The 127,861-nt window shown below is 33.1% G+C and overlaps 3 protein-coding genes, 1 long non-coding RNA gene and 18 other non-coding genes across 22 annotated transcripts; 12 read left to right on the top strand and 10 right to left on the bottom strand.

The window, feature by feature from the left end:
- Nucleotides 1–18,630: 18,630 nt before the first annotated feature.
- On the bottom strand, nucleotides 18,631–19,445 carry LOC123669056. Its single transcript, XR_006745678.1, has 2 exons — nucleotides 19,213–19,445; nucleotides 18,631–18,899 (listed from the first exon to the last, which is right to left on the bottom strand). It is a non-coding gene; the product is annotated as an uncharacterized LOC123669056 (long non-coding RNA).
- A 12,256-nt stretch (nucleotides 19,446–31,701) lies between these two features.
- LOC123669796 lies at nucleotides 31,702–31,820 on the top strand. Its single transcript, XR_006745793.1, has one exon. It is a non-coding gene; the product is annotated as a 5S ribosomal RNA (ribosomal RNA).
- Nucleotides 31,821–32,379: 559 nt separating this feature from the next.
- LOC123669802 lies at nucleotides 32,380–32,496 on the bottom strand. The gene has a single exon (XR_006745796.1). It is a non-coding gene; the product is annotated as a U5 spliceosomal RNA (small nuclear RNA).
- Nucleotides 32,497–34,656: 2,160 nt separating this feature from the next.
- On the top strand, nucleotides 34,657–34,773 carry LOC123669805. Its single transcript, XR_006745799.1, has one exon. It is a non-coding gene; the product is annotated as a U5 spliceosomal RNA (small nuclear RNA).
- Nucleotides 34,774–40,963: 6,190 nt separating this feature from the next.
- On the bottom strand, nucleotides 40,964–49,722 carry LOC123669045 (HEAT repeat-containing protein 1). The gene is made up of 4 exons (XM_045602712.1): nucleotides 48,548–49,722; nucleotides 42,782–47,302; nucleotides 42,279–42,698; nucleotides 40,964–41,204 (listed from the first exon to the last, which is right to left on the bottom strand). Exons 1-4 carry the CDS (start codon nucleotides 49,720–49,722, stop codon nucleotides 41,012–41,014), a joined length of 6,309 nt encoding a protein of 2,102 aa, XP_045458668.1. The 3' UTR covers nucleotides 40,964–41,011.
- Nucleotides 49,723–51,446: 1,724 nt separating this feature from the next.
- LOC123669032 (lysosomal thioesterase PPT2 homolog) lies at nucleotides 51,447–57,272 on the top strand. The gene is made up of 6 exons (XM_045602702.1): nucleotides 51,447–51,667; nucleotides 52,275–52,416; nucleotides 52,781–52,888; nucleotides 53,593–53,764; nucleotides 55,316–55,417; nucleotides 56,977–57,272. The coding sequence occupies exons 1-6, from the start codon at nucleotides 51,527–51,529 to the stop codon at nucleotides 57,173–57,175; spliced, it is 864 nt and encodes a 287-aa protein (XP_045458658.1). The 5' UTR covers nucleotides 51,447–51,526; the 3' UTR covers nucleotides 57,176–57,272.
- Trnaq-cug lies at nucleotides 54,732–54,803 on the top strand. Its single transcript has one exon. It is a non-coding gene; the product is annotated as a tRNA-Gln (tRNA).
- Nucleotides 57,273–71,485: 14,213 nt separating the features above from the next.
- On the top strand, nucleotides 71,486–72,272 carry LOC123669020. The gene has a single exon (XM_045602694.1). It carries the CDS (start codon nucleotides 71,590–71,592, stop codon nucleotides 71,959–71,961), a length of 372 nt encoding a protein of 123 aa, XP_045458650.1. The 5' UTR covers nucleotides 71,486–71,589; the 3' UTR covers nucleotides 71,962–72,272.
- A 2,777-nt stretch (nucleotides 72,273–75,049) lies between these two features.
- LOC123669793 lies at nucleotides 75,050–75,168 on the top strand. Its single transcript, XR_006745791.1, has one exon. It is a non-coding gene; the product is annotated as a 5S ribosomal RNA (ribosomal RNA).
- A 551-nt stretch (nucleotides 75,169–75,719) lies between these two features.
- Nucleotides 75,720–75,836, bottom strand: LOC123669803. The gene has a single exon (XR_006745797.1). It is a non-coding gene; the product is annotated as a U5 spliceosomal RNA (small nuclear RNA).
- Nucleotides 75,837–77,045: 1,209 nt separating this feature from the next.
- LOC123669804 lies at nucleotides 77,046–77,162 on the top strand. Its single transcript, XR_006745798.1, has one exon. It is a non-coding gene; the product is annotated as a U5 spliceosomal RNA (small nuclear RNA).
- Nucleotides 77,163–78,483: 1,321 nt separating this feature from the next.
- LOC123669814 lies at nucleotides 78,484–78,602 on the bottom strand. The gene has a single exon (XR_006745807.1). It is a non-coding gene; the product is annotated as a 5S ribosomal RNA (ribosomal RNA).
- A 4,237-nt stretch (nucleotides 78,603–82,839) lies between these two features.
- LOC123669813 lies at nucleotides 82,840–82,958 on the top strand. Its single transcript, XR_006745806.1, has one exon. It is a non-coding gene; the product is annotated as a 5S ribosomal RNA (ribosomal RNA).
- Nucleotides 82,959–91,307: 8,349 nt separating this feature from the next.
- On the top strand, nucleotides 91,308–91,426 carry LOC123669812. Its single transcript, XR_006745805.1, has one exon. It is a non-coding gene; the product is annotated as a 5S ribosomal RNA (ribosomal RNA).
- Nucleotides 91,427–96,408: 4,982 nt separating this feature from the next.
- Trnaq-uug lies at nucleotides 96,409–96,480 on the top strand. Its single transcript has one exon. It is a non-coding gene; the product is annotated as a tRNA-Gln (tRNA).
- Nucleotides 96,481–96,751: 271 nt separating this feature from the next.
- On the top strand, nucleotides 96,752–96,870 carry LOC123669800. The gene has a single exon (XR_006745794.1). It is a non-coding gene; the product is annotated as a 5S ribosomal RNA (ribosomal RNA).
- A 927-nt stretch (nucleotides 96,871–97,797) lies between these two features.
- Trnas-aga lies at nucleotides 97,798–97,879 on the bottom strand. The gene has a single exon. It is a non-coding gene; the product is annotated as a tRNA-Ser (tRNA).
- A 3,244-nt stretch (nucleotides 97,880–101,123) lies between these two features.
- Trnaq-uug lies at nucleotides 101,124–101,195 on the bottom strand. Its single transcript has one exon. It is a non-coding gene; the product is annotated as a tRNA-Gln (tRNA).
- A 5,348-nt stretch (nucleotides 101,196–106,543) lies between these two features.
- Nucleotides 106,544–106,615, bottom strand: Trnaq-uug. Its single transcript has one exon. It is a non-coding gene; the product is annotated as a tRNA-Gln (tRNA).
- Nucleotides 106,616–109,469: 2,854 nt separating this feature from the next.
- On the top strand, nucleotides 109,470–109,541 carry Trnaq-cug. The gene has a single exon. It is a non-coding gene; the product is annotated as a tRNA-Gln (tRNA).
- Nucleotides 109,542–109,988: 447 nt separating this feature from the next.
- On the bottom strand, nucleotides 109,989–110,060 carry Trnaq-uug. Its single transcript has one exon. It is a non-coding gene; the product is annotated as a tRNA-Gln (tRNA).
- A 13,818-nt stretch (nucleotides 110,061–123,878) lies between these two features.
- Nucleotides 123,879–123,950, bottom strand: Trnaq-cug. Its single transcript has one exon. It is a non-coding gene; the product is annotated as a tRNA-Gln (tRNA).
- Nucleotides 123,951–127,861: the final 3,911 nt, after the last annotated feature.

Raw genomic sequence — 127,861 nt, 5'->3', positions numbered from 1 at the left:
TATCACATAAACTTTCCAAAAAAAATAGATAACGTACGATGTGAATGATATCCATAGTTCAATTAACTTAATAATATTTCCTGCAATAAATCAAATTACCAATAACCCTATTACTTAGTAGTTATTAGTATTATAGTATAACACTATCCGCCAACCCGCAGTCGAGCAGCGGGTGGATTAAGCTTCGATCTTTCTCTTACATGGAGCAGGAGGCCTATGCCCAGCAGTAGGAAGTTTGTTTATATTTTCTAAAAAATGTATTTTAAGGCTCAAAAATAACTAAACACCACATATCTGAATTTTATATATATATATATTTCATAAATATAACATGCAGAAAACATAAAGTATCACAATTACACAGCTAAACAACATCTAAAAACTATTAAAATAAATAGGTAGAAAGAAATTTAATTACTTCATCGTTTAGGTCTAAATATTTAATTAATTTTTTAAAATAAAAATTCCGAGTTTTCTCTACCTTTGAAAAGAATCTTCGATTATACCCTTTTATTGAAGATATAATGGCAGTGTCGACTAGGGACAAAGGACGATTAATCAAAACGCCATCAACGCCGACAAGCTGGCAGGTACTTAATGAAACAACGCCTCTATTTACCCCTAAAGAATTCACGTGAAAACTGACTATTAGAAATGTCTAAAATTGTTGTGGATAAAAACATTTGGTAAAACACATTCGAGGAAATAACTAAATGAGTTTAATTTGAGCTAAAATAGCATCAAATCAAATAATTACGAAACAATAAAAAAATCTTCTACGGTTTTTACTATTATTTATTCGTAAAAAAAGAGAGTAATTTTCAGACAGTCAACAATATTTAAAAAAAACATTATACCATATCATGTCAACAAAAAGTTTATTTTACTCTGAGTTACTAAAACATCGAGACATTATAAAACAGTTTATGTAAAATAATTATTATTTTTGTAATAATAACGACGTAGGAGGAAGAGATTTGACGGAATTTTCCATTGAAACGATTTTCTGTAATTCAGCAAAAAGTTAATCAGCTCCCCTGTCACCAGGCAATGAGACGAGAAGGAATAAAGACTCATTATTTTCATCTTATTCTTTCAGTAATAGAACAAGATTGAGGAAATATTAAAACTTAACAATTTCCTCTTTGTAGTTACGAGAACGTCTTAACGATTTTATTTTTCTTGATTAAAGCTAATTATAATGTAGTGGTTTTTACGTACGTTCACATGCGCTCTACGGGTCAGAATTAGGCACTAACAACGCTAATCTCAATATTATATAAAGCTTATAGAAAGGGCGAGAATTAGAAAACGAACTTGCAACTGTACTTTTCTGTCATATCTCTAGAAAATTTTAGTTAATTAAAAATCAATACAAGTCCTACAAAAACTCGTATGTAGCGTTACTTTTAAAATCTTGATATATACTAACTAATCTGTAGTAAGTAGATATATTTACTATTTAATGCAATACTTTTAAATGGTCTTCGTCCGAGTGGAATTTAACAAAAAAGGTATTGTTCGGTTTGCAAAGTTATAAAATCAATAATTTCTAAAACAAAAGTACCCTAAGTTACTCCTTATTACATCAGCTATCTGCCAGTGGAAGTCCCGTCAAAATCGGAACCGGAACAAACAGACAGACAGACAGCCAGACAAAAATTGTAAAAAATGTTATTTTGTATATGTACCGTGTATACATTAGTGTTGCCCAAATTCAGTCTTGGTCTTGCAGTCTTGGTCTTGTTCTTGCGTTTTTGCAAGACCAAGACCAAGAACAAGACCGCGTATTTTTAGCAAGACCAAGACCAAGACTGACCGTGCAAGACTTGAGCAAGAACAAGACATAGCCTGCAAGACTCTTGCGTCTTGCAGCTAGGACTTAGCGCTATTTCACTGAGTAGTTAGGTGTAACAGTTCGGTGTATAGGTAGGTACGCTTAGGAATTCTATGAGACGCAAAAAACTGTATCAAAGAATATGAAAAACTGGACCTATGCGCATTACGACTAATACCATAAACATAGCGAATAAAAAAATATCTATTAAAATCAAACTGAGTGCATGCATAGTTATGTTTTAACCATCGGCACTTTGATAATGCGGCATCAAAGGTTTTGTACTTACTTCTCAAAGAAATTTGCCGCTTTTCGGAAGTACATGGTTATGATACACGCGCCGGCGGCTTCTTTTGAAATCTAAAACAATCGTTGCCGCCACGCCGAAATCATAACATTTGACACTATTTGATTGCCGCCATAGGGCGTAGGTATACTCATGCAAAATAATTTCGAATTTTAAGAGTACCTACACGTGTTCCAAAGAATAAATAAGTTTCAGAGTGCTTAGAATGAAAATGAATACATTATACTGATCACGCAAGTAGTATTATGATTAGGATAAAATGGTAAGGATAGGTAGTAGATGTCATATTAATTCATTCTAGTAAGTATATATTATAATATTGATTACTTATATGGTTTTAACCTAATTACTTAGGTACTATTATTGTACATTTAGTCATTCTTAAGTTTTTACAAGAAAAAATAGCAAAAAGTGTTCAAATATCACCCGTTTAATAAATATTGTAGCCACTTTTAAATATACTTGAAACGTGTAAAAAAATTCTACAAAACTAATAAAATAATATAAAAAGCGTAGGTACTTACCTACTAATAAAATAAAAAGCCTGCGATAAGAGTTTTGTATTACTTACCAGCCCGAATATCTCTGAGAGAGATGATGAGAGTAAGTATTTACTAGCTGTGCCCGCGACTTCGTCCACGAGGAATAGTAACTTTGGAGGTATAGTGACGTTCAGGACTTATTTATTTATTTTTAAACTTCTGTCATCAAACATACAAACGAACTCTTCAGCTTTATAATATTAGTATAGATGTACGCCAAAACATTCACTTATATGTAAAGAATAGTGATTGGCACTAATTCTTTACATATATTTTATTCACGCGTCGCGTCTGTACAAGTAGGTAATATTTAGTGTGTGTTTGTACGCCGCACGCGGCATTGTTTGATTTGCGGCGGCATCCTTTTCATAGAGCCGGCACGTGGCGAGGCGGCGCGGTAGAAAGCAAGGAAACGTACTATAAATAAAGGAATTATTTTAATTCCAGTCATTTCCAATTGAGCTGTGCTTCGAGTCTAACTTAATAATTGTTTTTACTAATTCTCGTTGTTTTCTAAAAACGTATCACGTGTACAATTTAATATGAGTGACGAAGATTCAAATTATTCTAGTCCGAGTAACGAGAGTTTGAGTCACAGATCTAAAAGACCCAAAAGCAAATTTGAGGAGTTTTTCGAAATAATTCATGCATCCCAAACTGCCTTCTGTAAATTGTGCCAACATAAAAAGATTGAAATAAAAATGAAAAACAGAAACACTTCAGGTTTAAGGAAACATCTAATATCTTTCCACAAAAAGGAATCAGAAATATTTCTTCCTGTTAAACCAAAATTAAGTGGAGATATCACAAGCTTTTTAGTAACCGCTGGAAGAAGTGGACAGGTAAGAATATTTTTTTAACAGTTAAAAGAATTTTAACTCTGCGTAGCTATTCATGCGATACTTTCAAAAACGCCATTAACTTACGTAAGTATTTTTGAGTTAGTGGTGTTTTCATCTAGGGGTGCGACATATTAAGTATGTAATTATCGTCTTAAATATTTTTTATAAACACCCATATTTTCATTTAATCGGCCAGTAACAACTAAGTACTTTATTTTGGTAAATTACAGTACAGTGCAACCTTAATATAACAAATATCAATTTAACGATTTTCTCGATTTAACAACAACAAACCTCCTCCTTTTATACGCTCAAACCTAGTATGTTTTAAATAATAACACAAGATTTATTGTTTTGTTTCAGTCGGAAAACAGCAGTGACAACATCACGACAGCTACAGTTGATTGGGTGGTGAAAAAATATCTTCCCTTCTCATTTTTCGATGACGAAGCTACACAAGTATATTTTCGATGTATTTGCCCTAATATGGTGTTTCCTAAAAGGTCTACACTTAGAAGGAAAGTCAAAGAGCGATTTGAAGAGCTCCAATTGAATCTCAAGGAACGACTTCAACAATTATCATCTAAAATGTCTTTTACCATTGATGGGTGGACGTCAATTGCTGGTAGAAGTTACTACGGGGTTACTATTCATTATATAGACAACGAATGGAAGTATCAATCTGTAGTTCTTGATTTTATACCATCACGCGGTCGACATACTGGGGAAGATATTGCAACGATTTTCCATGAATGTTTATTGGAATATGGCATAATTGATAAAATACAAGGTATCACGGTCGACAACGCAACTGCAAATACCAAATTTATGTAGGAACTGGGCAAACAGCTGCCGCCACACTTTGATTCAGACAATCAACATTTCCGGTGCTTTTCTCACATTTTAAACCTTGGTGTACAAGATTTATTAAAGACCTTAGCATTACACTGTGAGTCTGACACTAACGCGCAAGATCAGCAGTACGAAGACTATGCAGACGAAACTGAGGATGAGGAAGATGAAGAATCTGCACCAAATATTGCTGACTCGCGTACATCTGTAACAAAGTTACGCAGTATTTCCAGTAAAATAAAAAGAAGTGAGATAGTGAAGAAGAAGTTTCAGTCTGCTTGTGAAGCAGCTGGCGTGCCATCAAATCTAAATGCCATTCTTGACTGTCCAACGAGATGGAATTCCACACATGATATGATTGGATTTGGTTTAAAAGTGAGAGCGGGCATTGACATATTGTGCAGTTCTGTCACCGAATTAAATGATTTTTAAATCACAGCTAATGAATGGCAGGTACTCGAAAAATTACATAAATTTCTAATAAACTTTAAACTTTTAAGTACAAAACTTGGTGGAGACAAATATGTTACATTACCGCTAGTCATTGTATCATTCAATCTCTTGCTAGATAAAATTGAATCCATGGTAAAACAGTTAGATGAGAAACCTAATCGATCTGAAGTGGATGAAAGGCTCATTCTAGCTTTCCAAGCAGCTCGAGACAAAATGCTTAAACATTACAAGAAGAGCAACTGGATTTATTGTACTTCTTTAATTTTAGACCCAAGGCATAAGGCTCAGACTTTTGACCTGACAATGTGGGGGAAGCAACTTAAAACAGAAAGTCTGCGCAAGTTCAATGAACTTTATGAAGAATATAAAAGTCTACACTCACTGAACAAATCTCTGGAATTACCAGAAAAAGAAAATAAAGTATGTGATGAAGATGAAGACGTAATAGACTTTGATAAACTCTATGAATGTCCCTCGACGTCATCTGGATCTTGTCTTCAAGGCTTAGTGATAGACGAGTTGGAGGAGTACCTGAGAAAACCAAGAACTGCCAGCTCGGAAGACATTTAAGATTGGTGGAGGACGCATGAGACAGAGTATCCGATTTTATCGAAAATGGCCCGTGATTTTCTCTCAATACCTGCAACTTCAGTACCTGCTGAGAGGTTATTTTCTAAAGCATCATTAGTAATTAGAAAACATAGAAATAGGTTAAGTGATGAGTCAGCCAGATGGTTACTTTGTATTAATTCTTGGTCAAAAAAATTGATATAAAGTATCATAACCTAATGATAAAGCTGTTGATTTGTGTTGTATTTTATTTTTTATTCAAATAAATGATAAATCGTAAAACTCTTTTATTAAATTTCTTATAAGTTGAGGGTTCAATCTCTTTCTAGACAGATAAGTATTGTTCTTTAAAATACAGTCAAGTTATTGTAATTAATTTGTTTTTTTACATGTTTTAGCAAATGTAAGCTTATAAATCATAAATGTTTATTAAGAAACAGTTACTTCCATGGAAAACGACATATAGGTCAGTTGATTTTTCGAATTTCTTATCAAATTTTCAGTTATTTATTAATCTGCTTGATCTTTACTATGGCTATGTTAATTCAAGCTCACAATGTTCCAATTCTAATAAGTTTTTCTAAGATTTAAAGTAAACTTTAATAAATAGTAATAGACTAATAGGTAATTGCAAGACTTGCAAGACTCTTGCTGCAAGACCAAGACCAAGACCAAGATTGGGAGCGCAAGACCAAGACCAAGACCAGGTGTATTGGCGCAAGACCAAGACCAAGACTGGCTAAGTCTCGTCTTGTTCTTGCATTTGGGCAACACTAGTATACATCCATTTGCATTTAGTAAAAAGCGGTTATTTTAATATTACAAACAGACACTCAAATTTTATTTATTTGTATTAGACTAATTCTCCGTTCGCGGCGTCGCTCTACTTAAAATATAACCTATAAAACTCTAGTGATAACGCAGCATCCTCCTTGTATTTTATTTTAATTAGTGCTTTTGTTTTCGTTTTTATCCATTAAACACACTCAACATTTTTATTTATTTTATAATTTTATTTATTTTTATAATTATTAAACATTCAAATATTTTCTCTTCATAACATTGGTAGGTAGAGATTATTTTTTTTAGTAACATGAGTACAGAACGAAAGTTTTTAAGGTGTTATTGATTTTGAATTACTTGTACTACTTTAAAATCAATTATAGATTTCAATTTCATTCTAATCAAAATTTAAAATGTGTTTTATTAAATAATACTCATACTCTAGATAGTACCCCAAAACTTTTTAATAAAAAAAAAATGGTAAATAAAATATACGAGTGTTCTTGAAATCAACATTGTTCCACCGCTTTTAATTTATCGAAAAACAACTCTTATACAGACAATTTTATTTAAAAATGATTCTTAAAACGAAGGAAATAAGACCTATATTACAAAGTTTTAAGTCCCGTGGTTAAAGCTTTATTAATTTGATGTTCGTGCTGACGCTATGGCTAGCGTCGAGGTAGAAAAACAATTTATACTTTACTAGCTTCTGCGCGCGACTTCGTCCGCGTGGAACAGAGGCGCGCGCAATACTTGATCATTATTTTGCTGCGATGTTATTTTAAAACTGCGATATCTCCTGAGTATCTCATACTCATTGAAATCGAATTATGTAAAAGGCAATTTTGTTTTAAATTAAATACTTGTGATAAATAACGTATTTATTTAGATAAGGATTAATATCATGTTTATAAAAACATCTTCGCAAATAATGCATTATTTTAGAACAAACTTGGTTAGCATAAAAAAGGTTATAGTGAGTTAACCTTAAAAGATAGATATATGCTTTTGCGGACTTTTTTTTAGAACTTTTAAAGAGAATCAATTCTGTCATACATGATTTTTGTGAAACTTTAACTGTTTTCACAGCGCACGCAGCGGAAGCTCTCAAAAGAAAAAAGAACCCCCGATTTTGAAACATTCTTCATTGGTGCTCCACTCCTTTTGGTCTTAGCGTGCTGATATATAGCCTATAACCTTCCTCGATAAATGGGCTATCTAACACTAAAAGAATTTTTCAAATCGGATAAGTAGTTTCTGAGATTAGCGCGTTCAAACAAACAAACAAACAAACTCTTCAGCCTTATAATATTAGTATAGATAAAATGTGAGTATTTTAACCATTTTAACCGATACAATGAGTTGAAATGATTAAAAAGGAACTGTTTTTATAAAATTTATTAGATCATTAAAAATATAAGCTATATATAAGTTATACCTATAAAGTTCCAAGTTTTTGTGCTTGAAGGGAGTTAATAGACTATGTAAAATACAAAACATGTTAAAAATTTAACATTTACTTATATGTATTAGCATAATTATTTTTATATTGAGAAGCACTCGCTACATATGTTGCAAAAACAGTTGCAAACTAGAAAGCCATTTTCCTTAAGTAGCAATGGTCGTAGAGAACTGTGTAGGTATATTGCTGTTAAATCCTGATTAAAACATTACAAAATTATATATAAATACCAACCACCCTCCACTTAATGAGTTCCTCGATAAGTATCACTTGGCTTAAAATTGTTTTACTTGAATTTATATTTAGATTTCATAAATCGTTAAAACTTTAGATTAATATCAACTCCGAACGCTTACGAAACTTTCCGTTCAAACCAATGAAATAATACGATACAATTAATTTCAAACAAAAGTGATTTATCACGGCCTGTTGTTACCAGGTTTGACTTGAACAAACGAATCAAGACAAAATTTGAGGAAGAATGGACGCTATTCTCAAACAATTTTAACTTCAAAAACAATGAAAAAAATTAAAATCAACCCCTTCTTAGCTCAATTTCTTCTATATAAAACAAACTAAATTGTTTGTGAAAGTATGGACATCAAATATCAAAAATTACAAGTAAAAATATGCATTTGAACCTGAAAGTATGAATAAAAAGTATTTTACTTAGGGTTGACAATTTTAACAAGACGTCCTATTATGGGACAAAAGACTTACCTATAAGCAATATAATATATATTAGAAGAGGTGAAAATAAACGTAGAGTTTGAAAAAAAAAATAGAGACAAAACTTTTAATAAATGATTGCCTATAATGTTCCTCAAACTAATTATTTTTAATATATTACAAGTAATTCAGTAAACAAAGTCATGCATAAAATACCTCGCTAAATACCAAACTCTTAGATTCACGCCTAATAGAGCTGGGAATGCTGAAACAAAGCGTAATGTAGCAGTCAATTAAGCAAATATAGACGTCAACCACAGTCTACCTCTACATACAAAATTTAATCAAACGATTTAATCCATGTTCCCATATTCAAATAACGACTCGCTTAGCTTACGAACTCATGAGAAACGAAAGTTTTCTGAATATTGGCAATCTAGTGTTTATTTTAGCCATGTAACAATATACAGTCAACTCTCGTTAATTCGAAACTCAGGGGACTCGAAAAATATGACGAATTATCGAGTGTTCGAAATATCAAATAGTTCGAAATTTTAAAAAATATATAAAACTTCCAATTATTAAGTGTCGATCAATTATTACATACAAATTTATTAACTGCTATTCTTTAACAATGACAAAAGTCACCTTTCTTCTCACCTCCCTGTACTTTTTCGATTTACTTCTTCTTTTCAGCAATCGTCAAGCATTTATACTTTTTAGGACTCATAACTAATACAAACTTTTAATCAGTATACAACGAAAGAATAACAGTAACTTAAACATAACTAAAAAAACCAATTCTTGCGGAAGTGTGTGTCAAACTAATCATAATAAAAATAAAGACTCGTGTATGATGATACATGTATGTACAAGTTTGAACTTGTCTTGAAATGGTTATGGGACATTATTTTAATAATGTACCCGATCTTGACTAACAACACGTCTCTAAGGTAAAACAGAACGCAGGAGGAAATAGGTTGTGCGTGTAGCACTTTTATTTGGTTATAAAAAAAAAACCCTTACCCAATCTTATAAATACTTACTTAATCTGAGCAAAGATAAACCAAGCGAAGCGTAAGTGCACTGCCTATCTTTTCTCGAAATGCTTTTTCGTTTTATTCTTTTTTTTATGAAACCAAATAACTTGGGTTTAGACTATATAGTTTCTTTGCTAACTTCCACTAATATCATAAAAAAATTAAAAATTAACAACCAACAAAAGATTTACGGATAAATGTGCTTACATATTAGCAATGTATACAAATGTTATCATACGTCAGCCCTACTTGATTTCCCTTCGAGTAACGAGTGCTATCGATCAAAAGGGAGCTGATCACGAGATGACACGTAATCAGGTAAAGTGCTCTATCTGATACACTCTTCTCGATACGTGGTGCTTTACGTAATAGACCGATGGCATTTACTGAGAAATTAATTTAGTTCGGTAGTTAAATTTTTTGATTACATTTGCTGTATTTGATAAATGTTAAAATGTTTGTTTTCGTTGAATGTCGAGACGAATTCTTTAATACTTTGATTTGGTTTTAGGTAAAATAATGTTGAAATTGAGTGACTGTTTTTATATAGGCGAGGAAGTAGTAGCAAGTACGAGTGGCTTTATTTTGGGTTAGTAGTTAAAAATCTTGCATCATTGCATTATTATTTGCCCCTTATTAAGCCCGCAGCTGAGCCAATGTATTGTGTTAATGTGCGAAGCTTTTTTTCTTGAATTCTTGTAGAGGCCTTTGGAGGAGTGTTTTAAAAACTCTTTCATATAGCTAAATTATTAAGAATATCTTAGAAACGAAATCAAGCTTGATAAAAAAAATAAGCAGATATCGTATTACACTTTATCTATCTATATAAATTTTTAGATTAAGAGGAAGATTAAAAATTTTCCTATAATTATTTCTTTACACCGCGCTTTTTTATTTTGCACGCTTCAAGCCTATAACATTCCACTGCTGGGTATAGACCTCTTTTCCCGAGTAGGAGAAGGGCTACGCTTATTTTACACACGGAAGTGAAAAATTCCAGTATGAACGTAAGAGGAGGCGAGCAACTTATAAAATTTTCTTGCGAAATTTTGCGCAAACTTGAATAACTTCTTTTTCCTTATACCACAATTGATATGAAAAAAAAACTTTTAATATCTGTGGCTTTCAGGTAACATATGAATTCTCACAGAAAATTAATCTGGTTATTACTTTTTCCTCCTAAATGTAAAGAGATATTTTATTTTCAAGTACTTTCCTAAGAATTAATATATATTATAAATGATGAGTCGTTCTAAATAACAAGTTTATATTATCCTTTATTTAACGTATTCAATTTTTTAGACTGACATAATTTATTAAACGCGACTGTGCAAAAATCGAATTTGACGCGAAACAAAATGAAATTACAAAATTCGACGCTTTCAACCTTGATGGATATCATTGAGTTACGATTGAAATATTTCATTCATTTTTTAATGATGAAATGTAATGGTTTTCACTAGTACATTTTAAATATAAAAATAATAGGTGCTGTTATTTACAACAATGCTAAACTCAAATTGTTACGTTTTTTCTATACTTTTAAACCTCTTTAACGCACACATGTGACGAATTAATTTTTGTTACTGGCAATATAACTATTTTATTTTTTAATAAAGTGTACATTTATTTAAATTCTTAAAGTGAATTTGAAAGTGGTGCGTGAATAATATCGTAATAAGGTAGTCAATAAATAACTTTGTAAATTAAAAAGTGTATAAGTGCGATAAATACTAATAATGTGAATTTATTATACTAAATATTTTTTTGAATTTTTGTACTTTTTTTTCATACACTTAATAGCACCTTGTGAAATACTTAATGATTGAGATTCTTATTTTGACTCGGCTGTTCTTTAGCTAAGATTACAAATAAACAAAGAATATCATTTAACTGTATGACCTTAGATAAATATGTTTCAGTCTTTCAGAACGTAATCTGAAGAAATGCTAACACAGTTTACTCTTAATGTCAAAATGGTGGATTGCGAACATTTTGTAAAAAAAAAATTGAAAGCAAAAGTTTTCAAAATTATTAGTGATATATTAAAATAAAGCTATACATACAGTTTTCTTTTAGTGTGCTGTAAAATAATACAAAATGACTTAAAGTTGTCAGACACGAGAGACACGCCCGACAGTTATGTGATTCCTTTAGGAGCTACCGGGCTGCCTGTCGACAGACAAAGGAATACAAATTCTAAATTAAAAGTCAGCTCAGATGTTTCGAACATTTTTTTTTATATTTTTTTTTTTATTTACCACTACGGTGGCAAACGCAGATACGGTGTACCTGATGATAAGCGCCTATTGTAGTTTATAGACCCCTACAACACCAGAAGCATCACAAGCGCGTTGCTAATACTCCACTAAAACTCCACTCTCTTTTGCTCTGGCTATTTTACTCACCAGAAAAACAAAACACTACTGAAAAGCAATATTGTTTGGCTGTGATTTTCCGTAAGGTTTTCGTTCTTTCTCTTTCAAACTAATCCAGATTTTGGACAGAATGTTATTTAGTATGTACTACCTCAATAAAACTAAGTCATCTCATTTTTTTATTTAATATATTAATTTAGAAATCGAAGAGATTAATGAAAATTTTATACAGCCGTAATACTCTTCGCATCAGTTTCATTTTCGCTTAATTAAAAGAAATGAAAAAGTTAAGTGGAATTTATCACGTACTGGATACTTTAATTAATTTTGTTTTGATTCCATCCGATGTTTTATTTGATATTAAGAGTATATATTTATTATTTTACAATGGAGAGAATGCTATTTGCGGAGGTTCGCTACTATTGGTACCTTTTGATATAATTAGCTCATAAATCACGTAAGAGTCCGTAAAAGTTGAGTGTGAGGCGTTAATTGAAAAAAAATTTAAATTTAAATTTTACGTGTACCTGCACCCCGTAGATATTTTACAGTATGTCATCATCATCATCATCACTTCAGCCTAATACAGTCCACTGCTGGACTTAGGCTTCCACAAGTTCGCGCCAAAAATGGCGTGAACACTTGTGTTTTACCCATAGTCGCCACGCTATATATATATATATATATATATATATATATATATATATATATATATAGCGTGGTGACTATGGGCGTATATATATATATATATATATATATATATATATAGGTTCACGGATAACTTCGTCGTTTATGAACAAACAACTTAAATTTTAGTGAATGGGCCTCTGAAGGTATTTAGCGACGGCACCGTGCCGTGGACATGGGGTCGAGCCCTAATGCTACAAATATTATGTATTTGACTGTATTTATTGTGCAAGAAATCTGTTTTGTAAATTTTGTTTGCAGCCGTCGGTTCACTCCGTCGACTCCAGTACTTTCTTTCCTTGCCTACCAAAATTGCGCTAGCACAATCACTATACTTTTACCGATCCTTGACTATGCAGACACGTGTTTTCTGGATCTCAAAGAGGAGCAACTAAATAAGCTTGAGCGCCTTCAAAATCTCTATATAAGGTTCATATTTGGTCTTCGCAAATATGACCACGATTTTCGCAGTAAACTCAAGTGGCTCCCAATTCGCCTCCGCAGGAATACCCACGTACTTAGTCTACTCTACTGTGGTCTTTTTAATCGTAATGTCAATCAAATCATCATTACCTTAAAGAACGGTTTACGTTTCTTTGCAGTTCCCATGAACGCTCCCTTAGATCTGAATCCAATTTGCTTCTGAAAATTCCTCCCCATTCTACCTCCTTCTACTCTAATTCATTTACTGTTAATGCTGTCCGTCTGTGGAACTCTCTTCCGCTTTCAATAAAACAAGCTCCAACACAAGTTTGCTTCAAGCAACGCCTTAAAAAGCATTATATGTCGCTCATTAAGTCATAACTGTCGCGATTTGTAGTTTACTTTATATGTACATATATGTATACATTTATGTGTGTGTATATATGTATATATTTTGATATGTGTATATGTATGTATATGTGTGTGTATATGTATATTATATAGTAAAATATTTACTTATTTATGTTTTTTTTTCTTTAATAATTATTTAAATCTATTATATCGTAGTTTTTATCTATTATTATTGAATTTTCCTCCTTAATTTGTGCACACTTCTAACCGCTGCTACTGTATCGTGTCCAGTACCCAAAGGTTATCTGGAAGATATCGCTATTTAGCGATAAGATCGCCTTTGTACATCTTGTATTGTATCTTTTTTTATATGTGTCTGTATTTCGGTATACATTAAGAATAAATAAATAAAAAATACATAAGAAATGATTTTAAAATTATAGAGCGTCGACTTACGTTATCGAATGTTTTAATCGGTATTTTTTTACGGTTATAACAATTACGTATATCACCACAGAAGAAATTTTCTAAAAAAAGTTCTCGGCTTACGTTAAAACCCGCCGCTGCATGAAAATCGAAAAGTACAATAACAGCACGAGATATTTTTATGGTTTTCCAGCGTTCGATGCATTCCATAAATAAGTCAATTCCACGATCCACCGGGATTACCAGATAGGAATCGAAGCTTTTCCGAATCCGGTCTCGTCGAAAATATATTTATGTCATTCAAACCGACGGATAGACGTCCGTATAAAACGTACGTTATCGTAGTAAACTAATTCCTTATCTGATTTTGTGTAAATACAGTAAGAGGTTTTGTTTTTTTACGTAGGTGCATCTTTTCGGAATGAGGTTACAATATTATTGTCTCAATTTTTATTTACTATTTTAGAGGAAAACGCCACTCTGTCACTCGAGATTTTCAAATCTTACATCATTTTTGATAAAGGGATTATAAATTAAAAAAAAAATTGCTTATCAATTTCTAACATTAAAAATTTAAGTTCAGACATTGTATTCTCCCCAAATTATCATATAAAATGAAGTTGTAAATTAAATTCATTTAATTTATTTGTATTCTTAGTTGTACGTACTACACAATAATATCACATTTTTTTTTAAATACTTATAAAATCTACTACGATATACGAGTATACATTTAATAGCGCAGATATTTAGGTTCTAAAGTATTGTCCACTCCTAAACTTACTCAATGCTTACCGACCTTCTTTCCTTAACCCTAAAATTATCTCGTCCAAACATTAATCATATGTTATTTTGTTACTCGTGAATATAATATATTATTTCTGCCATTCAATTTTCAACCTTATTCCTATATTTTTAGAAATAATGGACAAATGTAACCCATCATATATCATTCGTATTGTACACGACAATTATTATGAACATTCACCTAGGAATCGATCTTTCGTGGACAGCAATAATTCTTATATATGTTCTAAGCCTTGTAAGTGGGTTATGAAAAGGCACTCTGTTATAAGTATATTATTTTCGATTTTTTATCCATTTTTCTTTTTTCCAAACTACGTGTTTACTATTTCGATATAATTGACGTTGACCACTTACGCTTATGCGATTTTAGCAATGTAAAATACACTTGAAATTCGGATAATGGATGACACGTAATCCACTGTCATGTTTCTATGCTTTTTCTCAATTTGCATGTTTTGAAATTAGTTATTTTAATTTAACAATTAATAAAACTAAGTTTTAAAAGATTCCATCGTTCGTCTATATCATAAGACCATCTTGTAACGTCACATAACTTAATGTTTATAGTTATAATTTTACTGGATCTGTAGTATGTTTATTACAATTTTTTCGTGCAATTAAATGTTACTAATTTTAAGTTTTTCAGCTAGTAGATGGATGAAATGCAAACCTAAAATTTAATGATCTTTCATAAGTAATCGATGAATGAAAAACTTGGACGTGGTTAGGTGATTTTTAATATTTAAAAACACTAAAATTCATAGATGATTTGGTTCAGCTAACAAAATACGGTTTGTAATATTACAAACCCACAATGTTCACAATCACAATTGGTAAAAAACTTAAACGGCATCGAGTTTGAATTTGGATTTTATTTAGAAAGCAGGTTTGTTGTGTGGTTTTTGTCGATATTAATCTAATTTACTGATTGGTGCGGTGGTTCCCGCGTAGTTATTGGTTTATTTTCTCTCACGACAAATATTTGTTGAGACAATATGTATATTTTCACGTTTAAAGTGGTTTTAATTTTTATTATTTTTAAAACAAAGGTTACAGTATAATATGATAGAAATAGGAAAGAAAAGACCATGGTTTAGTTAATAGTTATCTGTGGTGATTTTATATTTTGTTATGTATCAAACAATCTGCATTTCAGTATATATCCTGTGAAACGTGGTCCACTAACAACATCCCTCTACAAGACACACGTGTTCCATTTTTCTGTTGTTTTTTCGTTTTCGAAGTAAAACTTCTTTACGTACACTTGACTTGAGGATTGAGCTGGTGAATGCGTGACGAGAGCGTTACGAAAAGTGTGATCGGGCGAGGCGAACGGAAGTTGAGAGGGAGATATAAGTTAGATGGAGCTAAAGAAGTTTTATTTCAGTCGTGTGGTCTAAAGCACACTCGTTTTTTTTAGTTTGGGCGTTTGTGTTTTGTGCACACTACACAAGTAGTGCGTGATTTATAACCCTCTACATATTATATGCCATTGGGAGCCGTGTAGTACAAGGCATTTATTTATTCATTTATTTATTTACAAAATTATAACTGAGCCGCATGATTTTTTTATTCATTTTTTATTTTTTCATTCACTTTTTTATTTATTTACGTGATTACATTCGGAATCCGTCTTTGAACAACATGGTATCATTTTCAGACTAGTTTTGTAGTATTTCTCGTTTCCGGTACCTCGTAACTTTTTAATCAAATATTTGAAATATCTAGAAGTTACCGCAAACAATCGGGCAAATTAAATTCTTCGTACGAGACCTTACTACCTTGTTCTCTTCAATCTAGTATTTCAACTAAGGTTGGCAGCTTTTCTTTGCTCCCTTTGAAATAATAAACGTATTGTCTGTAGTGATTTAGTCAGACTTTAAAAATAGCGTTTAATCTATTTAATTCAATTATAATATTAAACGTAGGTACTATTAACGTTATGTATTACGTAATGTAACATAATTTAAATTATATGTTAATTTACTGCCATAATAAATATTGTTTTGACGTTGGTTTATTGATATTGATTTTTTTTTACTTATTTAATTTCGTTTACTTTATTTAGTCACAATTGTATCCCAAAATTTCTAAAAAAAACCAGAACCATGAAAGCAAATTGTGTAAGTAAATAAAAACAGAATTTGGCAACCCTAATTTTAATACTGAGAAAAAAAATCTTTCAAAAGTTTGTATTGGTATTCGGTACTTTCGATTTTATTTTTTCTCGCGCCAATGCTAATTACTTGTTCGAATATAGAAATAACTTTCAGTTTTCTATACTTACGTACCTACAGTTAGAGGCAAAACTATAAATAATCGTAACTACTTGGAAACAGTCTTACTCCTCAAGAAAAGGTAGAAGGATAATTAAAAGAAGAAAAAATGGTTAGTATGTCCCTCACCCAAAGTACGACAGTAAATGATAACAGCCTCTTAAATTAGTACTAGGTATTTTTGAGTAATCATCAGGTATTCTTGTTAAAAATAAATTCGTTCTAGGGACGGTGAAAAATGAAATGAGAAAATAGATTTCAGAAAAGTTGCAAGACATAAAGGAACGGAAGGAAGAACAAATAGACGACACTTGATGACTCTAATAGTGAATTAATCTGATTGTGGTGTTACGAACAAAAAACGAACACTTACGTTTACGAAAATCACCGGTGACTGACTTACCCGTGTGTCTGCAACGTCAACCACGGCTAGTTTCATAATAAAATGTGTTTGCTAGAAACTGACTTCAATTAATTCGAAGTAAATACGCGTTATTAGAGATATCGCAATAAGTACCCGTCAGATCTCGATCAGATTTAAATAGGATAACATGGCAAGCACCATCTTTCTATTTAAAAAAAATCATCAAAATCAATCAACCCCGTAAAAATTTATGAGGTAACACACATAAAAAAGTCGAATTGAGAACCTCCTCTTTTTTTGTAGTCGGTTAATAAAAGTAAAAAAATCTCATATTGTAAGTGGCCGTAAAAGCACTTGATCAAGCTTTATCTTCAACTAAAAAAGGTATTTATCATATAGTTGAAATACATTTCATAAAAAATATTTCTAGTAATACTAGCTGACCCCGCAATCATTGTTTTGCCATATACGCTATTAACCCCCTTAACCCCCCCCCCCCCCCCGTTATAACTTAGAAGTATAAAAAATAGATGTTGGCCGATTCTCAAACCTACCTGATATGCCCACAAAAGTTCATAAAAATCGGTCCAGCCGTTTCGGACGAGTATGGTAACCAACATTGTGACACGAGAATTTTTTATGTAAGATATGCACTGATACACAATACATTATTATTTATTATCATAGATACAAAATCAATGTTGCCACCAAACAACCGACAAATCGTTTACTTTTTTAGCTGATATTACTGTTATAAATCTCTCGCACGCCGCTCGAGTAAATTCAGATATCTTACCAGTAAAGTAGGCGTGGAATTGAAACGACATGATCCTAAACATTTATTTCAAAGTAAATGAAGCCTTGCCAGTAGTAAAGACAACGTTACAACGAAAAACAGTCTCTTCATGCACTGATGTAACACTTTAACACTGTTTTGTTGATGCTTTCCTAAATTCCACAGAATTCTTAGTTTAAATTATGTCGATTACTTTTCAAATAATCTTAAAAGGAAATTATACAAGATTAGATGACCCGAGAACTTAATGCCACCTACACAGATTTATAAACAAAAGGCAGATGGAGCGTGTGTAACAAAAAGTATGAAGCCACTTTTTATTCATGTGTGCGTGGCGACTAGAAATGGCACTGTAGGAACACGTGCATCTATGTGTGTATAATGATACCATAAAAAGAAAAAAACTTCCTGTATTTTTTAAAATGTCCTTTTACGACAATAGGTTCTAAAGTTTTATTTGGATACATGAATTTATAACTAAATAAATACTTTAATAATAATAATAATATTAATAAAGGTTTCGTTAAAAATAACGAAAGAAATAGGTAATATGTCAAGATTTATATGACTAGCGTTCCGTCCACACTTTGCTTCGGGTATTAATTTTGTTTTTGTTTAATAAGGTTTAAATGGACTTTACAATGTTTACAACTCTAGATAATAAAACTTTAGTGTTTTTCAGTAATATATATAGTATTTATTTCATTCGACAAATTAAAAAAAAACATACATAATTTAAAATATTTATTAATAATAATAATAATCATCATCATCATCATTTATTCACACACACACATACATCGATATACAGACAACTTAAAGACTAGACCAAAAGATTAGATAGTATTACAAATAATTACATTGGAATTTTTTTTATCAACCTACGACATTTTTCGGTAAAGCATAAGCCATCCTCTTTAAAATGTAATGAACACACAACGCAAAATTTTGAAGCCTGCCAATTATTGTCTTGCCTGCTTTGGCGAATAATAGAAACCCATTCCTCGCGTAGAACAACATCTGTCGGCAATCTGCAAAAATCATTAAATAATAAAACTTGACACTGAATCACAGTAAATGGTAATAACAAATAAAAATACATCTAAATTCGGAATAACTATTTAGGCGTGATATTACGTGTGGAAATCGAATACACGTCCGTACATTTAAAAGTCAGTCTCACTAACGCCTAGACCATCAGGTAGTTTCCCCAATTGAAGGGAAAAACATTTCGCCGAACACTGGCAACACAGTTGAATTAATGTCGAGGTTTTGTGTTCCGAGATAACCATATAATTTATTGAGTGAATAAATAATAAAATCAATTAAATAATTTATAATTACCTGTAAAATGAAATTCCATCCTCTTTTTTTATTTTTGGGAACAACTTTCACAATGTTTAATAACACAAGACGGCATTTTTTGACACAAAATAATGAATCACTCGAGACGTTTAAACAATACGACGCTATCTTTAGCACTGCTGCGACTTTGTATTCGCTTTTGATTTTGTATTCGCTTTGGTGGCTTCACTCGCATGTTCGGTGCGCTCCATCTGCCTTTTGTTTATTAATCTGAGGCCACCTACATATATTTGTGATAAATATGGACAAAACATTTTCTGAACGCACCAATAAATATTTGACGATCGAGTGACATTTTTTTTGATAAAAGACACCACACCGCTAGGAACATTTTGTATTGGAAAATTAAATTGTCATTTTTATTATAGTGTTTTCAGTTGCCTATTATATATGTTTCTCACCGTTTAAAGCTTCCTCGAACTTCCACAATTATTACAAGATAAAAACCAGTCAAATAGGTCCAGCCATTCTCGAGTTTTAGCGAAACTAATGAAAAGCAATTGATTTTTTAACCGATTTCCAAAAAAGGAGGAGGTTCTCAATTCGATTGTACTTTTTTATGTATGTTACTTCAGAACTTTTGACTGGGTGGACCGATTTCGATAAAAAAATAATTTAATCGAATTGTGGTACGTGTCATTTCATCCCATTTAAATTAATATAAATATTTAAGATCTAAGAACTACTTTTTGAGTTAATGCGTTTTTACTTGACTATGTTTTGTCGACGTTGTATTATACTGCATATATTTTTACTGAGTGTACCGATTTTGATGATTTTTAATTTAATCGAAAGCTGATGTATATCATGTGGTCAGATTTAAATTTCATCGAGATTTGATTACAACTTTTTGAGCAATCTTTGATAATGCGTATTTATTTGACTATTTATTCGTCTACCGTTGTATTACTTGTCAATGTAATTGAAGTCGGTTCTTTTTTTGCGAGCAAAAACAATTCATCATCATCATCATCATTCCAGCCTATTGCTGTCCACAGCTGGACATAGGCCTCCACAAGTTCGCGCCAAAAATGCGTGAACTCATGTGTGTTGCCCACAGTCACCACGCAAAAACCATTATATATACATAAGATGATTCAGTGTTCAAAAATAATTTCAAATTAAATTGCACAAGGTGGCAAACATACAACAATATTTTTAAAACATTTTTTTTAAACAAAAGCTATGTAAAGATAATAAAACAAATTATTCGTTTCGAGAAATTGTTTGCTTTATATTTCCGAAGCACAAGTTGTTTTTATTATATTTTTGTACCAAAAACGAAACAAGAACAATGTAAACAAATTGGGGGCTTTCGTTTTAATTAACGTTTTAAATTTAATTACAAACATAGTCACAGATATTCCACGAATATCACTGATTGTAATGTTTTGTTTTTCAATTAAGAAATAAAATTTATTAAAATTAAATATTTTGATTCAGACGCCTTTAATTTAATCGTAATCTAAATCTTGATCATGAAATTAATGATATTGTTTAGAAAATATTTTTAATATTATATATTTCGAGATTTAATCCGATGTAATTACTCGTAAAACGTTTCTATGTATGTACGATTAATTTAAATGGCATGTTATATCGTCTTTAGCCTTATCGTATTATCGTCTTTAGCGTCTTTATCATCGTAGCGGTCATAGGAACTAGCTGATACGCTAGCAGTTGCGGGTTCGGTCCTCGCACATGACAAATATTTATACATACTAGTGGTCGCCTAGTGGTCGAAATTCGGCCTTAATTAATTTAAATTATAACTTTGAACATTGTTGAGGTTTTAAGTAATGAATTTACTATGGTTATGTTTGACATTCAGTATAGACAAACAATATTAATCTATAATCTATTGTCAATTTGAAATCAGACTTTAACAATAAACAAAAGAGTATAATATGCGCACGCGCGTGTGTGTGTGTGTGTGTGTGTGTGTGTGTGTGTGTCAAATACATGGTAGTGTGTGTAATGTTTTTTTTTAATAATTTCATGTATATTTTATGTATAATTAAAAAAAATATTAGCATTCTGCACTCCTCTTTTTAAACTATAAGTATACGAAATTCCATACTTCTTCGTCGGCGCAATTTCCGTAAAAAGGGGTACAAAGTTTTTGCTTCACGTATTAATATATAGGTCATGTAGATGTTTGTTATGGTCTGAGCGTATATACTTGAGTAATTTGTGTCTTTCCAGTTCCCTGACACAGGACTAACATTCTTGTAGTTTTAAGTTTACACGTAAATAAACTACGATTACCTTTTTTCCAAGTTACTGCTAATATTTGACTGATTTTTTTTTTAAACATATATAAAAATGTTACGTATGTTTAGTTTTGTTTAATATCTCTCGCTTACTCTCTCACTTATCGTTTCGTTTAACATCTAACATACATTATCCTTACTAATATAATAAATGCAAAAGTAACTCTGTCTGTCTGTCTGTCTGTCGCGCTTTCACGCCAAAGCTACTGAACCGATTTTAATGAAATTTGGTATACAGATAGAGCCTGAGAAAGGCAATGCAAAATAGGGGAGTAAGGGGTTGAAAGGCGGGTGTGAAAAGTTGTAAGGAGGTATTGTTGTGTTTTAGAGCTAGAAGCTTGAAACTTATTTTTTAGGCTGTTGACTCGATATAAATGAACATGACATTCAAAGTTCGAAAAGTTTTACACTCAAGAGTGTAAAATAACAATAAGGAATAGAGGATGAAAGTTTGTATGGAAATATGTAAGGTTTATGTGAATGTTTTATAAGTTTGCGACAGGAGACAAAATATTAGAACTATCTGATGTCCAAAATAAACCAAAAGATATATCCAAAAAATGCTGTCCAAAGTCACTATTCCACGCGGACGAAGTCACTGGCACGCTTTAGCCTGTAATATCCCACTACTGGGCATAGGCCTCTTTCTCCAAGTAGGAGAAGGATCAGAGCTTAATCCACCACGCTGCTCCAATGCGGGTTGGCGGATGTATTCCCTACTATGAGTAACTATCGCTATCAGGTGTACATGATAACAACCGGGACCGACGGCTTAACGTGCTCTCCGAGGCACGGTGGGGAGACCCATAAGGACTGCACAAACACCCAGACCACGGCAAACACCTGTATGGCCAATACAAATGTTTGTCATGTGCGGGGGGATCGAACCCGCAACCGCCACATATATAAGCATATAAGCATATGTAATAATTGTGTCAACACGAACGAATTGAAGCAATCTATTCTCTCTTGCTAATAGCAAGTAACGTAAATTAATGTACAACTAAATAGCATGATATTTATCGTAACTACAACATGTGACGGTGCCATCACTACGCTCAGTTAGCACGTCACACTAATTCCCTACGAAATAACAATATCACTTAAGAAAATGACGATAATAAAAGAAGCGTAGTATTTCTACTTCGACTCTAATATATAATGTTATTTGTTACGCCGTTATCATTACGGTAACTGCTTTAAATGTGTTTGTGTCTATAGCTATTCTTTACTTTATTTGCTATTTGAGTATATTCCAAGCAAACTTTATGACCTTTATGAACATTGAATGAAAATGATCCGTCGTATTCGTAACTCCAATTGTAAGCAATCGTATAATGAATTAAGCTCAAATAAAGAATCAGAATCAGAGAACCAATAACTTTGTACCCTTTTTTAGAAAAATAGCGCGGTCGGAAGAGTATGAAATTTGGCACACTTATAGTTTCTATAGAGTAGGAGTGCAGATTGCGAATATTTTTTTAAAATTATGCATAAAAAATACATAACGTCAATTAAAAAAACATTACACATACTACGACGTACTTGACACACACGCATATTTGTTTATTCAGTTTAGTAAGTCCGAGGTTAAATTATGGTCAAATTTGATAAATGGTAAAGTTTTTAATTATTCAATTTCCATTTAAGTCACTTTCAGTTTCAGCTACGAAATAGTTAATTTAATAATAAAATTATCAAAAAATATCTATATTATAACTCATTGGAGAATGAAATTAGCGAAAAATGTCCAAAAAAATCGGCCAAGGGCGAGTTGGACTCGCGCACGAAGGGTTCCGTACCATTGACTAAACAACATAACAATACAACAGTACTTTATTGTACACCAAAATAGAAATAATACATATCAGATAGATTTTAACCAAGTATCACAAGGTACAAAGGGCAGCCTTTTCGCTGAAAAGCGATTTGATATTTGTATAAATAAATGTTCTGTAAAATATTTAATTGTTAAATAAAGCTAAATATTCTGTGCATGTTTCAAGCGTTTATTTTTTTGCCGCTTTTTGCTCGATATTAAAATCAGCTTATAGTGCTGATTTTAATATCGGGCAAAAAGCGGCAAAAAAATCACTTTTGTTGTATGAGTCACCAACCCGCCTGCCCAGCGTGGTGACTATGGGCAAAACACATGAGTTCACGTTATTTTTGCCGTAAACTTGTGGAGGCCTATGTCCAGCAGTGGACTGTTTAGGCTGTAATGATGATGATGATAATGATGTATGAGCCCCTCCCTAAATATTTTTTTACTATAATTTTATTAATTATTATTAAAGTAAATATACAATTAAGTTTTTTGTGAATATTTCAAGTGCCTACCTGTTACCATTTATTGATATCGAGCAAAAATTGCGTTAGTCGTACGGGAGCTTCCCTTAATTTTTAATTTTATTAATTTATGTTTTTACTTACTTACTACTCCAGCCTGTTTTAAGCAACGTCTAAAGAAGTACTATATGTCCCTTAACATACAATAATATTCAGAATTTTAACATGCATATTTTATATTATCAACATATATTTTACAATTATACACGTATATTAATACTATTTTGATTATTTGTGTATATTTGTACTTGTATGTGTATGTGTATGAATTAAGGAATCTATTATACACTATTTTTTTTATTTATCCTTAAGAATATTGTACACTTCCTATCCGTCACTACTATATCATGTCCTGTGCTCAAAGGTTATCTGGAAGAAATCGCTCTTCAGCGATAAGATCGCCTTTGTACATCTTTTTTTTTTGTAATTACTACTGTTTGTTTATATTTTGGTGTACAATAAAGAATATATTATTATTATTATTATTTTTAGTTTTTGTTGTTATAGCGGCAACAGAAATACCTACATAATTTGTGAAAATTTCATTTACCTATCGCGGTTCTTGAGATACAGCCTGGTGACAGACAGATGGACGGACGGACGGAGGGACGGACGGACGGACAGACAGCGAAGTTTTAGTAATAGGGTACCGTTTTTACCCTTTGGGTACGGATCCCTACAAAGTAAGTACAGATCTCAAATCCAACGAAATACAATTGTGAGTAAAAATATGATACAGATATTACATATGAATTAAAAGACAATATATTCGACAAATATTTACAATTTAATTAAAATACCGTACCGAGAATCATCTCTTGGTAAACCAAGTTGCAAATGGTCTACATTTGCATTACAAGAGACGCAATTCGCAAGTCGCCTGCATTTAGACATGATTTGCCACTACCCCTCATTACCATGCTAAGTGTAGAACTACGAGGACTCAGTGTATAAACGTTTAGAGAAATCAATAGTTCTACGAGTATACAATATAATTAAGATTGTCGATGTGATAATTTTTTTATCACTATATCTTCAGACTTCAGATGACCGCTCTGAGTATATATTTCTGTTAATACAATATTTCCGATCCAGTTGTTACTCCTTGAAGGTTGCCGTGCGTACACCGTGCCTCGGAGAGCACGTGGAACTGTCGGTCCCGGTGATTATCATGTACACCTGATAGCGATCGTTACTCATAGTAGGAAATATATCCGCTAACACGCATTGGAGCAGCGTGGTGGATTAAACTCTGATCCTTCTCCTACACGAAAGAAGCAAGCCCAGCGGTGGAATATTATAGGCTTTTGCGACTATCTTTAAAATCAATGGAACTATAAACAATTTTGGCTATTGAAATACTTTTAGATTATTGAATAAGATAAAAATCAATAAATTGATGATTTTTTGTAAAGCCCCTTACACAAAAATATAACAACTACATAATTAAATCTATTTAATAAGCTGTAATCCTATATCAACTTCCACTCTGTCTTCGTATCTGAAACGCCAATACAAGTTATAGACCTACCATCAAAACGGCGAATGCTCCCCTTATCATCACACGTACAAGTATCAAGCATCACGATCTTGCTGAAATAAGCGTCCATCCGCTGGGAGCATTCAATGGGTTCCTCGTGTTACGGTCTGTTCTAACACCCACATAAAATCCTAATTTATTTTAGTATGTTACAGTTATTAGTAAAACTTATTTATGACTATATTCAAACACTAAAATACAATATTATAATAACCAAGAAACTTTAACTAAATTAATAATACCTCCAGTCTGAATACGAAACTAACATAACGTAACTAGGTCGAATATATAAAATTATATAAACTAACTCAAAACGCTTGTTAGCGTAAGTGAAATCCACAAAAGTAAATAACAACCCTTAACTAACTGAAATAGAGGAGTCGTCGGATTCGCCTTTGAAGACATTCATCTAAGTTCAGTACCTAAGCATTCATGCGTTAATATAAGTGTGTTACTAATTAGTTTGTTTATAGAAATCATATGATGTAGCTATTTTACCTTTTAGAAAATACATTTTAAAGTATTTATAAAAATAACTTCTGTAACTATCGAACTGCTAGCTGGTGGATCATCTTCGTAATAGAGTTTGGTCGAGCTTAATTCACCACTCTGCTACACTGCTGGTGGATTCTACTGCCAAAAATCACTTCAGCCTATCTCAGTCCACTGCTCGACATGGGAGTTTTTGGTTTTGCTTGTAAAACAATAAGGGAACTTTTTTTTTAATAATTACCAGAACGAAAAATTAGTAGAATATAATATACAATTTAGTAGAATATACCTACCATACATAATTTGCAACTGATATAGAGCACAGCAAGAAACATCCTGCTCAAAATCTGAAGCAGCCCGTCTGGGGAAGCACCTCGTCCTTACAGAAGATCACAGCTAAACAATACTAGTTTCGAGCAGTATTGTGTTCCTGTGGCGAATAAGGTGACCAGAGCTCCTGGGGGAATTAGGGATAAGGTCGACAACGTGCTTGTGATGCTGCTGGTGTTGCCGACACGTCTATAAGCTACGGTAACCGCTTACAATCAGGTGAGCCGTACGCTTGTTTGCCAACCTAGGTTTATAAAAAAAATATATAAAAATATCGTCTCAAATACTAACATAAATATAATAATTTAGTAATACTTATGTTTTAATTGCGTGTAAAAAACGAGTCTAATTATTATTTTATTAAGTAAAAAGCGGGCTTAATGCTCATAGCATTTGTAACACGAAATCCTTAGAAAGTAAGATAAAATACGTTTTTAAGTGTGAAAAGAGGGAAGTAAAGCAAATTCTCATCAAGCACAAACCCGTAAAAATTTACCGGACTTCAATTCGAGGTTCTCAATTCAACTGTATATTTTTATCTCATAACTTTTTTTACGGGATCTATCGATTTTTATGACTCTTTTTTAATCTAAAGCTGGCTCTCATGTGGTACTATTTAAATTCAATCGAAATTCGACGAGTACTTTTTGAGTTGTCACTAAAGATGCGTATTTTATTGACTATTTTTCTGACTACCTACATGGTATTATTTGTTTAATATATTTATTAATTGTACTTTCACTAATTGAATTATTGTATATTTATTAGGTAATTCGTTCTTTTTTCGTTTGCTAAAAAACACAATTATGCGTATAAAATAATTCAAATTTTTTTATCTGTGAAAAATCTACGTCGAATCGTATCCGTCGCCTATTGTAATAATAAATGACTATTACGTTTCAAAGTGACAATGTACGACAGACGCAGTGTACTGACAATTAATAAACGTTGCGATATTTGATCTGTATTTGAAGTGTTGATATGGATTTATGAATACTTGGCGCCCTTCGCGATGTTACTCGCAATATCTGATACCACATGATACATTTTTTTTCGCAGTACCCAATCATGATTAAATTTTTAAAGTGACACTTCTTTAGGCGTATGAGGGTAAAATTATTACGGATGAAACGGCAACGTTTTTGTCGATAGCACTGGAATGGAAATCTAAAGCTTTCATCATTACAGCCTATACAGTCCACTGCTGGACATAGGCCTCCACAATTCAAAACAAGACACGCCAAAAATAACGCGAACTCATGTGTTTTGCCCATAGTCACCACGCTGGGCAGACGGGTTGGTGACCCCAGGGCTGGCTTTGTCGCACCAAAGACGCTGCTACCCGTCTTCGGCCTGTGTATTTCAAAGCCAGCAGTTGGATGGTTATCCCGCCACCGGTCGGCTTTTAAGTTCCAAGGTGGTAGAGGAACTGTGTTATCCCTTAGTCGCCTTTTACGACACCAACGGGAAGAGAGGGGGTGGCTATATTCTTTAGTACCGTAGCCACACAGTACAGTAAAGCTTTAGATTTGTATAAATATAAGCGAGACTTAAAAAGTACGCACGCACTTTTTTTTAAAACCTTTACTTTCTTCAAAAACAGGCAGTAAAACACAAAAAGCGTATACCGCTTAACTTAAAACGTAATATTTTGGAAACTAACCATTATAAATTTTTAAGTAGCTACCTACCATTTATATCATTTGCATCACCTTCCGTCAACGTCCATACCACGTTTAACACACCAGAGTGCCTAGTGCGAGTTTTATTCACAGAAACATGAGAGAAACGCGTTTATACGTGAAGATTATTTTGCATGGGAATTAAAACACTGCAGCCTTGACGATAAAGAATAGTATACGATACAATCGATACGGAGTTATTTAGCGGCAAATGTGAGAACTAGGTTGAAATCCCGAATTTCCCATACATAATGAAGTTAAAATTTTATTTACGCACGTTATTGCGAGACGGATTTAACAAAACTCGCACTAAGCACTCTGTATTTGACTTGACTTAGAATACTTGACCGCCTGAGAACACCGCGTGAAATCTATATCTATAATCTATAATATATATAAACGCGAAAGGTCATTCATCACGAAATCTCCGAAACTATAACACCTACAAACTTGAAATTTGGCAGGTAGGCTCCTTATAAGACGTAGGCATCCGCTAAGAACGGATTTTACGAAACTCGACCCCTAAGGGGGTGAAATAGGGGTTGCAAGTTCGTATGAACGTCCTATGATTTTGAAGTAAGAGACTTGAAATTTAAAATGTATGCTCTATAGATGATGAGAAGGTGTTCAAATAATATATCTTTAGAAATCAACTCCCTTTTGGGGTTGAATCGGGGGATGGTAGGTTGACTCACTCATCACGAAATCTCCGAAACTATAACACCTACAAACTTGAAATTTGGCAGGAAGGCTCCTTATAGGGCGTAATCTATTGCTAAGAATGGATTTGACGAAACTCGACCCCTAAGGGGGTAAAACGGGGGTAGGAAGTTTGTATGAAAGTCCTATGTTTTTGAAGTAAGAGACTTGAAATTTAAAATGTATGCTCTATAGATGGTGAGAAGGTATCTAAATTATGTGCCTTTAGAAATCAACCTCTTCTTGGGGTTAAAACGGGGGATGGTAGGTTGACTCGCTCATCACCAAATCTTCGAAACTGTAACAGATACAAACTTGAAATTTGATAGATAGTTTCTTTATAGGGTGTAGACATCTGTAAAGAACGGATTTTACGAAATTCAACCCCTAAGGGGGTAAAACGGGGGTTGGTAGTTTGTAAGAAAGTCCTATGTTTTTCAAGTAAGATACTTGAAATTTAAAATGTATGCTCTACAGATGGTGAGAAGGTGTCTAAATAATGTATCTTTAGAAATCAACTCCCTTTTGGGGTTAAAACGGGGGATGGTAGGTTGACTCACTCATCATGAAATCTCCGCAACTAAAACAGCCACAAACTTGAAATCTGGCAGGTAGGTTCCTTATAGGGCGTAGACATCCGTTAATACCGAGTTTTATGAAACTCGGCCCCTAAGGGGGTAAAACGGGAGTTGGAAGTTTGTATGAAAGTGCTATGTTTTTGAAGTAAGAGACTTTAAATTTAAAATGCATGCTCTATAAATGGTGAGAAGGTGTCCAAATAATCTATCTTTAGAAATCCACTCCCTTTTGGGGTTAAAACGGGTGATGGTAGGTTGACTCACTCATCACGGAATCTCCGAAACTATAACAGCCACAAACTTAAAGTTTGCAGGTAGGTTCCTTATAGGGCGTAGACATCTACTAAGAACTGATTTTATGAAACTCGACCCCTAAGGGGTTAAAAGTGGGGTTGAAAGTTTGTATGAAAGTCCTATGTTTTTGAAGTAAGAGACTTGAAATTTAAAAGGTATGCTTTATAGATGGTGAGGAGGTGTCTGAATAATGTATCTTTAGAAATAACGTTCCTTTTGGGGTTAAAATGGGGAATGGTAAGTTCGGTTTAAAGAAATTTATTTCTCATAAGAACTCACAGTCCACTTATAATGAGATACAAAGTTAAAAATAATAACACAATAAAGTAAAGTTACCTCTAGAGTATTAGAAGTTACAGTGTGTACATACATATTTCTTAAGCTTATTTTTAAATGTATTCACGTTATCGCATTCTTTAATATCGGCCGGCAGTCTATTGAACAGCTGTGCTCCTTCGAACAATATGGTTTTTTTACCGTAAGTTAACTCACTCATCACGAAATCTCCGAAACTATAACACCTACAAACTTGAAATTTGGCAAGTAGGTTCCTTATAGGACGTAGATATTCGCTAAGAACTGATTTTACGAAACTCGACCCTTAAAGGGATAAAACGGGGGTTGGAAGTTTGTATCAAAATCCTATGTTTTGAAGTAAGAGACTTGATATTTAAAATGTATGCTCTATAGATGGTGAGGAGGAGTCCTAATAATGCATCGTAATCTATATATATAAAAAAGCAAGGTCACTCATCACAAGAACCGCTGGATGGTCCATCCATCCAGGATGGACAAAGATTAAATTTGAAATTAGATTATAGTTAGTAGACGTCCGCTAAGAACGGATTTTGCGATATTCCACCGCTAAGGGGCTTTGATTGGGGTTGATAGTTTGTACGAAACATATACAGCAGCTATAAGTTCGCCTGATAGGTTATTTAAAAAAATAATTTGCGTTAAAAATCTTAATAGTACATATCTTCATAACTATGCGAACGTAGTCGCGGGTAACAGTTGTAGTAACAGGTATTATAAAACAAAGTCCCCAAAAGTGTATGTGATCGATTCCCTCAAAATCTACTGAACGGATTTTTATGCGGTTTCACCAATGGAGAGAGGGCTTCAAGAGGAAGGCTTACGGAACGGCTAAGCCGATTATGATGGAAAGTTGGCCCCTGGAAGTTTGCCGGGAAAACTTTGTGTCACACTGATTTCAACGCGGGCGAAGCCGCGGGCACAGCTAGTAGTTAAAATATAATTGTGTTTGCTCGCAAACGAAAAAAACCGACTTCAATTACATCGACGAGATGTAATTGAAGTCGGTTAACAACAATACAACGTAGATCGACGAAAAAATAGTCAAGTGACTACGCGTTATTAAAGATTACTCAAAAAGTAGTTATCAGATCTCGATAAAATTTATATGCGACCACATGATAAACACCAGCTTTCGATTACATAAAAAATTATCAAAATCGGTACACCCAGTAAAAAGTTATTGCAGATTTTCAAGACTTTCCCTCGATTTCTCTGGGATCCCATGATCAGATCCTGGTTTCCTTATCATGGTACCAAACTAGGAATATCTCCTTTCCGACAAAAAAAGAATTATCAAAATCGGTACACCCAGTAGACAGTTATGCGGTATAATACAACGTAGGTCGACGAAAAAACCGTCAAGTAAAAACGCAGTATTAGATATAACTCGAAAAGTAGTTGTTAGATCTCAAATAAATTTAAATGGGACCAAATGACACACACCACCTTTCGATTAAAAGAAAATTTGTCGAAATCGCTCCACCCAGTCAAAAGTTCTGAAGTAACATACATTTAAAAAAAACAGTCGAATTGAAAACCTCCTCCTTTTTTGGAAGTCGGTTAACAAACAGTGAGCATCGGTTTATTTGTAATGTAATTTTTTTTAGAAATAATTATTACAAACATAATGGGTGATAACGCCCCCTTGTGGGCGCTGCAGTACTAAAGGTAAGAGACCTAGAAAAAAAAATGGTGGCGTTTTGTAGAGGCTTGGGGGGCGATTTATCATTGAATTTATAAGGACTTTCGACTACAACTTGTGAACATCAACTAATATTCATTAAAAGATTGCTCAAACGGGGCACTATTAAATAATTTATTCTCTTAGTGGGCAGTAGACAAAATAAGTTCGAAAGCCCCTGCATTGCAGAATATTAGATACGATAGAATTCATGTTGCTAGCAGTATTGTTTGCCAACGTCCATACCACGTTGAATACACCGGTTCTCGTCCGATCACCGAAGTTAAGCAACGTCGGGCACGGTCAGTACTTGGATGGGTGACCGCCTGGGAACACCGCTTGACGTTGGCTTTTTGTTAAAGAGTTTTATATTCAAGGGGCGTTTTTTGAACAAATAAAAATATTTTTTTTCCATAAGAACAACAACAAAATCAAAACAGTAAGGTAAGTCACTCTTAAGTTTTTATAATATTATCTAAACTTATTATAATATATTTTATATAGCCTAGAAAGATAGTAAGAGTACATACTAGTAAGTTGATTTATAAATACTGCTGTGCCCCGCGGTTTCACATGCGTCATTATGTGGAAAAATAGTCTCAGTAAGTGGGATATTTAACAAAAAAAATTTCGATTTGAACCAGTCCTGAGATTAGCGCGCTTAAACGAACATGTAAACTTTTCAAATCGTTTATTAATATTTTAGTATCATGTTAATAACTAAATGTAGGTACTTGATAAAATACAAATATGTACCTACTTTAAATCACAGACAGTCAGACATACACTTCAATTTGATTGATACTTAATATGATACAGATAATGAATCACAGATTCACCGAACGTACAAATCAGTGTTTGTATTGTACTTTCTTGAGTATTAATTGTTAAATTATCAATTATTCTTTGTTGTCCCACCGAAGTAGGACTTTTCAAAAATTTTAAAGACTCATTTGAGTGTTCCCCTCCACGGAAATCTTTAGTAAAAGGCGAAAGATTTATGCGTTTTGAAGGGAAACCAGAGATAACATATCGGAGAAGCAAATGCTATTTGTATTTTGTATTGGAAATTTTATCATCGCGATGTAGAAGTTACGTTTTTCTGTAAAGCGCCATCTGTCGGTGCATATGCGATGTACGGCCGGTGACGCTACTTTTCACATCGAATATCAAAGTTCAACTACCTATAAAAATTTCTTTATTAATTGCTCACTAATACCTCTATTAAAAAAAAATGTGGTGTCATGGGACACCAGGTAGGAACGAAGTTCCTTATAATTCTTTCGTTCCTTATAATATAGGTAAATTGATAATTCTTCTTAATGTAGGTAAATCTGTCAGTTTAGCGTGAGAATAAATTTGAAGATCATCACATTTTTACAAGGGCCGTAGCCGTACTATGACCTTTACGAAAACCGGACTGATAAGGATTTAAGATATCATTAGAGGAAAGAAATGAAGTTAAATGTTGATAGACAAGACTCCCTAAAACTTTGGACAGGAAAGAGAAAATGGCTATTGGGCAAAGATCGAAAAACGTAGAGGAATTGGATTTTTTTAGTTAATTTTATTTCAAAACCGCGTAACTTACTCTTAGGTTCCTCCAGTGTTGGTCAAATCAAATCCGCGTAAGTGACGTAGGGCCTAAATGATTTACTTTATAGGAATACTTTCCCTAACAAGAGATAGAACACATAAATAATTACTCTCTGTGTAAAAATGAGCTCAAAATTCGTTTGAATAAAAAACTTATTAAGTTTTAACCTTCCCCTGTAAAGTTACATCTAGTGCAGATACGCGCTCCCTACCTGTAGCAAATACGCGGATTAGCACTATCCCCGACGATATTGTTTTTGTAGTAATTTTTAATCAAACAATTAAAGATATTTTACAAAAATTTACCGCCAATATATCGTTATAGTATAGTCATTTTTGTCAAATATTGTTCATATAAAATATAACAAAAAGTCAACGTCCAAGCTGAAAGAAGTTTTTCAAAACTAAAACTGATAAATATATCTATTTAACCGACTTCCAAAAAAGGAGGAGGTTCTCAATTCGACTGTATTTTTTTTGTATGTTTCATCAGAACTTTTGACTGGGTGGACCGATTTCGACAATTTTTTTTTTAATCGAAAGGTGGTGTGTGCCAAATTGGTCCCATTTAAATTTATTTGAGATCTAACAACTACTTTTCGAGTTATATCTAATAATGCGTTTTTACTTGACGCTTTTTTCGTCGACCTACGTTGTATTATACCGCATAACTTTCTACTGGATGTACCGATTTTGATAATTCTTTTTTTTTGTTGGAAAGAAGTTATCCCAAAGTTAGTACCATGATAAGGAAACCAGGATCTGATGATGGGATTTCAGAGAAATCGAGGGAAACTCTTGAAAATCCGCAATAACTTTTTACTAGGTGTACCGATTTTGATAATTCTTTTTTTGTTGGAAAGAAGATATCCCTAGTTTAGTACCATGATAAGGAAACCAGGATCTAATGATGGGATCCCAGAGAAATCACGAGAACTTCTTGAAAATCCGCAATAACTTTTTACTGGGTGTACCGATTTTAATAATTTTTATCGATTATTTAATCGAAAGCTGATGTTTGTCATGTGGTCACATATAAATTTTATTGAGATCTGATAACTACTTTTTGAGTAATCTTTGATAACGCGTAGTTACTTGACTATCTTTTCGTCGATCCACGTTGTATTACTCGTCGATGTAATTGAAGTCGGTTTTTTTTTTCGTTTTGAGAGCAAACACAATTATTTATTTACACTTTTGGCTTGCAGTCTGCTTCTCTACTGAGTTAAAACCTGTGCGGTAGTGATATAAACGTTGGCGAAAAGTGATGACAATCATATGAATCGTATATAATATTATGTGAAGTATGGATAAGTTAGTTTTAAGTAAATGTAAAGTAAGTTATAAGTAAACTATAAACAAATATCTTACGAGTTCCAGTACGGATATTTTTATAGAGGTATTAGTGAGCAATTAATAAAGAAATTATTATAGGTAGTTGAACTTTGATATTCGATGTGAAAAGTAGCGTCATCGGCCGTACATCGCATATGCACCGACAGATGGCGCTTTACAGAAAAACGTAACTTCTACATCGCGATGATAAAATTTCCAGTACAAAATACAAATAGCATTTGCTTCTCCGATATGGTATCGCTGGTTTCCTTTCAAAACGCATAAATCTTTCGCCTTTTATTAAAAATTTCCGTGGAGGGGAACACTCAAATGAGTCTTTAATATTTTTGAAAAGTCCTACTTTGGTGGGACAACGAAGAAAAGTAACCACGCTGTACAAGTAGAGTAGAAGAAAGATGCGCAGTAATCAGTATATAAATTAACTCCGTGATCTTTCTAGAATATTTAATATATCTATAAAAGTTAAGAGCGACCTATTATATTGTACTGTAGATTTGTGTTCCCCACGCTAAAATGAGCCTTTAAATTTTTTGAAAAGTCCTACTTCAGTAGCACAGAAAAGATAATTAGTGTAACACAAAGCAAATGAATTTATTATTGTAATACTACATTTTAGGTAAACAGTAAATAATAAATATTTAATTATTCAAGTACCTACTAACAGATACGCTAGTAATGCATGTATTGTAGAGCCGGTTTATGAAATTTTATAATGACTAAATCTTTGTCATTCTAAGTATTCTAACTTTGTAACAATTAATTCTTTAACAAAACATTTTTTTCATCGGCCGATAGAATAGTACTTATGAACTTATGATAATATCTCATAACTCGTAAGTCCTCTAGAACTTTAACGTGTGTAAGACTACAAACTTAGTTACATGAATAAGAACTTTATAATGCGTATAGACATACATTTTGATAAAAAAATGTTGTTTTGTCACTATACAAATAATGTATTAGGGGAGATGTAGGCAATGGGAGTCAGTAGGCAATGGTGATCACCTCAAAATAACAGAAACCAAACGCAATCAAGCGACGCTAATATACCTACACGCTAGTATTACGCCATTCCCGTGTGCGGCCGGTGACTGCCTCAGCAGCGTTGCAAAAGCTACCGATTTATCGGTAGATCTACCGATTTTAGCCGTTATCTACCGATATACCGAAATAGCAGTGCTATCTACCGAATTTTTGAATTTTCAACTGATGTAAAATAATTTTCTAAAAAAAAAAGGTAAAATAATATTCTTAATACGGTAACACTAAAAAAAACGGTAACACAAAATCAATGCACGGGGACTTCCCGAAATTCTTCCTACCACGTCAAATATGACCGTTCAAATCCGCGGTGTGTTAAAACAAATTGTACTAACACGTCATATATTAGAGTTCTGCTCGTATATATCAAAGGGCATGCTCAGATAATTAAGGAAAACCTGTTATTAGGTTACTATAAGATTGTAGAGTGAGTGTGTGAGTGAGAGGAGTGATATGTTTAGTAAATAAGGCTGTTGGTTTTGTAAACAAAATAAATAAATTACTTCTTTTTGTCTCCATTGTATGGACTACTTTTATAATTAATGTTTCTTAGTGATAAAACATGTTGCTTTTAAGTACTTTCTTTTTCTGTAATGTAAATTAATTATAATTATAAATGGAACAAAAATTTGTACGCCGTTTAAGGTAGATTATATGAGACATTGCAACTAATAACACTTCATGTATTAACTATATTCATGCAAATAAAGAATTTGATTTCATTTAACGGAACAAATTTAAATAAATGAACGCATTATTGACTTAAAATACTTTTGTTTTACTCCGAGTAAAAATCTACAGATTTCTACCGATTTTTCGGAGCCAAATATACCGATTTTTTATTTTACACTTTTGCAACACTGTGTATATATCTGTGCGGAAGCCCGAAGCTACTAGCATTAACAGGGTTACTGCATTCAACAAATCTGAAATTCAACGATTCTACAAGCTGCTAGAAGTACTAATGGGAAAATACAAATTTTCACCGAAAAATATATACAATTGTGACGAAATCGGCATTTCTACCGTCCAAGATCCTGGAAAAATATTAGCTGCAACGGGACAAAAGAGAGTAGGGTCTATAACAAGCGGGGAAAAGGGTAAGAATATCACACTGCTCTGTACCATGAGTGCTGTAGGTGGATATATCCCGCCAATGTTTATTTTCCCCCGAAAGAGAATGACCCCAATCCTTTAAAAGGATGGTCCGACAGGAGCAATTTATAAATGTTCGGACAACGGATGGATAAATGAAGACCTTTTCCTTGTATGGCTCCAGCACTTTATCCAGTATACCAAACCTTCTGAAGAAGAACCCATTTTATTAATATTGGATAATCATGCCAGCCACATTTCTCTGGCCATCTATGAGTACTATAAAAAAAACTTCATCCATATGCTATCTCTACCACCTCATACATCACATCGCATGCAGCCATTGGATGTGTCCTTTTTCGGTCCATTCAAAGCTGCATACAGAAGAAAATGCGATTTATTCATGAAAAGCCAACTTTCACAAAGAATTACACCCTAAGATATTGCTTCGTAAGTCAGAAAAGCATTCTCTAATGTTGCCTCCATGAGCAAGGGCGAAGCTGGATTCAAAGCAACGGGCATATTTCCCATAAATCCCAATGTTTTTTCAGATGAAGACTTTATGGCATCAAAAGTCCTTCAATTAGAGCCAATTATTGTTCAAGATCTAGCTGACTCTATTTCAGAATCGACTTCTGCTGGTGCTCTTGACTCTGTGTCATCCCTAACAGTTACTACTGAACCAGAACGAAATATTAATATTCCAAGTACATCCACATTTTTTTCTACTACTTCTGAAACAACGATCGCATCGTTGTCTCTCTTTGATACACCATCAACATCTAAGAATCTGCCAAGTATTCAAAATTTCATTTAGATGCCTCAAAAAACTGTTGTCAAGACAAAACAAGGAAGAAAAAAACAGCACGCAACAGTTTTAACATCATCTCAATCAAAGACGCTCTAGTTGAAAAAGAAAATAAAAGGAAGACAAAAGCTATGAAAAACAAAGGAAAAGGAGCAGGAAAGAAGAGCAAGCCACAGAAGGTTAATCGTGAGAAGGTTAAGAAGAAAATTCTGCAGGAGTCCAATGACACTTCAACGTCAGACGTGAACTTAGACGAATTATGCCAAGATGACGATAATGACGATGCAGGAGATGCAAGTAACTTGTGTCTAGTATGTGGTGAATTCGGACGAGACCGTGAAAAATGGTACCGGTGCACTTCTGTGGGCTCTGGGCTCATGCCGAATGTACTGGATGGGACTCTGCGGACAATTATGTGTGTGATATATGTTGATCACCATTGCCCACATGCTGATCACAATTGCCAACCGATGTTGGCAATGGTGATCGAACTTAATTTTATTAAAATGTTTTATTATACCGAAATTAATAAACCGAAAGTGATGAAAGTTGATCTCAATTGATAGTTAAGAAAGTAAAGTTTGTAATAAGAACAGAAAAATAAATAGTTGATTAATAGTTTTGCTTTTTTTTCCATTCTCGCTTAGGTGATCCCCATTAACTACATCTCCCCTATATTTAACCCTATTGCAAATTCTAGCACAATGAAGTAAAAAATTATAAAATTAACATCAAAATCTACATATATAAATGAATGTTTGTCTGTATGTCCGTTATAGAATCGTACACTATGCATTTAATCATGTCATGATCTTCAGCAAAGTGTCGTGCATGAGCTCACAAAGGTTTCTAAGTTGGTACGACCAAAAAAAGCGTAGCAAGGCGCGCAGGGTAAAGTTAGTGATAAATAAAAATTAACTGACATTAAATTACTTATAAACATTTCAAATAAACAAAGAAGATAAGTATTAAATATTAATATTTCTAAGAGTTAGAGTAAAGTGATTGTTAAGCGGTTTTTAATAACTAGTATGTTTGATAATATAAGTTGCAAAAATAAGGAAATACAACTACGAGTTCCATCGAGAACATTCTCGTATACTCGTATAGTACGCAATTAAAAATGAAATCATTATAAGCATAAAGCAGAAAAACTTTGATATAATAACTGAATATGAAAATAATGTCGTCATACATCGTAGAACATACACCGATAGATGGCGCTTTGCAGAAAGAGTTATTTTCCACATCGCGATGTTAAAATGTTCAGTACAAAATACAAATACCATTCTCTTTCTGCACATAATCACGGTCATAGGTACCTATAGCTGATGACCAATGAACGAAGTACTCTCTTATATCACTAAAATTTTTGGAAAGTCCCACTTCGGTGGGACAATAACACAATAATAAATTAATAAAAAGTCGGTGAATAGTTGAATACTAATAGTTAATAAAGTTAGCATAGCAGTAATTTGTATTAATTTGTAAGTATTATGGACGTTATTTGATGATTACATAAATATACAAAGCCTTAACAAATGTACCTAATGGAAAAAAAATATAAAAAATAATTTAGCGAGTTTTTCAAAAAATCTATTCCTTTTAACTATCCGAATGTTTTTTTTTTTTGTGTAATTAGTAGTTAATTTTATATTTTTTCAATTTAGTAACAAGATAATTTTTTTTTATTTAGAATTTTTATTATTAGAAGAGACGACCTCCATGGTTTCATCAAAAATATGTATTATATATTTATTTGTTATGTTGAAGTATCAACAAAAAGATGTACAAAAATCTTATCCTTAAAATTATTTAACAAAAAAGAAAGAAACATAAATCGGCTTACATACTTCAGTTAAATCGATTTATTGTAGCCTCCTCGACTTTTCCGAAATTCCACCATTATAACTTAATCTAGAGATTACTGACCTTGACCAATAAATAAAATCCGGATATAAAAAAACCGCTCTTATTATATCGACAAGTATCTAATACAACGTAAGTAGACAACGCACTAGTCGTCACTACGATTTCCCTCGATTTCTCGGGGATTCCATCATCAGATCCTGGTTTTCTTATCATGGTAACACACTTGGGATACCTCCTTTCCAACAAAAAAATAATTATCAAAATCGATTCATAAACGACGAAGGCATCCCCGAAAATACATATATATACACGGTCGAATTGAGTAACCTCCTCTTTAATATGTACGATTTTTATTTTTGTGTTACCCACAATTAGGAATTCTAAACATTTTTGAATATCATATCAAAAATTGACCGCTCCAGCGGCGCCACGGTTCGCTTAAAACCGAAAGTAAAAATCATCATATCAAAAGTTTCGCTCTAGCGGGTATATCGTTCCATAGCTTAATTGGCTAGAGCGTCGACACGGTATGTCGAAGACGCGGGTTCGAATCCCGCTGGAGCGGTCAATTTTTGATATGATATTCAAAAATGTTTAGAATTCCTAATTGTGGGTAACACAAAAATAAAAATCGTACATATTAAAAATAGCATGGTGTCGTCTCCTGTCAAAGATTTTCATTGTAATATGAAACTTTGAATAGTTACGAGTCTCTGTAAAGAACTCACTATAGACGGCGCCACGGTTCGCTTAAAACCGAAAGTAAAAATCATCATATCAAAAGTTTCGCTCTAGCGGGTATATCGTTCCATAGCTTAATTGGCTAGAGCGTCGACACGGTATGTCGAAGACGCGGGTTCGAATCCCGCTGGAGCGGTCAATTTTTGATATGATATTCAAAAATGTTTAGAATTCCTAATTGTGGGTAACACAAAAATAAAAATCGTACATATTAAAAATAGCATGGTGTCGTCTCCTGTCAAAGATTTTCATTGTAATATGAAACTTTGAATAGTTACGAGTCTCTGTAAAGAACTCACTATAGACGGCGCCACGGTTCGCTTAAAACCGAAAGTAAAAATCATCATATCAAAAGTTTCGCTCTAGCGGGTATATCGTTCCATAGCTTAATTGGCTAGAGCGTCGACACGGTATGTCGAAGACGCGGGTTCGAATCCCGCTGGAGCGGTCAATTTTTGATATGATATTCAAAAATGTTTAGAATTCCTAATTGTGGGTAACACAAAAATAAAAATCGTACATATTAAAAATAGCATGGTGTCGTCTCCTGTCAAAGATTTTCATTGTAATATGAAACTTTGAATAGTTACGAGTCTCTGTAAAGAACTCACTATAGACGGCGCCACGGTTCGCTTAAAACCGAAAGTAAAAATCATCATATCAAAAGTTTCGCTCTAGCGGGTATATCGTTCCATAGCTTAATTGGCTAGAGCGTCGACACGGTATGTCGAAGACGCGGGTTCGAATCCCGCTGGAGCGGTCAATTTTTGATATGATATTCAAAAATGTTTAGAACCTCCTCTTTTTTTGAAGTCGATTAAAAAAGAATAGAATAGAAATTTTTGATGTGATGACGTGAATGAAGTAATTCCTTACACCGTTTTGTTACACGCAACATTGTGAAATTATACAGGAACAAATATGAAATGTTTTTTTGCGTTTGCAAATTTATAATTAAAACTTAGACACAGAAAGAAAACACAAATTATAATATAGTTATTTTTTAGTAATGTAATTCAATTTAAATTTACAATTAAAAATATTTCTCTAACGGCTCGCCTAGGATTTGCTCCAGCGTTCGCACCGCATTCTTGGTTGCTACTTCTATTCTTTGATCTCCATCTTCAAGTAACTCTGCAAGGAACGGTACACTCTCTGCTAGTAGCGGAAGCCAGTTGCTTCCTAATTGTGACGCCATGGCCACAAGACATTCTAAGCCTGCCAATCTGAAACGAAATAATATTTTTATTGTAACTGATTTGCTTTCATATCAACATATATCATATCACGTGACGAGATATTCTGGTGTTTTTTTATATATATGTCGTGTTGGAATTGCTTAAAAATAGCACCAAGCTGATCTACTAGTGAGATAGCTATTTTAAATCAAGAAAAAGATATTTCATTTTTATTTGTTAATAAATTTCATTGGATATGCGTTAACTATTCGATAATACGGCAATAACATTTCATGATTTCTGACCTAGCAAACTGAATCATTACATATTTTTTTTAAATAAATATTTTACCGAAACCTTGTTCTAACAACAAATATATATATATATATATATAATTTCATAAAATAAAGACTTATAATTAATTTTATTTACTCGCAAACGAAAAAAAACCGACTTCAATTACATCGACAAGTAATACAACGTAGATCGACGAAAAAATAGTCAAGTAACTACGCGTTATCAAAGATTACTCAAAAAGTAGTTATCAGATCTCGATAAAATTTAAATGTGACCCCATGATAAATATCAGCTTTCGATTAAATTAAAAATTATCAAAATCGGTACACCCATTAAAAAGTTATGCGGATTTTCGAGACTTTGCCTCGATTTCTCTGGGATCCCATCATTAAATCCTGGTTTCCTTAACATGGTACCAAACTAGGGATATCTCCTTTCCAACAAAAAAAAGAATTATCAAAATCGGTACATTCAGTAAAAAGTTATGTGGTATAATACAACGTAGGTCGAAGAAAAAAGCGTCAAGTAAAAACGCATTATTAGATATAACTCGAAAAGTAGTTGTTAGATCTCAAATTAATTTAAATGGGACCAATTGATTGACACACACCATTTCGATTATTTTTTTTGTCGAAATCGGTCCACCCAGTCAAAAGTTCTAAAGACACATATAAATAAATAAAAAAATACAGTCGAATTGAGAACCTCCTCCTTTTTTGGAAGTCGGTTAAAAATATAATTTTTAAATGTATAAAATAGGAAAAGAATCTAGTAAATAATTGTACTTTGTATGTAAAAAAAAAGCCGAGTATTCATTGTATTTACCTTATTTCTGCGTCATTATGTCTCGTCTTCAATAAAACTTGATAGTTGAGCAATTTCCAGAGCGAATCATCAGCAATAGCCACAGCAAACTGAGATATACAAGGTATTATATATTCCGTGGACCTCGATTTAAGACTTGCTATTCCACCTACTGTATTCTCCAGTTGATCGACAACAGGCTGCATGAGAGTTTCAAATCTATCTTTATTTAAGAAACTCTGGCTGTCATACAAGAATACAATGTGTAGCGTTTTTATAATGTATTTGATTAATAAAATACATTTGTCATCCGTATCAAAGAATAGCTCTTCGTTTTTGCTGTTATTACACGCGTCGAGAAGCTCAGCGGCATTCTTGATGAAATGACCAGCGAATAATACAAAGAGCCCTTTTAATTTATCTGCTATTGCACAGCTTAACCTGCAATAAGAAAAAAATTATCGAATACAAATCCATTCAACTTTTATACAATACGATTTAATTTACTTTCTTTAAACACATACCTATAAAACGTGATGGTCCTTTCCTTGCGTCCTTCAATATTAGTTCGTATTGCCCAATCGTAAATCTTGAAATAAAAAGGTCTAAAGCTAGTTTCAGACAATTTGAGTACGAGGCATACCAATGCATTCACAATTTCGTCTTCCGCTGCGTCAATTACATTAGCGTCAATATTTTTATCTGAGGCATCTCCTCGTAATTGCAAAGCCGATAAGAAAAAGGTCGTTAAATCCTGTTGCAGAGCGTTGAAATCAGCAGTAGTTACATTTCCGAAACTATCTGCCAAAACAGACATAACTGGACCGATTGCGTTAAAGTTATCTTTTTCCAATAACAATTTATGAGTCTCGTTGGCTACTGGTATTAGTACTCTCGGAGGAATCGAAGTAGCAATCTTTTTCTTTATATTTACCAATTTAGATACGATAGCTGAGACTTTGCTGCATTCCTGGTCTCCAGCTTGCCACTTCGCCAGTAATATTGCGTATTCATAAAGAATCTTTTCTAGATATGGACTCAAAAATAACGGAAGACTTTCAACTATCTTCGATATAGCTGTCACTGTACTCAATAAGATCAATTCTGGTGTATCCGCTTTACGTTGCTTTTTAAGAACTTTAATTAAAGCAGGCATGAATTTTCTTAGACTACTTAGAGCGTGTGCCTTCAAATTTCCACATAGTTCAGCTAAACACAGTACAATAGACGCCATCACATTGCCAGGAATATTCGCATTACATGTGTAATCGGTCACCGTGGCTAAAACTGGCTTGAACGGTTCCGGATGTTCGGAAGCTAGCATTCTTGTCAATAATTTCAATGACAAAAGTGCTGTCTGTTGATTAAGTTCCAATTCCTGTGCTTCAATTTCATCTAAGCCATCATTAGTATTCTCCAGAGTTGTCACGATTTCCAAAAGAACTGGTAGTAATGAGAAAAGTAATTCTTTGTCAACATCTGCAAACATTTCAGGACTAAATTGGATTTTTGAATTTAACAACTCCATAGCCTTTCTTCGAACAGTTTGTAACGTGTGTTTGAGTAGTCCTCGAACGACAGACAAGAACATAGGGGCTGATAATAAATTATTAGTATGATCTAACAAATCGTAGCTATGGTGTAGCATTACGCGCCAATATTTTGCAGTTTTTTCATCACCAACTTTTGATATACTCTGAATAAACGTTAATATGTTAATGATTAAAGTCTTATAATGATTTTCCATAGTTTTGATATCAAGAGCGGAATTATTATGTTGAATAAATCTCGAGGATGATAAACATGTATTCATGAATGTTACAATAACATATTTATAATGTCTTAACTGAATCGGAGTATGGGCATTAATACTGAAAATGTCACTAGGATCCACATTGGTTTCCATAGCCTTTTCATCTTTTTGTAACGGCAACGATTTCATATATGTGATTAGTTTGATAAAGTTTTCTAAACAAACTTCAGGCGAAAATTCTAGCAAAATACTTTGCCCGAAGTCCATTCTGTTTATCGGAGATTCTTGATCGGCTAAAGTTCTTGGCGGTCTCTTATATTTTTTCTTAGAATCATTAAAGTGCGCAATATGAGTTTCAAGCAATAAAGCAAGGAATACCCAAAGGAACTGGCTTGGTCCTAGAGTTTCAATAAGTTTTTTATAGAGTGGCAATCTTCTGTGTTCTGGTACGTGTAAAACTACATCTGCGAAAATGCGTAAAACTGGAACCACACGTTTTTGTAGTTGTTGAAGTTCCTTTTCCGTGTATTCTTCCACACTCTTATCTAATTTTACCAAAATGGGCACAAGAGTTTCAATTATTTTTGTAATAATTTGGAAACTATACGCATCATCGTGTCTTAATACAGACGATCCCATAAACGTAAATATTTCCATAGTGTGGTGAAGAACGTGTTCAGGCAGCATATAAGCGGCGTGAGATAGTAGTATTAAGGCATGATGTTGTGTTTGTGGATTTTGTGTTCCTCTTATGCACTGTACTACTGTTTCAACATCGAAAATATTCTTAATCGTCTTGATTTGTTCCTTATCTGCATCATTTACAAACTTCTTACAGAAATACCAAAGAGACGATAGTATGAGTTGCTTCGTGTATTCTACGTAAGACTGCTCTTCGAATCTCAAGCATTTATTAAGCAATTGAAAGAGTATAGCAACAAATGAACTATCGACAGTCATTTTCTTCTTACTTTGGACGTATTCAAGAATAGTAACACCCAGACGCCAATCATCTGTTTCCGCTAGTTGATAAGAGAGCATAGATACAGTAGCTTTCTTCTTTTTAGGTAAATTAGCTGTAGGGTCAACTGCATTTAGCATTTTGTCAAGAATAGGTTTAAAATCTTTAAAGTGTAAATGGATCTTTTTCATAACCTTCGAAGCTACACTCGAAATGCTTGGATTGTTGCTAACCGTCCCAGCCAAAGTTATCAGTTTGATTAAATCCTTCGATTTTTCTTCAGGTACATTTTTAAAAACTTCTTCGTCGATTTGTTTCATTATCAAAATACTTGGACACACAAAAGAAAGATCATCTTCGAGAACACACTCTCTATACTCTTTCAATCCCATTTCAATTAAATTCCAAACTTGTTCTTTGTTAAAAGTAGATACAGTGGACTCGTTTATTTGAAAATATACAGTTCTTATTAAATTGGAGTCGTAAATGTCGAAAGCAAACTTTTTATCGAGTTCATGATGGTTTAATCTCTTCTGTATGTTATCAAGTGCTGGAATAATATGAGTAAAAGTAGTTTCGTTATTAATATTCGCAAGAACTTTTACGAGAGCCGATTTAATGTGTGATGGTGTATCACCAATGAGAATTGATGTCAACTTTAACAAACAATTCTTCCTAAATATTTTTGTGCCCAAAGATTTTTGTGTAAGAATAGTCTTCAGTACTTGAGGAAGCTGTTCATAATCTAATATAAGCTCATGTTCGTGGTCGATTAATTCTTTTAATAACTGCACGTAAATCAAATTTTTGTTTGGTGCGTTTTCCAAAACAAACTTTATCAAATCAACAGCACACTGTCGTATTGGCGCAACAGGATTATTCAAATCGAACAGAATTGTTAAAATAAAAACGTCGGAATCATAAATCCAGTCGACATTTTTTTGTGCAGACAAAAAGTTACTCATTAACTTAAGGCTTCTGAGTTGAAGTTCTGGTGTTATTACGTCTTTCGGGTCATTAGCATATAAAATATGTCCACAAGCGAAATTAGCTACAAATTCGAATCTCTCTCTTGAATTTTTTAACGTTATCTCTAAAAGTTTTTGCAGCAATTTGGTATAATTATCACTATATGATGAAATTCCACATCCAGTTATAAATATTTCATATAATCTTCTGACAAGAACAGTTTCTGGCGAATTAAGTAAATTACACCATGGTTTTGTTATGACATCTGGATTTACTTGTTCTGTTACACTATACAAGACATATTCCATAACTTCAAATACTATTTGATTTTGCTTTGAAAGTTTGATAAATTCTGTCATTATATCAGCAGAGAACTTGGAAGTTTCTGAGCTTGGAATTATTAATCTACTCTCGACTGCTTCTAATAAAAGATTCAATACAGCTGCAGTTTCCGAAACTGATGATTTACTTAGAGAACATGATTTAAGGAGCATGAAAAAGCATACATCTGTAGTATTTTCCTTGTTCAAGAGATTAATATCAAGAATATCATCAAAATTTATAGCCTTTTCATTGAATAAAACCTCAAAGACTGAATTATTGATTGCTTCGTGATTATGTTTGAAAGAATTGTTAAATGCAGACATTTTGTCTTTCAAACCAACTTTTTTGCCCCACAGTGATTGTAGTATTTTATAGGAGATTTCTGCAGACTCTTTATCTTTAGGAAACATGTGTGGCATTATGGCTAGCACCGTTTCATGATTCACAGGGAAAATATCTAGTGAGCAAAATTTAATGACAGTATTTTTTATCACATTCAACCATTTCTTTGAATTTTTCGAAACAATATATACAAATACGTTTGTCAAGTCGTGCTCATCTAACAATTCTTCGTAATTCTCATTCGAAATTTTTAAAGCTGCTAAAACAACATCAGAGCTATCATCTTTTAACCTGTTTATGATAGAATCTTTAAGAAAGTCTTTATTCTCCAGTTTTAAAGAATTAAATTCTTTTGCAATATAATTTACAGCTTCTAATCTCAGTTCTTGATTGATATGATTCAAATTTTCAAATAAATATGCACCACCTATTTTATGGGCGACAGCTGGTTTAAATCCTAGTACTTTGGATAACTGAGCCTTTGCCTTAGAAGACATTTTGCTATCAGACCCCATTACACTCTTGATCACTTTGTCAAAAGCTTCAGGGTACTTAGTTTCTAAATTCTTCAAAAACTGTGAATACCACGACAGTATTGTATTTGAAATATCATCTTCATTTTCATCTATGATTTCTACATCACTTCCATCATCATTGACTTCATCCTTTGTAGCTTTCAATGCATTTAGAGCACATCTGTAAATTAAAAAGACTGAATGTTAATGTATGTTATAAATCGCAAACTGCATATATATATTTTAAAATATTGTTATATAATAATAATAATTAGATAAATAATATTAAACTAAAAAACCTTAAGTATATATATACATAATATAATAATTAAAAAATATTATTAAAAGGAGTCCCTTTAGGCAAGGTTCCGAAGATACTGGCAGCGTTCCCCCTTTGAATAGCTAGACTAATTCTTTGTCCGAAGTAGCTTTTTTTTTTATTTAAATTTTAACATCCATAAGCTCTTGAGTGCCCATGCCTTTTTTTTATTTAAATTTTAATTTTCAAGTATTGAGGCGTATTATTTTCAACATTGCATTCGAATTACGAACTAAAGCTTATTTTCTCTATTACGATGGTGAGTCCAAAACTGACCGTGAGAGATATATATAATTATATACCTAATAATAATTAGAATAATTATTAGTTTTTTTTTTTATTATTTTTTTTTTCCTACATGCTCCATTAATTTTATAATGCACTACATGCTTTATAATTTACATTGTCCGAAGTAGCTGCCAGCTCTTCGGTCTCCTGTGACGTCAAATAACCTTTTCGCTATTTCCTTAAAAAGTGTTATAGCACTAGGACCCCACGGACCAAGGGTCTCGACACTGAATGGGACAAAATCATGTTATAAATTCTCAAAGTCCCACAAATGTACCTTTGACATTAATGTTTTAATAGTTACATATTACAATTATGTGATGTTAAAACATATTGCTAACAAACTAAATAAAATGAAGTATGTGTTTGATTATTCTCATTTTGTATTTTTCCAGTTATTACTTATTAGATTTACAGTCTTATTTAAGTTGATCTGGACTTTTAACAGTGCTCAACTTATATTTAGTTAACCATATTCAGGGTGGTTCCATTTCTGTTTTGTATGAAACTTGAATGTTGATAGGTTTTAAAATACCATTTCAGCATTATAATTATATCAAAATAGTATCTTTACGATAAACAAAAAGGTATAAAAAGATTGAAAGAATTTTCTTATTGTCAAATTTATTTGAATTTTAAAAAAGTTCAATGCAAAATAATCGAAAAGTACGCTTTTAAGCGACCTCTACCTTTTATATTAATGAAATCATATAGTGTAATAAATCATTAATAAATAATAATTTGATTATATCATATTTTAATAACTATGTGTTTGTTCACAAAATGTTTAAAATGTTTAAAGAGAAAACAAAAACTCACCTAATAACCTTTTCAGGCTGCTGAGTCTTGAAATCAATTTCATCAATAAATATTTCAGGGAGCTTACAAAATCTTCGACAATCTTCTGTATTACCTTGAATAATCGGTAACACGCTGGAGAGAAACACAAAGCTAAATTGTTGTATACTAATTTTAAGTTCAACTAACTTTTTCAAATGCTTACAAAAGTCATTCATTACATCAACAGATATGTTACTCAGTATTTCTTCAGACATCCTTGTTAAAGCTTTCTGATTTGTGTAAATTAAATTAATTAGCATGACAACGTCATACGACAAATCAAATTCGGAGCTTGTGTTGATGAGTCGAACAATAAGTTCATTTATGGTTTTCTTTTTAAATGTAGCTTTTGTGGATAAATATCCCAATATAACGTAAGCTGAAGATCTAAAGTCTTTTACTGAAGATTCTAGGCCTACCACAATTGTTGGCAGCAATGCATTTATTATTGATTCAGTGACATATTTACTTGTGTTGATAGTACCAATTGCTGCCGAGCAGAAGAAAGCATATACTGTGTTTAATTGTGTGGCCCTTTCTCCAAACTCTGTCACATATTTCAAAACAGTTTTAGCTATGAATAGTAATGTTGACGTGTTTGAGACACATTGATTGTATAAAACCTGTCTCGTTAGGGGCACACTACGTTTCTGAATTGATTCCAGCCAGTTCCACCTATTTGACGTTGATGACAATTTAAAAATTTGTATGAAACGGATGAAGATTTTTGTTTCATGATAAGGAAGAATTAGCATCATGATGGCATCTTGATTATATTCATGTATATGGTATCTATTCACAAGCCATTCCAATGCTTTATGTGATGATTGCAAAAGCAAGTATGGCGAAAGTTGTACGAGAAATTTTTCAATAGTTTGATCTAAATTTTCGTTTACTTCTTTACTCTGGACGGCTCGCTCGAAATCTTTTGACGAAACACTGAACAAGGAGTCTTCAAATACTCGAAAGCCTTCGTACAAAGCGATCAATTCTTTAAGACCACTCAGGCCGATTTCATAATATGTATCGCGGTCTTTCAACGCCGCCTCCTTCGGGTTAAAGAGTAATGATACCTTTTTCTTATCATCTTTATAAATGGCAGACTGTGGCACTGAAAGCTTCTGTAGCTGTTCCGCTAAAGATGTAGATGCCATGATTAGAATCCACTTTTGTATAACCTTAAATGAAAATGCTTATATATAATATGATTTAACACAAATTTTATAGATAAGTATACTTAAACTTTTGTTATAATAAGCTATTAACTCCGTATAATTTTAAACACATAACAGTAACTGAAATAATTACACTTTTTGAGTAAATAATGGTCCGGGTTGTATTGTCGTGTAATAACTTGAAACCAAAACACGTGCGAATGACATTTGACAAAAACAAATGTTGCCCTTCTATCTATTTAGAGTTAAGAGTTATGGGGTTTCTAATAGAAAGAAACTCCTTGATCTATGGGTAGTAAAAAATTAGAAACTCTACTACTCCTTCGTCCTATTTTCTAGTTCCTGGTCCAACCACAGCCTATGAAACATACAGTCGGCCAACGGATACGTTTAGACAGAGCAATGTGCAGGGTTTGCGGAGTGAGCAAGCTGCCATACACTCGCTTGGGAGTTGGGACAAGTCAATCGGGGTTGACGCTTTTTGATTTCATTGTTATAAGTGTTTTGTTTGAGTTGTGTGTATTTGTGAATTATAATGGTTCATATTGTATGTGCTGTGAGAGACTGAATGTCATGATCTCGTATAAATAAGAATTTAACATTTCATCTAATCAACACTTAAAGACCATTAATTTTAATACAAAACCATGCGCCTGATTCCCGTCTGAATTTTTATTAAAATTGTTTCTACGTATGAGAATCTACTACATCGTCAAATTCAACAGTCGTAATCTGCGAACTAATAAATTTAAATGTCAAAAATATCTTTCAGTTTCACATTTGTAGATTTTAAAAGAATCCGTATCAGTAGTTTTTTTTATATTTTGGTATCTTGAGAATATTATTAAAAGGACATCTGCTTATAATAATAATTATGTTAGGTATTAGTTGTACTAGCCTATCTAATTTGTATTTTTTTTTTTTTTTTTGTATTTCTTTATAATAAACCTCGTCGTATTATGTACTTCAATACTTTTTTCATTTTATTCCTCGTACTCTACACAGACAAATACGAATACACAATTGTAGAACGGATGATATAAAATATATATTATATTGTGACAACCCTGCGACACTGACGATTCGTCGAATGTCTACACAAAAGAGGCATTTCGCGTGACTTCAAACGCGTTGACCCACTGGTTCTTTTTACGCTGTGGTCCTACTGTATACAATGCACAGTCATGCTAAATTGCTAAAGTAAAAAAAAAAACAAGTTATAAAGATCTCAGCATACAGACAACTTTATTTTATACTATGTAGTGATTTAGAAATTATAAACATTGAAATTTATGGAGCTTTTTTTATTTATTTTCAATATTTGTAAATACTATTATACTTACAAATTCTTCAAATTTAAGTCTGCTAGTACTATTATAAATTTAAAAAAAAACATGTATTATATGGTCTTCAACTCTTCAAATATTTTATTTTGCTTATTTGCGAGGCTCGAGCTTAATAAGTGCGAAATAATAACTTGTGCTAGCAATACCGTCCATTTCATTCATTACGATTTTAAATTGCAATTGCCTGATTTGACACATTAAAATTTCAAACCATTGCATTCAGGCTGTTTTGTTCAAGCGAATTTTAAAAAATTATTGTGACGCAGTTCATTTCTATGATATAAAATAAATCTGAATTTATAGTTAATAACTCGTAAATTATTTTAAAAAATGTTTTTGATCGTTTCAAGTAGTTAAATTGTTTTTATCGACAGTTTATTTATTTTTTTATACAATTTGCGCTACGGTTCTTTGTTCGTATTCCTAAAGTTGCCAAAATGATTACAAGTGTTAAACTTTCGATTTTAGTTTTTGCATTTTTATTTCATCAAAGCTTAACGTATAAACCCGTGGTTTTAATTCATGGTATTATGACTGGCAGTGGAAGTATGGAACTGATCAAGAACAGAATAGAAGAGGTAATATATAAACTTTCTCATAAGTTGTTCACATATTTATGAATCCATGCATTTCTGTTATATTACTACACGTAAAAGAAATAAAAATAATATTGTAAAAATAAAAAAAATAATAAAGAAAAATTATCAAGTAAACTATGAAAAAAAGGCATTAATTCAGATTATTTTATTTCAAAATATTTTATTAAAATAGGTACACCATAAACTTATCACTTATTCGTTTTTTATTCGTAAAAATTAAGTCCATGTTATGTTGTTACCCATTTTATGTCTTTTGTATTCTGGTCTACAGTAAGGGACAGTTTCACCAATAGTAGATAAAGAATATCCTGCACCTAAGCTACGAATATACTTTAACAGCAGGAGGTAGAATACGCCATTAGGTACTGCTTTGCTTCTATTAAAAATGTACCACATAGATTCACATTAGAATATGTATATCATAAACCTCTATCTTATCTTCTGTCTATACCGTTATTCGTCAAACAAGTTGCGTGTATACGTATAGTATCCACAACAGGTGAAACAGATCCTAAGAATATTATTATCACAATATTGCCTTGATCAAAAAAATATTTAATTCTCAAATAAATATGTATAATTTTAGAAACATCCTGGCACACTAGTATACAATGTGAACAGATTCGAGAGCTGGTCTAGTCTAGAAACCATGTGGCATCAAGTTTTGGAGATTGGATTGGATGTCGCTAATATTTCCAGTAAACATCCTCAGGGAATTAATCTTATTGGTATTTTTTTTTATTAAAATGTTTTTAAAATACTAGGAAATAATTTTATTTATTAATTAAAAATTAAAATTTATTTAATTTAGTCATGAACCAAAATGATTTAACTTTAATGTACTGGTCGTCATCATTTCTTTTCAACCATATCTATGCTTTTCCGACTTAAAATTTGTACATATAAATTGTATATCACTAAATGTAACAATTGTTTTCATAAATATGTTATTAAGAATGCATCATAAAAATAATGATTAAATGTCGACAAAGAATGCTTATGAATACAATTTTTCTCAAGATAAAATTTCTTATTAAACAATTTCTTTTTACAGTAATTATGGTACCAATTATATTTTCATTATAATTGCAGGGTATTCCCAAGGAGGTCTGATAGCGAGAGGCATAGTGGAGACATTTGAAAATGTATCTGTTGACACTTTCATATCCCTAAGTTCACCACAAGCCGGACAATATGGAGGTAACACAATTTTTTACATATTTTTAATCCACTTAAATTGATCTTTACATAAGAACAGCAACCATTACACAGGTCATGGACCTGAACCATTATCTGTATAACCTCATAAACATAAAAATAAAATTAATTTAATTTGTACTAGAAATATTAAGGAGATCCTTTTGTTACCGAAGATATGTCTAACTATTGCATAATCGAAAATCATTTAATATCCAACCAAAATCGATATAGATTGGATGCATTGATGAAAAATAAAATATATTTATCTCTTCAATCCTAATGGATGTTGTTAGTTAAAGGCAATTAAAGGTTTTTCAAATTTCCTGAGTAAACAAATAAAAAAAGGATGTGTGCAATTCACACACGGCAGAAGTGAAACTTCTGAAATGTAGCCGATGTGAGATTTGTTTCACTAACAATATAAAATAGTGTAATGTATTCTAACAAATTCTCTCGCCGACTTAATCCTATACATATATTTTTGTTTCTTTATCGTGCAGTATTTTCGTTTCATCGAGTTTGAAATCACGATTCTAAAGAATTTCTACTTCAATTATTTAAGTATATCTGCTCTGTAAATGTAATGTTGAGTGTGAAGCGTTATTTTTTAATAACTGTATCCGAAATGTATTCACCCCTGATTTGTGAGATTGTGTCTATATGTATGAGTAAATTTACACACACAAATATTTTTATCATTTCAGCTGGTTTTCTTCATGTCGTTTTCCCTGGACTAGTCAAAGAAACAGCATATGAATTATTTTATTCTAGAGTCGGACAACACACATCTGTCGGTAACTACTGGAGAGATCCGTACCATCAAACGTTGTACGATTTATACAGCGTATACCTGCCTTATATTAATAATCATATTCAGTAAGTATTGAATTATTATTTTTAACAGTATAAACGTTTTTTATTTTACACTAAACAACTTTAAAATTGATTTAAAAATGTTTATTAAATTAATTTATGGTAATTTTTTTAAGTTTATTTTTGATCTGTAAAGTTTAACTTTTTTTAGACATATAAAAACTACTAGTAAATTTAATAATTTATTGTAATTAATAGCTGTGCCCCGCGATTTTACCCGCGTTAATTTGAGGAATAAAATTACCGAGAACAGCTTCTCAGTAAATAGGCTTTCCAACACAATTTTTTTTTTCATTCATACCTAAAAGAAGTAGTTGTAGTCGATTTCGCGAAAATTCCAGAATAAAAAGTAGTCTATATGTTATTCCACAACCTCCTCTTTCTTCTAGTGAAAGTCCCATAAAAACCAGGAAAATTAGCCTGGACAAACAGAAAGACAGACAGGCAGACAAAAATGTTAAAATTGTTGTTTGAGTTGAAACAACAATTTTTATTTTGAAATCACAGACAGATACTTAAGTTTTATTTATATGTATAGAAACACTTTTAAGTCTTTCACACTGTTTGTTGCTCTAATAAAAGAAAAAGATAATATACATAAATTCGATAAATGTCAAGTTTCTGATAACATCAGTCTTTCTATAAAGACCTAAGGAAAGACATACTAATGAATAAAAAGTCAAATAAAAAATTTAGACACTGAATTTTTTTTTTTTTTTTTTTTTTGTAATTAACTAGTTATTTTAATCAATTCAACAAAAATAATTTACAATTAACTATAATTATAAATTATCCTTTGAAGTTTTGACCAGCCTCTTTCTCGTATTATTAATATATTTTTCTTGTGTGTATTTCCTTTTTGTACCTTTTCAAATATTTTGAAAATTATTCTTAGTTATATCGAAATAAAAAATGCGCTTAAACATACTACTTTAAAACCTAAACGCTATTTTCGACACTCATCTCATCCGGTTCCATGGTGTAATGGTTAGCACTCTGGACTCTGAATCCAGCGATCCGAGTTCAAATCTCGGTGGAACCTGAGTTTTTTGTTTTTTATTTTTAAAATACTATATTTATTTAACTATAAATAATCAATTTTTAAAAGTTTAGAATAAATTATAATTATTTTTAAAAATTTTAAAGGTTAAATATGACGCACTTCGTATTATTCTTGGGCATGTTTTCTATTATAAATCTCGACCTTACATTAAAGGTCAGTGATAAAGCATTACATTGAACTGATTTACGTCATACAAGCAAATCGATAAATATTTATATTCATTGCGTTATTGTTTATATTTTAAATATAATAAAAAAATTATATTTATTTTGTAATAACCTCATATTTATAATGCAGCATTGTAAAAATTTAATTTAAAAAGTTAATTTTTTTATTTTAGTCTCGTGGTTAATATTGTGATAATTAAATATACGTAATGAATATAAAAACTTGGATATAAAGAATGTACGCATAGTTTGAATGAAGTTTTCTTATTACCCAAAATTTAAAATAGATATTGCTAGAACTAAACAGACTAATTTTTTTTTCAGGTCTGCAAAATCCGAAGATTTCAAGAAAAATATGCTTCGTTTAAAAAGATTAGTGCTTATTGGAGGTCCTGATGATCAAGTGATTACGCCTTGGCAGAGTAGGTATGTTTATTACTGTATATTTTATTATTTTTGATTATAAAATATTATTTATAAAGTTATAAGCATGTTAAATGTACTATTTAGCTTTATTTAGCTGAGAGCAGCATCGTTTTTATACAGTTGCTAGCTGACCTCGCAAACGTTGTTTGCCATATATGTTATAAACCCCCTTAATCAACGTTGTTTTGCCATATATGTTAAAAACCCTATTATATTAATCCTATAACTTAACACGAGTATTTTATATAAGTTTTTATCCTATCATTTTAAGAGAAATTGTGACTTATCATTAACGTAATACTATGCCTTGATCTTCTATACAATAACAAATGTCAAGTCGGTCATGTCGGTAAATTTATATATTTAACATGGTTTCTGTTCTTTAAAATGTTGCTTGAAATAATAAAAACATTTATTGAATCAATGATGATGATAATGATGTGATTTTTTTTTTCACTAATAATTTGTATATACCATATTAAGTATTTTGTTTCTATTTACGAGTATAATTTCATACAGATTCTGCATATTTAATATGTTTATTGGATATGGTATATACATTAAAAATATAAAGTAGGAAAGACATTATTTGTAATCACTAGCTATAATGAATTTTACGCACTACTGGTAACATACAATATCTGGAGATTCCGCAAGGGAGCTAAAGCCAAAGAAGAAGAAGAAGAACATACACAATTGTACCTGAGAATTATTCTTTTTTAAACCTGTTTTAATTTTTTTTTATACATATATATAACTAGCTCAGCAAACAAGCTTACGACTCGACTGACAGTAGGCGATTACCGTAGCTTATAGTCTGCAACACCAGAAGCATCGCAAACGCGTTACCTACCCTACCTCCAATTCCCCTTAGCAGTGCTGGTCACCTTACTCACTAACAGGAACATAACACTGCTTGGAAACAGCATTATTTAGTTGTGATCTTCTGTAGGGTCGAGGTACTACACCAGTCAGACTGCTCCATATTTTGAGCAGGAAATTTCCTACTGTGCGTTACCTCAGTTAAAAGTTTAAATCAAATTTTTTTTAGTTTAGTAAAATCGTAATTGAGCAAAACTTCTAAGATATAAATAGTATAAGAATGAAGTCAAGTCATGACAAAAAAAATGTTTTCAAAACAAATGAGATAACAATTGGCAGAATAAAGATTGTCCTTTTATTGTTTTTCTAAACAATAATTACACTTAAATTAACTCCATCAATTGTTTCTTTAATAAAAGTCTATTGGAATCATTTTTATTTCTATCGTATCGTTTGTGATCCCGACTTTTTAATTTTTTTTACCACAAATTGAATTTTTACTAATTTTGACCACATGATTTTATTTAAAAAAATATATTAAAATTCAAAGTTCCTATTACTACTTCAATGAATAAATAAATCGTCATATTTGTTTCTAATTCTCACTGTCTGCTGTATTGTAGCAGCATAAAAACGATTTAGTACCCTTAAAGGGCTTCTTTTTCTATCATGGATAATAATTATTACAAAATTGTGTACTCAAACATATATTCAAATTAAATTTCTTCCAATTACAGTCAATTTGGCTACTACGATGCAAACGAAACAGTCATAGAGATGCGTGGCCAAGATATTTACCTATCAGACAAGATTGGTCTCAAGACATTGGACAAAACCAAGCGTCTACATGTAGTCACCGTTCCAGGAGTCAATCATTTTACCTGGCATATGAATGTAAGCATTGTTGATGATTATTTGTTACCCTATCTTGATTAAATTAAAAATTATACTGATAGGTCATTTAGAGGTCACGGAAATTCAATAATGGTCTAACCATTTTTCAAGTTTACTTAATTTATTTTTTATTGAAAGTCAATGCTGTGGTTTTATTGTTAACTGCAATCATTTTAAACGATTTTTTTTCTGTTGAAAAAAAAAACATATATTAAGTCTATAAATGAGATTATTGATGAAAATAATGACTTATTTTAAATGAAAATTTTAAAGGAAACTGTGACGCAATTGCATGATGGTCATCGTTTTTTGTCTCATTATTAATAAGTAGGTTATTATACATGATTACTTATACATGACTCGATTTATTTACGAATCTCGAATTCGTACTGTTTGTGTACTATATTTTTGTATTTTTAAAGATTATACTAAAACGCACAGTCATGTGATAGATAATACAACAGTAATATTACATGTCAATAGTTTACAAGTAAATAGTTAAATTACTTGTTAATAATCTTATCAAGTAATCTCGTCAATAAATAAAATTTTACAGTAAATGTATGTTTTAGAATTATTTTTTTAATTTAATTGACAAAAATATTGTTTTTTTTTTTATTTTACATTTTTATTCAAATTCCTATCATATTAATCGTAAAAACAAATTAGTTATAGCAATGAATCTTCCTTCGGTAATCTGACCCTAAATAAATGCTATAAAAATAAGTGTTATACAATATTACTTCCTATATGAAGTGTGAGTAAAATGTAAGTTACTAGATATTTAATGCTGATTCCTTATTTTTATTGTAAAAGCTTTATTTTCAATAAATATGAGCACTAAACTCGGAAAATTAGTAAATCTGATATATTATTGAAAAAAAAATTAGAATTACCAAAAATTGTACTGCTTTTCCTTGAAATGGGTATCAAGCAGCTTTTTTTAAATAGGCTATATTATGTGTGGTTTTTCAAGTTGGTGTATTTTCCCGTAGATATATTTAGTATAAGTTTTAGTTTAGAAATCTCAATTATTGTGAGAAATTTGTGATATAATACATACAAGATTTTGTGATATAGGTAATAAATATCCCTGTGGAAAAACTCCGATATAAAATGTTAAGTTTCATTAGGGATCCTGATAGATCTATCTGGATTGAAAAATGACCAGATCAAAATTGTATTTTAACATATCAAATTTGAATAAATTATTTGGAATCCCTGTTTCAGACACAATAGTTTACAATAACTTCCCATCAATTATCGTTTTTTGTTTGGATCTATCTGGAACTTTTAGCAGGGAAATACAATATTTAATAATTTAGCCAAATAATGCTCAGTATAAATCATACAGTGATATTATTGCAATTATTAAAATTAGGATGATATCATGAAATAATTTTAGTTTATTTTTGTTCTATTGAATATGTATTAATCAAAAAATAATATTAGACTATTTATTTTGATGTACTGATATCTGAATCAAATTTGGATCGAGGCTTTTTTCAGTTTCATCATATCTATTATATTTATTTTTAATTATAGCGATTTTTCTTTTATATAAATCGATAAATAAACTCATATCTTCTGATTTATATTAAAGTGTTATAATTTTTTTTAGCATGTTTTGAACTTTTCTTAATCATTATGTATTGTTTCTTAATAATATTAGAGGGAGTGTTTCATATTAAATATGACGCAAGTTACATATAATTTCTTATATATATATATATATACTAGCTGACCTGGCGAACTTCGTATCACCTTATTTTTTTCTGAAATATAATAATAACATAATATATCAAAATAAAATATAGCCTATCTTTTAAGTTGGGTCAAACTGCACACGGTGTGCAAATTTGACTAAAATCGGTTAAGTAGTTTAGGAGTCCATTGAGGACAAACATTGTGACACGAGATTTATATACATTATATATATACACAATACGCGCATGTTTATAATTTTTTTTTTTTTTTTTTTTTTTTTTTTATATGTTCAACGTCGAAATTATAATTGTGGCACTTCATAGTGAAGTGATGCATTTTTTACCGTTTAATCATAATATATTCATGTCATTTGTACATCTAAGTCATAAGAATTTATATTTTGTATAATGATATATAAAAATCATACCATCGAATAATTTATGTAACTAAGAAATTAATAATGTAAGTAGGCCAAATTTTTTAAAATAAATTTTTGTACAATGACTTTATTTTTATTTATTTACCTTTTTTTTGTTAATTTAATTAAAATTGTACTAAAAGTAATTAAATTAAGTTAATTGAGCATATAAGGATGTCAGTAAAAATGTTTTAAAGTTTAATTTTACGATAATTTGGTACAGGGTACAGGTGATTTTTTCGATGACCTGTTGCCACTTTTCAGATAGTGTCACAATTCCATTACCATAAAACTTTAGGTTTAAGCTTAAAAAAAACGTCATTAAAAATGTTGTCACATCATGAGCGTTATTTTACTGTTTGAAAAGTTAAGAGAAAGAAGAAAGTTCAAACAAAAGTCAGCATTGTGTATTGTGTTCCTGTTGGTGAGTAAGGTGACCAGAGCTCCGGGGGGGGGGGGGGGTTGGCGATTGGGTCGGCAACGCGCTTGCGATGCTTCTGGTGTTACAGTGTTACAGGCGTCTATAAGCTACGGTAATCTCTTACCACCAGGTGAGCCGTACGCTTGTTTGCCAAACTAGTGATATAAAAAAAATGTTTTTTTTTTTTTAAAATTACTTTATTCATTTCAAGTTCAATCCCTGCAGATGACACACATTTGTATTGGCCATATACATGTTTGCCGTGGTCTGGATGTTGTGCAGTCCTTGTGGGTCTCCCCACTGTGTCTCGGAGAGAAGTCGAAGAGAAGAGTTAAGACGTCGGTCCCGGTTGTTATCATGTAGACATGATAGCGATCGTTACTCATAGTAGGGAATATATTTGCCAACTTATTATTTTATTAATCTCTGATCCCTCTCCGACACGAAGAAAAAAGTATTTGCCCAATAGTGGTATGTTATAGACTGAATCGTAATATTATTAAATATAGAATCCTACATCAAGTAATAATATAATTCATAACGTAACACATTAATACAGGTAAAACCGCATAGGTCGACTAGTAACTAACAAAGGTACAGATTAACAGTATTGATTTTTATAAAATTGTTTACATTAGATAAAATAATGTAAACATTGGTCATAAGCTCTAGTCGTTGTGATTTTATCAATTTCATTGCTATGCTTGCGGATGATTTTCGACAAAAATCCCCTTATCCAACTTCATTTAAATCTAATTCGAAACAAATATTATTCAGTTTTTTGTTATCAAGATTTGCGTAATTATCACAATAGTTTGATAAAAAATATAACATGCATTTTGTAAAACAATTTATCTTTCCTAATTAGATCTACTCATATTTTATTCATATAATTCAAAAGTGTGTGAAAAAAGCTTTCATTATGTTTTATAATGATTTATAATAAAAGTAAGTTAAAACAAAATATAAAAGAAAATACCTACAAAAGGCGGCCTTATTGCATAAAGCAATATTTTCTTGGCAACCTTTAAATGGAAACTGAAAAACAATAATTTAGCAAGTGTACTGAAACAAAACAAATATAAGCAGCAACTTGTAAATTTATGTCAATATTCAAAGATAAAAAAGCCTTGTAAACTATTTACTTTTTTTCTTTTCTACCTGGGGAAAATCCTTATGGACACCCTCCGGCGCTGGGGTACCGGAGTGGTGTGTCAAACTCTTACTGACCAAAAACCACCACATTTGATCAGACCTCCGCCTGAGTGGGGCGAGATGGGGTCGCGTTAGCATGTACCACCTCGCTCCGATGGTTGGCCCGAATGAAAACATCCGGGCCTCGGCACCTAGAGGGGTGGCACCCACAAGACCACCCCTCCCGACGTGTGGGGTCTCAAGCCAGCCGAAGGTCCCCCGACCCCCAGCCGGCCATCCCACTTAAGGGACGCTCAACCGGACCAGTGTACCGTCTGCAGAATAGGAACACAGGGTCTAGGAGTCAATATATCATCTCCTTTGCCCTAAGGTTGCCTGGAAGAGATTGCTTTTAAGCAATAAGGGCGACTTTTGTACCTTTTTTTTCTACAAATTATTTTTAATGCTGCTTGTTTATTTTATTTGTTTGGTGTACAATAAAGTGTAAAATAAATAAATAAATAGGAGCGTCCCACCTTCAAGTCAGGCAGGCCGACTTCCAACGCCCGGGTGCAACGGCGTTGGAGGTCAGGCCTGTCCGACCTGCAACAGCGAATCTCACCGAGCAAAGCTCCAGGAGTCCCAGCACGTCCCAGCAACTACCCTACAGATCCACCGGACTGCACCAATAACCGAGCAAAGCTCCAGGGAGCCAGCACAGCCCAGCCCTTACCCAACAGGTCTGCAGGCTTGCACCGAGCAACCGAGCAAAGCTCCAGGGAGTCAGTACAACCCAGCCGGCACACCGCGCTTTCGCGCTACAGGGCGGGCGACCGAACCATCCCTCTGCTGGTTTTGGTTCACGGGGGTCCAGGACCCAAGAACCCACACCACTAGGTCTGGTACACCACTACAGCACTGGCACACCACTGGTAGGCCACTCGCAGGCCAGGCGAGTGGAGTTCCCCTATCCGTCACCTGGGGACACGCTCAGTATGAGATCCAGTAACTCCCCCGGAAAACTACTTACTTCAGCCTATCGCAGTTCACTGCTTGACATAGGCCTCCTCAAGTTCACGCCAAACAACATAAACTACTTATTTAAGTAAATCATTAATTACAAATGTTCTTTTATAGACATGTCTTAGAATTTCTTCAACATTCGATAATCTGTTTCTTAAATCTTTAATGAAGTAATAGATTCATTCAAGACCATTATCTTGGTATAATAATAAAAAGTATAAGTTTTAAACATATTTATGACATAAAATTATGAAATTCACGAACCGTACTTTACATAGTGTTTACACAATAATGATTCATGATATTATTAAAAATATAAGAAATGATGGATTTGACGTAAGGTGTGATAAGAATATGATTCAAACGAAACTTCTTGTAAAATGTTAGCTCACATGACATTCTCTAGAATTATAGATTACAGTTATCTGGATAGAGGCGCCGTCATAACGTTTTAACCATATAAGTCATGTTTTCGTCACCGATAAATGATAAGCTTAACATTTTTATCAGAAAACTTTTGTTACCAAAGACGTAATACAATTACATGAATGTACTAAAATAGTGTGTTACGATTACGTTTTCATTACTCATGATGAGACAATGATCTAAAATATTTGAGATAGAGTAGGTTCCTAGTAAACATTACAGTATAAGTCAATTTTAGTATAACACCAATGGGAATTTAAATCACCACTCATATCTCATGTTCATGAATGCCTATCGAATATCACTATAGGTAGGTACTTGTTTATTTTAGTTGTATGGGTCAAAAATGTGTACCGATATAAATATAAAGTAAATATATACACAATACACACACGGTCATCTGTTCCTAAAGTAAGCAACCTAATGCTTGTGTTATTGGTAGCAGCCAACTGGTATATAGCTACATTTTTTTTCGATAAACATACTTTTATACAATACTAGCTGTGCCCGCGGCTTCGCCCGCATTTAAATTAGTGTGTCACAAAGTTTTCCCGGCAAACTTCCAGTGAAACTCTCATCAAAATCGGCTTAGCCGTTCCGTAAAACTTACTCTTGCCAATGGTGCAGTTCTTTCTCCAATGGTGAAACCGCCTGAAAATCCGTTCAGTAGATTTTGAGCGAATCGATCACATACACTTTTGGGGACTTTGTTTTATACACTAACTATTGCCCGCGACTACGTCCGCGTGGTTATGAAGATATGCATTACTATTAAGATGTTTAACGCAAATTATTCTCTTATTTCAGTCACTTGAAATGCTTATCAAACTGAGTAACTTTTTAAAAGGCACAATTTAGTATAATTTAATAGTTATTTTTATAAACCTCTCTATACACCAGATTTTTAGTTTTATTTTCAGGCTGTATATGTTTCATATAAACTATCAACCCCAATCAAACCCCCTTAGCGGTGGAATATCGTAAAATCCGTTCTTAGCGGACGTCTGCTAACTATAATCTACCTCCCTGCCAAATTTTATCTTTCTCCAACCTGGATGGATAGACCATCCAGCGGTTTTTGAGTTCTCGTGATGAGTGAGTTAGTGACCTTTATCTTTTATATATATAGATTACGATGCATTATTTGGACACCTCCTCACCATCTATAGAGCATATATTTTAAATTTCAAGTCTCTTACTTCAAAAACATAAGACTTTCATACAAACTTCCGACCCCCGTTTTACTCCCTTACGGGTTGGATTTCGTAAAATTAGTTCTTAACGCATGTCTGCGCCCTATAAGGTGCCTATCTGCCAAATTTCAAGTTTGTAGCTGTTATAGTTTCGGAGGTTTCGTGATGAGTGAGTCAACCTACCATCCCCCGTTTTAACTCCAAAAGAGAGTTGATTTCTAAAGATACATTATTTGGTCACCTTCCTGCCATCCATAGAGCTTACATTTTAAATTTCAAGTCTCTTCAAAAACATAGGACTTTCATACAAACTTCCAACCCCCGTTTTATCCCCTTTGGGATCGAGTTTCGTAAAATACGTTCTTAAAGGATATCTACGCCCTATAAGGAACCTACCTGCCTGATGAAAAAAATATTTATACCTAAGGATCGATAGGTCGTGGTTTCGCAGACCCTATGCGTGATAAAAATCTGGATTAAGCCAACTGCCAGCGCAACAGCCAGTGCTGTGACCGCTGCGCTAACGCGTCGTCAAATTGAAGGATTATAAGCATCGAGTTTCGTAAAATCAGTACTTAGCAGGTATTTACGCCCTATAAGGAGCCTACCTGATAAATTTCAAGTTTGTAGCTGTTATAGTTCCAGAGATTTCGTGATGAGTGATTCAATCTACCATCCCCCGTTTTAACCCCAAAAAGGAGTTGATTTCTAAAGATACATTATTTAGACACCTTCTCACCCTCTATAGAGCATAATTTTTAAATTTCAAGTCTCTTACTTCAAAAATATAGGACTTTCATACAAACTTCCAACCCCTGTTTTACCCCCTTAGGGGTCGAATTTCGTAAAATTCGTTCTTAGCAAATGTCTACGACCTATAAGGAGCCTATCTGTCAAATTTCAAGTTTGTAGGTGTTATAGTTTCGGAGATTTCGTGATGAGTGAGTCAACTTACCATCCCCTGTTTTAACCCCAAAAGGGAGTTGATTTCTAAAGATATATTGTTTGGACACCTTCTCATCATCTATAGAGCATACATTTTAAATTTCAAGTCTCTTACTTCAAAAACATAGAACTTTCATACAAACTTGCAACCCCCGTTTCACCCCCTTAGGGGTCGAGTTTCGTGAAATCAGCTCTTAACGGACGTTTACGCCCTATAAGGAGCCTACCTGCCAAATTTCAAGTTTGTAGGTGTTATAGTTTCGGAGATTTCGTGATCAGTGAGCCGACCTACTATCCCCCGTTTTAACCCAAAAAAGGGTTGATTTCTAAAGATACATTATTTGGACACCTTTTCACCATCTATCTATAGAGCATACATTTTAAATTTCAAGTCTCTTACTTCAAAAACATAGAACTTTCATACAAACTTGCAACCCCCGTTTCACCCCCTTAGGGGTCGAGTTTCGTAAAATCCGTTCTTAGCGGATGTCTACGTCTTATAAGTAGCCTACCTGCCAAATTTCAAGCTTGTAGGTGTTATAGTTTCGGAGATTTCGTGATGAGTGAGTGACCTTTCGCTTTTATATATATTATAGATTATAGATATAAATATTATAAATTAATATTTGTATTACACCCAGACTCGGGGAACCCACAACCCTCGGTGCAGAAAGCAGGGTCACTACAAACTGCGCCAACGGGCTAGTCAAATATATATTTTCTTTAATCGACGATCGAGTAGGCTATATTTTTTTGGATCAAAGAAGTAAATACGAGACTGATTCGAGAACCTTAAAAAAATGTCAAAAAAATTAAAAAGTTGAATTTTTTAGCTGAATAAGGATTATAGGGTGGGAAATGGTCTTATATTTTCCCTAAAGTTATGCGCATGGTACGTTAATTTAAAGGATAATCCTTGGAATTTCAAAGACCTAACAACAAGGGGAAAAATAGTAAAAACTGGAACGCTGTTATTACATAATTGTGTTTGCTAGCAAACGAAAAAACAGACTTCAATTACATCGACAGGTAATACCTACAACGTAAGTAGACGAAAAAAAAAAATAACAAACGCACTAGTCGTCACTACGATTTTCGAGGGCTTCCATCGATTTATCCGGGATTCCATCATCAGATCCTGATTTCCTTATCATGGTACCTACTACCCTTGAGAGACTCCTTTCCAACAAAAAAAGAATTATCAAAATCAGTTCATAAGCGACGAAGTTATCCCCGAACATAATAAAAAAATATATATGGTAGAATTGTGTAACCTCCTCCTTTTTTGAAGTTGGTTAAAAAACGGCGTTTATCCCTATAGAGAAAAACAGCGTAGGGATAAAGGACATACCAATACAGAATAGTACATTAATTGCGGTAAATTAAACAAAAAATGTTAATTGTTCACCACAATAACACATCATTATTTACAACGAGGGGAATAAATATATGCATTAATCATTGACTTCCGAGTAATAAAATATATCACTAGTAATGTAATACTATACGTATTTCGAAATAATTTCCTTGTAAATGTATTTTTCTCGACTTTTTACTGGTGTAAGTTGATGAACGCGACAGGCATGCGCGTGCGCATGACTCACATTTTTCATTAATAGGCTCGAGTCGCCGGTGAGAGTATTCGCTATGGTCATAGATCAATGAAAATATTTATCACTGGCGCTTGCACTGACGTCATTTCAAATATACAATAGAGTTTGTGTTTACAACATAATTTTGTTGCGTTACATTTAATTTGCATTTATTAGATCAGTAGACATATAACATTTGCATATTAAACGTCCATTGCACAAGTAGGTATTACTTCAAACTGTGGTTTATTTGTATGCACACATATAACTTATTGATGAATTATTGAATATATTATCACAATTCGTCTGTATATAATAGTGACCAAAAATTACATCAACTAATATAACAACAAAATGTATTGTATGCAAAACTGTATAGAAATCTTTTGCGTTGTTGTACATTTTAAATATCGTTGTCTATTCATTTTATAATATTATTATTTTAATTATCTGGAATTTGTAACTACCCACATAAATTTTTTTTGGTGTCATTAGTATGTCAAATAAATGTATGGTCCGGTAGACCTACCGGTGCCTTTTCATAATGCTTCGCAGACCCTCTTCCTTCTATCAACAAAGTACAACATCTCCAGGAATTCTGACTACATTACTCACCACAGGTATACAAAACTACTTGATAGCAGTATTATTTGCCTCTTATCTTCTGTTAAGTTGAGGTACTTCCGCGGCAGGCGGCCTGTTCCAGATTTTAAAAAAATAATTCCTGTTTTGCCCTATCTCGAAATATTTTTGTCTATACAATCAAAAAAAATTAGTTATTTCTGCGTACGTAATAATTACATCTATTATCTTATCATTAGAAAAAAGTATGTCTAGATTAAATCGTTTATAATACCATCTTTTGTTTAATCTTTGACGAAAACCGGTCATTTGTCTGCATCAGCGTCTACTTATGACTCATGTCGCTCCTCGGGGGCAAAGATTACATCAATTTTATAACATTTCTTTATTCGTATAGTTGTATAATGAATCATTATGTTGCATATTTTGAGGAAAACTTTTGATAATATGAATCAATCGATAATACTTACAGTACTGTAATGACTTAAGATAATTATGTACTTATAGGGTTGTAAGAAATGAGGAATAAGGAAGGAAGTGAAAATGACATAGACATATCTATGTAAAATTAGTTCTACATATATAAGCATTTCCTTGGAAGTCGAGAACAACTATAAGTGTATAATTATGTCTCTCATTGAGATTAATGTTATTACAAATGTTCACATATTATTCTAATAGATACGAAGTCAACTGACTTTGTTACAATTTTGTCAAATTTATTGACGTTTTATTAATAATTATGATTAAAATGTTAATTCAATATTTTTCAATAGGACTATTCAAACGTAAGTATAGGCTTTATTTCCACTCCCAAACTTAAACGAAACATGAACTTAAAATGGTTTCGATAAATACTTATAAATATTTGTTCGTTATAATTGTGTTGCAAACGAAAAAAAAACCGACTTCAATTACATGGACAAGAAATACAACGTAGGTAGACGAAAAAATAGTCAAGTAAATACTCATTGCTAGATATAACTCGAAAAGTACTTATTAGATCTCAATTTAATTTATACGGAACCACATGACGCGCATCAACTTTCGATAAGAAAAAAACATCAATCCTCCCAGTCAAAACTTCTGGGGCAAAAATTCAATCAAATTAAGAACCTCTTTTTTTTGGAAGTCCGTTAAAATTGTTTTGAAATTTGTATATTATATAAAAATAAAAATCAAAGATTCTATATTGTACAGAAAAAATGTAAGATAAGAATAGATATAAGTATACAAATGGCGAACTTATCTCTAAAATGACTATATGTTTTAAATAAGTAGTGGATAAGATATCCCTACTAATATTATAAATGTGAATATAAGTTTGTTTGTTACGCTTTCACGCGGAAACTACTCTACCGATCATCATGAACTTTGTACACATATTCTTGGAGGTATTAGAAGTAACATAGGATACTTTTTAATAAAAAAATTCAATGCGAGCGAAGCCGCGGGTAAAAGCTAGTAACTAATATATTGTGCGTGGCAAGATATATGTAGGTACATTATATTCTGTTATGTAGGTAACTCTGAACACCTTCGTGACCTTCGAATATGATAAGATAAACTTCAATGTGATCATAAACGATTTTAAGTAAAAGAAAAGGCTGAGAAGAGAACTGAGAGGCGCTCAAATACGGGAATACCTTTTTTTATGTTTATTAGGAAGACATACAGTTTTGATAAACCTACATTAAAATTAAATTTAAGTGACATAGGTACATTTATCAATTAAATCTTCACATCATAATGGCTCAATAGCTATAATACTTATGTATGCTTTATCATGATTATTAGTAATAACTTCATTATAATTATTAGTATATATTAACATACAAATTATATATTATACATATGTTATTTTTATGAGTGTCACACATAATGTGCATCGCTAATATAAAAACTAAAAACGTGTTTTAGTAATAAACATCGCGATGTGTGACATAACAAAAAATTAAGAAAAATATACGGATATTGCGAGGGAAATAACACACGATTGAGGTCAATTCGCTTGTCATTCATATTCTGATTATTTCCCAAAAGTGTACAAACCATTTCAATCGTTATACAATTGATTTAAGAGCGGTTTTAGCGTAAAGAATTATTGTGTTATAATGTGTAACTCGACATCATTATTATAAGGTAAATCCTGCTATTCGAAACAAGTGGAGGTCAATTTTAAAAAGGACGCTGATATGCATTGTGAAAAACCAAAATTACATCTGAATAATATGTATTGACATAATCACTCAAATAGTTTGGTGCTTACTCATATTAATAATAGTTTTGAAACTACTATTAGTTACTAGGGGCTCTTCGTCTTTTAATTACAGCTTTGTATCTTTGTGTTAACATTTGACGTTTTATAGCCTCAAGAGCCTCATCTGCCTGGAGCATCAAACTGCTGGGCATAGGTTACTTAACCACGACGCTGCTCCACTGGTGGTTGACGAATATATTCTCTACAATGAATAACGATCGCCATCAGGCATTTATGATAACAACTGGGACTGACAGCTTAACGTGCTCTCCGAGCCACGGTGGAGAGACACACAGCCATCCAAACCGGATAGAAATATTGATACACATACTCATCCCGATCGGGAATCGAACTCGTAAACCGTTTTAGACGCCTACACCCACCACTTCACCAGAGTGGTTGTTTTATACATTTATTCCCAAAGTCAGATTTGTTAACGTTAGAAATATTTAAATTCAATTCATAGTTAATGCTGTTCAACAAACATTTTTAAGCTATACCTAAAATTATTAGAATCTAATAAGAGACCATCTGCCAGAAAAACATTGTTTTACCAGAATTTTTCTGCCAGCGTTTTGATAGCAAGTTTTTGTCGTCAAAAAAAAAGCTGAGGCATTAACCTATTTGGCCTTTTCTTATCTATTGCTGTCTGTTTATTCCTGACCTTAATTCCTTTAATCTTCGTATTATTTTATCTTACTGTATTTACTTACTTCACTACATAGTATAAAACAAAGTCGCTTTCTCTGTCCCTATGTACCTATGCTTAAATCTTAAAAACTACGCAACCGACCGGTTTTTTTAAATAGATAGAGTGATTGAAGAGGAAGGTTTATATGTATAATACATGCATAATATAGTGCGAAGCCGGGGCGGTTCGCTAGTTTTTTTTATAAATAGTAAACTGTTTATGTTTGCGGCTAATAAACAAACAAGTTTTATTTCTTTCTTACATTTATGTCAATGGTTTAATCTTTTATATTTTTGTAATTGTCCAGCCTCAACCTTAAAAGAAGATCACAGCTGAAAACATTGCTCTGAAGTAGTGTTGTTTTCCTGTGGTGAGGATATACGGGTGTGCTGTTCCTGGTCATAAGTTATGATCAGGCGGACCGTGCAAATATAACAAATAAGACCAAAAGTGGATAACGAATTATTGAAAATTTTCCATCACTAACGTACTATAAAAAACAAACAGACAAACCCACAGATAAAATAACTTTAAGATATGAACGTGGACAAAATATTTTATATACCTACTATCAAGAAAACGAAAAAATAACGGTCGATGAACTAAATCTACAAAAAATGTAGGTATTTTTTGCAATCGTTCGAGTTATATAACCAGTCAGAGCAGTAGAAAAAAAAAATGAATGATCAGCTACAAATCGAGTTTTAATTATAACTCTACGGTAAGTATGTACCTATATGAATTAAAACTGACTTTTTTTAATTTACGTCGGTTTTGTCCTGACATAAATATTTTTGCTTGATTGTTGTTTATCAGCGTTTACAACAATAATGCCATTCAGCGACCTGTAAGCATTTTATATAATCGTATGAAATTATTCATACTCTCATAAAGACACTTGAGAACCGCTGACATCCTCATTTATTGTATTTGTTTCATGAGTAGGATGATCTTTTATAGTCTAACACGTTCCTCAATGAACGCGTGCTAAAACAAAAATGATTTCATAATTTGGACCGGAAATAACGCACACAAACAAGTTTTATCAGTTAGAAATATTAATAATTAGCAATAGATATTGAACGCAAATTGAGTTTATATACAGTAGAATAGTGAATTAAATAATTAAAAAAAATACCTTAGTATTTGCATAAAGACTTATAATTATTTCAATCGAAAATGTATTTTTTACATTTTCGCTATACTACATATTTTTACTGAGAAAGAAAAAGTATGTCACTAAATATTACAAGAAATAAGAAAAACGAACGGACGAACGTACAAAAAAGTCCCGAATACGTTTTTCACACGTAAAACAAAAATAAATCACCCATAATAAATTAAATGAACTGGACACCTGTTTTAAAGTATAAACACTTTAAATTTAGATCAAGATGTCTTCAGGAAAATCCAATTTTATATCAAAATTCCCGTTACATTTAATTATAGATTACATAGAAATAATGCGACGAATTCGTGCGTATGAAATATTCTTATAAGTACTTGACCGTACGGTACGGTATGGTCCGTACCTATCGATATATAAATTTATATTATTGATTTATTACTACAAGATCAGGAAAAAAAGCCATTAAATAACGTTAGGAAACATTAAATAACATTAATAAAGCTACATAATATCTCGTAATTAGCTTTATTTTACAGAAAATATTAACACACTATTTTTCGAATAATCTTTAAAACAGAATAATAAATTATTTATTAATTTATTCATTTGTAACGGATATTGTAAGTAAAATTTACCTTTTACCTTAACCTCATTAAACACCTTAGGGGATTAACATTGACATTCGAGGATTCAATGATAACGATTAATTACCGTACAATACCTACCGTTTCGAATCACAGCGTGAGGTTTCGTACTCGCGCTTCGTGCTCATCAATGAGTGACGCATACGCAGGGGACTCCCTTATCGCACGCGTGTCGGTCACGCGCTACCTCAGAGCATATAAGAAGCAGGCGATTCAAGTTCAAATCATTATTAACAGAAATTTTGCGCGAGCAAGACGCTCTGATCGAACCTCCTTACAAAATAAATAAAAATGAAAAAGTACTCCATCCTCGGTAACAAGAAGAAAGTGACGATGGAAACAAATCCGACCAGTCTGAAAGTGGTTGGTAACAATTGTGTTGTGAGAGTGAAAATAAATCAAGGTGAAATCGAAGTGATCGGTAACGATTGTCAGATAGAAGTTGGCGATAATTGTGGTACCATCAGCTTAGTCGGCAGTGGTGGTAGAGTGATCATCACGAAACGATGGAAGGGCGACAAAGTGTCGACGGTTGGACCTAACTGTCACCTCATGGTGGATGGCAAAGACCGTACAGCTCCAGCGTATGAGGCTCAGCTGTCACCGTTTAGCAAAGATTTGGATGACGTCATCGAATCTATTTTCTCATTCGTTATGCGATGATCATTTAAATACCGAAAGGAGGCTTTAATTGCTTCGCTGTGAAATTTTCTAAAGTTTTTCTTCTGGCCAATGGTGTTACGGACATTTTATACCGGATATTCGGTGGACGTTTGAATCTGGTTGAAGTGAAATTGTGCTTCGGTAATTTATGCATCATTATTGATGATGATTGGGATTAGAATTTGTCGTTATTGATTGTCTAGTTTGAATCTATTTATAAGATTGTTTAATCCCCGTTTTTTGTGGAGATATTTATCTACAAAGTAAAAGATAACTGTAATATTTTTTAAATAAATGTTTTTTTATATCAAGTTTTGTCGTATTATTTTCTTTCATTTAATTGTTATTTAAAATGTTACTTAATTGACAACATTTATAATATGCCTTGCATTGTCATTTACGACTGACTAGCTGTGCCCCCCGATTTCACGCGTTAATTTAAGGAAAAAAATTGCTTATAGCCTTGGACTGTCTAAAACTGAAATTTTTTTTTTCAAATTGGAACAGTAGTTTTCGAGATAAGCGCATTCCGGCAAACAAACAAATAAACAAACTCTTCAGGTTTATAATATTAATATAGATATTTTTAATTTGCTACATAGATTTTTTAACGCTTTTTTGGGTATTGTTAAATTCTAAAATGTCTCAGAAAATTTTAGCTTTAATTGATTACAAACAAACGTTTCCTTTTAAAAATATTAATAGAGAATAAACCCATTCACTGACTGTCTTTACGTAATTATCCAAGATCCCCGGCATCCAAGAGCAGTCTTACTTTATATAGATAAAACATTTAGAATATTAATAATAACTAGTGGTTGTTGGGCTAATCTCTGAAACGGCTGGATCGATTTTGACGGGACTTTCACTGGCAAACAGCTGATGTAATAAGGAGTGATTTAGGCTACTTTTATTTTAGAAATGTATTTATTTTATAAGTCTGCAAACTGAACAATAACTTGTTAAATTCCACGCGGACGAAGTCGCGGGCACAGCTCATGCACAGCTATAGTTGATTTAATATATTTTTTATGCATAAATTAAAAAAATATATATTAATTAGCATTCTGCACTTCTTCTCTAAACCTATAAAAGTACCAGAAGGTACAAAGTTTTTGCTTTACGTATTAATAAATAGATTAATGGTAATTTGATTAGCCTCGTTTCTGTTTCTCGGGTTATGGGTTCGATTCCCGCCTGAGTCAGGGTGTAATATTAAAATATTGATATACGAGTATGTATAATATCTATGAATAATTAAAAAAATAATTATAAAGGTTGGCTGTTACCCATATGTTATATGACTGTTATAAAACATTAAGTTGCTCACCTTAGGAACAAAAGACCGTTATGTATACTCGTATTATATGTGAGAAGATATCTATACAAATAAATAAAATTGGAGTGTCTGTTTGTAATAATAAAATACCAGCTTTTTACGACTTACGAAATGCATATTTTTTGTCTGTCTGTCTCTCTGTCTGTTTGTTCCAGCCAAGATCTGAAATAGCTCAACCGATTTTTACGGGACCTACACTGGCTATCTGCCATAAATACGGAGTAACTTAGGCTACATTTATTTTAGAAATATTATTAGATTAGATTAGATAGATAGATAGATTATTTTATAACATTGCGAACTAAAAAATATCTTTTGTGTTAATTTCATTGCGTACGAAGTCGCGGAAACAGCTAATTTAAGATATAAAATAGAGTATTAGTTAGTATAAGGGCCTATTTCACCAGTTGTGGATAGCGCTATTTGACAGATGACGTTACAAATCACGGTCTTAACAAATCATGGATAAGTATATTTTTTTTTCTTCATTGTAACAAATAGACTTTGCCAGCGAGAGGTAGAGTGTACGATAGGTTTATTTGTTCTTTACTAAGAAAAATTAGAATAAATAGAAAATGGAATTTTATATCACTACATAGTATAAAACAAAGTCACTTTCTCTGTCCCTATGTCCCTATGTCCCCATGTCCCTATGTCCCTATGTATGCTTAAATCTTTAAAACTACGCAACGGATTTTGATGCGGTTTTTTTTTTAATAGATAGATTGATTGAAGAGGAAGGTTTATATGTATAATAACATCCATTAAATAGTGGAGAAATACTGTTATTTTTGAGGTTTCTAATGTGATGTCGTAAATAATTAAATTTTTTCCGCTTACATTGCAAACGCAGCCTGAACCCTACGAGATTAATCAAAATAATGTATTAAATATTGTACATATTGAAAAGGTCTACAGAAAACTCCGCTATGGTATAATTATGTCTTATGGATATCCCACAATAACATTTTTTTGTCATTTACTTTTTACGACAAATAATGGTTAATTTTCAAAGCGATTTTAACCAATACAACATCAATCCTTATCTAATTAAATACCTTAAATATATTGTTGATTTAATATAGATCTATATGGTCCTTTACAGCATATGATTTAAATGAATATTTTCGAAGATATTATAGATTTAAAAATTGCGGTACGTAGCATTTGCGGCGGTTCCGGCCGGCTTTTACTCTAAAGTTAACGCGTGCGGGCCACGGACAGTAATGAATAAATCAAAACTACTGGATCGATTTTAATCATTTTTTCAGTGAATGACATAGGCTATATTTATATTTTATACCCGTGCGAAGCCGGAGCGGGTCGCTAGTTTACTATATTTATGTTTCACAGTATAACTTGGTCTGAATTGTATGCAATTCCAGTTGCTAAGAGCTTAGGTCCTACATCCTAGGGCAAGAAAATTAAGTACGTGACTGTCGATTCGTAGGCAGATCAAACCAAACCGCTTTCAGGATAAGCTTAATCAGCATGATATTTAAAAAAGTCACGATCAATAATTAGCAGCCCGTTGATCGAGGATGTCATTTTACTAAAAAAAAATTAAAAAATGCTGCCACATTTATGGTTTTGATACTATTATTTTAAGTTTACAATAATACTTAATAACTTAGTTATTTACGAATGCTTTGTCAAATAATCATAATAATAATATGTAAACTTTTTAAAACAAAATATGACGTAGACACAATAATGAATATCAAGATCATGGTTTTTGCTTTTTTTGTCGCCAACGTCCATACCACGTTGAATACACCGGTTCTCGTCCGATCACCGAAGTTAAGCAACGTCGGGCGCGGTCAGTACTTGGATGGGTGACCGCCTGGGAACACCGCGTGACGTTGGCTTTTTGTTAAGAGTTTTATATTCAAAGAGCGCTTTTTTGACAAGTAAAACTATTTTTTTCCATAAGAACAACAACAAAATAAAACAGTAAGGTAAGTCACTCTTAAGTTTTTGTAATATTATCTAAACTTATTATAATATATTTTATATAGCCTAAAAATAAAGTAAGAGACTAAGAGTAGATAGTAGTTAGTTGATTTATTAATACTGCTGTGCCCCCGTGTGAAACCGTCACATGCGTTATTTTGTGGAAAAATAGCCTCTGAAAGTGGGGTATTTAACAAAAAAAAGTTTCAATTTGAACAAGTCCTGAGATTAGCGCGCTTAAACGAACATAATTATAGTCTTCAAATCGTTTATTTCTTTTTTAGTATCATGTTAATAACTAAATGTACTTGATAAAATACAAATACTTTAAAATCACAGACAGCCAGACAGACTTCAATTTTATTGATACTTAATACGATACAGATTCACGGAACGTACAAATCAGTGTTTGTATGGTTCTTTCCTGTTCCTCCTGTGTATTAAAATAATTGTTATTATTCTTTATTGTCCCACCGAAGTAGGACTTTTCAAAAATATTAAAGACTCATTTGAGTGTTCCCCTCCACGGAAATCTTTAGTAAAAGGCGAAAGATTTATGCGTTTTGAAGGGAAACCAGAGATACCGTATTGGAAAAGCAAATGCTATTTGTATTTTGTATTGGAAATTTTATCATCGCGATGCAGAAGTTACGTTTTTCTGTAAAGCGCCATCTGTCGGTGCATATGCGATGTACGGCCGATGACGCTACTTTTTACATCAAATATCAAAGTTCAACTACCTATATCTTCCAATCACGCTGGACCAGTTTATGGTGATTTCATAAAATGGTTGTATGTGGGTCTTCCTGACAGGCCCGAGGGTCTGTCCGGGTACGGGCCTCGAGGTTACCCTCTTTACCCGAGCTTTCTTCACCGGGGCTTCGCCTCCGGGGTCACATGCTTTCGGCCCTATTGGGCCAGGGTCATAATGCCTGGTTAATAGTGCACTAAATTAATGTAGTTTTATACACGCTAGGTGGCTCTACCTGCCAAAAACAACATATTCATTTTTCAATTACTTTTTTCATTTTTTTTTTGTATTTTCAATTAATAATTAATTAAGAACAGTTAATAATATTCATGTAAATTATTTTCAAGTTGTAATATAAAAAAATACTTAAAGTGACATCTAGTGTAAGCAATAAGAATCGCGTGGTGTTAGGTTTGTTTCAAAGTACTAGTTATGCGAAGACTGTTTTTATTATGATAATTATGATACCGCCCACTTTTTCAATTAGTTTGCCAAAGAAGTTTTTTTAATTTCTTACATTTCACACATGGTAAATTTCAAAATAAATAGGAAGCTCTAATTTGAACTGTTAACGGAAACTACCGTGACATTTTGAATTTCTTTTAATTAAAATAAAAAATCTATGTTGTTTTTGGCAGGTAGAGCCACCTAGCGTGTATAAAACTACATTAATTTAGTGCACTAATAACCAGGCATTATGACCCTGGCCCAATAGGGCCGAAAGCATGTGACCCCGGAGGCGAAGCCCCGGTGAAGAAAGCTCGGGTAAAGAGGGTACCCTCGAGGCCCGTACCCGGACAGACCCTCGGGCCTGTCAGGAAGACCCACACACAACCATTTTATGAAATCACCATAAACTGGTCCAGCGTGATTGGAAGATATAGGTAGTTGAACTTTGATATTTGATGTAAAAAGTAGCGTCATCGGCCGTAAATCGCATATGCACCGACAGATGGCGCTTTACAGAAAAACTTAACTTCTGCATCGCGATGATAAAATTTCCAATACAAAATACAAATAGCATTTGCTTTTCCAATACGGTATCTCTAGTTTCCCTTCAAAACGCATAAATCTTTCGCCTTTTACTAAAGATTTCCGTGGAGGGGAATACTCAAATGAGTCTTTAATATTTTTGAAAAGTCCTACTTCGGTGGGACAATAAAGAATAATAACAATTATTTTAATACACAGGAGGAACAGGAAAGAACCATACAAACACTGATTTGTACGTTCCGTGAATCTGTATCGTATTAAGTATCAATAAAATTGAAGTCTGTCTGGCTGTCTGTGATTTTAAAGTATTTGTATTTTATCAAGTACATTTAGTTATTAACATGATACTAAAAAAGAAATAAACGATTTGAAGACTATAATTATGTTCGTTTAAGCGCGCTAATCTCAGGACTTGTTCAAATTGAAACTTTTTTTTGTTAAATACCCCACTTTCAGAGGCTATTTTTCCACAAAATAACGCATGTGACGGTTTCACACGGGGGCACAGCAGTATTAATAAATCAACTAACTACTATCTACTCTTAGTCTCTTACTTTATTTTTAGGCTATATAAAATATATTATAATAAGTTTAGATAATATTACAAAAACTTAAGAGTGACTTACCTTACTGTTTTATTTTGTTGTTGTTCTTATGGAAAAAAATAGTTTTACTTGTCAAAAAAGCGCTCTTTGAATATAAAACTCTTAACAATAATTGTGTTTGCTCGCAAACGAAAAAAAAAAACCGACTTCAATTACATCGACGAGTAATACAACGTAGATCGACGAAAAAATACTCAAGTAACTGCGCGTTATCAAAGATTACTCAAAAAGTAGTTATCAGATCTCAATGAAATTTATATGTGACCACATGACAAACATCAGCTTTCGATTAAATTAAAAATTATTAAAATCGGTACACCCAGTAAAAAGTTATTGCGGATTTTCGAGAGTTTCCCTCGATTTCTCTAAGATCCCATCATCAGATCCTGGTTTCCTTATCATGGTACCAAACTAGGGATATTCCCTTTCCAACAAAAAAAGAATTATCAAAATCGGTACACCCAGTAAAAAGTTATTGCGGATTTTCAAGAGTTTCCCTTGATTTCTCTGGGATCCCATCATCAGATCCTGGTTTCCATATCATGGTACTAAACTAGGTATATCCCCTTTCTAACAAAAAAAGAATTATTCAAATCGGTACATCCAGTAGAAAGTTATGCGGTATAATACAACGCAGGTCGACGAAAAAAGCGTCAAGTAAAAACGCATTATTAGATATAGCTCGAAAAGTAGTTGTTAGATCTCAAATAAATTTAAATGGGACCAATTGGCACACACCACCTTTCGATTAAAAGAAAATTTGTCGAAATCGCTCCACCCAGTCAAAAGTTCTGATGTAACATACATAAAAAAAAAAAAAAAAAAAAAAAAAAAATACAGTCGAATTGAGAACCTCCTCCTTTTTTGGAAGTCGGTTAAAAAGCCAACGTCACGCGGTGTTCCCAGGCGGTCACCCATCCAAGTACTGACCGCGCCCGACGTTGCTTAACTTCGGTGATCGGACGAGAACCGGTGTATTCAACGTGGTATGGACGTTGGCGACAAAAAAAGCAAAAACCATGATCTTGATATTCATTATTGTGTCTACGTCATATTTTGTTTTAAAAAGTTTACATATTATTATTATGATTATTTGACAAAGCATTCGTAAATAACTAAGTTATTAAGTATTATTGTAAACTTAAAATAATAGTATCAAAACCATAAATGTGGCAGCATTTTTTAATTTTTTTTTAGTAAAATGACATCCTCGATCAACGGGCTGCTAATTATTGATCGTGACTTTTTTAAATATCATGCTGATTAAGCTTATCCTGAAAGCGGTTTGGTTTGATCTGCCTACGAATCGACAGTCACGTACTTAATTTTCTTGCCCTAGGATGTAGGACCTAAGCTCTTAGCAACTGGAATTGCATACAATTCAGACCAAGTTATACTGTGAAACATAAATATAGGAGTAAGTAGAATATTTGCCTGGGTGCGTTACAAAAAAAAAAAAAAAAATAGGTACACAAAAACTAAGTAGTTAGTCATAATTCAACAAAAAAAGCAGGTGTGTAGCTCTGACATGTGACTGGCGTTTACTCAAAGAACTATTACGTTCTTATTTAAATATTCTATTGATTAAATCAAATTATAGTTAATTAAAACAATAAAACTCTAAAATTAAAACATAAATTGACGATTGCTACTCGTGTTATTTTCTTTGTAAGTATAAACGACATAAAATAATGACAGAACTTATTAACTAAGTAAGTACCTAAGTTTAGTTGGATAAAATAATTGTGTTATATTTTAGATAGTTATAAATTTATTTTTTATTTTTATGTGTACTAAATATAGATCACTTCTTGACCTAATGTTGTTATTATTTTGTTATCTATACGGGACATCCATTAATTACGTGAGTTTAGAAAGGGGGGATAGCGGTCAAATGAAATCTCACCAAATCTCATTTAACTGAGGGGGGGTAATCGAAAATCAAATGGGGGGGGGGGGGAATCGAACTTCAAAAAGTATAAAATATTAAGCAAATATATATTTTGAGTGCTCGTTTTGCCCGCTAAAATAAATCTCATGGCTATTGAAATGTTCTAATGATTCTACTGTTCAAAACGATTAATATTGTTTTGTTATTTCTTTATATAGTTATTAGATGATGTATAAAATAAATAAAGATAAAATGAAATCAATTTTACGGCAACAAGAAAAATTTAAAAGGAGTTGTAAAGGGTCACTCATTTTCGGTGTAACTCTCAACTCTCATCGTCAGCGTAACTCACATTGTCAACGTTGTTTCATGCGCCTTCACCGCTCATATTTTTTTTCCATACCGCACCGCACGCCTTACGTCTTTTATCTATATATAAAAATTCCTTTTGACGATTGTGGGCGATAAACTCCGAAACTACTGAACCAATTTTTATCAAATTTTGTAAGCATCTGTAATTTGGTCCAACTGGGGAGATAAGGTAGTGTTTTTTCAATTGGACCCGGTAGGTGGCGCTGCTATCGGTAGGTAAGCAATCAAATTTGGTAGCCGTTTTCCGGGCAGGACAACGTCTGCCGGGTCCGCTAGTACCTACACATATAATACTTTTTTTCTGTTTAATGACAGACATAGGTCTAGCAATTGAAAACATAACTCAGGAAATAACCGCTATTGTTGTATAACAAATGTTGATCGTTATCTGAAAAGGCATGTGAATATTCAAGACTCAAGACCACTTAAATAGGTACATCAATTATATTGCAGTACGAGTACTTGTCACTGAATTGTGTGTTATTTCTTAATAAATATTTACTGCAATAGGAAGCTGTGTTTGAAGATTTAACAAAATTATGAAAGTTGAAAATACGTGTGGTAGATCAGCTATGTTTGTATTCCGAAATATTGAAGCTTATTTGTGTTATTTTAGCTCAGTTAGCTCATTTTTTCGTGATTCAATTTTGATTAACAAATGTTTCAGTATTTTTAGACAACACTACCACAAAACAAGCCATTCTGATACGCCAGAGTAGGTAAGAGCAGGATAATAAATTTCACTGTTTGAACCCAAGCTATGTAAACATGTCGCACCTTTAAAGTGAAACCGTTACTAAACGAAATTATGAAATTTTACAGGAGAGCGAATATTAGAAAAAAGTCACTGTTTTTTCTCAATAGAGTCTGAGTTCGGGATTCTTTAAGATATTTAATGAGATCCTATGATAGATCTCTGTTTATATTATGACATATGATTTAAAAAAGTATTTTTTTTTTATTTACAGCATTATTTATTTTGATTTATATTATTATAGTAACACTTTACAATTAATTTTATTTGTTCATTATGGTATAATATTATATAGCAACCACTCTGGTGTAGTGATGCGTGTAGTCGCCTAAAACACCGATGGTGTGCGGGTTCGATTCCCGCTCGGGATGGATGATTTGTACAAGCTGTTGGCATTAATGCGGTGTTATAATATTACTAAATAAATTTAAATAAAAACTAACATTTAATTAATAATGTTTTATTACAAAATAAAGAGAGATCCTGACAATCACTTGGAATAATAATATCAATCAGTATAATTATATCCTTGGGATATATCCTTGGGATTGAGTCTATATGCTTTTTTATGCTTTTAATGATATCTAAGCTGACTTTGTTGTGTTTCCCATGTTTACCCCTTAGTTCTTCGTCAACCGTTCCCGATTGGTTTTTTTTTGATATAACAGTTGCCATAGGTCGATTACTAATAGCCAATGTGTTTTTAAAGAAAGTTTTACATACACGGCGCTTACAATTATTGATCTGGAATGAAAATGAATGTTTAGGTCCTCTATTACTGTAATGAACTTTATACTGATATCTGGTTTTAATAACCTCAATACATTTTGCAATATAATTTCTTTGTCTAGATAGGTCTCCCATTTTCCAAAAATTGTCAAAAATTATTTCTCGGTCTTCCTGTTTGATTATTTCGCTGCACTTTAATCTACATTTTTCCCTACATGGTGGTCCTATCTGCTTCTTTGGCATGACTTTTTTATACTTGGAAACTGAAGTATATTGCTGACCACTATTACGAAGTTTTTTAGCATCTTGCATCACTGATAGTTTTTTAAACCCTTTGCGACTTCGTTTTTTCGGAGTTCTGTTATCTTTTGGAGAACCCAAATTATCCTTTTTTTTCAACTAACAGTTGCATAGAAATACTACTTTGAGGTGTTGGGCTAAATGATATATGCCTAGGTGGGGTTGCCGGTACGTAATCAGAATCGCAATCTGCTTCATCAGGGGAGAAGTCCTTACCCGATTCAAATGAACTAGATGAAGATGATGAACTTGAACTTATTGATGATGAACTCGAAGATGATTCTGAGCTAGTTGAATGGGATCTTGTTCTACTGCTAGGACCTTGTACAATAAGATTTTCTTCTCGAGTATCGGATCGAGTATTGGATGAATTGCTTAAAAATAAAGGTAAACTGTGATTTTACAAACTGTAACATTTTATCAATGAAATTGAATTATGAATTGCGTAATTTTATAACACGAAAACTGTGTCTAAACAAATAAAAACACTATACCTATTTTAAAAAAATCCACAACTTACCTTTTTTGTGACTTGCAGCCGTGTTTATACAAATAATAGCACTGTTGTTTTAAAATTTCGTCGTCACTCGTCTACGATCGTGTTTTTACTGGTAAAGACACAATATTGTATTTAATGAGCCGATCATAGCTCGGTTTAGTAACGCTTTAATGTACCGCTAGATGACGTAAAATACGACATTTTTAAGAAAAGACAAGCTTATCTTGTAGTTTAAGTCTATTTTAGATAGATGGCATTGATAACTCAATTCATGAAAATTTTCGTTTAGTAACGGTTTCACTTTAAAGGTGCGATGTGTTATCAAAATAACAATTAATAGTATTGAAGTAAATTTCTTTACGCACGCTTGTCTTGGGGAGTAAGCGGGTGAATGTGTGACGAGAGCGTTACGAAAAGTGTAATCGGAAGAGGCGAACGAAAGTTGAGAGGGAGATTTAAGTTAGTGAAGATAAAAAGAGAGAGTTACGTTTCATAAGTTTGATTTCAGTCCTGTGGTCTAAAGCAATCATTTTTTTCTTCAATACTTATTTATTTCATGTTTTATTCGTGTGATGATTTGAGTGAATGATTTGTGTGCTCAGCGTGTTCTAAATTTCAATTTCAGCAATTAATGATGAAATTAATAACAAATTAGGTAGAAACATTAGTCCATGTAATTCGCAACATATATTGCCAACGTCCATACCACGTTGAATACACCGGTTCTCGTCCGATCACCGAAGTTAAGCAACGTCGGGCGCGGTCAGTACTTGGATGGGTGACCGCCTGGGAACACCGCGTGACGTTGGCTTTTTGCTAAATTTTGGTTAGTAAATGGCAAACAAATAAAAAAAATGTTCATTTTGTACTAGGACCACATCAAAATTCTAATCGAAAATACTGGTTACACAGCTAAATAGTTACAGCAAAATAATATTAGTTTTAGCAACAATTTATGCTCGTACTTTTTTATGAATGCACATCTAATAACTAGCGAACAATAAGTATTTTTTTAAACAAGGGTTTTATTTTTAACACATACTGCAATTAATCTAAGTTGAAGAGCATTTTATTGTAAAAAACAATCTAAATAATAAATATTCATTATTACACATTAGTATAAACAATTAATTATAATTATAATAATTGTGTTTGCTGGCAAACGAAAAAAAACCGACTTCAATTACATCAACAAGTAATACAACGTAGGTAGAAGAGAAAATAGTCAAGTAAATACGCATTATCAAAGATTACTCCAAAAGTTGTAATCAGATCTCGATTAAATTTAAATGTGACCACATGATAAACATCGGCTTTCGATTAAAATAAAAATTATCAAAATCGGTAGACCCAGTAAAAAGTTATCGGATTTTCGAGTTTCCCTCGATGTCTCCACGTAGTAGTTATATCCTCTTTGGATTTCTCTGTGCTCCCATCATCAGACCCTGGTTTCCTTATCATGGTACCACACCAGGGATATCTCCTTTCCAACAAAAAAAGAATTATCAAAATCGGTTCATAAACGAGTTTTTGAAGTCGGTTAAAAACTAGTGATAAACTTTTTAGCCGACTTAAAAAAAAAGAGAAAGTTCTCAGACTATTTTTTTTTGTTTGTTATCGATTTTTTTAATTGAAAGAAGGTATGTCATGTGGTGCCATTTAAATTTTATTGACATCTTACAAGTACCTACTTTTTGAGTTATCGCTAAAAATCTGTCCTTACTTGACAATTTTTTCGTCTACCAAAGTTGTATTACTGGTTCTACTGGTCCATGTAAATGAAGTCGATTTTTTTCCACCCACTTATTTTGCGGGCAAAGTGGGCGCGTTGTGGTCGCGAACAGTGACCTTATTTATGACGTCGAGCGATCTCTCGCGACTGACCACGGGCCTTAGATGGAACCATAGAGAGGGCGTTACTATCGTTGCGGTCGTTCAGTGGAAAGCACCCATGATCATCACACACTACCTAGTTTAGTTTACGCTCTGATAGATGGCGCTATATAGTAGTTCACATTCATCACTTCAACAAAGCGATGTCAAAATCTTCCATTAACGACATCGCGGATTTTCTTGATAAGTAGTTTTTTTAACCGACTTCAAAAAAGGAGGAGGTTACTCAATTCAACCGTATATAGTTATTATTTTTCATGTATGTTCAGGGATAACATCGTCGTTTATGAACCGATTTTGATAAGGAAACCAGGATCTGATGATGGCTTCTCAGAGAAATCGAGGGTAACCCTAGAAAATCCGCGTAACTTTTTACTGGATGGACCGATTGTGATGATTTTTAATTTAATCGAAAGGCGATGTTTATCATGTGGGGGCACATTTAAATTTCATCAAGTACTGATTACAAATTTTGGAGTAATCTTTAATAATGCGTATTTGCTAGACTATTTTTTCTTCTACCTACGTTGTATTACTTGTCGATGTAATTGAAGTCGTTTGTTTTTGTTTGCGAGCAAACACAATTATTCTTGTTATGTAGACCCACATGAAAAAGGATTATTTCAAGTATACATTGTTTTGGTATATGTCTACTAGTATCAAATGGCTTAGGAAATTCTCAGGCGGCCTTATTAACTCGGACTTATTTAACTATTATCGTCATATTTGATCAAAGAGGCTGACGACGACACACTTCAAAGCAAACTAGAAACTATGACAGCAACTAGCTCTACCAACTACTCGCTGTGGCGATCCGCGAAAGCAGGTGATAGACCTCAGGAACTCAAGCCCCCTATCAGATCTGGTGATGGCGGGTGGGCCAGAACAAATAAACAAAAAGCAGACTTGTTTGCAGAACACTTGTCAATGGTCTTTTCGCCTAATGAGGCTGCGGGTCAAAACCTGGACATTGATGTGAACTCGATACTAGCCCAAGACCTACAACTAGATCTACCCATTAAACCTGCATCTCCACAGGAAGTTCAGAGGATCATCAGAAACCTTGATAACAGGAAGGCCCCTGGATTCGACCTGATCACCAAAGAAATACTCGTGCAATTGCCAAGAAAGGCCATCGTCCTCATCACAGCGCTTTATAACGCTATGCTTAGACTCCAGTACATCCCTAGCTTATGGAAAGTTTCACAAATCATAATGATCCACAAAGTAGGCAAAACACCGTATGATAAAACTTCATATCGACCAATTAGCTTGCTACCGGTACTGTCAAAAGTCTTTGAAAAGCTCTTACTCAGGAGATTAGCTCCAATTCTCATGGAGCGAGATATTATACCGAATCACCAGTTTGGCTTTAGACCTCAACATGGAACCGTGGAACAGGCCCACAGAGTATGTGCGTCGATACGAAGGAGCCTAGAAAACAAGGAATATTGCTCGTCGGCTTTCCTGGACATACAACAGGCTTTTGACAAGGTGTGGCACAGAGGTCTACTCTGCAAAATAAAACAGACTCTACCCCATAGCTATTTCCTTATACTGGAATCATATCTGTCTGGGAGAATTTTTTACGTTAAAGAGGCTGAGGAAACTTCAGATTTCTATGCAATAAATGCTGGAGTACCGCAAGGGTCAGTCCTTGGACCTGTGCTCTACACGCTCTATACGGCTGATCTGCCCTTAACACCCGGCGTTGTAACTGCCACCTACGCAGACGATACCGCAATTCTTGCTTCTAGTGCCGACCCTAGACAAGCATCGGATACGCTACAAGTTGGCCTAGATAAAGTGAACAAATGGATGCAGACGTGGCGGATAAAAGCAAGCGCTACTAAATCGGTGCAGGTAACTTTTGCCCTCCGACACGGAAATTGCCCTCCGGTAAAACTTGGCGACAACATACTACCCACCAGCGATTGCGTAAAATATTTGGGTCTACACCTTGATCGTCGTCTAACATGGAAAAACCACATTAAGGCCAAGAGAGACGAAATATCCATACAACACCGGAATCTGTACTGGATGCTAGGTAGAAACGCAAAACTATCGCTAGATAACAAGCTCTTGCTTTACAAAGCGATAATTAAACCAATATGGATGTACGGGATACAGCTGTGGGGAAGCGCAAGCGACTCTAATGTAAATGTAATCCAGAGGCAACAGAACAAGATACTCAGATCTATAGCCAATGTACCCTGGTATGTCACCAACAATGAGATCATGCAACACCTATCGATGAATTCTGTGAGGCACGAGATCCGGTCCAATACCTCAAGATATAAAGAAAGGCTATTAAACCACCCGAATGAGCTAGCCCGTCAATTAACTATCGACAACTGTATCAAAAGGCTAAGAAGGCATAACATACTGGAACTACAAAACAGACAGTGAACTGGAGAAAAACTGAGAGTAGATGTCTCATTGGAGGCACACTCAGCCACAGACGAATATCACAACCAATTTGCTTATAGTTAAGACAGACTGATTGCAAATACTACATTTAAAAAAAAAAAAAAAAAAAAAAAAATATTTTAGTGTGTAATTTTTAAGCTAACAGATAGACAGAAAGACAGACGAAAACTTTGTTTTCAAATATGAACCTAGATATATAATAATAATTTTAATTTTATATACCCTATTTTCGTAATATTAATAAATAAACGCAAAAAAGAGATACCTAATTAAATCGGGTAAGACAGCATAACGTAAGCGATATTATAAAGCGTATTTGCAAAAGCATTTAGGTCCTTACTATTTACCTAGTCTATATCTATATTTATATACCTACTAGCTGTGCCCGCGACTTCGTCCGTGTGCAATTTAAAAAAAAAAAAAACGTTTATTTTAATATTATAAACAAACACTCCAATTTTATTTATTTGTAGGTAATATAATATATGTAGACAAAACATTTGTATTAGTTACACCATTTATAAATCGAGCACGGCTGGACCAATTATTATGATATTTGATTTTGTGGATTACTCGGTTAGCTCGAAATAGAATAATAATTATTAAAAACATTGGAAAATTGACGAAAAAATAAAATATAATAAAAGAAAATAAATTTTCCTATACAAAATGTTCATGGGATTCGTAACTGTCAAAAATTAAAGAACGTATTTAAATCAGTTTTTTTTGAAAAAAATATATAAAGATATGTAATTAATTATCATCATATGTCAAATAGATATTTTGGTTATTCAATATGAATATTTGAAATATAAATCTATACTAATAGGTACTAGCTGTACCCTGCGCGCGTTGCTACGCTTTTTTTTTTGGTCGTACCAACCTATGTTGGCTCATGCACAACACTTTGCTGAAGATCATGACATGATGAAATGCATAATTTACGATTCTATAAAGGACATATAGACCAACATTCATTTATATATACATATAGATTAATGAAGCGTTTGAATCTTTAAATTTTTCAATCGAATCTCAAGAACTACTGGTTCGAATTCTTTTTGTGTTAGATAGCCTATTTTCTGAGTAAGGCTATATAACATTTTAGTACATTTTCTTTTTAAATTAACGCGGGTAAAACCGCCTGGTATAGCTATATTAGTTATTAATAATTGTTATTGTTACTCGAGGTTTGAAAGTATAAACGTATTTAATATATTATACGTGTTATCATGTTGTCATCACGACGCCGCGTTGGCGCAACGGTTGCAGCCATGGTTGTACCTGTTGCGCTGGCGGTTGCGGGTTCGATCCCCACACATTGCAAACATTTGTATTGGCCATTCAGGTGTTTGCCGTGGTCTGGGTTCTGGGTGTTTGTGCAGTCTTTCTGGGTCTCCCTACCGTGCCTCGGAGACCAGGTTAAGCCGTCGGTCCCGGTTGTTATCATGTACACCTGATAGCGATCGTTACTCATAGTAGGGAATATATCCGCCAACCCGCATTGGAGCAGCGTGGCTACGAGCTACGTGGGGAAAGAGGCCTATGCCCAGTAGTGGGATATTACAGGCTGAAGCGTTATCATGTTGGTTTTAGATGTTTTGATTGTAAATCGAAGTATATAAATTAAAATGACTCGCTTAAAGATTTGTACACGCATTATTTCCGGACTGCACCAAATTAGACTTAACTTGACGATTGAATTCAACGGAATTTCCTGGAAATTTTTAATATACGGTCGCCACACTTATTGTTGATAGAAAAAAGCAATAGAACAACTGTAAAGTGTAATTTTAACAAATGTACCTTCATTTAGTAGATTGATCACTTGATGTATTACCATGAATGCGTTTATTGTTATCATACGCTAGTTATCAAATGTGAAAATTGTGCCCTAAATGACTAGGTAGCTTAAAATTATGAAGCGTGATGAATCAAACTGCGTTTTTGACAATAAATGTCATAGTTTTTTTAAAGTTTATATGTAAGTATATAATACGTACAAAAATTTAAAAAATATGAAATAGCTCATTTTAATTAAATGTAGAATTTTAATAATATATTTCATAATCTTCTAATGAAATTTTAGGGGAAATAGGAAAAGTTTTCATGTACACTCTAAAATAAAGCAATTTTTGACTCAGAGGAGGAACTGACGACTTTAGAAAAATGCTATCAGACATCACTACATAGTATAAAACAAAGTCGCTTCCCGCTGTCTGTCCCTATGTATGCTTAGATCTTTAAAAGCACGCAACGGATTTTAGTACGGTTTTTTTAAAATATATAGAGTGATTCAAGAAGAAGGTTTATATGCATAATACACGCATAATATGGTAGAGGAATACTGATAATTTTAGAGATTTCTAACGTATCTTTTGTTGTAGATAGTATTTAGTATCAGCATTGCACCATATTAATAATTCTATCTTGATATATACAATACACCTTACTAAGGTGTATTGTATATATCCTCCTCTTATCCTCAATCTTATAGATTATAGAAGATCACAGCTAAATAATGCTGCTTATAAGTAGTGTTGTGTTCCTGCGATGAGTAAGGTGGCCAAAGATCCTGAAGAGGATCGCGGGTAGGATTGGCAACGCACTTGCGGCGCTTCTGGTGTTGCAGGCATCTACATATAAGCTATAGTAACTACTTATCGTCAAGTGGGTAATTACGCTTGTTTGCCGACCTAGTTGTATAGAAAAAGTAAACCAGAGTCTATAAAAAATAATCTATTAAATAATTATCTAAATGTATTTTTGACTATTCTAGGAAAATTTATCTATCCTCTCATGTGGCAATCCCCTGAAAATTTTTAACATTAGTATCCATTTTTTAAGAGGCCAAATAAAACAGGTTTAACTCAAACCATTTTTGATATACCTACTCTTTGAATACAAAAATAACAAGTACACATCTTTAATTACAAAGCGTTTTTCCCCTACAGTAAGAAGGTATGATACATGACAAGTAGGTATAGGATTTATTTGTCTGATAACGATGAAAGATTAAAGGGATTTTCTGAAAAGTCCGTTTTTACAAAAAAACTGTTAGCTACGCATATAGGTACTACCTATATGTAGTTTAATGATGCTAACAAAAGCTGCTATTGTTATTACACGATATTTACGTATATATAAGGACTTTTTTCCTTGTAAGAATGATCGAAACTTAAAAAGAAGAACAGGTCTTTTATGACAATATCATTTGTATATTGTCATGACATGTGTCGTCGATATCGTGATTTCTTTAGCCAAGTGCATCTCTTTGCCTCTTCTAATAAGTCAAAGAGGTTGGACGTACTCACCTAGCATGGCTCGAAACGCATTTGGCCGTTTTTAACCGACTTCAAAAAAGGAAGAGATTATCAATTCTACTCTATTTTTAAACGGTGGACCGATTTCGATGATTCTTTTTTTCAACGAAAGGAAAACGTCTTCGGTGCGGCAGAGTCGGCCCTACGGTCACAGCTCAGCTCAGCGTGGTGACTACGGGCAAAACACATGAGTTCACGCCATTTTTGGCGCGAACTTGTGGAGGCCTATGTCTAGCAGTGGACTGTGATAGGTTGAAGTGATGATGATGATGAATCGTAATGTACTGCTTGTCATGTGATCTCATTTTGACCGAGATAGGACAAGTACTAAGAGAGTAGTTTTGAGTTACCTCTGATAACGCGTATTTAGTTGTCTATTTTTTTGTCTATCTTTGTTATATTACTGGTGGATGTATTTAAAGTCTTTTTTTTTTCGTTTGCTACCAAACACAATTATTTTAATTAGGTACATATTACTCATTAATCGGAATAACTCTTAGTCATGCAATTAAAAGGACTTTTCAGGAAATAACAGACGTTTTTATTTCAAGTGTCAATCGTTATCTAAAAAGCGGTTATTATCTATAACTCTTGTAGTTAAAACTGCTAGACTAATAGATTAGAATTTTAATTGTAATTTAAATTGAATTATTTAGTATGGATGTATTTTTAATTTTGACTTGATTTTAATTGTAATTTCGATTGAATTTTAGTACCCAGTGATTGGATTTAAATTTAAATTTAAATAATAATATAATTTAAATTTAAATTTAAATTTTGATTTTGATTTTAATTCCGATTGTAATTCACACAAAAAAAGTTAAACATTCACCCAAACTAAAAATCACACGTGTTACAGTGTGTCATACTAACATTCGTTTTTAAGTTATAAAATTGTTAATAACTTTTGTATGGATGTGAATCTGACTTAAATAAATTATTATTACTATTATTAATATAAACCTACGCAATTATTCTAATATATTCTGAAAATGTCGTTCATTCTTTTTGAAACGATCTAGGTAATACTAAGTGTTGGATCGGTTTTTATTAAACATAAGTAGCTAAGAATCTCTGCAAGGAAACTCGTTTTCACGTAAAAAATAACGGATTGAAATAGGCTACTGATAGACTCACAGACAAGCATTGGCATTAAATTTCAAACCCCCTTTTACATCGGGAGTACATACCTACACTAATTAGGTAGCACAAACAGATGGTTATTACTATGGTACATCCAAGATGGGTCAAGGACATGGGCATACCCGGAATTGTTTAAGGGAGGGGCAAAACAAATAATTGTAAAAACTCTATAAGTAGTTGAAAATAAAATTTTTTTTTATTAATTTTCGGCTACCTTTACTATCTAAACTACTTCATAAATAGCTTGCGGAGGTTTTGTTTAAATATATTTACATTCAATTTGAGAGCTTCCTTCTTTTTTTAGATTGGTTAAAAACAAAACACAGATGTATAATATGAGAAAACATTACAAGTAATTAAATTCATTTATCGCCAACGTCCATACCACGTTGAATACACCGGTTCTCGTCCGATCACCGAAGTTAAGCAACGTCGGGCGCGGTCAGTACTTGGATGGGTGACCGCCTGGGAACACCGCGTGACGTTGGCTTTTTATTCTTTTTTTGCTATTTAACTAATTTTTTAATTAATTTATATTATTTTTTAACCGACTTCCAAAAAAGTAAGAGGTTCTCAATTCGACTGTTTTTTTTTTTTATATATGTGGCAAAACTTTTGATCGTGTGGACCGATTTCGACAATTTTTTTTTAATCGAAAGGTGGTGTGTGTCAATTGGTCCCATTTAAATTTATTTGAGATCTAACAACTACTTTTCGCGTTATATTTAATAATGCGTTTTTACTTGACGCTTTTTTCGTCGATCTACGTTGTAAACTTTTTACTGGATGTACCGATTTTGATATTGAATTTTTAATTTAATCGAAAGCCGATGTTTATCATGTGGTCACATTTAAATTTTATCGAGATCTGATAACTACTTTTTGATTAATCTTTGATAACGCGTAGTTACTTGACTATTTTTTCGTCGATCTACGTTGTACTACTTTGTCGATGTACTTAATTGAAGTTGGTTTTTTTTCCTTTGCGAGCAAATACAATTATTTATCTAGAACTGATGGTTATTAAACAACCTTGAAAATAATACGAACTGGGGCGTTATGACGGCGATTTGTGTTTGTGCGCTATAAATAATAATATGAATACCTGTAATATATATTTACAGATACTTAGTGTTATGGTACAAATCATGTCCGCGTGGAATGATGCCAAAAATACTGGCAGCATTTTCTCGTTGAATCGCTATGCCGATTCTCTGGACAAAAAATGGACCAGCCCTCTTGTCACCAGTGGAAGAAATAAGGCGAGGAGTTGTCTCATATAATTTTTTTTAGCAATGCTATTCCAAGGTCCAAGTATTTCGACTGCAAACGACACAGAGATGTAATTATATGTATATTTCAAGTTCAGAATCGTCTTGTTTAATAAATAGAGCCTTAATTTAGTATGAACAGTAAGAGACCAAAATCATCTTTTTTTTTAAATTTTTAGATGAATTATTTATTTTTTATTTTTTTATGATACAACAAAAAAAAATACATACAACCCGCAATTTTCAACCTTCTACGATCAACCCTAATATTTTATTTGTTAATTATAAACTTTAATTATTTTGGCAAGATTTTTATTTTTATTTTGTCATGACTTAGAATAAAAAAAATTATATTACTCTTAATTTTCCACCTTTCTATGATCAACCCCTATTTTTCCATCGCAATTTTTATTTTTTATTATTTTTAATAATTTCCTTCAATTATGATTTTTGTCCTTAATTCAATTTGATCTTCTACCTTCGCCGGTCGATTAACTATCAATCGACCAGTTATCCCCGCTAGATGTCTACCGTTGTCACCTGTCATCCAGCAAACATCACGGAGTAGGGATGAGAATGAAGCCGGTCTCTTGTCTTACTCACTATACCGTTTTCGGCCATTTTTAACCGACTTCCAAAAAAGGAGGAGGTTCTCAATTCGACTGTATTTTTTTTTTTTTTTTTATGTATGTTACATCAGAACTTTTGACCGCGTAGACCGATTTCGACAAATTTTGTTTTAATCGAAAGGTGGTGTGTGCCAATTGGTCCCATTTAAATTTATTTGAGATCTAACAACTACTTTTCGAGTTATATCTAATAATGCGTTTTTACTTGACGCTTTTTTCGTCGACCTACGTTGTATTATACCGCATAACTTTCTACTGGATGTACCGACTTTGATGATCTCTAGTTTTGTACCATGATAAGGAAACCAGGATCTGATGATGGAATCCCAGATAAATCGAGGGAAACTCTCGAAAATCCGCAATAACTTTTTACTGAGTGTACCGATTTTGATAATTTTTAATTTAATCGAAAGCTGATGTTTATCATATATATGATGTTTATGATAACTACTTTTTGAGTAATCTTTGATACGCGTAGTGTCTTGACTATTTTTTCGTCGATCTACGTTGTATTACTTGTCGATGTAATTGAAGTCGGTTTTCTTTCGTTTGTGAGCAAACACAATTATTATGGTATTTTTTTGTGTATCGATCGTAGCAGTGACTGTTATACGTATTATTTTAATTTTTCTCTGCACTAAACAAAGAATACTTTCATTGTCTACAACGCTTTCGATTATAAGTAAATCCCCGCACAGATAGTTTATTGGCAAAACAACGTTTGCCGGGTCAGCTAGTATTAAGATAAAAATCGCTCTTGTCACATACAAACTAACGGTAATTCCCTTACCCAAAGGTTACTTTACTGGTTGACTGAATATTTGTCGTTAGGTATAAAATACAATATAGTTTAGGTACACCATGTCATTTAAGCGGAATATCTTAGGAGTTATCGCCGAATGAAAAATGCGCGTGAAAATATTACTCAATCGCGGGTTCAAAAGCAAGTAAAGAAAGAAGGTATGAATGTAAAAAAGTTTAATAAGAATATTATAATTTTTTATTATTGTTTCTTAACCTAAAAAATTATTATCATTATTTTTGTAGACGTTACAAATTTACTGTATTTTTAAAACGAATATTTTTTTAAATATTATTTAGCAGTGCTGTAAGCAAGTATTAAATATGTTGGATAAATAACGTGTGTGATGAAACCTAATTTGATTCAAAACCTTAAAAACGAGATCCTAATCAATTATCAATCAATACACATAGGTAATAAAAATGTAAAGGATCGCTGTCTGTACATGGAAGATATCTGTATGAGAAAAAATATTATTGGAGTTTTTATCAACGTAAATAGCACCCAAAAAAATGATTGTTAGAACTTTTGTCTGTACGCCAATCTCAGAAACGACTTATCCGATTTAGATGTGGTTTTCATTAATATATTGTAGTAAGCTTCACTTTGCATTTAGTGTTTGTTTCATGTTAATCAGTTCACAAATAATAAAGTATTACCAATTTAAAGAATCACATTGTTTATGATCCAAAATAAACCAAAAGATATATCCAAAAAAAGATGTCCAAAGTCACTATTCCACGCGGACGAAGTCGTGGGAACAGCTAGTTTAATAATAAAACTTAACGCTACAATATTAATCGTGCACAAATTACAATTCCAATAACCGCACCTGTCCAACTTGTCAAATGACGAAACCGCTATAAGCCTAAACACGTCCCGTTAACCCACTGAAGGCCCGCCGGCCTCCAGGGCCCCGTAGGTTTTAATGAAAAAGCATCAAATTTCATAATTGACGAGAACGCGCCCCGCCCCTGTCTTCAGGGAGTCACAATTTATTAATCAGAAATAATAATTCACAGGTAATGTCGACGTCGTCGCGACGAGGCACAACTGATAAGTATCGAGTCCGTTTGTTGTCGGAAGGGTTAGGTCCGGTGACACTGAGGGCGGTTTGTTTGACTGGTTACTGTTAGATTAAAGTTTTACGACAAATGTAAAAAGCTTCCTTAAATCACAGTTAGTCTTAAATAGTCTTTGTTTATACTATGCATGGTAACTATAATAAAAAAAAAAATCAATTTAAAATATAATCGAATATCTATCTAATCTATATGTCCAAGACAGCGTTACAAAAACTATCGTCAGACGTCATATAGGCGTCATTTTTAGTTACATCGTATAATAAAAATTTTATTAATAATTTTGTCCGTACGGAACCCTCGGCACGCGAGGTACGACTCGCAATTGACGTGTTTTTAATTTAATACTTTTTAAATTAGGTATTTCATTTTTACAGTCCTTTTAGTTTTATTTAATTTACCATTGCAATATCAATAGATTTATGTGTTAAAAACAATAAATAACAATATAAATAGATAAATAAACGCCTCATGAGTATGAGGCGTTTATTTATGTTAACGGCAATGGAAAACTTAATTATGATTTCCACCTGGGATGGGGGTCTGGAAATACACACATTATACTAACAAAATGTGTATAGCCTATACAAATGTTTACCACGAGCGAAGATCGAACTGGCGACCACCCGCGCAACAAGAATAACTCCTACTAATATCTATACCATCATTCTTAACCGCAAGTTAAACACAGTTTAGTGCAGTTGGACTAGCTTACATAGATTTCAACTAGCCACACGCCACCGTTCCCCAGACACCGACAACGGAAGAGTTAGCATTTTTTAATTAAAGTAATCAGTTAATACGTAAGGCGCGCCGCTGAATACGCCTCCGAAATGTTTTATTATAAAACTAATGGACAACGCTTCAAGTTTCAAGTTATGCTCCTCGGGGAGTCGCGTGCGTCAAGGATACAGAGCTTGTAAAATAGTTAAAGTAGGTTATTTCGATAGGATTTTTTTGATACGATAACTATGTTTACTGTTATCATTTTTTTCCTCCTTAATATTTGTACACTTCTAACCACTGTTTCTGTATCCTATGCCCAAAGATTATCTAGAATAAAGCGCTCATTTAGCGGTAAAACAGCCTTAGTACCTACATCTTGTTCTGTATCTTTTCTATATGTGTCTGTATATCGGTCTCATCATTATCATCATTACAGCCTATACAGTCCACTGCTCGACATAGGCCTCCACAACTTTACGCCAAAAATAACGTATACTCATGGGTAATGTGTGGCTACGGTACTAAAGAATATAGCCACCCCCTCTCCATATAACCATCCGAGCCGAACCGAAAGCCGACCGGTGGCGGAATAACCATCCAACTGCTGGCTTTGAAATACACAGGCCGAAGACGGGCAGCAGCGTCTTCGGTGCGACAACGCCAGTCCTGCGGTCACCTTACGGAGTAAGCTGGTGAATGCGGGACGAGAGCTTTACAAAAAGTGTGATCGGGCGAGGCGAACGGAAGTTGAAAGGGAAATATAAGTTGGTGAAGATACAAAGTACTTGTTTTTGAAATAAAAAAATGTCAACACTATCTACATTGTTTTAATTTATTATAATATATACCTTTAATTGACATAGTTTAATTCTGTTTATATAGTTATATTTAAACAGATGTTTTCTCTCATTAATCTGATTTTTTGATGAGAATAATAGATATTTAAAACTAAATGATCATACGGTTCCATGGTGTAATGGTTAGCACTCTGGACTTTGAATCCAGCGATCCGAGTTCAAATCTCGGTGGAACCTGACTTTTTAATAAATAAACCTTACATCAAAATGAGCGCAGCTTCATTGCAAATATGATGATATAGGGTTGACTAATAAAAGTCTGATTTGAATAGTGGTTGCCGAATATATAATATAGATTGGAATTTCTTAAACAACTTTTTCATGATTTATTTTTAACATACTAAGAAGATAATTATTCAATTTTTATCCATTATGCAAATGGGTGAATATTGTCTAGTTTGTATAGAACGATCTGTAAATACAATTACTGTAATTCGAGTCCCTAATCGCCAACGTCCATACCACGTTGAATACACCGGTTCTCGTCCGATCACCGAAGTTAAGCAACGTCGGGCGCGGTCAGTACTTGGATGGGTGACCGCCTGGGAACACCGCGTGACGTTGGCTTTTTGTTGCTTTATAATGGTTTAACGACGATATATATATTTTTTATATATCAAAGTGTGAGAACATTAAAAAGGGTAAATAGGAATATTTTTAAGAGATGTATATGAAAAAAGAGGCCTGAGCCCAGTAGTGGGATGTTAGTGTTACAGGCTGAAGTGACTGAAGTGTGCAATTTTCTAATAAAACATGGTGACATGTGAAACATCTAAACAAACTTGGTGATGAAACATCTGTGTTCATTTAACTAAATGTTACTTACTATTTATATGATGAAACTAGTATTGCGAAAAACTTATTATGTAGTAAGCCGATTCAGTTTACTAACATCAAAAAGAAGAAGATATGGGAAAACTCGCTGTGTGGTTACGGCAGTAAAGAATATAGCCACCCCCTTTCTTCCCCTGGGTGTTGTAAGAGGCGACTAAGTGATAACACAGTTCCATTACCACATTGGAATTCCTAAAGCCGACCGATGGCAGGATACCACTTCGGTCCATCCAACTGCGGTCTTCGGTGCGACAAATCCAGCTCTGCGGTCACCAACCCGCCTGCCCGGCGTGGTGACTATGGGCAACACATATAAGTTCACGCCATTTTTGGCGCGAATTTGTGGAGGCCTGTGGCCAGCAGTGGACTAAGAAGGGCTGAAGTGATGGTGATGATGATGGGAAAACTCAGCCCTCCCGTGACCATGGTTGTTGTAAAGTTAAACGTCGACGAAGTAAACGTCCGAAACGTCGGGCAACTAAAAAACTTAATATGCCGCGATAAAATCCGAAAAAGTTGTTTCATTGCAATGAATTGAATTCGCGTTAACATTAGAAAATAATAAGATATGGGAGAAGTCATTATATATATTTACGTAGATAATCCATCAACACACAGGTCACCTCCACCAAATGCTGAAACTAATGCTACAAAAAAGTCCGCAGTCGGTAGGATTCGAACCTACGCTCCCAGAGGGAATCTGATTTCTAGTCAGACGCCTTAACCGCTCGGCCACGACTGCTTGATAAATAATATGAATAAAACCACAATTGCTCTACAACCATGAAACTCAAATAAGTAAAAGTAGGTAAGAATGATATTCATTCGATTTATTTACCGTTTGTTGTGCTACAAACGAGTTAAGGCTCAACGTTTATTAAAGGAATTATGCAATGTTTTTTTTTTACAATGCAGATAAAAATGTCAAAGTACTATTTTAAATTTGAAACAGTATACGGCAGTTAATGTGTTCTAGATTAACTACTCGTATAACTAAGATAATGTAGGTCCGCAAGCTAAAAATGTGAATCCTGATTCTTATAAATAGAGCGAGCTTTTACAAATAAACGGCTAGTTAAAGGATACATTTCTTATCTTATAGTTAAAGAATACATTTATTATTAGACACTTAACTAACGCCTCTCTTAAGGGCTCCCACTAGGATTATCTCCTGTGTCGGTGGTCCGGAAACACACACTATACACAAGCACAAGCGCCCAGATCACGGCAAACATCTGTATGGCCAATACAAAAGTTTTCTATGTACGAGGATCGAACGCGCACCTGCCAGCACAACAGCCACAAACTAGTCCTTTTTTTTAAATATAACTAGGTCGGCAAACAAGCGTACGGCTCACCTGATGGTAAGCGATTACCGTAGCTTATAGACGCTTGCAACACCAGAAGCATCGTATGCGCATTGCCGATCCTATCCCCCCAGGAGCTCTGGTTACCTTACTCACAACAGGAACACAATACTGCTTGAAAACAGTATTATTTAGCTGTGGTTTCCTGTAAGGATGAGGTACTACCCCTGTCGAGCTGCTCCATATTTTGAGCAGGACATTTCCTGCTGTGCCCTCCTTCAGTTAAACAACAAGAAACTATAATTTTGCGCTATCGTACTTTTCACACTAATAATGGGGAAAGATTTACATTATAATTATGATAAAAAGGAAGGTAAATGGCGAGAACTGTAAACATGCTTAAATATACAAGATAATAAATTCACGATTAGAACTCTGGACTCTGACCAGCTATCCGAGTTCAAATCTCGGTGGAACCTTCATCACGAACATGGTATTATCATCATTACAGCCTATACAGTCAACTGCTGGACATAGACCTCCACAAGTTTAGGCCAAAAATAACGTGAACTCATGTGTTTTGCCCATAGTCACCACGCTGGGCAGGCGGGTTGGTGACCGCAGTACTGGCTTTGTCGCACCGAAGACGCTGCTGCCCGTCTTCGGCCTGTGTATTTCAAAGTCAGCAGTTGGATGATTATCCCGCCACCGGTCGGCTTTTTAAGTTCCAAGGTGATAGTGGAACTGTGTTATCCCTTAGTCGCTTCTTACGACACCCACTGGAAGAGAGGGGGTGGCTATATTCTTTAGTACCGTAGCCACACAGTAAATGGTATTATAATAAATTTTTATAGAGTCAAATATTTACAATCTACCTCTGATTAAAGTAAATTTGCAGTTAGTTTCTTGCATAAGTCACTATATAATAAAGTTGTTTTTTTTTAAACAAATATTTTGTATTCTTTTACGTTCGCTTTTATTTATAACATTATTGGTTCTCGTCAGTCAGGTTATGTAGTTATCTGTATGGGATTAGATATATAGACATATGTGTGTGTGTTCGTGCGTATATGTATTTGTGTGTGTGTATGTGTGCGTGTTTTGAATATTTGTGTATCATTGGTACACCTTCATTCCGCTTCATTCTCTTCACGCCTTTACCCAAAGGTTGTCTGGAAGAGATCGCCCCTTTAGCGATAAGGCCAACTTTTGTACATTTGTGTATTTTGTCATCTGGGGGCACGGTAGTGCCCCCGCCAAGACGAGACAAAAAAAAAAAAAAAAAAAAAAAACGAAAAGCACTACCTATCTTTTCTCGAAGTGCTTCGTCGTTTTTTTGAACCCCCATAACTTGGGTTTGGATTATACTAGATAAACAAAATTCTCGGAATATAATGTCAATAGTGAACTTATTAAACATATAAAGTTTCAATTACATAGCTCTTATACTTTAGATTTTATTGATATCTAAAAAACCCCGATTTCGTCACTCACTGATGATCATCAAAATTCTTAGAGTACTTCCTGAAGTTCCAGAAAGCTGAAATTTGGTATGTAAGCTAGTATTAGTACACAAACAAGAAAAAAATTCTAAAACTTGGAACTTTTACCCCCCAACCCCTTAAACTAGGAGATGGAAGTTTGTATGAGACTTCCGCAAATTTTGATGCTAGAGGTCTGAAAATTGATATAGGGACTCCTCGTTATTAATAATAATAATAAAATACATAAAAAATAAAAATCGGTTATTAGTTTAGGTCGAAAATTTACATTGTGTAATTTTGGTATTTAAGTTTTGGCGGAGGTCCGTTTGCATATCAGTTCAACATAAAATCAAAAACAGCGTGCTTAAACCGAATATGGTGAAGATTGAATGATATTTATGGTATAAAATGTGTCGGAGGTAAAATGCAGCTATAATATTGTCATAAGCAACTTACAAAAAGAAATGAAATCCCACCAAAAACATTTTCATGTAAAATGTTGCCAAGACGAGATCACATGGCTCGCACTGTCAAAAAGTTATCAGATCTCATGTAGAGCCAAGCTTCTAACTCTACACGCCCTAACTCTACAAGCCCTAACTTCACAAACTCTACACCTTAGTCAAAATATGTGTCTTGGCCGTTTCGTTACTACCGGCTGCCGATGTTGTGACACGACTTTCCTGTTTCATTTATATATATTCTCTTTTTATTTTTATTTGTATTATATGTATGTATCAATTATTCTTCTTCTTTTTATTTTTTCTTTAATAGAACTATTGTATAACAGAAAAGTAATAAACAGTGAATAAATTTTTCACCTTACGCTCACGTGAAAGTAGCGAAACGGCCAAGCCACATATTTTGACTAAGGTGTAGAGTTTGTGAAGTTAGGGCTTGTAGAGTTAGGGCGTGTAGAGTTAGAAGCTTGGCTCTACATGAGATCTGATAACTTTTTGACAGTGCGAGCCATGTGATCTCGTCTTGGCAACATTTTACATGAAAATGTTTTTGGTGGGATTATTTTATTCTCTTTGTGTTATTTGTGGTATACTATAAAGAATTTTTGTATTTGTATGTTATAGCTCATCTGTATGAGAGTAATACAATTTGTGACATCGAAAAGATTTTTTTAATTTCAGCTATAGGAGAGCTCAAATTATGAACATTGTTAAAAATTTGAATAAAAAAAGTCAGGTTCCACCGAGATTTGAACTCGGATCGCTGGATTCAAAGTCCAGAGTGCTAACCATTACACCATGGAACCTCTTGTTCTAACAACAGTATATAATGTAGTTTTGCTAATTACAGCACTAATAACACCTGTATAAACACACATACAATTAAATAATAAGAATATTTCACATTACTTACTAATCCAATTCAAAATATTAGGTATTGTACATTACCGAACGACTTTAATTGGGAAATAACAATATCATCATCATCATCATTACAGCCTATACAGTCCACTGCAGGACATAGACCTCCACAAGTTTACGCCAAAAATAACGTGAACTCATGTGTGTTGCTCATAGTCACCACGCTGGGCAGGCCTCCATCCAACTGCTGGCCTTGAAATACACAGGCCGAAGACGGGCAGCAGCGTCTTCGGTGCGACAAAGCCAGCCCTGCGGTCACCAAATAACATTTTTTTTTATGAATGTAGTAATGCCATGATTCAAGAGAATCTAGTGATATAATGAGTGATATTCGCGTAAACATTAGAAAACAAAATCCCATGATTTCAGCAAGGTATTGTAATTGTTCTATATTACATTTTTGAATATGGTGTTGTCACGCTACTCATACGCAAAGAAAATAAAATGAATTAAACCAAAATATAAGTATCCTAAAGTCAGGGACATCCCTTATATGGAGAAGAGCTGGAGCTGATTCCGCTGTAGTTCTGTTGCAGGTTGGTGGGAAGTTTCCTTATCAAGGATAACAATGCAATCATATATATATCATATATATATATATATATATATATATATATATATATATATATATATATATATATATATATATAAGTACAAAGGAAATTAAACAAGACCATTAGACAGACCTTAAGGAAACCAAAAGATTTTGTTACATATTAGGATCACATTTTAAAAAACTGTGGATCAGAAGTTTCTGTCTCTATTTATACTGTGTTGTTGACAAGTCTACAATAATTATTTTGAATACAAGAAGTATTCGAATCTATAAGCCTAAAAATTTATGCTTATTCAGGAGGCTAAAAGTCGTGAAAACTATACAAAAAAAGATTCGTAATGACTTTCGAAATGAACTTATCGATATGAATCAGCAGCGAAGCGAATTAAATAAAGTATCATCTTATTTTTTGAGGAATAAACCTTTGTTTCACCTATTTATTACATTGTAATTGAATGAATTGAATAATTGCTAAAAGTCATTTAAATCGGCTTACCCTCATTAGGATTTCTACTATTGTTTATTAGCGTCTTGTTGTTTATTTGCTATTTAGTTTGGCTTTAAATTTAGTTTGGTTCTAAGATCCATAGTTAGATATTTAATAGGCTTTAGAGCCTGGTGTTCAACTATCCGACGGACTTCTTTCAAAATTTAATTTATTTTTGAAGTAGTTTTAAATTGCCATTGTCGGTTTTCAGTGGCGTTAAATCGTATTAGTCATAAATTAGCTTGTAAGTGAAATTGATGATTATATAATAGTTTCTAAAATACTAACTCTAGTAAAATAACTATTTTATATAATTTAAATATTCAAGATTATTCAATCATGCTAAACGTTTCCATCAATGTCAAATATAAGCAAAGATGGACATATCCGACCTCCTTTGATATGTATGTGTACATCAAAAATGGAACGTAAATTTTTTGGAAAGTGCCGAACAGTCCCGAGGCGCGCTTATCCCTCATTGTAACTCGATAAGATATTTATTGGCGGGAACTGAAAATGGAATGGCTGCAAGATGGCTCCTTTGGCGGTTACTCGACGTCGCCATAACGCGCACGTCCGCTGGCATTCTACATTTTTATTTTGTTAATATTTAATGTGATGCCCAGAAAGACCGAGATGTACACGAGATAGGTGAAATGTGAGTCCGAAGATATATTCCTAGTTGTTATAGAATTATTGTGTAATTGATATATCGCATAATACATATATTTTTAATTGAGGCTATTTTTCATCGCTTAGTATTTTATTGTACGAATAATCATTGTGTATAGGCATTGATATGATTGATTGTGTTTTTATACCTATACACATTGATGTATAAAAACCCGTTTTTTATACATAAATGTGTATTGGTATAAAAACACAATCAATCATAACACATTTTCGGTGATTTTTTTTACGGAAATTATAAATTTTTAACTATTCATTGATTTCAACAAAAATATGAAAGCGAAATAACCAAATTATTCCAGGTAAGTATATCTTAAGATAAATATCGTATAAAATATTGTCTAACGTGGAACAGACATGTTCATATCTAAGCGGACGCTAAGCGACCGGCATAAAATATTGTTTTTTACCAATACACAAACTGGGAATAGATAAACATTCAACCTCGAAATTATGTTCAATAAAAACTGCTTAAAAAAGAAAAAAAAGAAACCACATTTCTGGACACAATGCATTATTAGGCACATTACATACTTCTTTACACTTTTAGAATCATTTCTATGAATAATAAATAATACTGATACTAAGTAATAAACGCCTCAAACTCAGCGGCCGTAACTGTGGTCACCTTACTCACATCAGGAAATCAGGAACATAACTCTAATAAAAAAGTCTTTGCTTAAGTATTCATTACAGAGACACGCAATACAACGTAAGTAGACGAAAAAAATAACAAACGCACTAGTCGTCACTATGATTTTCTAGGGTTTTCCTCGATTTCTCTGGGATTTGATCATCAGAATCTGGTTTCCTTATCATCACACTTGGGATATCTCTTTTCCAACATATATAAAAACAAAAAATACGTTTAAATAATATATAGCTAATATAGCCGTTACACAAATTAAATTAAAAAATTAGTCATTGCATGATCTAGGTAGGTAATTAATGTTTTATAAGTTTTTCATTTTCGGTATCAAAAACAAGACATAACCTAAAAATAATATTTTTTAAGCAACATAGTAACATAACTAAAAATAAAACATACAAGAGTATTTAATATCAATTAATTAACGATAAATTGACCATTAAGTCAATTATGCACTGTTAAGTTAAAAAATATCCAAAAAAAACCTTTTATTAAACCTTTACCAAGTAAAATAAATAGAAATGAAACAAAAGCATGCAAATCAGTCAAGGGTTGACAAGTATTTACGAGCGACAAGTATGAAAAAACTTCTCGAACTACCCACTTTTCATTTCAAACGTAATCTACGACGACAAATGGTTCGGACCTGAACGCATTTTGTTATTTTTTTTCTTCGTGTTTCGCACTCTGTCATTTGTTTTTCGTCTGGCGTAAAACCTCTTTCGTGAAAAACTAAAGCGGTGATGCTTATTAAAGTTTAATATTGTCTAAGAAAAAACAATTAATAGTATAATCTTAGGATTAAATCTTAATTTCACTCATCTTAATCCACAAAAATGTGCATGTTAATTGAAAATGAGATTATGCTATACGCGATAGCCACGTTAAATGTGCTCTGGAAGCCAGAATCACCCAAAAACCTATCAGTGCTTAAAATTAAAACACCGTGGAACAAAAACGCCTGTAGAAAAAGATTTTGTACTACAAAAATATTACAAAATGTGGCTTTTAATCATTTTCTTTCTTCTCTTGAATTTGGAAATTAGTTTTTGAGAATATTTTCCACGTTAAAATTAAATTATAATTGTTAAAGAAACATTTCGGTATATGATGATGTACCATCATCCTTAAAACCAATATCATACAATGAATAAAAAATGAAATATGAAAAAATGAAAATATCAACAAAACAATACAATAATCTAAATACAATGAAAACGGTTGACATTAAAATATTAAAATAAAGTCCGACACTACCTTTAAAAAAGTAATTACCAGAAGTTTGTTTTCCACATGGGAAATATATATTTTTAAACTATAAATTTAATGTGTACTACTTATACAATGAAAAAAGGTTATATAATAAGTATTTACGTAACAATGACGCAATCAAATGATATAAATTTTAAATACTAATAAAACGAAACAGCTTCGTCCCCCGACTCCCCTCCACAATCAAACCCTATGTTGTACCCTTTTACAAAACTCGTAGAACGATTTGTTCAGACGTCCGCGGCGACACGATATTACGGAGAAGACTGATGATGTTGCACTTGGCCTTTAATAAAATATTTACTTGTACGTGAATAGTGGGACGATTGCTGTGTTCAACCGATTTTAAAAGAAAAGGCTGAAAATACGATTTGAATTACATTTTTTGTGTTTATAATTTTTAAATAAAGGAATCAAATGAAATTTAAAAATGGTTAGTATCGATAAGCCTAAAAGTTAAAATTGAACAATTTTGTCTACTCTACAATAATATGATCATAATTACTAATCAATCGCTTATCGTCAAATACGCATTACCTATTTAAATAATTATACCAATAAGTATTTAAAAAAATATATTATGTAAATAATCTGTAGAAATAAAAAAAATATATATAAAAAATATTTGTAATATTAAAATAACCGCTTTTTACTAAATGCATATGTATGTATGTAGTATGTATACACGGTAAATATACCAAAAAATATTTTTTTACAATTTTTGTCTGTGTGCCTGTTTACTTATTCCGGCAAATCTCTGAAACGGCTGAACGATTTTGACGGGACTTTCACTAGTAGTTGCTGCTGTGTGGTTACGGCAGTAAAGAATATAGCTACCCCCTCTCTTCCCGTAGGCGTCGGGTCACCAACCCAGCATAGTGACTATGGGCAGCACACATGAGTTAACGCTATTTTCGGCCGAATTTGTGGAGGCCTATGTTCAGCAGTGGACTGCGATAGGCTGAAGTGATGATAATGAGTGATTTCACTAATAGATAGCAGATGTAATAAGAAATAACTTAGGCTACTTTTATTTTAGTTTTTTATTACATTTTTATAACTCTGCGTACTGAACAATAACTACTTTGCTAAATTCCACGTGGACGAAGTCGCGGGCGCAGCAAATCACTAATAATTTACACCCGTACATACCACGATTGTTAATTTTAAGATTTCCGACATTTCAGCCACGTTGTAGATGGTCACGAGACGCCTAACTTAACTTTTGACTTTAAATTTTTATTTCATGAATTACTTACTGCCACTCGCTTGGCTATCGCCTCTGGATTGCAACTTGACAATATAATTGCATAACTTCTTATATATCAATTATATATCAATTATAATATGTGCCAAGTTAGACCTTTTGGTTATCAAAGTAAAAAATGAGATATTCATATCGACATGAGTCTAGATTTAATTTGTTTAATAATAGGATAAAAATATTTTTTCTTTGTTCAGATTATCGAGGAAAGTTTATAAGTTAAATGTCATGAATTATGGATGTAGTATTTTATATAACATTAATTTCATACATATTAATTTGATATAAAGTTTGAAAAATAATTGGCATAAATACAGGTTCCACCGAGATTTGAACTCGGATCGCTGGATTCAAAGTCCAGAGTGCTAACCATTACACCATGGAACCGCTTTACAATTTTATATAATTTAGTATTATGTATTTATTAATTGAGATAAGTACTAATTACGTATTGATAATTTATTAATTATCGTGTAGCTTTCATATACTTTGCAAGATTCACGCTGGCCACTTTTGTCAGTTGACTATAGACAAGAAAGTGGCTCAAGAAAGCACAAGTGAAGGACCTACTACAATTGCAGCAGTATCAATCACTTTGAACAACACGGCTATGTCCGTTCATCTTGAAGTGCTGTGGAAAAACTAAGCCTGGAGATAGCTAAGCTACGCAGGCGATCATCATCGCCGACACCCTTTTCTTTCGCAGTCAAGATCACGCCAGAGCAGCAAGAACATCAAGCCAGAGTACAAATATCATTACCGTTTCGGTGACGAGGCAAAATGTTGTAAATCACCGTACTGTAGAAGAAAAAAGAATCGAGCATCGTTAAACGTTAAACTAACTTCGACATCGACGGCGGTGGAGGTCGGTAACCGCCTCTGCGTCTTCGTCCGCGAGAGCAAAACACGCTTTCTTGTCAACAAGGGAATCAGTATCAGTGCCGACTGTGACGAACAAAAAAAAAGAGCGATACGCAGGCGCCTGCAAATATTATGCGGCAAGTAATACTCTGATTGAAACTTTTTAAATAAGATCAGCAAGCAGAGCAGTCTGCGGTAGTAGGTACCTCGATCTTAGAGAAGATCACAGCTGAATAATACTGTTTTCAAGCAGTGTTGTGTTTCTGTTGGTGAGTAAGGTGACCAGAGCTCTTAGGGGGAATTGGGGATAGGGTCGGCAACGCGTTTGCGATGCTTCTGTTGTTGCAGACGTCTATAAGCTACGGTAATCGCTTACCATTATGAGCTGTACGCTTGTTTGTCGACCTAGTTATGTAAAAAAAAACTTACGGCAAAAAAAAAAAAAACGATAAGGCTAAACCTATGTCTGCAACGTAATTTTTTTTTGTGAAAATTTGTTGTGGCTAATGTCAGCAATGTCAAGACTTTTTTTGAATATGCTATCTTGAAGCAAATAATAATTAGTCAACATCGAGTTTCATTTCTCTCCACTATAAATAGAACCGCTACAATCGACAGGTGTGCAAACATAAAGAATGTAAACAATTTGTTAAAATGACATTACTACTGTCAAAAGTATCTTTTGTTTATTTCGAAATTTATATTAATAACTAAAATATATGTTTTAAGACGTTGTATTTTTGTCACTATACTAATTTAATAGTATTTTTTGTAAACGGATACCCAATAGGAGGGAATATTCTTTTTGCTTTAACGTGTACTTGTTCTAAAGCATGGTGGGGGGACAAGGACGACAAGAACAGACATCCAAATCGGAAAGAAATATTTGTATGAATACAAATATTCATCTCGAGCAAGAATCGAACCCGCAAGCCGCCGGTGTAAGCGCACATAGCTCACGTACAACTACATCACAGCGGTTGTTATATAACTTAACTATAATTAAATGTAACGAAAGTTCCAACGAAAAGAAAGGTTTCCAGTTAGAAAAGGCGACGCGAGTGCATAATTTATTTGAAATTATTTTACTTTACCAATTGATACGTGTTATACTTACGTTTCCACCTGTGCCATTGCAGGCGAAACTAAGCTAATGCGTGTGTTTTTTGTATGTTCGTTTGTTTATATGAAAAAACAAAATCTCAAAACGTACTGAACCGGTTTTAATGAAACTTATATTAACAGATAGTCTGTATAACTCTCATGTACGAGTACAGAGGCTGTTTATACAAACTTATGTATTTTACTTATGTTACGAATATATGAAACTTATTAAAATTTTAAACTGTCTCTTTATTTTGCTATTGTGCTTTATTATTATTTATTTAAAAACTAGTTGCGCCCGCGACTGTCCGCGTGGAACAGTGACTTTGGACGGCATTTTATGGTCATTTGGGTATTTACATCTCCAAAGTGATTCTTTAAATAAATAAAGTGAAGCTTACCACAATATATTAGTGAAAACCACATCTACATCGGATAAGCTGTTTCTGAGATTTGCGTGTACAAACTCACAGACAAACGACCAAAATTCTAACAATCGTCATTTTGGGTGTTATTTGTGTTGACAAAGGTCCCAATAATATTTTTTTCTCATATATCTCAAATGTACCGACAGCGATCAGTTGCATTTTTAATTATTATATGTATAACGTTCATTAATAGTGTACGTATGTATATAATGTTCTAACAGTGATATAATATTTTTATTTCACTATAATTCTAGCCAGTCATCGTCAAGGTAGGACACGGCAGTATATATCCTGCTGAAAATCTGAGCAGCCCGTCAGGAAATGTACCTCAACCTTACAGAAGATCACAGCCAAATAATAATGCTCTCAAGTAGCTTTGTCTTCCTGTGGTGAGGTAAGTGCCCAGAGCTCTGGAGCACGATCAGGAGTTGATTCGGCAACGCGCTTCTCATGTTTCTAGAGTTGAAGGCGTGTATAGTGTCAATCAGTCAGTGAGCTCAGCATATTGCAGTCCACTGCTGGACATAGGCCTCCCCAAGTTTGCGCCAGACATCCCGGTTTTCCTCAATCCTCATCCATCCTACACCGGCAATCTTACGTAGATCGTGAATAGTGTATAGGCGTGTAAGGTACCAACTTACCATCAGGTAGGCCGTACGCTTGTTGTCGACATAATCGTATAAAATAGTCAGCAAAATAAGCGAAAATTTAATATTGAAATTCAATGAAAATGCCATCTTTTGCAGATTTAAAGATACATTTATGTAAATTAAGATTATTATTTTTATTTCAACGCCTACGAAGTTTCAATAGCAAATGTATCTAATTATTGAGAAATCCAGACAGTCGGTTCCATGGTGTAACGGTTAGCACTCTGGACTCTGAATCCAGCGATCCGAGTTCAAATCTCGGTGGAACCTGAGTTATTTTATCACCTTTTTTATATTTTTGTTTTAACACGACCTACACAAAAAGGTATACAAAATAATAATTGTTTGTTCTGAAATAAAAAAAAAGACGTCAATTTATATCGAACATTTACTGATTCAAATTTAAATGGTAGAACCCGGTAACGGGAACATCCAGTTAAAAAAGTTACGTGCTTTCACTAAAAAAAAAACAATCAATATTGCTTCTCCAGGAGCTCTGGTTGCCTTGCCAATGACAGAAAAACGTCATTTGAAAGCAGTTTCTGTATGGTTAATGTAATTCCCCAGTCAAGCTGCTCTATATTTTGACCAATATATTTCCTCTATTTCATCAAAAATTGCTTTTGAATGAATTATTTGTTAAACCCTAATTTAAGAACGTAGATTAAGTTTATAGCCTTCAAACGCAGAGCATTTTGTTATTTAATAAAAAAAGTCAGGTTCCACCGAGATTTGAACTCGGATCGCTGGATTCAAAGTCCAGAGTGCTAACCATTACACCATGGAACCGATTTACAGTTATATAATTTTATACATACACTTTTTTTTATATAATATTTTACATATTTATATTTAAGAAACTGAACTAATAATTGGCTGACATTTGTGTAAACATACACAATTCGATTTTTTCAAGAATACTTTTAACTACTGCTATAAGTTTTTATTTGTGTTACCTCATATCTCTATACTGCGTAACAGAAAATCGATTAGAAAATCGATTGAAAATCGAATAGAATAGAATCGAATGGAATCTAAAAAAAAAAACGAGTATAAAATCGATTAATATCGAATAGAGAATCGATTGTAAAGTCTAATAAAAATCGACTATAAAATCGAATAATTAGTCGAATAGAAAATCGATTAGAATCCGATTAGAACCCGTTTAGAAAATCGATTATAAAATCAAACAGAAAATCGAGAATAGAAAGTCGAATAGAAGAGAACAGAATATAACAAAATAGAACAGAATGGAATAGAACGGATTAGCGCAGTTATAAAGTAAATACATTTCTAATATAAAAGTAGTTTAAGTTGCTTCTTATTACATCAGCTGTCTACCAGCGAAAGTCCCATCAAAATCGGTTCAGTCGTTTACAGATTAGCCGGAACAAATAGACAGACAGACAGACTGACAGACAAAAATTGTAAAAAAATGTTATTTTGGTATTTGTACCGTGTATACATCTATATGCATTTAGTGAAAAGCGATTATTTTAATATTACAAACAGACACTCCAATATTATTTACTTGTATCTATAGATAAGGAAACTGGATACTTAACAAAAAAACAATTATGTTTGTATGTCTCTTTGGTGGCTTTTAAGTTTATCTTTGTCAATTGTAAAAACACCCTCTTAGTAAAGAGTAGAGTAGAGTGTATCAGAAGATATAATTATATTTTAATGAGGTCAGAAAAGAAAAAGATGCAAATACAGAAGTATTATGTGATTAATCAAAACGTATTTATTAATAAGTAGCGTAATAGTGTTAATCCCTAATTATATTATAAATGTGAATGTAAGTTTGTTTGTTACGATTTAACGCGAAAACTACTTAACCGATCTTCATGAAACTTTGTACACATATTCTTACACGTATTAGAAGTAACATAGGGTACTTTTTATCAAAAAAAAAAAAATTCAATGCGAGCAAAACCGCGGCTAAAATCTAGTGTTTTTATAAAATAAAATTCTTAATTGGACCCGTTTTTCACAAAAAAGTTCATTACCAAAAGAAAATTGAACGGTTGATTTTTATCAACAAAGTTTTTTTTATTTACCTATATTGAAAACAATTATATCATTATAATGACCAGTAATTAATAGTAATACTAAAATATGTATTATACATAACACAGCAAGCACACAGCAGTCGTACATAACGTATCTACATACAAAGTAAGCGTCACTCCAGGGAAATTTCGTTATCAATATATTCGTGGCTGTCACTCCGCGAGATGAAGCCTTCTCATCCAATACATTGGAAATCTTAATCCAATACGCTGCGACAGCAAATGATTTATATTGGGAAGCGATGCTGATCGGAAGCGGTAAAATGTTGCTTTCTCTCAAAACTGGTTTATGTTTTTGTAATGTATACCATTTTCGCTGCAACGAGAGAGGTTTGTCATAATATAATTTAATGGGATGGATAATTATTTACTTTAGAATAACAGTAATCTTGCCTTCATCAAAGAATGTAATAAGAATATTTTTTGTTATTTAATATATGATGTCATTAAAAGAGCTTCAAAAATCGAATTTTATTTAAATACAATAAGCATAATTATGTCTTATATAATTAAATTAATCAATTACGTATTAATGTTAATATAAACTAAATTCTAATCGCCATTGATTTGTTTAACAAGAGATATCTTGTAAAAAGTGGTCTAGATCGAAAAGTGCATAGTAATTTTCTAAAACTATTTACACTGTTTTTTCAGTTATATCATTGTTTCACAAAAAAAATCCTTTATGAAGCCCAAAAATATATGTCTCATTCATAACCAGGACTTTATTTATCGTTAAATAAAACTTACAGGTAACAGGTATACTTGACCAATCAAGAAGGACAGTTCGCTTGATTGGTGAAAGGGTGTGTAATTTTTTAAAAAATTCCATTTTTCGAATAAAAAAAAAAGAATCGTCATAATCGTTACACTCAGTAAGACGTTATTAGGTAACATAAAAAATACAGTCGAATTGAAAACCTACTAGCGAAATGTCTCATTAGGCGCCTAAACTTAACAACGCAACGGTTAGATCAGATCAATTCTAGCCGACTTTTTTCCCAAGTTGTCTACTTTGTTTTCTTGAACCTTCTTATGGAATAAAAATTTAGAAAAAATTTGTCTGTTCGTAAGACAGGCCCTCTGTAAGGTATTTAGTTATTAATACATGATACCTTATAATAAAAGTTTTTTTTTATTATTATTATTATCTAAATAATACAAGCAGCACTCTTTCTGTTTATAAACCAGGCTTAATACAAAATTAATAAATTATTAACGTTTAAATAAATAAATAATTTTGTCCATATACATAGATACATTTTAGCAGCCCGTCGTGTCTGTAATCCACTCCGCCGCGTACACACCTGCGCGCAATCACATAATGATAGCTGAAAGGGATTTTTTGCCTCGTCCTCGCATCCTGAACTATATATAACTCTGTATATATCGACGAAGCGTGTTAGTGTTGATTGAAAATCGACGGAAACTGTGAAATTAAATTTTTGACGCTTTATTTTTCGATGATTGTGTGATGATGGATTTTTACATACGTAGATGCAGTTTTGTATCAAAACCAGCACTTACATTTGTGTTGTAATGATACATGAAAATGTTAAGTCTATCTAATAAAAATGAATGTTACTAAGCGCATAACTCGAGAATGGCTCGACCAATTCGGCTAATTTATTTTTTTGTATGTTCCTTAACGGAAGGTTTTAATAAAAAAAAAGAAGAGAAAACTGTTAACTTTTGATAGAACGAAGTCTACTGATTAATAAAAATACATAATGTGCCAGAATTAACGATTTTCTGTACATTATAATTACTAACTGTGCCTTGCGGTTTCAAATGCGTTAACTTGAGAAAAAAATCTACTACAATACTAAAATAGTCTGTAGCCTCCTCAAACATCCAAGATAATAAGAATTTTTCAATTCGAAGAAGTAGTTCCTAAGATTAGAGCGTTTACAATAAAGTATAAGTCATATTAGCAAGTTGAAGTGGCAGTGGGCTGGTCACCTGTGTTGCGGGACCAATGGCCGTTGAAGCAGACGTGTCCTGGAGTGGAGACCGCGTATTGGCAAACGCAGTGTGGGACGTACTCTGGCCCGCTCGACTGACGATCTACATAAGATTGCCGGTGTAGGCCGGATGAGGATTGTGGAAAACTGGGATATCTGGTGGGAACTTGGGGAGACCTATGTCCAGCAGTGAACTGCAATAGGCTTAACCGACTGTATAGGGTCAGCTAGGATATTGATACGAAAAGGAGAGTTTGATTTTTTTATTATCGTATGTTATTCTGTAGTAACTTGTAAGTAAGCATTTCATAACAAACAGACAAAACAAATACTATATTAATATGCAGTATATCAATACAATAGTATTGATTTCTATGTACTATAATTTAAGGGATGCTAAGAAGTTGCTATAAAAAATCTAAATATCATAAAAATAGCAACTACCCGATGACTAAAGTGACTTTGTCATGTTGAAGGCCATAAAAAAAAGGCCATGCAGATTTTACTGTTTTTGACTACCCTCCCCTTTTATCACGCTAAGCCACACTTTAATTGACCCCTGATAATATTACGTCATAAAATCTAGGCCCCCTAAAATAATTTCGTTATTAAAAATAGTAACGATTAATATTTTGATTTTGTTTTATTTTAAAGGTATAAATATAAATCTTCTTCTTTTCATATCTCGTCACGTTAAGGAAATACCACTTATTTGCGAACTTATTTAATGGATAATCCCTTACGAGTGCACAATATTTATTACAATCTTTCATTTTTAAGACTCTAGATATAGCAAATTTACCAGTAGGTTGAGTAGGTAGGAACCTAGGGTGGCAATTCTAAGGAGCGTCAAATTTTGCCAAAATTTTATTTTAGTAACATTATTATATATATGTAGATCGAGAAAATGAAAGGGCGTGCTCGTAACCTTTGTACAACAGTGGATATAACTAAATAAGTAAGGTCAGCAGAAATAATTGCGACTAGCACTAGTCGTTTTTTGGGTGACTGTAACCACAAACTTTTTGAGGGCTGGATCTTCACCTGAATATACTCCTACTAGGAAGTAGATTATCGATTTTCAGAGGTCACTAGGGGCGGCAAAAATTGAACAGCTTACTGACGGCAAATTTGTAAATCCGCCACTGTGCATTTTTAAGTAGGCTTAACAGCAATTAAAAATGAAATATTACTTTGTTATCTGTGAACAATCATTTGTTTATCCGTGTTCTAAATTTGAAATATAACCAGCATCTAGGAGTTCAATTAACAGAGCCGTTATTAATGGCCGTTCCGGTCGCCCGATTAAACTCAATCCGGGATCCGTGGGGGCCGGTGACGACGACTGTTAACTGTCGGTATTGTATTTGGTTTAATTAAAAATTATAAATATTCTTTTTCAAATTTTTACTACGTATAAATATGAAATATATAATAAATAAATTTGTTTTAAAATTTTGCGAGGAATGTTACTTTAATTTTCTTGTTATAGATATAATCGGGGTAATAACAATAATATTCTTTATTGTATATCATTAATGATTACAAAAACAAAAAAGTACAATTAGAGGAACATACAAAGGCGGTATTATCGCTAAAAGAGATATCTCTTTTAGACAACTTTTATGTAACATTAGGCCCGTTTTATTTTTTCTAATGATGCTCGCAACCACATAGTATAATTTTAAGAGTAAGACTGGCCTGTAAACTCTCGTCACGCGAGCGAAGCGTCACATCTACCTTCATAATTATTTATAGTAATATAGTTGTAATGCTTTTTTAAATTAATAAAACTAGTTATACAATATTGAAATAATTTTAGTCAGAATATTAGGAAAATTCATCAAATTATAATTCACGCTTATTTTATGATGAATATGTAAATATACAAAGATGTCATCAGGAAAAATACAAACTACTTGAGCTGGCATTAGAGTATCTTAAAAGTGGTTTCATCGTTGTTATATTTTTGAAAAAAAAAAAAACAATCCAGGACCTTGCTTTAAAATCATTTAGACCAAAACAAGTCAAGCGTTATAGAAATAAACATACACAAAAGGGTAAATAAACAATTTATTAGATCTACAGCATCACCGGGCTCACGGAGAGGCACGCACTAATTACCGAAGAGAATCCAATGCAATAAATCACAGGCATAATATAACGCAGTCGCGTCGCACAGGAATGCACGCCCCAAATCCTCGCTACAATTTGAATTTCGAAATTCGTAGCGCTTCGTAATTTGGATTCGGTGTCACTGGCTATTTGAGTACTTTTTTTTTCAACGGAAGTGTTCATATGGATTGGACTCTATATTTTTCAGTTACAGACTTAACATGCTTTGGATGACATAAAAAATGTTTACGTCATTATTATTCGAAATGGTTTGTTTTTCGAATAGTAGATATTATTTGTTATACAATCTAATTAAATTACGTATCTCTTTCGAATAAAAAATACAAATCAATTTGGATTTGAATTTGATGTTCGATTTTCAAAATGAAATACGATGAATAGAATAAGCAAAAAAGAACCCGATTCCACATTAAAATTATTGACTCCAGAATGGGAACGCTCAGTACATTTTCGCGTTCCGCCCTGCGGGTTATTTATGAACAGTCACTGAGCTATGTAATAATCTGAGGCGGGATTTAATTTGTAGGACTGATTTCACACTAGGGTGCAAAAGAGATAGCCTTATATAAATTTCGTAAAGATAAAAAAGATAGAGAACTCCACCCTGAGATCGTTAGCGGTTTCAGCAGACAGCCTGTAATGGAATTCGGCAATACTTTATTTTGGGTTCTTTCTGGTGTAATAAATAGAATAGGTTTGTTTGGAGCTTGAATTGATTTTCCTTTACTGGGCATGTTGAATAACCTTTTTGTGATTTTTGCTAATGGCGGTTAGAGATTCTGATTTTAAGTCTAGACATTTACGGAAGTCTTTCATTTTACATATTTCATTGTAATGTTCATTTGGAATGACTTTAGCACTTTTATTTATTGTATAAACGAGTAGAATAGGGAGTTGATAGTCGTGATGAGTGGGGCAGTTGTCATAATAACTGACCCTTGACACTGACGGACATAGGCTCGGTCTAAGCTCATGAGAAATGTTGGTTTAGACTATATTAATAATACTTGTTATATTTATATTAAGTATCTACTAGCTGTGCCCACGACTTCGTTCGCATGGAATTTAACGAAAAAGTTATTATTTAGTTCGCAGACTTATAAAATTAATAAATTTCTAAAATAAAAGAAGCCTAAGTTATTCCTTACTATATCAGCTAACTGACAGTGAAAGTCCCGTCAAAATTGGTCTAGCCGTTTCAGAGATTAGCCGGAACACAGACAAACAGACAGACAGACAAAAATTGTAAAACATATTATTTTGGTATATGTATCGTGTAAACATCCATATGCATTTAGTAAAAAGCGGTTATTTTAATATTACAAACAGACACTCCAATTTTATTTATTTGTAGAGATGAAGCCCTGCTTCATGTTTATCAATTACAGAATTACCATTCTACAGAGAGCTGTAGAGTGTGAAGCATTAGTTTTGTCATAATTACAAAAAAATTATATGAAATAAATTGGACAAAATATAATAATGTAATGTTTTTATAGAGTTTAGCTGTAGGAAGTAAGTTGTTTTTTTTTAAATATAATATAGGTTGGTCAAAACAATATAACACTCTTCCTAAAAATAAATGAGAAGGTTTTACTATTGCATTTTATACAACAAGTGATAGATCTAGAAGCCATTGTTACCCCTTCTTCCCATTCCATTTCCCTTCATTAATATGCGCTGTGAATGTCAGTTTTAAATGGCTATCAATTAGGATTCAACAGTACTTGACAGTCAGACGGATGGGTTGCAGTGGTATCTGAAATTAGTGATAGGGTGAATTTCGACATAAAAACCCTGAAAATCATTTTTAGTACTAGTCTTGAATTAGTGCATTGTAATTTCAAGACATGACTACATTTATAATAAAACCCAGTTTTTTTTTTTAAACAGTAACCCCGGAATTTTGTCCTGATTCTTATCTACAGAATCTGCATTCCAAATCGGTTGCAGCTTCACATTTAAATATAAATAGTAAAATAAAACAAATGTAATTTTAATTTGTAAAATGACGATTTAAAAGTTCTTTTAAAGCCTACTTGAGTATTGTATTTTTTATTTCGATTTTGAGTTTTTTTTATATTTTTTATATTGAGATGCGATATAGATATATTCAAACTATAAATGTTTGTTCATTTTATTGGGCTATTCAAAATGTCTACCTAGCTGTCTTTTTTTTTAAATTGTCTTTGCTGTATAAATCTTTTATATCCATAGTAAATTTATGATTTATGTAACTTAATTGTTAGTATTTTTATCTGAATGATTGAAAAACGTATAACGTAGTATATATTAATTATAATACGTACATATGTCGGATGAAGGTAGATTTCTCTCGGTCATCGTCTCTGAGTACTCGGTATACTGTGGGCTTCAGTGGTCATGTTGGCACAAGTAAACACAATTTATGATATCACCAATGTATTATACACGGGATTCACTTAGTAGAAAAGCAGTTATTTTAATAGAAAGGTACGCGGCACGGAACTCGGGATAGTTATTAGTTAACAGGGCGGATACTAACTTCTTAGCATTCGATGGATTCACCGTGCGGGTGTCGAGTCCATCGTGTGGCACAGGGAGAAACTCAGAGCAGTTTCTAGGACTTGCGACCTTGGTGTAGGTTTAAGCCCCCTTTGAGATGTACATCGACGCTCACCTTCACTGCTCGAGTTGTCCGCCCTGCCTAGCCAAATTATAAATCGTAATATGATATGTAACAATTAATTCGTTTGCACAAATTAATTATTGAAAAAGTCTAGGTTAAGCTACTAGCAAGATACAACAAGTACACCGTGCCAAGCCAGAGCCAAGACTGCTTTAGCCGAGGTTGCACCGTTCGTTTCATATACGTCAGAATAACTCGAGTAATATAATGAGTGAGGGTAGGTGACTATCGAACGATGTGCTAGGTGGCGTGATCGGTGCATCTGATGTTTATAAATTTCTTGGTAATTGGGTACGACAGCGCAAGTGCCGACACGTATAACAGTATAACATGACGTGAGTTTTCACAGAAAGTTAGTAAATGTTGGTATCACAGTAGAATAGCCAAAACTATTGTAAAGTCTATTCTAAAGCCTATTTTCAAAGTTCATCTTTTTCTGTATAAGTTTTTGAGCTTTCACGATCACTTTGAACACTTGATTCTATAGGACTTTCTGGTTATATTTTAGGTAAAACGGTAAAGCTGTAAGTTAATTCATTTTACCCGCTTTATTACCAACCACGTTCAGTCCTAACATCGTCTTAATCATGCACTATTCATCATATCACGTGTCGTGGTGCGTTTAGTGATACAATTGTAATCCCATTGTTGATGGTGATTAATTAATCTCGAACAATACAATAGTAATTACCTGGATCCGCTCGTCTCGTCTTCGAGCTTATGATATAATGTTACGGTAATGTTCTCATTGTTGCGTTATATTTGCGGATTTTCTCGTCTTCCATATCTCTTACATAGGTGCAGTTGATTTTCATTAAAAAAAAAATAGTTTTTGTAATTTATTGTGTTTATAGATATCTTATTGAGAAACCTATGCTTTTTACAAATAAAAGATTATCATTAAAAATATGTTCCTTACTAAGCGAAGCTTTTTTTAGGCGCATTTTAGCGATCTTTTTTTGCGTAATAACTTATTTTTAGTCAATCGTTGCCGGTTGCACATTACCAGGAGTTGTGGTTACCTTATTTACTACATAACACAACATTATTTTAATGCTATAATATTTATCTGTCACCTTCTGTAAGATTGAGTCGGGCTACTGCAGGCTTTCACGCAGATATTTCCTGCTGTGTCTTACCTCAATTTATATGCATAATTAGAATTGTTTTAACGACAATATCTCTATTGGCAATTAAAAAAACAATTTGATATTGAAACACAATTAGTTATGCGATATACACTTGTTCCATCGTTAGCCCATTTGTTTGCCGCAACCCACCTAATCCCGGCCTTGTTTCGGGATAATCCGGGATCAGGAATCATGACACTATTGTTGTAAGTGTGAAACCGACACAAATAGGCCTACGGCTTTATGTGACCCTAATGTTACTACATCTATGTGTAATATATCCAAAATTGATTTTTATTGTTAGGGAATACAGTTTTAAATCAATTTAGCATTTATTTATTTGCTGTTACATTGAAACGAAAGTATTTTTTGAGTATTTAAAATGCGCGATTCTGTTTTGATTCTTATTGCCTATAAAATTAGGTCGACTTTATATTGATTTGTGATATGAATATGGGACGATTTAGTTTTTGATTTTTCCTTTGTCTTGGAACAAGGGTTGTGCTTTTGAGTGAATTTTATTTTAAACGCTCATTGTAGGGGGCTAATAACGAGATTATTATTTGTACTCGGGGAGGATTGTTCAAATATTGCTGTTGCTTGTTAAATGAATCGGTAAATTTGTTCGCAGTCAGCCGTATGTCTCCATTTTTGCGGAAACTTATTTTGTAAAAGATCTTTAACGTGTTTTGCACAGTAATTATATTTAGTTTAACATACCGTTTCAGACAACTTAATATAATAAAATCAAGTACGTTTAAGAATGCCTTTTTATGATACATTGTTTTATAATTAGCGGACAAAACAATATTAATTTTGTGTGATATAACCAATTCTTCTAATATCTATATATTAAAAATAAAGACGTTTTTGCTGAGGATAATATATTTCTTACAGCAGGACAAATTGGCTGTTACAACGTTTTCTAAATTATCATTTAGTATTGTTTCATTGGTGTTATGTTTAGTTCGGATAATTTTAGTGATATTTATTACATTTAATGGTCTACAAATTAGCATGATTCCAAAAGTATCTGCCATAAATATAAATAGTAGTTTATCAAAAATGGGGATCAGCATCGCATTCGTAATGGTTAGTATCAATCGTAAAAAAAATATAAACCTGAAAAAACATTTTGGTCACAATATTACAGTGTATCTTGTTTAGGACCTGGTTTTTAATATTTGCCTTTAAGATTTTCTTAGTATGTTTTTGATATTTAGTGTAACTATGGTATTATGTATCAGCCATCCCCATATCTTAACTTACAAACTGATAGACATATATCAAAGCCTAAACGTAACAAGAAAATCATTTCATACTTGCATTACTTGAAATAATATAATTGTGTTTGCTCGCAAACGAAAAAAAAAACCGACTTCAATTACATCGACGAGTAATACGACGTAGATCGACGAAAAAATAGTCAAGTAACTACGCGGTATCAAAGATTACTCAAAAAGTAGTTATCAGATCTCGATAAAATTTATATGTGACCACATGATAAACACCAGCTTTCGATTAAATTAAAAATTATCAAAATAGGTACATCCAGTAGAAAGTTATGCGGAATAATACAACGTAGGTCGACGAAAAAAGCGTCAAGTAAATACGCATTATTAGATATAACTCGAAAAGTTATAGTTAGATCTCAAATAAATTTAAATGGTACCACATGACACACACCACCTTTCGATTAAAAGAAAATTTGACGAAATCGCTCCACCCGGTCAAAAGTTCTGAAGTAACATACATTAAAAAAAAGAAAAAAAAAATACAGTCGAATCAAGAACCTCCTCCTTTTTTGGAAGTCGGTTAAAAATTACCAAGTAATACCGATTAAAGAACTACGAAAATAAAACTAAGCAACTGTAAAATTCAATGCAACTGCTACGGGTAGAGGTATTATGCAAAGAACCACTAACCTTATTGCCCATAACGCAAACGTCAACGTTTACGACATTAGACTATGCCTAACGTTACCCTTTTACACGTAACGATTTCGATACGACCACTTGACGGGTTTTAAAGATTTTAAAATCGGCAATCGTTAAGTGTTATTATAAATATTAGAATATTATATTTTTCAATAAAATATTAAAAAATTTGACATTATAAAAGTCACTAGACGGGCTTGCGATTTGGTTTTGCCTAGAGAATCGGAGCTTCAATATCTGGACAAAACTCTGGAGTGGGGAAATACCTTACGGAAGATCATGGCTAAATAACATTGCTCTCAAGCAGTATTGTTTGCCTGATGTGTGTGAGGTAGCCTGATCTCATAGGGGGAGTGGGGGTAGAGTCGGAAACACATCTGTGATGCTGGTGTGCAGTCTATCACGGCCACGATAATCGCTTACCATCAGATGAGCCGTACGCTAGTTTGTCAACCTAGTTGTATAAAAAAAAACGTATATGCCTGTCGTGTCCTACTCGTACCGTCGCCTATAAAACATTTCCAAGTAGTCTATATCCGTTCAATAATAATTACCGTCGATACATTGACGACACCCGCGGGCGCCGTGAGGGCGTCACCGGAGATACAATTTAATGCGAGGTTAATATATTATTCGCGACGAACCGACGAACATTACGCGAATTGCTTTCCGTTTTATTTCGCTTAACTTCGTTATTTGTCTCGTTCTAATCACGTAATAAAGAATGTTTGGTGGTGTTTTATTAAATTTCAATATTACGATAGGCTGGAAATTGAATTCATTATGCTAGTTTTTCGTAAGCTGCTTCGCGTGTATACACGATTTCGGCTCCCGTTTCCACCCGGTAAATATAGCATATCATCACAGCCTATACAGTCCACTGCTGGACATAGGCCTCCACAAGTTTACGAAAATATAACGTGAACTCATGTGTTTTGCCCATAGTCACCACGCTGGGCAGGCGGGTTGGTGACCGCAGTACTGGCTTTGTCGCACCGAAGACGCTGCTGCCCGTCTTCGGCCTGTGTATTTCAAAGCCAGCAGTTGGATGGTTATCCCGCCATCGGTCGGCTTCTTAAGTTCCAAGGTGGTTGTAGAACCTTGTTATCCCTTAGTCGCCTCTTACGACACCCACGGGAAGAGAGGGGGTGGCTAAATTCTTTAGTGCCGTAGCCACACAGCACAAAATAGGCAAAAAATATAGCATATGTCACTCAGCAATGACGTAGCATGTATTTTATTTAATAGAAATTAAAAAAATTAAAAATTATTGTATTTATTTCCATACCAAGTAAGTGGCCTTAGAACATGAGCAAGACGTAAGTCACATTCAATAGCCATGTTCAACCCTACCCGGTGATAGTTGAAAACTCTGCACTCGAAGGTGTAGACTATATCTATTAGTGCTGGCCAAAAAATAATGAAAATATAGAACCTTTTTTTAAATTTTACAATTTGACTACAGACTTTGACAACAAAAGAGTATAAATATGCGTGCCTGTGTCAAATACATGGTAGTGTGTGTAATGTTTTCTGCTGTGCCCGCAACCTCGTCCGCGTGGAATTTAACAAAATAATTAAGGTTAAGTTCGCAAAGTTATAAAAAAAAAACTAAAATAAAAGTAGCCTAAGTTACTCCTTATTACATCAGCTATCTAATAGTGAAAGTCACGTTAAAATGGGTCCAGCCGTTTCAAAGATTAGCCGGAACAAAAAGACAGGCAGGCAGACAGACGGCCAGACAGACAGACAAAAATTATAAAAAATGTTATCTTGGTATATGTACCGTGTATACATACATATGAATTTAGTTAAAAGCGGTTATTTTAATTTTACAAACAGAAACTCCAATTTTATTTATTACCCGACTTCAAAAAAAGGAGGAGAATACTCAATTCGACCGTATATATATATATATATATATATATATATATATATTTTAATGTATGTTCGGGGATAACTCCGTCGTTTATGAACCGATTTCGATAATTCTTTTTTCGTTGAAAAGGAGATATCCCTAGTTTGGTACCATGATAAGGAAACCAGGATCTGATGATGGGATCTCAGAGAAATCGAGGGAAACTCTCGAAAATCCACTTAACTTTTTACTGGGTGTACCGATTTTAATGATTTTTAATTTAATCGAAAACCGATGTTTATCATATGGTCACATTTAAATTTCATCGAGATCTGATAACAACTTTTGGAGTAATCTTTGATAATGCGTATTTACTTGACTTTTTTTTTGTCTACCTACATTGTATTACTTGTCGATATAATTGAAGTCGGTTTTTCTTCGTTTGCCTGCAAACACAATTATTTGTTTAGATTTGAAAAAAATATTAGCATTCTGCACTCCTTCTCTATATAAACTATAAGAGTAACTCAAACACTGCACTGTAATTTCATACTCCTCCGTCCTCGCAATTTTTCTAAAAAGGGGTACAAAGTTTTTGCTTTACGTATTAATATATAGTTAGAAATATTTACTATAGCTTTGTTAATTCTACTGTGTAAGATAAGCGTTTAAATATATTTGCAATATTTAACTGTAATTAAGATATCGATTTCGCTAAAAGCTTATAAAATAAAATAAGTGATATAGAGAGAACAGTTCAACGACTAAAAAAATATAAAAATAGTAATAAATATAAAAAATATAAAAGAGCATTCGGTAAAAATTCACTAACAACTGTAAGGTTCCACCGAGATTTGAACTCGGATCGCTGGATTCAGAGTCCAGAGTGCTAACCGTTACACCATGGAACCGACTCAACAAAATTGTGAAAGTAGTTACTTGATTTTTTTTAAAATTTTCTTATTAATATATTATGATACTTGAGCCGCGCGTTGTACCTCATGTCCCATTTTACACGCTTAGAAAATTTTACTAACCGCTGAATCAGACAGTTGTTAAATAGTGTTCGACTCCTAATTGCGTTCCTTCAAATAGGGAGTTCGGTAGGTATTATAGATTACGTTCCAAGTAAAAAATCTAGGCCTTTTTTAAATTTTACTTTGTCTTAATATACGTGCTACAACTGGAAACGTACTTTTGCATAAGCGTCCAATACTATTTTTCTTAGACCTAAAAAATGACTACAAAATGAAATATTAATACTAACAGCCGCATACAGCTAAAGAATAGCAATTGGAAACGAATTCTTTTTCTTGTAGATTGTGTTTTACTGTAAATTATAGTCGTTCAGCGCTCACGAACCGCGAATCATGCGGAACGAGTCTATCAAAGTTGCTCGCCTATATAAACAAAGTCAAATTTAAGAATTAGTAAGGATTTTTTTACGTGTAACGTGATTAATTACCCCTACAGAATCCCTCATTTGATGAAACGCAGTTAGGAATCGAACACCTGTATATATAGAAGTTTTTGTGATAAATTTTTAAATATGTATGTACATACATTTATTTGTTCCCCATAGAATATTTCACGATGTTAATTTTTAAACTAAATAAAAGTAATATTAGGGTTATCATAGTAGTTAGTTTATTTTTTTAATAAAGTTTCTGAGTTATAGCCATATATAATGCTGTATCTATACTAATATAATAAAGCTGAAGTTTGTTTGAATGCGCTAATCTCAAAAAGTAGGTACTGGTTAAAATTGATTGCGTTGCACAGCTCATTTGCCAAGGAAGGCTGTATTTTTTTCCTTAAATCAACATGTGTGATACCGTGGATAAAGCTAGTCAACAGTCGAACATTTTTTATTCAACTTTATTGTTATATTATTTACTAATTATGTAATATCACCTTCGATATTTTATTTCCTTCACGGTCCAGAGTAGTTCAGATAAACATCATAATCTTACAAAATACGAACAAATTTACCTTTGAGTTTGTACCCCACTAATTGGTTTATCTGATAAGTTCAAATGTTTTATTTTGTAGGGAACAATTTAACGAATGTGTTTAATCGACAATAAAGTCCTATTTAACTGGTAACAAATCAATGTAGCAAATTGTTAGGGAACGTGCCCTTCTCTTATTCTCCTTTCCGAGAAGCGCTAAATCTTTATTAGCCACGAGATGGCTCTGAGCACGCGATAAGCTAATATATATATACTCTCATTACAATAGTTAGAGAATTTTTTAATAAGCTATAATCTTTTTTATTTAACATATTCTAAATATCTAATATTATTATTTTCATATTTATCACTCATCATCATCACTTCAGCCTCTCGCATTCCACTGCTGGACATAGGCCTCCATAAGCTCGCGCCAAAAATGGCGCGAACTCATGTGTTGCCCATAGTTACCGCACTGGGCAGGCAGGTTGGTGACCGCAGGGCTGGCTTTGTCGCACCGAAGACTGCACTTGGGCTGTGTATTTCAAAGACAGCAGTTGGATAGTTATCTAGCCATAGGTCGGCTTTATAAGTTCCAAGGTGGTAGTGTTATCCCTTAGTCGCATCTTCCGACGACCACCAGAAGAGAGGGGGTGGCTATATTCGTTACTGCCGAGCCACACAGCTTTTTTTCATATTAGAGGATTTAAATAAATAAAGTCTTCGATAAAATAAAATGTGTATATAAATGTAATCTATTACTTATGTATCGATTACGTGTCAATAGTTTTGTAGTAGCATTATTTATAAGTGCAGAATATGCTTTTTAATTGGTTAAAATACCTAAGTCTTGAAATATCTTTTTACACATTTCGAAAGTTATAAAAACTAGTCATTTAATCGTATGTGGATTTGAAATATACCTTTTAAAAACTTAGTTTTTTTTTAACTATAATATTCTAAACCAGCGTTTTTAACAACTTATGTTAAGTAGCTACTATATGCAATAAAAAAACGATCAAATAAAAGGCTTAATACTAACTTTTAATAAAAATTACCCATATAATCACAATTATTTATACTTATAACCTAATATTTTGTTAATTCTGAGTATTAAGCGCCTGTGAAAAATGTATAGCAAAATCGCAAAATAATAATAAAAAACTTTGCCAGACTGATGTATGGTTGTTTTAAACAATTTATATTATACCTTTGATCGATTGATTTAACCAGGAATATTCCACTGCTGGGCATAAGACTACTTCTCGACGTAGGAGAAGTATAGTAAGTAGAAACCGGCTTACCTCCTAGTAGAATTATATTATATATTTAATAAATCATCTTTCTTGGCAGGTTCTACAATTATAAATCGACATATAAAGGGACTGACACTAACAAATAAGGAAATATAATTAACCCATTTTAAAATCTAAAGCCATACAAAAGTTACTAAAATCAGATATCAACATCACACATCGCATGTAGAAACCCAGTACCTTGCGTCCTAAGGGACGACCACGCCATTAATTATTCCCGCTAACTACTTAGCTTTCCACACGAAGCTGTATTGCAGACCGATGTGTTTTATATTTCACCCAATAAATTATGGAGTTACCCATAAAACATACTTGAGGTACACATAACTTATTGTTAGAATAGAAATCGATCTCATTACTATTAAGTTGATTTCGATAAACAGTATAATTTCCTGCTCAAAATATGGAGCAGCCCGACTGTGGTAGTACCTCGACCTTAGAGAAGATCATAGCAAAATAATACTGTTTTCAAGCAGTATTGTGTTCCTGTTGGTGAGTAAGGTGACCAGAGCTCCTGGGGGGATTGGGGATTGGGTCGGTAACGCGCTTGCGATGCTTCTGGTGTTGCAGGCGTCTATAAGCTACGGTAATCGCTTACCATCAGGTGACCCATACGCTTGTTTGCCGACCTAGTGACATAAAAAAAAAATAACAGTAAAGCCTAACTGGAGAAGTTGATTTCGATATGTATAAGTAACTTAATATGGAGAAGTAACTTAATTTTAGAGGACCACAGCCTAAAAACGAGTGTGCTTTAGACCACACGACTGAGGTAAAACTTCTTTTGCTCTATATAACTTACATCTTTCAATATTCTCACATATCTCATATAGCCCTCTCAACTTTCGTTCGCGTTACCCGATCACACTTTTCGTACGGCTATCGTCACGTTTTCACCAGCTTACTACGTAGTCAAGCACGTGTTAAATAATGTTGTGTTCCTGTGGTTCCTGTGTAAAGTAGCCAGAGCTCGTGGCTCGTGCCAGATGCTGTGTTATTCAATTGTTCATTGGCTACGGTAATCGATTACCATCATACCGTATGCTCGTTTACCGTATTGTTTACCTTTTTGTTTGCCTCCATAGTGGTTTAGTAATTTGAAATTTACTGACCACAGACAAAGTTCTTTCTTTACGGTTTAGTATTGTTTTAATTATAAGTAAAAAAAATGTAATATTTTTTGACGAGTGAAGACGTGTCTGATTTCAAGTGTTTAAAAATTTCAGTTAGTTTTATGCAATAAATTAATCTTGTTTGATCTGAGTTCAAATAAAGTAAAAACTATAGTTCTACATTTCATTTATTTTTTCTACAATTTAGTGAAATAAAATATTTATTTAATATAACTGAGAAATAAAATTGATTACGTAAACTTATAAAAAACACTGCTGAGGTAGTAAACGCAGAATTCATTTTTATTAAAAGTCAATATATAACATTTGTAGCTGAGCGTAAATGCTACTAAACTTCGCGACAAATTTATTAAATCGTCTTCGTCACGTCGGTATAATCTAATTATACATATATCTATAATTCTATACTTTATTAATTTCT

Source organism: Melitaea cinxia, chromosome 3 (assembly GCF_905220565.1).
Source record: "Melitaea cinxia chromosome 3, ilMelCinx1.1, whole genome shotgun sequence".
Taxonomy (NCBI): domain Eukaryota; kingdom Metazoa; phylum Arthropoda; class Insecta; order Lepidoptera; family Nymphalidae; genus Melitaea; species Melitaea cinxia.
The sequence above is the reverse complement of the archived record's forward strand: the minus strand, read 5'-3'. Positions and strand labels throughout refer to the sequence as shown.

Excerpts from the sequence above, each read along its gene's own strand:
- LOC123669045 (XM_045602712.1), bottom strand. The coding sequence starts at position 49,722 with ATGGCATCTACATCTTTAGCGGAACAGCTACAGAAGCTTTCAGTGCCA. Across the intron at positions 47,303-48,547 it reads CAGCCTGAAAAGGTTATTAG|ATGTGCTCTAAATGCATTGA; the intron begins GTGAGTTTTTGT and ends TTTAATTTACAG. Across the intron at positions 41,205-42,278 it reads CATAATGACGCAGAAATAAG|ATTGGCAGGCTTAGAATGTC; the intron begins GTAAATACAATG and ends ATTTCGTTTCAG.
- LOC123669032 (XM_045602702.1), top strand. The coding sequence starts at position 51,527 with ATGATTACAAGTGTTAAACTTTCGATTTTAGTTTTTGCATTTTTATTT. Across the intron at positions 52,889-53,592 it reads ACAAGCCGGACAATATGGAG|CTGGTTTTCTTCATGTCGTT; the intron begins GTAACACAATTT and ends TTATCATTTCAG. Across the intron at positions 53,765-55,315 it reads TATATTAATAATCATATTCA|GTCTGCAAAATCCGAAGATT; the intron begins GTAAGTATTGAA and ends TTTTTTTTTCAG.
- LOC123669020 (XM_045602694.1), top strand. The coding sequence starts at position 71,590 with ATGAAAAAGTACTCCATCCTCGGTAACAAGAAGAAAGTGACGATGGAA.